The following is a 127,275-nucleotide window of genomic DNA, read 5'->3' as shown; positions in this document are numbered from 1 at the left end:
GCAGCTTTTCTGCTTGTAATTATCTGACTGTATGAGTAATCCTGCCATTAGGAACAGACTGTCACTGCAGCAAGAGGCTGTTTGATCCACCGCACAGAGACACTTGTACATTTTAGAACTTTTCTACCGAAACACAGGACCCCATTGACGTAGTATAGCAGCAACATTGCTGGGGGAGGTAGTCCTCTTGCATTTAAGAGTCAGGGACAGAACGGAAATGTCCAGCTATTTGGAGCTGCAGCAATTGGCATATGTTATTGAAAACCACAAAAGGTAAATGACATCATGGGCATCTTTAGAACTCTGATTTGTTTTCCTTCCCGCTTTTCAGGGAACACTGCCCAAGAAATTGTATTGAAAACAATTCACTAAAAGAAACTACCAGCGGGACAATATTGCAACAACCTATTCTATTGCAATTCTATTGCAACAACCACTGGCCAGGTACCCTAGGAATGAGATATTCTAGTCCTCTCTTCTAATCCCTTAGGACACCTACATTAAAAGCATTGCTTTTAAAGCACATTGTATTGCAGGGTCTGCTTATCAACAGGTCTCATTCTAAATGCCTAAATTTGTACATCAGTGCTGTAAACATACACAGATTTAAAGAAGGCAGCTGACAAAACTATACTTTTTATTTGTTCTACTATCTGTACCACTTCCTTGAGCAGAACAAACTGAACTGAGTTCACCATTGACTAAGTGTGCAACTATCCTATTAAATGGGCAGACCCATCCATTCTATTTTTTCTTTTGCTTATGACTGGAGGTTGTATTTTACTTCCACTGGGTTATCAGTCAGTTTCTCGAGATGATTCTCCTGCGTTGTCACTTTTTGCAATACATTTGTCTTGTCATGATCCGGAAGCAACTGCTAAAGTTAAAGACAAAAATATTTTTGTCATGACTAAAATAGAGCAAAACGGAAACTATAAACAAAAATACTTCCGCCTCATTGCTATTAGCTTGATTTAAAAAAAAATATTCTTGCTCTATGTGCAATGAAGCACAACTATTTTGTGTGTTTGTAACAGCCCATAGGACAAATACAATACAGGCCAAATCCATCTTTGATTTAACTCCACAGAAGCCAGTGAAGTCACACCACAGATTAATTTTGCTCTGTATGTCATGAATGATCATTGCAGAGTTCTTCAGACTGTATGAGTGGATAAATCAGCAGGATTACAAATAAGCAGCTCTTGCTATTCAAGCAGCTGAGACCTTTGGTGGTTAAAGCGGTGCTTTGCAGTACCTGGTCATTAAATGGGATTTTCTTTGGAGAAAATGAGTCCCCTACTGGGATACCATTATTCTGAATTCCCATTGCTCAATGTGTATTAGAAGAAAATACATTAATCCATTCTGGTTACAAGAGTTTGCAAGACTTGGTAATAAGATCTAAGTGCATTTCCAGATGGTCTATATTCAAGAGATTTCTCAGGACAAGAGCTCAGTACAGAGGGAGCTTCTCTTTTCACACAAATTCACTAGGCCTGTCTCCAAAACACATAGAATCCAGCCACGTAAAATGCTGTTGAGCAGCGTAAGATCACCGAGGACACAAAGTTTGACATGATGGACTTTAGTTCATATTTCCATTGGCAACCAGACGTGTACTTTCCCTTGTCAGCTAAGATTTCTCCGGACCAGTTGGAAGAATGGCCTTTCCTTTTGCCTACTGGGTCAGGCAAAAGAGAGGACATCTGAAAGGAAGTGGTTTTCATTTTCATTCACATATGAAAAGCAGTTTTTCATGGAAATCCAGAAAGGTTCTGATATTTCAAGCACTTGAAACCTCTTTCCTTAGGCCACACACAACCTGAGCTACAGTACATGCAGCTGCTGAGCTCTTTCACTTGTTTTAACTCCTTATAGGCCCCATCATTGCTGTAGTACTTTAATTTAAACTGGGCTTCCTGAAAGTCATAGAGGTGGTTCTTTACTGGATAAGCATGGAAGAAACTAGGGAGGATCTAGTCAAGCCATTCTCTGTGCTGCTCCCCAGATATAATAAAGGAAGCTAATTTCCATCTATAGCAGAGGCCTAAACAAACCATATGTTCTTCTGGGATTTGAAACTTTTATTTTTAATTTATCCATAAGAAATTACCTAATCGGCATAGCTCACTTTTCTTTGATCTTTCACCACTAACCTGTACATCTAATTGGGAACAAGAGATTACAAAAATATTTTCCTTAATTAAGGGGAAAGAATTTCTTTGTGGCCATTAGACATCTAAAAATAAATCCTGTGAAATGAAAGGTGGTTATGATTATACAGTTTTTTCATTGTAAAAAGGTAACTGATTGTGTTAGCAATACTGGGCCATGTACTCTTAATGATTCTGGACATAAAGTCTGTGAACTCTCATATCCACCAAACTATACATTCCATCACATCGCTGATGAGACACTTAAAGAAAATGTGGGTAACATTATAATAGCAATAGTGTTGCTATTTCAGACTGCTGTTGTCTTTCTAATACTAAGGGAGGAGGAATGGGAAGGACAGAACACTATTCTTTGAGAAAAGATTCCAAGGGCAGCTATATAGCTCCTAGAACGGAGACGCCTCTGACTCATAGGCATGATCGTGATCCCAGAGGAGTCAGTTATCCCAGTTTCTAGCATTTACTAGCCTTAAGTTGAGCCAGGTACTGGTGCTGGTCCATTCACACTGCCTACTGAAAAACCTACACTGGGGCCTTCAGTTAGTGTGGGGATTTTATCAATGCAGTTGAAATAGCAGCCAGGCTCAAGGGGGGAGGGTCTCCCAAGTCCAGGAACCCTAGTGGTTTGAGGAACAAAATGAGACAGTTTTCTCATGTCAGTGTTACTCCATACATTCCAGATAGTTAAATGAGATGCTAATAAACTTTTCCCTATTATCATCTTTTTCTTCTGCCAGGAACTATTGTTCACAATGGAAGGCTATGTTGGGAGTTTATCCAACAAGTTGTTTAATTTTTTTACAAATTAATCTTAAAATGAAGGGGTGACATTCTGATATTTGGAGCCCCTTCACAGTTTGGTTGGGAGGCTGTTTCCGGCACGTCTCAGGTGGCTGAGGGCATGAGTTGTGTGCATCCAATGGTGGAAGGCACCAGTCGCTGATTAAGCTACATGCAGAAGCAGTTTATTGCTCTTCTTTATGCCACTTCCCTATTCCGGGTCAGTGACTTCTATAGCCTTCTCCCAAAACTCATGACTGTATGCCTGGCTGTCATGTCAATTGGTCTATTGCGTCTTGTTAAAAATAAATCAATTTGGGACTTGTGTCCTCCACCGGCCTAAATTATGAGGTGGCTTTCTCTGTTCCAAAAGTGTGTTTGCAGTCACCATGGCCAGTGTCTCCCTCAGAGTTTCTGGTTACAATGCCCTCCATGAACGGTTTCATATCCAGCTTTTGCTGTTCCAATGTGTACATTTAGATGTGCTCTGATAATTATCTTCTCATGGTGCGGTATGTTTTCAATAAGGCACAACAACTCATTGAAAAACTCCTCTCTTCCTGTTGATCCTCTCCTAACTGTGGTGCACCTCCACTTACTACATGGGTAACTACCTCTTCCCAATACGATTTAACACTCATCAGTCGCTCTGACCTTCTGGTATCCTCTATCACCTGCCTCAGCGTGATTTTATCCAGAATAACTCAAACATGATTGCCAAAAGCTGAACTCCTTTGAGCAGTAGATTTTATAACCCTCCACCAGCATCTTAGCTTTACCACCCTTCCATTTAGTCTCTTGGATACATGCCACATTTACTCTTCTCCTCTTTCGGTATGTCTACACTGCGATTAAAAAACTACAGCTGGCTTGTGCAAGCTTACTCAGGCTCAAACTAAGGGACTGTTTAACTGCAGTGTAGACGTACCCGTTAAAAGCACACACAACTCCAGACAATTCCCGTCACCATTCCTATGTTCCAATATGCACATCTCAGCTTACTCACTTCTTTGACTTTAGCAGCCCTTGCCCAGTTATAAGTCAGGTGAAGCTGTTGTTCCCTGCAAGCAACGTGTGCCCTAGCCCTCAGACATGGACATCAGTTCACATGAACATATCTATTGGGTGAGTTTTACAGGGCAGCTGTCCAAGCTTGGTTTGAAACCTGAATTTCCCTTTTCCTAGGTGAGCTGCCTACCAAGGCTACGGGACCTGTGTGACATTTTACAGAGCCAGCCATACCACCAACTACCCCACCACACCCTGTTGAGAGATGCCCCCAGTTGGTCCGTGATTGCTTATTGGACATTCGCAGCTGTCTTGCAGCTGCAGATTGTTCCCCTCGCCGCCATCCAGGGATGTATTTTATGGGAGTTAGACACCCCGTCACAAAGCAGAAGCAGCGCATTGCTCTATGTTCAAATCTATTTCACCAGTGGTACTTTCACCCCGTGACCTCAGAATGCTGTGCTGAGCAAAATGGGAGCTGCTTGCTTTAAAGAGATCATCTGTTTGTTCTTGAAACAATTAGAGAGGGCAGACATGTTCCTGAAATAGTTACAGAACACAAATCAGCTATGTTAGAAACAAGTTCCAGATGGGGCTTGAGAGGGTTTGGTTTTGGTAACAACAAATTAAAATGGATTCCATGTCTTAAAATTCCTCTGGTATCTAATGAACAGGAAACATGAATTACAAGTAATAATTTACTACAAACAAAAGAGATGAACTCTGAGACATGCCCATTTATCTTTGTTCAAGTGCCTCCGTAGGGTTTGCATGTTTACCTCATGAGGAGAACTAATGGCTTTCTTCCTCCATCTTTGTGTTTTCAAACTCTTTGCTATTTTGGATCCAACAGAAACTGAAAGAGGATGGTGCTGAGCTCCTACTGAAGGGGCTGGCTTACCTGTAACCTTGGAGAGAGACACAGAGGTTCCTGGAAAGCATAGAACAGAGAGAAAACATGAGAAATGATTGCAACAGATCAAGGACTACAGGCAGGTTAAACAGGAGAGAGGAGCTTGATATTCCCCCATCCTCAGCAAAGCTGCTGCCCATTCAGGAGCTATTTTATTTAGAAATGCAGGGCCAAATTTATCCCAGGTGTAACTTTAGTGGACTTGCACTAGGGATTATTTGGGCTCTTCGGCTACGGGAACATTTTCCTCTGGCTTAATTTACTGACTGCAAAGCTTTGGAGTGAAGCTGATAATAGCTGCTAGGGTTGCAATGTGGTTTTAGTAACACTGTACCACTGACAAGGCTGTCTCCTATGCAGTTTTGTTTATTTCATGCACAAATGTGTCAAGTGAAGGCTATAGATGGAAATGTTTTGCCATTACCTGTCCGTCAGCTCCAAGAGACCTACTAAACATGCCTCTTTCAAGGTCCATTTAATAATGGATTTGACCTGGATCTAGCAGTCAGGCTGGTTTTATAGAAATGTAGATCATAACCTCAGCAGACAGCAATTCCCAGAGGTCCTGGAATTGGATACTGCAGAGTAAGATAGCGTCAGCAGTTGCACAAACCTCCCCTCAAAGGGTGGGGGGAGTCAAGGACTGACAGGGGAATTAATATAAGTTATTGCCGAGGGGGTCAGCATTAACTTTATGCCTGGAGTCAGTGTGGGGTTGATAGGACAATGCCACAGAGAGATGAAATCAGTAAAGAAGTCCCAGAACAATGTCCCTGTTTGTGTGAACCCTCGACCTACAGTATTTTCTATTTTAACTTTGAATAAATAAGGGTTATTTTTAATCCTCTCTAGTTTTAACTTTATAAAAAAGAGCCACAGCTGAACCATTCAAAAGTGAGTATAACTCTCCGTTATGCAATTGTATTAAAGTGCAGTAGAGGAAAGATATAATTCCTGAATCCTATAAAATGTTGACATGAAGATAAAAAGATTAAAACTGTCTCTGGCTATACTACCCCGAATGCACCCAGCCTTGTCTGAACTCAACAGCGAAGCAAGGTCAGATGGGATTGGTGTTTGGATAGGAAACTGCCTAAGAGTTCTACATCCTCTAACATTTTTTTGCTTCGTCCAACACTAGGCGGCAATCTTCTCAATGCATTTACTCCTTCCCTCTCCCCTGCTTCTCTTAAAACAAAAGCAAGAAAGCTTCCAAAAAGAGTGGACAAGCAGAGATTTATCCCCCTTTTGTCTGCATAAATAGGAAAAACAATGAGATCCTGAAAGTTAAAACTGACCTAACAGACATTCCTTCTCCACAAGGATGGAGTTTTTTATACTGAGCGTTGAATAGGTATTTATTTATTTTTAGGCTTTCCCTCTATACAGTTAACAAGACTTGGTGCTTTTAACTCTGATATTGAGGCTGTTCATTCTAACAGATAATCTCAACCTTCCCCTCAAGCTTTGATGGGGTTAAGGCAGGGGGCTGAGAGTTGGGCCTCCTGCATTTTGTTTGCAGCTCTGCCCTCCCTAGGGTGAGGTTTGGCAGGACACTTGCTTTCTCTGTGCCTTAGTTTCCCATCTGTAAAGTGAAGATAATAGTAACGTGCCTGACAGAGGAGGCCAAATTTACCCACCTGTCTGTCTGGTTCCTAGGACATGTATCTAAGCACCATGTGGAATACTCTGTGACCCTTGGATGAAAGAGGCTATTGAAGTGCAAAGTGAAAACTTAGCATCTGATCGTCCCCTCCAGTGGTAAGACCCATGGGAGAGGCACAAGGCGAAAGAAAACCCCACAAGGATTGCTATGCCAATTTTCTCCCACTTTATTCTGATGGTGATAGGAAGGGTTTGTACTCCCACCCCATATGGGCCCCGGCTCTGCCCCCAAACTCCAGGATCAATACAGATCTGCAAGAGCTTTGGGGCCTCTCCACTGGCTCTGAGCCTATGCAAGCTTCTCCTGGCTTCTGCAAACACCCTCTTCAAAGGGAGGCTCCTTGGTGCAGGAGTTACTGCTCAGCAAAATAGAAATAACCTGCATTGACTCTAGGTGTTTGTGCTATAGAGAACCGACAACGTGGCTATGCCCCAGCCTGACCACTCATTTATTTCTCCATCTCTAGTTCCAGTCCTGAACCTAGAGAAAAACCACCTGCTGAGATATGGGGAAGGCAGAGAGATGGCCACAGTGGCCGCTGAAACCATCCTCTCCCTAGGGGGGAGGGTCCACGCTCAGCCCTTGGAAGCACAATGTTTGGACAGCAGTAGGAGACCGACCAGAATAAACAGTTGGGGATCAAATAAATTGAATTAATCCCTAGCGGGCAAAGGGGATGACTTGCAGTTCCCTGGTTCCAGAGTTTCCAGGGGCGATCATGGTCCTAGGTGCAGCATAGGTTAGCTCTAAGGGCTGCCCTAAGTTGTGTCTAGTTGTCATGGCCTCTATGGGTCACGTGGCAACCAAGGAATATCTGGGGTTCAGGGCCACCCCAAAAGGCCTCCCACATGGGGGGAGGGGTTGCAAAACCAGCTCCACATCTGCTGGAGAGAGCCCTTCTCTGTGGGTATTGCCAGGGGGTTACCTTATGGCTGTTTTATACCCTTCCTGTACCATGATAACCTGTGCAAAGTGGCCTCAGAGTAATAAAGAACTCAGTCCGTTTTCCTGTTTTCTATGGGGAAGCCCTCTTGGGTCCTCTCCATGCCCACTGGACCTAAAGGTGGCTGCCAGGAGTTCACCAACAGTGTACCATGCTACAATAGCAAGGCAGAGGGCCTAATCCTGTTCTACTGAAGTCAGGGAGTGTTTGGTCAGTGACTTTAGCAGGAGCAAGGTCAGGCATGAGGAGCTCCAGGAGCTGAGTGTGAAGCCCTTTCAAGGCTCCCAGCTCCCAGCCAGGTCTTTCAATGTGTTTGGCTTTTCCTACCTGCGAGAACACTCACGTCCCTCCAAACTCCCACCAAGATGGTTGTGTCAACACAACAAAGTTTATGAACCCAGGTTGAATTCAGAGTCCAACTTCCCCCACTCCATTCCTGGGATTCACTCTCTCAACTCCAGAGTTAATACATCTCTGAGATGACAGGCCACAGACAGTTTCCTCAGCACTTCAGAACCAGAGGCCTTCTATAACCAGACTGTTTCAGTTTCACATATGTCTTATTTTTGATCCCTTCCCTAATGTATTTCTTTAACCTTCTAATTCCCCTCATTTTCCAGCTGGGTTTTGTTCTTTACCAAACAGCTGTCCAGGGTGGGGGAGGTGAAAAGAAATGACTTCATTTCCTATTAATGAAGATGTAAAAGAAATCTCAGGGCTCATTAAGAATCTGATGACAGCTTTACCTTCTTATGCAGAAACTTAACACCAGACTAGTTCCCCTGTATCTAAAGCCAGGATGGCTGCAATTTTATTTCTGACCCTTGATCCACACTGGAGAATTCTGGAAAGCATGATCATGCTGCAGAATAAATGGATGTCAAGAGTTTTACTTAGACCTTTATCAGATCTTCATTTCAAAGGGCATTTCATCATATATTTGATACAGTTAGGCAAAGACCTGAGTCTCTCTGCCACCTCCTCTAGAACTGACTACTAATCTCTGTTACCATCACCTAGGTGATACCCAAGGACATTGCTGAAGCATGACTCTGAAATGCACTGGGTGAGTGTAGGGTTGCTGGAATGTTTCTGATTGTTGTTATTCCAGTGAACTTTTCCCCATTCACACTGATCACTTATTTCCCTCTGAGTCTGGTGTAATGCTTTCCCTCTGTTACACAGGGAAACTGGTCTTTCTCTCTTTAGGCCTTGTCTACACTAGAAAGTTTTGTCGACAGTTGTTTTTTCGGTGATAAAGTGCTACAATTACAGCGCTTGTGCCCGTCCACACAGCACTCGTTTTGTCGCAAAAATGCGTCCACATTTGGTGCTATAGTATCGACAGTGAGAGCAGTGAATTGTGGACAGCTTTCCCACCGTGCAGCTTGGCAGCTTCTGCCACTAAGAACTCTGGGATGGGGGAGAGGAGCACAGAGCAGCATGGGTACTGGCTCAATATCCCACGGTGCACTGCCTTTCCATGCCATCATTCATTGCGTTGCTGGCAGCAACTCACGCCATTTTTTTCAATGGCTCCCCGCCGTTTACTGTGTGCCTGCCATCTCTATCTGAAAAGATGGATCCCGCACTACTCTCCACTGTTGCTTTCAACATTCTGAATACATCACGGCTGGTCATGCAGTACATCATGAGCTCTGAATCAGAACAGGAATCTGAAGAGCCTAACTCGCTGAGTGACATGCAGACAAACAGTGCCACATTACTGTTGTCATTCATGGAGCATCTGCACACAGTGAACCGCTGCTTCTGGGCGCATGGGACAAGAATTGAGAGGTGGGACTGCATCGTTATGCAGGTCTGGGATGATGAGCAGTGGCTACAGAACTTTCCAATGCGCAAAGCCACCTTCATGGAACTCTGCGGAGCTGGCCCCTGCCCTGCGGCGTAAGGACACCGGAACGAGAGCTGCCCTCTCAGAGGAGAAGTTTGTGGCAATTGCTGTGTGAAAGCTGACAACTCCAGACTGCTACCGGTCAGTCGCTAATCAGTTTGGAGTCAGCAAGTCCACCATTGGAGCTGTGTTATCACAAGTGTGCAGGGCCATTAATCGCATTCTGCTATGAAGGACTGTGACTCTGGGCAATGTGTGTGAAATAGTAAATGGATTTGCAGCAATGGGATTCCCTAACTGTGGTGGGGCAATAGATGGCACAAATATTCTAATTTTGGCACCAGACCATCTTGTGATGAAGTACATAAATAGGAAGGGGTACTTCTCTATGGTACTCCAGGCGTTTGTGGATCACCGTGGGTGTTTCACTGACATCAATATGGGTTGGTCAGGAAAGGGGCATGATGCTCATATCTTCAGGAACACTGGCCTGTACCGGAAGCTACAAGCAGGGACTTTTTTTCCAGATGAAAAGATTTCAGTAGGGGATGTTGAGATACCCATAGTAATCCTGGGAGACCCAGCCTACCCACTAATGCCATGGTTCATGAAACCTTACACAGGCAACCTGGATAGCAGCAAGGAACGCTTCAATAACAGGCTAAGCAGGTGCCAAATGACTGTTGAATGTGCGTTTGGCAGGTTAAAGGCATGCTGGTGATGCCTTTATGGCAGGCTGGACTTAAATGAGGACAGTAGTCCTGTGGTTATAGCTGCCTGCTGTGTGCTCCATAATTTATGTGAAGATAAGGGCAAGAAGTTTGCCCCTGGGTGGATTGCAGAGGCTGATCATCTTGCATCTGAATATGAGCAGTCAGATGCCAGGGGTATTAGAGGGGCACAACGGGGGGCCATACGCATAAGGGAGGCATTGAGGGCCCATTTTGACAATGAGAAACCATCAGGTGCTTTTTGAAACTGCGCTGTGATATTCTATGACAGCTATACAGCTGTACACGTGTGTCAGTGGTAGGTGCACATATCATGTTCAATACATAAATAAAGAGTGCTTCTTGTTTTGAGAGCTTACTTTTATCATTAAACACAAAACAGCACACAACACAAACAAATCCTAGAGTGGAGAAAGTAGTAGGGGGCAGTGGCAGCTATGACAGCTGCGTGTAAGTCCAGCTGTCGTTCTCATAGCTGTCTGAAGGGGTGGAATGAAGGGGGTAGCAAGATGGTCTGTGACTTTGGTAGGAATGTGTAGGGGGAGTGTGGGGGAGTGAAGGGAAAGAAGTTCTGTTGTGACTGAAGGGGGAGGGGGCTGAGCTTGCATGAACTGTCTGCAATGACACTTATCTTCAGAAGCTCTGTCTGCTCCTCCATGGCCTTGATCAGCTATAAGTAGAAGGAAAGAACAAGAATCACAGGTCACCAGGGAAAGCTGAATGAAAAGCTCCTCCTACAAGATGCGTGTTATGTTGTGTGTGTGTGTGTGTGTAAAAGAGTGAAAAAATAAAAGGTATATGGGGTGAATGGAAAACAGATTGGATTTGTCACTGTGAGGTGACAGAAACAGGCTAGACAGTGTGGCACAGTGCATAGCTGAGAGCGTACCTTCTGATACTCCCCCTAATGCGTTACCAAGAGCAAAATCATTGTATATCATCCAGATGTGGAAGGATTTTTTTTGCCAATTTTATGTAAGGCCAAACACTGATCAGTTTGGTTGCACTGATCACAAATCTACTGAAGTTCACTATTATAACCTTCCTTTTTGTGGTATGACATTCATGAAAGTGCACCACATCCTAAGACCGGCCGTGCCATTCTCACGTTGCAGAAATGACCTCAGAAGACCCACTAGTTCTTGCACTCCAGCTCCCTCAGGGCCTTTCAGGTTTGATTAATGATGGCATATTTGCTCCCTCAGGGCCTTTCAGGTTTTGTGCAGTGTCTACCTGTAACTGAGTATCCTATTCAAGAAATTTTGAAAGTGCTTTTCATCTCCTCCATAAATCACCTAATTGCTGTGTGTATCTCTGTCTCTCTGCTGTATGATGCCTCTGGGTAGTTTTCAGAGGCCACTGAGGGGGCAAAGGCGCTTGTGTCATTTCTGACCCCTCTGCTAATCTAATAAAAATGTTAAGCAGAAAAGGTATATAGTCCTTTTTATTAAAGCCAGCCTCATTGGTGCTACACTACTGCCGTTACATTTGTAGAGGTAGATAGGGAGTTGCTAGATAAGTTTACTCAGCTCTTCAGATTTAGGACTAGACAATCAATGCATCATGGCTATTTAGGTGCAGAAGTTTACTCTCCAGCTCTCATTCAAAGAATCTAAAGAGGGTGTAAATCTATGTAACAGCATCACACAACCAGGCTGCTGCCTGGGAAGCTGCAGGGGAAAGCTGTAATTCTCAGTAAACAAATAACATCTTCAGAGAACGTTCCAGTCCGAGAAGTCTAGAAGACTGAAATCCATAACTAGGAAAAATTAATAAAATGCAGCTGGAATTAGTTGATTCATATACATTAACCTGGTTAGGCTGCTGGAGAGCTTTCATCACGAATTCTGACTGTGCACAATTCTTAGATATTCTATTGTATTTGTTACCCGCTCCCCAAAGCAGGCTGGAGAGAGGATTACAGGGAGTATCACAGGGCACGCTCTCAGCTACCAACCCAGCCTGCTTTGTTTTATCCAACCATTATTTTTTACCTTTCACAATGTTTTTGGAGCAGGAACTGTAACTTCTTATGTTTGAACAGTGCCTAGCACAATAGGGCTCGACCTGTCATTGCCTTTATGCTCTACCACAATATATTAGTTACTAGTATGCCTTTTAGGGTGGTTACCTTGGCAGAGACAGAAGGGTGTAGAAATATAGCAGCTGGGATTTGAAAACAGACAAATGCCAACACAAAGACCATTTGAGAGCTCAGTAAGTGGACTCTAGAGTCTAGAGCATCATCCTAGACTTAGGTGAAAAGTAGGAATTGCATCTTACTTAATTTTCAGGGCCCAATGTGCTTTGAGTTTCTGTTACACGGGTCTGCAAGCTGTTCTGACCTACATGTTGTTTGATGTGCCATTTTTAACCTATCTTTACATTCTTTGCCATAGGAATTGGAAGTGAAATTCTCCCCAGTGCAGGTGGCCAGAACAAAACCTAGGCACAAAAGAGGACTTAAGTAGACAGGCTTGGCTCTTTGTAGATGGGGAATCAGAAGTTGTGCTTTGGCTTGCTTGATTTGTTCTTTCCACTAAGACCCAGATTTAACAGAGGGGGTCCTGGTTTTGAACCCTACTATGATGATTACGGCATGTAGCCTCCTGCCTCAGGGACCCACCCGACCCATCCCCTTCTCTGCTGTACCCTTGCTAGTGGCTTTCCCCTGCCCTGCGGGTTTTGTTCCCTGCCTGGTGAGCACACGGGTACCTTGTGGACACTCCCGGGACACCAGGGTGTGAGAGGCAGGATTGGGCCGTTCCCGGCCTGGCTGTTAGGACGGGTCTGTTTACACGCGGGCAGGGGCTGTGGGAAAGCAGGCCCACCCACTCCGATTCCCAGCAAGTCAGCCCCGCTTTTATCAGCCTGGTCCGCTCCTGCCCACCCGTGTCAACCACAGGCCGGGCCAACAAATCCGGTCTGACTCCGGCTCCGCGGCGGGGTGACGGCTCCGAGTTACTGTGGAACCCCACCGTCCACTGCCCCTGCGGGTCACGGGGGGATCGGGACCGTCCCGCCCCGCAGCAGTTACTAGCGGCCGGGGCGGGCGGCTCGTGGAGGGAGGGAGGGAGGGACGGAGGGCGGGCCTGGGGCTGCCGGGCCGGGGAGCGACCGTCCCGCGAAGGGCTTCGTCACCCGTCGCCACGGGGCCGGACCGGGCCCTGACCAGCGGCGCCCCACTGCAGCGGGCTGTAAGAGGGGTCAGGGCGCGGGGCCGGACCGGACCGGACCGGGCCGGGCCGGGCCGGGCCTGACTGACTGATTGAGTCCCCGCTCCGGTAACGGCACCGCCCTGCCCTGGTGGTTCCCCCTCCGCGGCAAGCGTGGTCTCCTCCGATTGGTCTAGGTGGTCTTACGCTAGCAGCCCTCTCGTGCGCTGATTGGCCACCTGTTACAGACACGTGGCCCTCTCTTCTCCCGCCACAACAACAACAACAACGTTCACCCTTCCCGAAGGGTGGGCGGACTCGCGCGCTCCCATTGGTGCCGGGTCTCCTCACTCTTTGCTTTGTCCCGCCCCCACACCGCTGCGCTTCCCAGTGATTCGGCTCGTCGCCGCCGTCCTCGCTCTTCCCCCTAAAATCAGGGGCAGTCTCTTCCGGGTTGGGAAGGCGGGAAACAGGCGGTGATTGGCTGGTTCGTGCTGTCTGTCACCCCCCACCGGCGCTGTGATTGGCGAAAGGAGGACTTGGGGGTGGTGCTGAGCCTGCCTATGTCGCTACGGCCGTATCGATGTGTTAAAGGGGCCGTAGCGCCGCTTGCTGCTGCCGCCGCCCCGGACCCGGACACGCGCAGCCCAGCCCCGGCTGCCCTGGGTGGCGCCATGGCCTACCAGGGCTTCACGCAGGAGTACATGGGGATCCCGGCCGTGACGCGGGCGTACACCACCGCCTGCGTCCTCACCACCGCGGCCGTGGTAAGGGTCGGCGGGGCCCCTGTCCCCGGGGGGTGGCAGCGGGGTCGGCCCCTGGCTCGAAGCCGGAGCGGGTCTTTCCGCTCGGCCGCCTCTGCGCAGCTCGGTGCGGCCCTGACTGGCGGCCCCCCCACGCTGCATAAAGCCACTGGCGTCACCGGCTCGTCTGCACCCCGCGGGTGGCGGGGCCGGACGCTTCTCCCCCTGGCACGTGACTGCTGCAGTGTGGAAACGGGGTCGGACACGTTTCAAGCCCAGACCGCTCTGCCGCCCACGCACGCAGCCCTAGGCTCTGACACGGGCTTGCGGGTGCCCCGGGCCTAGAGCCGGGTGCGCGGTGTGTGTGGGGGTGTCCAAGCGGGCAATAGGCGATGCATGTTCGGGTCGTGCGCGGCGCTGTGATGATGAGGCACCGAGCAGCATTTGAACTCAGGTCACTGGCCCATGCCCGGCTCCAGGAGCCCCGCGGCCTGCTCTCTGCAAAGAGCCGGGGGACCTTGCAGCGGGCCTGATGCCTTGGAGTCTTGTTCCCAGTGAACGGGCGGGTTTCTCTGCCATCATCACCTGGTGCTGTGGGAAGGATTGGGTCTGGTGTGTGACATTGACCGGCTCCTGGGCGTGTTTCCTGTGCATTGTGCTCCTCCTCCGAGCGAGGGAGGTAGACTGTGCCCTGGCCATATACCTGCTGGAGGTGCGGTTCGTGGGTTTGTCTGCTCCTGATTTCCTTTCTGTGGCAGGGAGATTTCAAGAAATTAAAGGGGAGCAACACAATTTTTTTTCTTTTCTCTAGAGCTTATGCCCTTGTTTGAGGCTGGATTCTGGTAACGGGCATTGGTGGGTTTGCATTCTGGCTCTCACCATCTGCATAATTTGTCCTAATTTTCTCCAGAGTCTACACTCTCTTTCTTTCCTACTGTCAGCTGACCGTGAAATCAATTTGTGACCCTCAGACAGGGTGCAATATTTGTAATGCTGTCTGAGGCCAGGCTCTGCTACGAGACGCTTCAGTGCTGTGTGCAGCTTGCCATGTCTTCCCTGAACCATCCTTAAATGATCACTTCTGCCCTTGCTGGGTGGGGGTTGGAGTTGGCAGTATTTTCAGAGGTTGGATTTAATGTCCTCCATGGGATGGCAGGTAGGATATGTTGGATGGCTAATGTTTTTGCCCTGTCACGGACACACACTGTCCACCCAAAACCAGAAAACCAAATTCTTCCTTAAGTGATGTCTGCTTGACTAAGGAACATCAGAGGAGGATAATCCAGGGCTCAGAAAGCAATAGGTTCGCAGCATGCACAGTAAAAGACCAGAAGAGAATGACGGTTCCATTTATGCAGCAAGCATCTCATTCCCCACTGAAAACACTTCATACATTTCCACTCCCTCGTCATCGTGACAGGGTTCTTTCAGTGGCTAGCAAATTCTGCCTTTGTCTCCAAATTGCTTGCACTGTGATCCTTCTGTTGAAACACATTCTGACCATTTCACTGCATTTGTCTGCTGATCCTTTCCCTTGTTCCTCTGATGCTTTGTGTCTGTCCTGGCCCCCTTCCTTTTCCCCTCAGACTCCCTGCCTCCAACCTTGCCTGATACATGCCCGCTTCCTTCCCTTCTACTACCTCCCAACAATAAAAATTACCTTGGTTCATCAACCATTGAACTATAACAACAAACTGAGTCTCTGTGTGACCTAATTGCTGTGTCCTTTATTCTCCCCATCCCTCTGCCTCACTTGATGCTCTTACTCATGGCGTGTGTAAAATTAAGTGGCAAGTTTCTTGGTGCAAAGTCTGGCATGCTCTGGGTGCTGTATAAACAACACTACCTGCAGCATGGCCTGCTTCTCATGTCTCGCTCCAGGGTTAAACGGTCACTTTCTTGGTTTCTTGCAGCAATTAGAATTCATCACCCCTTTCCAGCTGTATTTCAACCCAGATCTGATTTTCAGAAAGTTCCAGGTGAGATTCTTTTCTTATAAGGGGTTAATTTTCTGCTGAGTCCCTCACTCTCTTTGGAGCCTGATAATTCAGAGAGTCCATGAGCTGGAGGTGGAGCCAGCAGGCCAGTCCAGATGCCATATTTCCTTGTTACAAGGAGCCATGGAGGGGCATCTTTATTCCACAGACTCTCTTGTGCTCTGTCTGGTGGTGAAAGTGGCCACTAGGCCTTGCTGTGGGACTCTTTCCCATTACCAGAAGCTGTGGAGGCCTGGCTACAGACAGTAATGTTTTTCCCACTGTCTGCCCACGCCACAGTGGGTTCTTTAGGCCCCTTTCTTGTTTTACTCAGATCCTACTACGAGTCTCAAGACCACTTTGTCACTCCAGTCCCCTTCCAAGAAGAAGGCTGGGTGAGATTTATAACCATCTAGTCTCGAGGGGCTGGATGGGGGAAGCTCTCCTTTAGTAAGGAGTCATGACTTGGGTGGTGGAATCATAAGCTGTCTCTTCCCTTTGGGAACGTGTGGAGATATCCCTCGCCAAGGAGGAAAGACCATCTGGTCCTGACAGGGTAGATGGAATCCACAGGAGGTAGGTAATACAAGCATCTGGTTTCATGGGGGTGATAACCTAACAGGGTAAATGGCTGTATGGAGGCAAGTAGGTGTGGTGTGCCCGCCAAGCTGGGGAAGGGCTATGGCTGTCCATCTCGTTCTTTTCCCCTGTGTCTTCTCTTGCAGATTTGGCGGCTGATCACCAACTTCCTCTTTTTTGGGCCCTTGGGATTCAGTTTCTTTTTCAACATGATATTTTTGTATCCTTTGGTCTCAGCAGCACTTTCTGCTCCCTTTTCATTTTAAACAGGACTCTCCACTTGCCCACCTTCCCGATCTGGTTGGCTTGTCTCATCATCAGTACGGGGCTGCAGAGTTCCCCTTCCTCAGGTCTCTGCCAATCTGAACTGAAAAGTCAGTTCCCAGACAGGGTCACTCTAGAGCCTTCTGGTGTCTTGGGGTAGAGATGGGCGAGCTCACTGCTGAAGAGATCCAGCTAGCCTGTCACTCTGCCATCCAAAGTACCCGTCCGGCTGGGCAGGCCCCCTCGAGGAATGCCCAGCGTGGTGTCGGTGAGACAGGCAGTGCTGGCGGCTGCCATAGAGCTACACTGGTTCCTTTAACTCTGCTCTCCATTGCCAGCTGCAGTGGGTTTCTGCAGCCCCGCTGGACAGAGCAGAGCAGGTGACTCACTCTTTCCCTGAGGTCTGATAATGTGAGACAGAAGATGAATCCCACTGGCTCTGGGGCTTGAGCAGCTGGCTGGCAGCTTCCTCTAACGCAACTACCTGTGGGAGGCTTGTCAGAAAAACCCCTGTGGCTCAGCCAGTGATGCAGGGCACCCAGCTGTTAGTTTCCTATACTGCAAACCCTCGTTTCCTGCTCTCAGGTACAGATATTGCCGAATGCTAGAGGAAGGCTCCTTTCGGGGAAGGACTGCAGACTTTGTCTTCATGTTTCTCTTCGGGGGATTTCTCATGACAGTATCCTTTGTTTGTTTGAGCTGGTCAAGGTGCTCTGGACTGCTATCCTGGGTGTGATGCTAGTCCACTGACTCCTTGTACCAGGGACCTTCTATATGCCTCTCTGTGTACTGGCTTTACCATAAACTAGACAGCAGAATGCGAGGCATGTTTCCTAAGGCACACGAATCCTGGAGCCACCTGGCTGACAGATGTAGTCTCTGGTCCGGGGATGGCTCTTCTCATACAGCAGCCTCTGTCCGTGCAGGCTCTCAGTAGTGGGCTGGCAACTCCACGGGCTAATTTCTTTTGTTGTACACTTCTGTTCATACTCACCAGGCCTTGAAAGAACTCAGCTAGATTTATGATCCAGCTACAAAAAGTTAACTTGTTTCTCTTCCACTGACCACAGGAGCTCTGATGTATGTGGGGGGTCACTTATAATGTATTGGGCAGGTGGGTGGGGTGTTGTGTAATCATGGGTGCAGGAAGCTCTATGATCTGTAGGCTTAGCCAGAAACAGAGCCATATAGTTCTTACACTGATCCATACTGTCATCTCAAGTGGGTGGTTACCGCACAGTAACAGCTCCCACTGGAGTGTGGGTAATTTAGAGAAAACGACAGCAATTGAAACATTTAGCACCAAACTCCCAGAGTGCGTGGGAATGCAAGAGGAGGTGCACACACGTAGCTGAAGGCAGAGCTTGGCCCTGACTCTTTAGCAGATTGTGTACCATACGGCTCTGCACCGTGGGGTTCTAGCTCCTGGGTGAGACCAGGGCTACCTCCTGATTTTTTTTGTACCTATTTAAGCCTTGGAACCATTTTAAAGTAAGAGAAACGGGTTTTGAAAGGACAAAAAAACCCCTCTGCAGATAAACCCTTACTGGAGTTCCCTGCTGCCGTGTGTTGCAGTGTGCGCTCGGAGAACGGTGTGTTGCTGCTCATTTCCAGGTGGCCACGTATTTATCACAAGATGCACTCTCTTTCCCTAAAGCTGTGTGCATTTTCACAGGTAAATGCTGAGCACTCCTACATCCTGGTGTACTGTCTGTAAGTGCTGAGCTAGTCGAATGCCAGCGCATCTGTGGTGTCCACACTCAACCCGCCAAGACTGAGTCAGAGCCCCTGAACACAGCAGGGGGAATGATTGGGAAGCGCAGCGTCTCACCTCTGCAGACATGCAGCTAGGCATTAGAGGCATTGGCATGTTAGAAACTACCCACCCACCTGCTTTCCCCAGGAAAGGACTCTCCTTGAGAAGAGATCATGGTTTGTCTAATCCCCCATTGCTACTGTGGCAGGAGGACTGGGCCCAAGGAGGGGGTGGGTACGGGGGCTGTCCCCATACACAGGAGAGGGATGAACTTACGCAGGGTCTAGCTGGTGACTTGCCCACTCATTTTGCTGTCCTCGCTGTCTGCATCCAGACAGGCCCTGCTCTTAGCTTCATACAAGGGCAGGGTCCCAAGGGAGCTCTCGTGTCCCATCTCACCTGGCACAGTTTTTTGGCTCTATTAATACCCCTGGAAGCCTCTCTAACATCAAGTGATAAAGCCTCAATTACTGCACCAGGAAGAGAAATGAACCTGCCAGCCTATGGAACACTTTCCCCTCTGTTCCTTAAAGAAAAACTACGACCAGTGGAGGAGCATTGGCCTCTGCTGCAGGGAAGGCCAGGGTGCTGGAAAGTGCAAGGGAGCGCGCTCCCCACTGCTTGCCATGTGCCCATAGCAGGCAGCTCCCAGAGTAGCTCCGGTGTAAATGACATTGGTGGAGTAGGACGCATGTTTTGCTGCCCTGGGAAGGTGAGGAGGCAGGACTGGGCCGAGGGGTTGGTGTGCCCCAGACTGAGCGGAAGGGATGGGGAGTCATGGGGGAATACATGGAAATCCTAGGCAGCTGCCCCAGTATCTAATTAATCTGTCAGAACTTCAGGCATTTGTCAGGGGTTATGAGATTGTCCCGTTTGTTTCCGGTCCTGCTGCTTTAGTATGTAGCATTCGTAGAATATGCTCTTCTCCTTGACTCCATAGCTCTCAGCTCTTCGGCCTCTTTGCCAGCCTCTTCTTCCTGGGCCAGGCGTTCACCATCATGCTGGTGTATGTGTGGAGCCGCAGGAACCCTTACATCCGCATGAACTTCTTTGGGCTTCTTAACTTCCAGGCTCCCTTCCTGCCCTGGGTTCTGATGGGCTTTTCTCTGCTGCTGGGCAATTCCATCATCATTGATTTGTTGGGTAAGAGGATGCTGGGTGCCCTTTTTGGAAGGGTGGCTTCTGTCTGTGTACAGCGCTCACAGCTGGGCCCCCCGTGGTTTACATCACGTGGAAGCCCTAGCACGTGGCCTGGGCTCACACATGCCCTTTCTCAAAGGAGGACAGCTGGCCTAGTCTATGATTAATTGCCACAGACACAAGCTCAGTCTCTCTGTTGAACTAAGCACACTTTGAAGAGCACCTGTGTATTGTGCCCGTGCGGACCAACAGCTCGCTGGAGTTGTGGTGCCATCTGAATCCACAGTAGAGCTGCCCCAGCTGGCTCTTCAGTAATGCGGATGGGGAGAAAATGAGCTCCAGGCTGCCACTCATGCCCCATTCCTTCTGCCCTCCCAGCTTTTTGCCACAGCAGCTCCCTGGTTCTTTGTTGTATTGTCCATACCCCAGGAGTTCTGGGGCCCGGCTTTACTTTGGAGCATAAAGCTTGAGAACATTCTGAGGCCAGGCCCTTGCTAAAGGCGCCCCCACACAATGAGCGGTGACTCACGCAGGGCTCTCCCCTGGGCTATGCACAGGCAATGCAGTTGTCTCCTGGGACAGCTACTTACATGTTGCTTTTCCCCTGTCTCAGCAGTTCAGTGAGCTCTTTGCTCAACGCCCCCCCCAGGAAGAGGGTAATACTTGTGCCTTCATCTTTACAGGAATTGCAGTGGGTCACATTTATTACTTCCTTGAAGATGTTTTTCCCAACCAGCCTGGAGGGAAGAAGCTGCTGCTAACTCCAGGCTTCCTGTGAGTAAAACGCTAGTTTTCTTTCCCAGGCCCAATGCATCACCATTCCCAAGGGTTTTCTTCACACCACAATAGCTCATCTACCGCAGGGCGGGGAAACCCCCTCAGTAGGCCACGCAACCAGCTAAGAAGCAGGCCAGGTGTACAGTGCAACCGCTGCCAGCTGTCCACATTCAGCACTCGAGTGGGGGAAGCACCGGGAGGGTGGCTCTGGCACTGATAACCTACGTACTGTGCACCTGTAACCTGTGGCTCAAGACGTTGGGGAGGGTAGGATGGCCCCACATTTGCTGTTTCCCCGACTCAGCTGAGAACTAGGCACTAGGGAAGCCCCTCCCTGCTGCACCAGCCCCTGGCTGTTCCTGAGCGTGGGGTTGGCTCCTAGGAGGGATGGGGTGGCTTTCTTCCCTCGCAGGCCTAACTCTTACTATTCACTTCTCTTGTGGGTGGGCCGGTTCCCTGCCAGGAAGCTGGTATTTGACACTCCTGAAGAGGATCCCAACTACAACCCCCTTCCTGAGGAGCAGCCAGAGAACCAGCCGCAGCAGCAGCCACCTCCACAGTAGTGGGGACTCTCTGCCCACATGACCAAACTCTCCTCCTCCTGCCTGCTGGACTGATACTGGGCCCTGGGCAGAGGGGAAGCTTTGCCATGGACAGATGCTGTCTGAAGAACAGCTCCAGTCACTGTTTTAATCTGTGTTCACATCTCCCGCTTCCCTGGGGCTAACCTCTTTTCCTTTTGTACTAAGTTGTTCTCTGGAGTGTCATATTTACAAACTGGACCGAATACCTTCCCGTGTTTGTACAGAAGTGGTGTAGGGAGGGGGTGGAGGCTAGCCGCTGGCCAGAGCTGTAGCGATCACACAGCTGCCTGAGCCTCAGCAGCATTCCTCCTAGTCCAGTTCTGTTACAGCCTTGCTGTGTGACAAGTCACCTAGCTCCTGGGTACACACACTCGTTCCCTCCTGCCAAGGGGACACTGGGAGGCTCCAGGTGCTGCTTTATGCCATCAACGTACTTGATGCTCTAAGTATTCTTCAGCTGTAGCACTGTGTGAGCAGTGCAGGGCTGGAGCAGCACAGAAGGAAGGGTTCATTCCCTCCATTCTTCTTCCCCCTCCTTTTTTGTTTTTGTTCCCACAGCTTCCTTCCATTAAAGTTTATATTTTTCAATGAAGTAGTTGCGCCTGGCTGGGAAAGAGGCCTCTATGGCTATTACACAGAACACTGCCTGACTTAGACCCTGAGACTCAGCAAGGGCTTCGGTCCTAGCTGAAAGTTAAGTTCAAATTCAGCTCAAAGGGCAGACAGAATAGCGCCTTGTTCAATGCAGGGAGAGCCCCACCAGGGCGACAGCGGGGAGTTTGAGTGCTGCCTGGAGAGGAAATAAGTAATGCAGGTGCCAGACATGCTGAGGGAGACTCACTATGTTTAAAGACAGTAGCAAGACCCTCTTACTGTAACTGGCACAGGACAGGCCTAGCAGCTGCTCACAGCTGAAAGTTTGCCGGTCTCTTCTAATCACTGTAGCGTGGTGTGTGTGTGTTAAATCACTACATGTGATAATGACAAGGTTTGCCCCTGCCCATCCCAGCAACAAGTTTTAGTCTATATCTACAACCACAAAGATGCAGTGCTTTAAAAGGCAACTGCATTAAACCCATGCAAATACTTGTGAATTACACCTGAAAGCTAAACAGCTTTAACCTACTAAAGATCTGCACCAAGTCGAAGCAGCTTAAGTAAGTTGAACCAGTTAGCTAGGTTGTATTGTGTGTGTGTAAACCTGACCTACGTGTTTCTTTCAGAACAAGAAGTTGGTATTATGCAGCTACCTTCATGGAGCTGGCATGTACCATAGTACTTTGCTTCCACTGTCTCTTGCTTACAGGCTTGCAAACAGTAATGAATAACTGGCATCCAGTTAGCAGCAGCAAAACAGTACAGGAGCTTTAAGGCAAATAAAGCTCAGCCCACAGCCCCTCTAATTGCCTGCTGGGAAGATTCGCCAGTGGAAACAGCCAGCATCTGTTAAAGCTAACTCTACCAAGCCAAGCCACTCCCTGCTTTTCCCACTGCAGCATGATTGAGAAAATCATGCAGATAGGTGTGTTGCTTAATTGACCACTGCCAGGTGCTCAGCTACTGTGACAAGCACGATGTAAAAACCTGGACAGCAGAGAAGGATCTTGCTATGCACCATAGGCTAAAGCCAAAATGATCAAAGTTGGTATGTGTTCCCTCTTGAAAGAGTTAATTCTCCTGCTGTATGAGCTTTTATCACTGTAGTCTGAGGTGCCAACTGGGGCCAGGTTCTCTCTAAACAGAGACTGATTCTGCCCTGATTCGCTTAAGAAACAAATTCAGCAGAAATAAGACCCAGCCAAACCTTAGCTCATGCCACAAACTAGGATGATAGCATTAAACCTGCATTGACCTATTTCTTTTAAAAAGGCAAGTACGAGATCACTTCTGTGGCCATTCTCCAGCAAACAGCCTATGGTGGAAGCTCTGTTCCAAACGCTGGGGTATAAGTGACCACACAAACTCCATGAATTCAGAGAGTGAGATCAGCTTAACACAGACGTTTTCCTCAAGACTGCTGCACGGGATGTGTAAGTCAAGTGCTGTTAACCGAGGAACAGCTGAAGCCGCCTTCCCACAAAACAGGCATAGTCTTAGTACCCACAAAATGAAAAATCCATTGTAATCAAGCTCCAATTCCAGGGAGGGTATGGGGGTGGAGGTACTAGGAGATTTACTGGGAGTCATTTAAATTCTAAGCTTAACTGTGTAAGAATGCAGCTTTTGGCTGTGGGGAATTTCTCCTATGTTGGAATAAGCTTTTGACAAAAGGTAAGAGGCAAAGAATAGCACTTTGCTAGCACAGTTGGGCAGTGCAGGGGCTGACTGCAGTGATAAAGCAACTCAGTTTGCAAGTTCATGGCCTCTGAAGACCCACTGAATTGTTATTCTTCCCCTCCCCCCAGAATCAGAACCTTGTTAGCTTTCAAACAGCTAGGAACTGGCTGTGCCATGGTGCAAGACTAGGCAGGATAATAGTCGTGCTAACAGTAGATTTCTGACCACGCTAGAAGTGTGGGTGGACTAGGACAGAATAGGGTTTACAGCCTCTTTTAGCACCAGGGCCAGGACAAGCATGTCAGATTGTCAGTGTAATCTGCCCAGTTTTCAACTTTTTCTCTTGGGTTTCCTAGAGGAGGAGGAACGCGAGCTCTAGCAAACTAGGCAACAAACCATTAGCTTGAATTTCATTCTAATTTAAAAAAAAAAAAAAAAAAAAAAAGACATTTTTGTAGCTTATTTAAAAACAGCCAAATTAAACTCCCCCTGGGAGAGGGCAGGTCTTTGCATTCTTACCAGCTTTATGGAATCCTGGCACCAAAGTGTTAATGGCATGTGCGAATACAGCTCTTTATTTGCTGTGAGAGATTAGTTAATTCATTAACTGCCTGGGATGGACTGACTGCTCTGTAACCAACACATGATCACGCACAGTGACTAGAGGGGCAGCTTTTTACAGAAGGAAAGATGCAATTTCAGCAACTAAAAAGGTCAGACAACTGAAATACAGAGTCTAATCTTACGGCCAGTTCTAGGAGATTTGGTGTATCCTCCACAACTTTTGTTTCCAACTCTTTAGTCTATGAAACTAACACACTCTGACAGTAGGCAGAGGTGAACTTCAAAGCCTAACTGAAGCCATGGACTGTAACGTGCTCACCAAGCAAATCAGCCAAGCTCCACTCGCTGAAACATAATTCTAGACAGACAGGGCTGGTTTTGATTGCACTGAGTGCACTAAACAAACATAGCCCCTTCCTGATCCAGACAACGTTAACATTCTTTCGGTGTAGTCTGCAAGATCTACACTATTCCCACTCCACCAAATCACACAGCCAAGAACTGGGCAGGATTCCCGTTACAGTCTATTCGATCTATTCCAACTGAGCAGCGAGGGGACAGGACTCCCCACCAGGTGTGAACATCCAGCTCTGGCTGACCTGGGAAGAAAGAGCAGGGCTGAAAACAGCCCATGCCGTTCCAACTACTCACTCGTCACGCTACAAAGCAGTGGGAGCTGCACTCCCACCCATTTCAATTGCAGAATTCAAACTACGTATTGTGCATTCCTTTTATTTAAAAAGTTGTCCTAACAGTGCACCCTGCACCTATTTAAAAAAAAAAAAATCTTTACACAGTCCACACACAGGTACATGAGGGCTCTTGACAGCTGCCACAGGTCTCAGAGATAACAACCTTCTCGGCACATGGCATGAAGGTGGGGGCGGGGCCGGAAGTCAGCAGTACTCTAAACTGCTTGGCAAGCGGAATGTGTCTCCTCATTCTGGGCCAAAAAGATGTAAGAGAAACCCCTGCCAATCCTAGTTCCTTCTAGGAGAGAGGAGTGGGGATAGAGTCCGTAGGATGAATACCACTGTCATGTCAGGAAGAGTTACCAGGCTGGAGCTGTGTTGGCCAAACGTCTCATGCGCCTGTAGGGAGGGGGGAGAAAAAGGCACAGTAAGTGATGGGGAAATTATGCTTTAGAAGAACTGCCTGGAATTGCACAAACGCATTCCTCACACACACTAAAGGGCAAGTTACTGTACAGTCTTAGGGGCTGCTAGACAAAATTACTTGCTAGTTAACACCCTAGACTGGTTACACAAATTACTTCTTGAACCACTTTCTCACCAACAGTTCCCGATTGGTGTATGGCATTTCTTCCATTGCTGAGAAACCTGATTACTTGTTTCCCTGCATTTTTAGTCTGAATTGTGTTTCAGCCTCCTCCAGCCTCTGACCGTTCAGCTTTACTGCAAGAGTTTACAGCTACTGAGAATCAGAATGTCACATCTTATCAAATCCAGTATTAAATAAATGGGAGATGGCTTATCAGATACCAATGGCAGGGTCCCCACATAGTTATGAGTGACCCATGAGTGTTGCTTGAACCCCTAGAATCTCTCAACATTTTATGTCCTTCAGTATCTTGGGGAGGTAACCCGGCAGATTTCACTTCACATCCAAGCAGGTTTGAACAGCCTAAGTCGGGGTGTCAAACTCACATGCTATGGCGGGCCACACTGGAATTAAATGTACTTCAAGTGGGCCATACCCTCGTCCTACCCTTCGGCGGCAGCCAGCAGGGGCCTCACCAAAAAGGTTGGTGGGCCATATCTGACCCATGGGCTGCATGTTGGACACCCCTGGCCTAAGCTGCCTCTGCAGTACTGCTTTGTAGGTCTCTCACTACAGGGGCAAAAGCTGCTCTTGTAATTACAAGTGTTTCTATCTGTGCCAGCAAATAGGCAGAAATGCAGTTAATCAGGCTGGGTTTGGAACATCCTCACCCCTACTTCAAATAGCACGTCTCCATACATAAAAGGGAAGCTTTATGTCAGGATGCTAGTCAGTATCACAGCATGTGGCATTCCGTTTTAATACTCTCCTACAGACCTCAGATATCAGGAGAGCAAGCTTTAAGCAGGAGATGGTTAAAATGTTAAGACACTTGCAGAGTGACGTGATAACAGTTTAATATCCTGAAGCAAAGAAGAGATAAATTCTCTTTCTGGTGTATTGATCTGAAATCCTGCCAATTGGCTCTCAGCAGAGAAAAATAAAACATCAAAGCTTTTAAAATACTATCCTAGAAAGGGGCCAGAATGAAAACAGTATGAACGAGCAGCACCTTGTGTTTCTGTCTTGGTCTCTGATCTTCTTCTCCATCTCCGCATCTGTTAGGGTTTCAAGCAGCGGGCACCACTGGTCAGCGTCACCTGTGTTGCGAATGGCGATCTCTACGGTTGGCAGAGGGTTCTCACTAAAGCCCCAGATCAAGGCAAAAAAAAAAAAAAAAAATTCAACAAAATCTGAATTGCATCACTCAAGACATACAGACCTTCCACTCCCCTTGGTCACTGCCCCAGAGCTCCAAGAGGCATGAAGGTAGGGGAGGGTTACTTGATGATTCTCAGCCCTGTCTGGGCACTCGTTCTTACATCTGCTTGGTACAGTCTGGTTCCTGAAAGTGCCCAGTAGACAGACAAGCTACAGTTCTTGAAGCCTGGAATTTCCACTACACTAACTACTTCAAAGCCATCATCTCCTTCCTGTAAGCAGCAGTGAAAGGGAATTCTTCAAAGCAAGTCCTCCTTATTTTAGGAAGTTTTGGCTGTCAGAAGGTATATGACCAATATTAATCATTAGATGAGGACTGCAGTTTAAAGAGCCATTGAGGTTGTGAATAACCCATCACAGTCACAATAGATTTTTCCCCCTCTAAAGGCTCGCAATGTAACTGGCTAATGGACAAACAACATTCAGGCTGAGTGAACACAGACGAAGGAAAAGATCATATCAGTTTATGAATGCTGAAAGCTGTCACATCCAAGGGGACACTCATGAACTGGGAGAGTATCCCGCCCGCTCAGGAATGTGGGCTTCCTGGGGTTTCTGCCAGCATCTCTGTCTGTGCAAACTACAAGTGGCAATTCTGAGTTGCTTAGTGCAGCAATATGATTGCTCTTCCTTCACAGTCTTTGGCCACTCCTTAGGTTCATTAAGACCTGGTGACAACATTAGATTTCCCATCTTCCATTGACAAGCAACACATTATTGCAGTTGAACCTAGAGTCCCATGTCATGGATTGAGTCCCATTGCACTAGGTTTAAATATATACAATAAGTGACAGTCCCTGACCCAAAGAGAATAGGCTGCTAAGGCAAGTTAAAACCTGGTCTGCTGCAAGCATCTACACCATCACATGCTCACAAGGGGTCTTCACTTCACTATTCTCTTTAAGAATGAACTGGTACAGCCCCTTGTGGTTATGTGAGTGGCTTCCTAAATATTGAGGAACTGGAAATCCAGCATAAATACAGGCAAGTCTCAAATGTAAATATTTGTTTCAAATTTTGAAAGTCTGTGTGTAGGGCTATTGCAAGGCATATAACCTTGTCTGACCTCTCCCACAGGGACATCACCTGGGAGGATGCCTCACTTGAGTCTACTTCTGGTAGGTCTGATGCCCATTTTAGCCACTCACAAAGAATGTACCTCAACCTTGCCTGTGAACTTTGCGGTGCATTCCAGAGCCAACTGCTAGATCTTTGCTGTGGATTCAACTAGATGTTTAAACTTTTATTTCTCTTATATGCTTAGCCCTTTTGGGCCAGTTAGATGAAGTTTCCTGAAATACATTTGTGCTACCAAGTGAGAGGAGAATTTGAGGACCAGGTTCTGCCTCACACCTGCACAAGTTAACAAACTTCAGTGGGGTAGCAGCACTGGACCGAAGGGCAGGATTTCAGCACAATCTTAAACTGGATCTCGCATTTCCATGGACTAGCAGGAGTCAGAGAGAGGAAGGGAAGTTGCACTCTTGTGACAGCTTCTTAAAGGCACAATGTTGCTGCCAGGCTGGAGGGATGCCAGAGGGGATAATCCCACTGTAGGAGGCCAGTGTAACGCACCATCAGATGCATAATTTTTAGTGTAGTAAGGGGAAGTAACAAAACAAAGTTTTGACCTTTCCTATGCCCTAGTCGAAACCCTGGTTACAGGCTGAGCTAACTTTCACATGTGACAGGATCCGTACAGCCAACTGGGCAGTGTGACATTTCCTCCTGGAGAGTTTGGTGTCTGGTATCAGATGGAAGCTCTTTGGGCCAGGGAGCTTGTCTGTAAGGAGCAGTGCAGACAGTCACGATATATATCATAAATCATGGGGACAGGAGAACTTGATGAGTCCCTTTTCAGCTTCCTCTTATCTCTCCACTTGCCTGAAAGTCCAACGAATAAAACAGTTCTGTCCAGCGGCTCTCAGCCCTGTACTGCTAGATCATGCTTCTTGGCTCTGTGCTTGTTTTGCACTAACAGTGCTGACCAGCAAAAGCAGAATCCCACAGAATTTCATGGTTTCAGCTCTCCTCAGATGATTAAGATCTGCATGACTCCTCAGACTCCCTCTGTCCCTAGAGATATTAAGGCTGTTCTTTTGATACTGCTACAGCAGACCCTTCTCCTACATCACTGGAATGTCTCTCTTTAACAACAACCACTAGTGTGGTTTGGGAATTCAGGAACTAACCAACCACAGAACCCAAATATCATTAATCACAAGAAGGTTTCAAAGCTACTCCTCTGCTGGAGGAGAAGCAGAAGGAAGAGGACATTTGCAGTAAGAGAAACAAAACAAGGTTTTAATTAGTGGTTTTTTAAACAAGAGAGGATGTCTAAGTATTTGATGGTTACTTTGTTCTGCTGGGGCTCCTTTCCCCATCCCTCTCCTAGTAGCAGCCAGCACTTTGATTTCATTGTTTGCAATAAGGTTCCATTATCTTTTAAAGGATGTTTGAAGTCTACCTATTGCATTCACCCTTTATGTGCAAACTCTCTTTACTAATCAGGCCAGGCAGAAGTCCTGGGTAAACTGGCTTTAACAAGCCAGAATGTGAAGTCATCTGTTGAGACCATAGGTTGGCATTACATCAGTGCACCCGTAGCAAACTGAGCACTGTTTGGGAGAACTGCATCTGCCATAAACTAAAGTGACTAAAAGGGAGGTACGTTTTCACATCAAGCAAGCAAGCTCCTGAGGGAAAAGTAACTATCTACCTGCAAATGGCCTCCATCCTCACCAGGTCATCTCTGATAAGTGGGGACATGGAGATATGGTCTAAAAAACCTTCTGGTACCTAGCTGGGTTCAGAGGCTCCTCTAAAGCACTAAGGGACAAAAACTGGGAACAGTGACCATCCAGGAGTGCTAATCCCCACTGGATATGGAATAATGCACCGTCACTGGGTAGGGCAGAAAGCCATTTAAATGTACACATAAGGAATGGAGAAATAGCATCTATCCTAATACAAAAGAGGACTTCGGTCTAGCACAGTGAGGAGAGGGCTCTCCTCTTTATTTCAAAGACTGTCACAAGGAAAAGCCATGGGGGAGATACAGAGAAGGAAGCTTCAACTCTCAGCTATGCTCTCCAACACACATTGCTAAAACCACTGTCAGCAAAGGGTCCCCCCAGTGCTTTCAAAGAGTTTAATCCCTAGCGTGGCCAGGATAAAACTATTCCCAGCACCACTGCACAGAGCCTGAGACTTACTTCCACCCAATCTCAGGGACTGCATCTACAGTTAGGAACACATGTAATTCTGTGTTGGTGGAGGCTGTAGTGTAAACATGCCTTGGTCATTTTTCCCATTATGTCATACAACTCTACTGAGAGGGGTTTAGAAGACAGTGGGAAAGACACTAGATTACAGCTATTCCTAGTGTGGACAACAATGTGAACAAGACCAAAATCACTTTTGGTAGTGGTGCCAAAAATGGTTTGGTCCCCACCCACATCAGGAGATACCAATCAGCTTTCACTGACAAAGGAAGGAAGAAGTCACACCCTGAGATGCTAACAGAGAGGGGATGCCAGCAGCAGAACACAGGACAAGCACATAAGCTCTAACAATTAGACTGTACTCTTGCTTAAATCCATGGCTACAAACTCGTGACCTCTCCAGTGAGGCTGTTTTCCACAATTATGCAGAGAGGATTACGGTATATGTTTACCTTTGGTTTACACAGAGTCACTTTCCACTCTCATAAACATGGCTTTGGTGATAATTTTGGAATTAAACTGTTTCTGGGAAAACCACTGGGGTATATTCTAGAAGGCAAATGAACTGAGAAGTGCCAAGAGGCAGACGAGTAAAAAGCAGCTGACCTAAGCACTCAGGTGCTCCATTTCCCAAGGAGGCTGCCAAGATGCTGGTTGTGGACAGATGAAAATATACAAAGACCATGAAGAACAGCAGAAGCAAAGGACAGGAGGTTACAGTGACACAGACGTATGTTCCAGTGCTTTGGTGCCAAGAGTGCTGACTGGCTGGGGCTCTTCTAAAATAATAAAAGCTGACTGATAATTCCTTGGTTACTACAGCAACTTACTAAAATACAATGTGAACTATAATATTCCTAGACACTATCAGGATTGCCTCGTACACAATAAACATGTCAGTCTTGAAATCTAAGTGCCAGCACTGAATTCTCTTTATTTAGAATCAGAAGTGTAGGACTAGAAGGGACCTCAAGAGGTCTTCTAGTCCAGTCCTCTGCACTCAAGGCACAACTAAGTATTTTTGTCTAACCTGCTCTTAATCTCCAATGATGAGATTCCACAACCTCCCTAGGCAATTTATTCCAGTGCTTAACAACCTTGACTGTTAGGAAATGTTTCCTAATGTCCAACCTAAACCGCCCTTGCTGCAATTGAAGCCCATTGCTTCATGTGCTATCCTCAAATTGTTCTCCTTAACCTCTTTCTCCCTCCTCCTTGTAACAACCTTTTATCTACTTGAAAATCGTTACGTTCCCTTGTCTTCTCTTCTCCAGATTAAACAAACCCAGTTTCTCTCAAAGCTTCCCTCATAGGTCATGATTTTTGACCTTTAATCATTTTTGTTGCTCTTTTCTGGACTTTCTCCAAATCTTTCCTAAAATGTGGAGCCCGAACTGGATGCAATACTCCAGTTGAGACCTAATCAACACGGAGTAGAGCGGAAGAATTACTTCTCGTGTCTTGCTTACAATACTCCTGCTAATACATCCCAGAGTGATGTTTGCTTTTTTGCAACACTGTTAACTTATATTTATTTGGCTTGTGATCTATTATGGTCCCCGGATCACTTTGTGCAGTACTCCCCTTCCTAGGCAGTCACTTCCCATTGTATGTGTGCGCAATTGAGTGTTCCTAAGTGGAGTACTTTGCATTTGTCCTTACTGAATGTCATCCTATTTACTTCAGATTGTTTATCCAGTTTGTCCAGATCATTTTGAATTTTAATCCTATCCTCGAAAGCACTTGCAACCCCTCCCAGCTTGGTATTGTCTGCAAACCTTGAGTGTATTCTCTATGCCATTATCTAAATCATGGTTGAAGATATGGAACAGAACCAGACCCAGAATTGATCCCTGCAAGATCCCACTTGATAGGTCCTTCCAACTTAACTCTCTAGGAGTGGTTTTTCAACTAGTTACGCACCCACCTTATAGTAGCTCCATGTAGGTTTTGCTCCATTAAGCAGAGTAATTCTATGGACTAGCCTCCTACTCCCAGGAGATCACAGAGCCCCTATCAGAACCTTGAGGATCTACGTCCTGTTCTCTGCTTCTACACTCCCTCAGCCCCCTGGAATCAACATCTAGGCATTGCCCGTCCCTCCAATAAAGGGCTGGATAGGTTCTCTTCCAACTACTGGGATGTACCATTGTGACTGCCTGAAATGGCCACAGAGAACTACTAAAAGCCAAAGCAAGAAACTTCCCTTCCCCCAGCCACTGCTGGCCCAGCAAATAATCTCTGATTCTTCACAAAGTATCACAATGCATGGAGGTTAGTCTGCCAAGCCATCCCAGAGACTATCAGTAATACATTATGGATAAAACCATCCATGTACTAATTCACCACAGCCCACTACATAATATAACTGGAACCTATTATAGTCAGGATTCAGAACATGTCTTAGTGATAAGTAAATCCTGTCCGTGCTGCCTCCCAGCTATAAAAAGCAGATCTGGAATCATACCAGCTTTAATTCTGGCCAATTCAGAGCACTGTAGTTGCTGTTTTAATCAACATTAAGCTCTGAAGATGTCTAAGACACCATGGTTCATGAGTCAGCGTGGTTAGAACCCTGTGTGGATACAAAATTTGTATCTGCGATCTGCAAACATGGTCTGTGGATATCAGCAGATTACAGGGCTCTAAGCGTGAGAGGGAACACAGATAGCTTGGAGGCCAATAGAAAAAGGTATCAGTATTTATGTTAAGAAAAGAGAGCATTATTAAATGGTAGGTTTTTTCTGTATGAAAAAGACGAAACAATAGCTGTTACCATTAGCTATAACAAAAGGCTGGAATGTAGCAAGAGCTGTTATTTCAGCATCACAAAATAGCATCGCCTGGGATGTTTACATACTGTACGTAACACATCCAGCGCAGAGTGACGGCTTCAAAACACAAAGGGCACTTAGGGAACGAAGTAGCCATTTCTGAAGCCTATTTTAATTTTTGAAGAGTGAAGCAGATTCCTCAGGTCAGCCAACAAGAGCCTCAGAGTCTGAATGAGACACATGCCTGAGGTGCAGCATCCACAGCCAGGCTTCCCTAGAGTTTGGGGCATTTGCCCTGGTTCCATTCCCAGCCCCAATAAAGCTCCCCAGAGTCAGTGAGTGTGCACATTATATCCAAGTGGGGATACGTGCTGTTTCCCTATGGCAGGCACCAATTTTGAAACTGGCTTACATCAGTGAGGACTGCATTGAAATAGCACCTCTCCCAAACAGACTCCGCCTCCCAGCCACCCTGTTCAACGCAGCAGCCATTTTAAGCCCGGGAACCACACAAGAAAACGGGAAAGAGGAAAGAGTCTCTATGGGATTCCCAATAGGTGACCATTAAGGAGCTGCCAACATCACACAGGAAGTGGTCTCTACAGCATACTGGCTTTTGTGAATTCTTTTGGGTTACTAAGACACTTACATGAAAGGAATCTCTTTATAGTTCAGGAGTTCATCTGCTCCTTCCTCATCTGATAAGCCTCTCTACAGCAACTAACTAATGTCAAAGCGAGGAGGGTTTCACATGGCAAACAGAAGGATCACATGAGCTCAAGAAGCCAATGCCTGTTTCCATACAAGCAGCCTTAGGAAGCATAGAGTAGGAATCAGAGTGTGATACACAAGCAGGATTGTCTCCCACAAGCTACTGAGCAGATTGATTGATAGATGCAGAAAAGGAAGGGATCAAAGCTTCCCCCTAAACCTTTCTAGAACGATTCGGTAGAGGCCACGTGCCCCAATAAGGTAAGACTACGGAGTTCTGTACCTGAAGGCATAAGTCTTCTGATGCCAGCTCAGCTGTCCCCGAATGCTGTAAGCGATGGTGGTGACAAATTCCCCACCCAGCCCAAGCTCTGAACACAGCTTCAGTGCAAACTTCTCCGGGGAGTTCTCCTTCTCCGACATGTCCCATTCAAACTGGTCTACCAGGGAAATGTTCCCCACGTGGATATTTAGCTGGACACAATGCCATAAAAACAAGTCAGATTTGTTTGCATTTCAAATGCTCTTATGCATACCAAGCTCTTGCATTACTGCGTCATGATCATGTTTATTTAATGCAGGAGGTAAAGTTCAGGGGCAAAGTAGATAAATGGGCTGAACCAGTTCCATGCATTTCCAGCACTACTGTATATGGGTTTTTACTGCCATTAATGCTAGGAAAGTCAAATGATTTGTGAGGAGTTCCAGCTCTCCATCCCGTATAAAGTGGATAGCTGCAGATCTGCAGGGCTCTAGATATAAAATTTGGATCTGCATCAATCTGCAATGATTTGCAGGGCTCTACTCATGTTACATCATCATCTCAATTCCTGGCACAGGACAGCAGTCTGCCACCAGGGCCTCAACACAAAGGACAGAGATGTGATCTAGACACAGGCTGGGAGCCAGCAACTCCTAGCTTGAGGAGCCCACAGACTTTTCCTTCCCCAAACAAAGTAATTTAACTCTGGCCATGCCTTCCTCCCTTATTACCTTAATAATAACTCGTTGATCCGACTGGTCCTCTAGGATACTGTCAGTTGGGTAGGACTCAATCTGTTGTCGAATTGCAGACGCAATGGCAGGGACAAAGGTCAGAGGATTCAAATCCAGGTCATCACAGAGAATCTCTGAGAACATTTCTGGGGTCATTAGCTTTTCTGATGGAGATGAAGAAAGGACAACCAATTTCATTAGAACAAGCCAATATTCCCAGTTAATTCAGTCACGGCAGTCAGCGATTAGTATCTTTCTCTCACTCATCAATTACAAGGCATTAGGTCTCTGCTGTAAGCTAACATACAGAGGGAAATCTCAAGTCTAACCTCTTTCTAGTGAGAGTTAAAGGATGTTCAGACTCTGGTTTGCAAGGGCATAAACAATCTACAAACTTTGACTTCTAGTAAATGTTGTGCATTCCTTATGTTCCTATGGAAACAGTGCAGCTGCAATCTAATATAATACAAAGGTGAATGAAATTATGGAGACACAGGTTTTCTGTGCTTCTGTATTTGTATCTCATCTGAATACTATAGGAGATCAGAGACACTGGGCTGTGGCATCACTGAATCAGGTCAGGAGAACAGGCCAGTTCCAAAAGATGGTCTCAGATCACACACACATGCCTAGTGATCACATCAACCAGAAGGAAAGACACACGGGACAGGATGACACATGGCAATTAAATGAAATCCCAGTGAAATGGGAGGCCTTGACGGCTTTGCTCATGTGTGGCAGGGGCACTCTGTCTCTCAAAAAATAAAAAATTCTATTGTATGAATGCAGCTGGATCCCTCCAAGGTGCTTAGACAAGACTTAGCTGCCTACATACCATTCATGTTCCATGTAAAAGCATCTCTGAGTTTCTGCCCATCAATTTCCATGTCCAGTCGGATTGGAACCAGAACCTCTGGCTGGGATGCGTTCTCATGGATCACTGCTGGGTCATGGTCATCAAAGCTGAAAGCAAACCGTGACAACACACAGCATTAGGCACTGGTAGAAGGCACACTGGCATTGATGAGCCGAGAGACAAGATTTACCAGGAGTATCTTCCTCTGACAATCACAGCCTTTGGGCGAACTCTGCAACATGAGCTTACAACTCCAGGGCAACAATGGGAGTTTCATTTTCACCTTTAACATGTCCAATAAAATAACATGCTAGAGCAGCAGGTGACTGACTCACCAGAGCGGGAAGGTTCTCTTCTTATCCCTGCCCATGCGGTTTCTGTTGATGGTTGTGGAGCATGGCACAGCATCGAGGTGATGAGAGCTGTTGGGTAGGGTTGGCACCCACTGGTTATTCCTTTTGGCCTTCTGCTCTCTGAAGGAAGAGACTTCACGTTAAACTTGATGTTCAAGCATTGAACATTTCCATTCTCATTATTTATGGTGTGGTCATATACACAGCCCTAAGCCTGATTACGGGCTCCTGCTATGTTAACCTGAAAGCTAAATGGTGCGTTTATTCCAGTCATAAGTCTGATTGATTGATTGGTGCAGAACATCCCCACCTGAACTGGGAGAGTGCTGGACTGCCTTCTGGAGAATAACTTAAATCATTTGGTAATACTTGCACTTCTATTGCCCTCACCTCAGAGGAGCTCACAGCACTTCACTTAACATATACCACTGTTCCAATTCATTGACCAGCTTTTCCTGTTTCATCTCACTTCATTTGTTTTATCTATCCCCACCAGTCCTTTTAGGGCCAAACAATGAATCCATTGCCAGGACTATTTGCCCAAGTAATATTACTCTGCCCTTCTATAATGCCTCTTATCCATGGGTCTCAAAATGTTTTACAAACTTTAAATTATATCCTTACACAACCCCTCTATGGCAAGGCAATTTGCAAAAAGGGAAATAAGGCAAAGTGATTTGCCCAAGGTCAGGCAGAGCCAGGAATAGAACCCAGAATCCCAACTCTTAGTGCAACAAGCACTAACCACTGGGAAGCACTCCTTCCCATAACTCAGAGTCTATCATTGCCTATATCCTATTTCCTCCCCAGCAGAGAAATTCTACAGCCATATGCACCGTTTTAAAATATCAGATTAACATTTGGATTTTGTTCATTTAAGGGAACCCTGGAGTGTGTGTAATTGTCTCGACCTTCCAGCCAGATGGTGCAGAACTTGGGTGTATTTTTCCCCAAAGCAATGTTAGAATCTGGTCTGAAACAATCCGAAGGTAAGCAACGTCACCAATTTCAAGGTATGCGTATGTGAGAAATCAAGTCCTTCCATACCAAAGATCTTCATTTAATGAAACAGTGATTAACATTAGCAATGTTGGGGAACACAAAGAGAGCACTAGATACCTCGCTAAGTAATAGTTTGAGAGGGTAGAACAGATCTTCCAAGTGCTTCCACTCTGATCATAGCCCTCAGCAGTGTTTATTACCTGAGGTAGGTGGGAGGCTCTGTGCTGATAGACACTGCCTTGTATTTCTCATCATTTCCATCCAAGATCTCTTCCACTTCAGAGGCTTTCAAGAGCGTCACACTAGTGGCTAGTGTCGTATAACCATGATCTGTGACCAGAAAGCATGTAAGTGGTTAGCGTTTGAAATATTGTCAAGGATAGCACTAATTAATGATTCTTCCTACATGCTGGGGTTAGGCAATGTTAACTTCTACTGAGAGCCTCTAAAAAACTGCAGTATAAATATACCCTGAGCCATAGCAGCATAGCATTAAGGCACCCAAAGTTACAGGGCAGCTGGTGACAGAATCCCTTGCTGGTCTAGGTAATCCCCACAATGCCACAAATAGGTCTTATTAAAATATACCATGGGGAAGACATTTAATATCTCTACAACCCACATGATACTGGGAAATGGAGAAATAAGAACCAAAGTGAAAGGAAGGCTGGTTAGTGATGGTGCAGCACGGCAGCATTTACAAACAACTGCTCGTGCTATATCTATTGGGTCATGATCTGCTAGCACATCCTGGACATAAGAACATGTGATGTGGATCGAAGACTCTGCTACAAAGACAGCAGGGACTAGTTATGTTGCAGGGCAGGGACTGTGGTAGTTTTTCCTCACACATCCCTATCAGTGTACCCCAGTTACAGCCTACTATAACTCTGCTACGCAGTTCTGGGCCTCTCACAAGCAGACCATCATGAACTGGGCTGTGGCTCCCTAATGTGGACAAGAGTGCACAGAAAACACACTGAGGCTTTTACCAAACACCTAGGAACCCAGTGCTTCTGGAACAAAAGTCTATGATCCATTATTTACAGCACCAGGCAGCTCTTTTGGAAGGACAAAAGGAAGAGTTCCACATTATTTTAGTAAAGAAGAAACCTTAGTGTTTTATGAAAATGAACAGAAATCTCCAGGTCCTCATTAAAATAAGCATCAGAGCTCACTGAAGGTGCATTCTATGAAAAAAAGATTACTTCTGGCCTGGAATTCCTACTAGACATCCTACTAACCTGCTTTTCTGGGATCCAGCACCATTACCCACTAACAACATAGAGACCTTTCTAGAGGCAAAGCCGTTACTCAGAACGAAAAGGGCTGAGCACACAGAAAAACAACAGCATTCAACTTTCTTTTCCGATGCCACATAGTCTGCAAGTGACATCTCAGCCTTAAGCTCTGATGTGCAATTCGAGCTCTCTGAAGCAATACCATTGAGTACACACTGCAGCATAAGAGGAATATCCCAGAAACTAACAAACCCTGGATGCATAAAGGTCTGGAATGGTGTGTCAGAAAGTGGTGACCAAGGTTAAACACAGAACTGAATGGCTGAACAGACTTATCAAAAACTTCAATGAAGGCCTGATTCCATTGGGGCATACAGGAGAATTAATGTCCATAGAACACTAAGAACAAAAATTGGGAGAGGGGCAGGGATAGTCTGTAGTGAATTGTGGAGAACTATCTGTATGTTGAGAGAGCCCACAAAATCCCATGAAAAGGGAGAGAAGAGTCCATGGACTAGAATGAGTCGATGGAATCACAGGAAAAAGCTTGCCTCTTAAAAGTGGCAAGAGCCAAAGAGAGTAAGCATGGGGGAAAAAGCATTATCCCATTCTTTACATACGAGTCTAATGACCCAGCAGAGAAGAGAATTAAACAACTGAATATACATATTTGATAGCAGCAGGGGCCACCGCAGGGATTCTTTCTCCAGCAAAAGGTAAGAATAATATAAAGATGAAGTCTTACATCTTCTGGGACTGTGAGTCCGCTGAGACTCTGTGGAAAAAATAAAAAAGCAACAAGTCAGCAAAAAACTCAGAGGAGAAAGAGACATAAATCTGTAACATGTCAGGTTTGTTGTGCTCCAGTCCTGTAGCTTGCAAGGTTATCTTTTAAAAGGAAATTATTCCATTATTACTTGCTTCTCTTGCCAAGGAGACTTTTATTAAGATAATAAGATTCTTACTCTCTGCTGCTTCTATTGATAAGACTATTGAACAATACCAGTTGTGGAATATGTTTCTTTCCACCCCTCTCCCTCCCTTGTCCTAAGAGACAACCCAGGCCACACAAAGTACCATGTTTACAAGCAAAAACACATTGCAACACTCCTGCCCCGTTTTTTATATATGCTAGAAGCCTTTTATGACAAATGAAATTGTATGGGATTAATTTAGCAACAGATTTATGCATTTCAATTCAACACATTTAACTGATTCAATGAAAGTCACAGCTTATCGGTATTTTTAAGAATGTACTTAATCATTTCATTTTTTAAAACTATCCTTTCAGACTTAAAAGATTAGGAATATTTACCAATTTTCTTACCATGTGAAGACGCAACTATTTTCTTCCTCTCTTCCACTGTGGCTAGTCGCCTCCAGAGTGAGGGATACCTTTTGTATAGCGAGCCACGAAACATACGTAGGTAGTTTCCCACCTACAAGAAAAAAAGGAGAAGGTTTGTTCTGAGGGATGCAGCTCAAATGGAAGGTACTTCTAGCAGGAATCGGAGGCATACTGATTTCTTTATGTTGGTGAAGTGGGGCATCCAACCACAGTTCAGCAACAAAACACTTTCTTAGTTAACACCAGGACTTTTGTAGCAATATAGGATACAAAACCTACATCGACCAGCATTTCTTTTAGCAATCTGGTGAGAAAGAACCCCACTGTAACAATTCTCAATTTAATAAGACAATCAATAGTTTTCATAGTTTCTTAATCTAATCTTTCCTAATACTACTACTCCTCCATCTGGAATTACCCAGGTCTCCCACTGTAGGTATGTATTACATCTGGTTTGATATTATTCCTCCCCTTAACATTTTTTATATTGAACCTTTGTGGTTTCCAGCATTTTTCTTTGTGCAGAACCTAGTAATCCAAGACCTGGTTTGTATTGTGTGTTTTAAATCCTCTGTTGAACATACAATTCATGACTCAGTTGCCAACAATCCCTTTTAAAAATTCAGTAAACATCTGTAAAGCAGCTTCATTCTTTCCAGCATAACATCCACACCTGTGTTATTTTATCTAAGTACTGAAGGTTACAGCAAGCTTTAGTGAACAATGAGGCTATTTCTAGACTATGAAACTAACATTTAAGGGCAATAACATACCAGCTGTCTGCAGACTGTCATACAAGGGGGGAGGGGGATTCTTCTATATTAGCTAAGCCCCAGTTTGGTTCTAATTATAGCTTCAGGTTCTCTTATAATACTGTTATTTTTTGATGTTTATCAGTAAACAAGTTTAGAAATTAGCTGAGAGAATAATGCTGTATTTTCCTTCTACACCATTGGGATTGCTAGCTTGCTGGTTAGCAAACTGCAAAGTAACAGCTCTGCCTTTTCAATTTACAACCTTTCAAGTTCTTTCAGAAGTACCATTGTTTGGAGCCCTGTCACTGTTAAAAATATATATATCTGGAGATCTAAGTTACCCAAGACTCCTCTCGCCCATCAAATGGGGCTGAAATACATTTTTCTGTTTTAAAAGTGTAACCAGATCGGGCATTGTGGAGCCAACCAAAGGTTCTTGCCTCATGAGCCAATTCATGGAGGTAGTGCAGTCGCTCGGTGACTGACAGAATCACCGCTTCGGCAAGTAGTTACTCCGATGTGCTAAAACCCAAAGGGAGCCAGAGAGAACTGTAGGAGCATTGACTGGATTTTCCTTATTGGCCACAAAAGCCTAGATCTAAAATTATCATTTTGATTAACTTAGTCATGTTGCAGTTTTTTGACATTCAGGATCTCTTAAAAATAAACGTTCAGGTATCCACAATGTATCATGCCATTAAGAAGCGGGACGATGCTCAGGCAGGTGGGACTTGGAGAACACAGAAGTTCCTGGTTTTGTTCATCGTAGGGCCCAAAATGACAAACACTTAAACATGCTTAACTTTCTGTACATTGCAATCGATGGCGTGAATGTCACTGAGGCAGACAGTGCTGCCCAGGGCTGCTCTCCTTCCCCCCAGATCACACCAAGTGAGGGTCTCCTCGCGCTAAACGTCACCTGCCAGAGCTTCAGCACCAGCACAGCCCGGACCCTGAAGCACGTCCAGAGCTGGTGGGTGCTGAAACGCCCCGTTACAACGCAGCACGAACAGGCCTGCCGTGCAGCGGGGCAACAAGCCGGGCTAAGAGGCTGGTGGGGGAACCCAGAGGTACCTCAGCCTGCCGCCCAGGCCCAGCTCCAAGGGGGCCGTGCAGCAGCACGGTGGGAGAGCGAGCTACGGGCGCATGGCGCTGCCGCTCCGCCGGGGAGAGCCTGTCCCGGCGAGAGCCCCCCGCCCCCGCCCCCGCCCCCCGCCCGCCAGGACGGAGCCTCCCGCTCCTCACCTCCCCCCGTCTGCAGCCAACCTCTACCCGACCCTCCCCCCCCCACGTTACCCCTCCCCCGCCCCAGCCTGGCCCGCTCAGGCCGAACCACGGCTCCCCCAGCAGAGCGGGGCCCGGCCGGGCCATTGTCTCGCAGCCTCCTGCCGGGCGGGCCGGGCCGGGCCGGTACCTCGGAGCCGATCATGTAGAACTCCCCGTCCTCCTCCAGCTGGAACTTGACGGGCTTCTGCCCGAAGGTTTTGCTCAGCGCCATCATCATCATCGCGGCGGCGGCGGGGGCGGCGCTGGGCAGGAGGCGCCGGGCGCTGAGGGGAAGCAGCGAGCAAAGCAGGAGCGGGGCTGCGGCCTACTCCGCCGGATCAACGCGCATGCGCAAAAACCAGCGCTCGGCCTCCCCGCAATGGGCGCGGCCTTAAAGGAGCCCCGCCCCCAATGACCCTCCCGACCCCGCCCCGCCCTCATGGGGGCGCCGCCGCCGCCGCGCGCCCGGCTGTGAGAGACACCCCGGAGCCGGGTCACACTCTGCCGCTGGCTCAGGGCTCGCCGAGAAGGGGCCAAGCAAGCGGCAGGCGGGCACCAGGGGCGGGGCGGGGCGGGGCCAGTGCGGGCACCGGCCGGGGGGCTCTGGCTGTGGAGACAGGGGCGCTCTGTGGCCATCCGCTCCAGCCCCGCTTCTCGCCTCACCACGGGGCAATTATACAGCAAACGCCTCCTCCAGGCAGCCTGGCGGAACCGCCGTGGGAGCGGCTCCTAGCCGCGGCCCTGGCTCGTGTCAGGCCGCCCCGCCTGGGCGCCCCGTCTCAGCAGAGAGAAGGGGAGTGGGGGAGGCCGAGCCTTCGTGCACCAGGCCGCGCTCCAGGAAGAGCGGAGCCAGCCCTGGCTGGTGTTGGCTGTAAGGCCGGGTCTGTGCTAGGCTGCTGGGTGGGTGGCTACACCTGGGAATCCGGGCATCTAGGCGGTGAGTGTCCCTAGCCAGCCGCCTAGGCTGGGACAGGCCCAGCTTCCTGCAACCACCAGCCGAAGAGACGGACTTCGCTGTAGCATTTGCATAGCTGGGTTGGCCAGTCCCCGTCTTCCCAGCTCCTTGTGCAGCAATACATCCCTGACCTCATGCTACTGCCTGCGCGTCCTCCAGCTACACTGCTCCCTTCTGAGGCAGCCTGGGGTGGGATGGGATAGGATACCTGCTCGGACTTGCACAGGTACCACCAGATAAGCTACACAGTAGGTGCAGATATGCAAACATGGCTACATTGTGAAGAAAGCTGTTACCGGTCTTTAACTGTTCCTTCCATTGAATGTGATCCTGTAGCTTCTTTTCCTCGTCATCTTTTCTGTAGGGATTCCAGGCTTGACACTCTTCTCCCTCTATATCCTTTCTCTGGGCAATCTCATTTATTCCCAGTTTTAGCTACCGTCTTTACATAGATAGCTCAGTTCTACCTCTCTACTGCTGAGCTATGGCTCAGGCCCTCTCTCCAACATGGATGCCTTACTCTCTTAACTGACTGCTGTATCTTTCTTCACAAAACCTGTCTGCTTTCACTCTTCTCAGTATTGATGCCAGCACCATCTTCCCAGTCACACAAGTCTGTAGCCTCTAGGAATCTTCATGTACTCTCTCCCCCCCCCCCCCCCCCCCCCCCCACCCCACACACACCCAAGCTATGTCCACATTTTGCAGCTTCCTGTATCTAGAAAGCCAAAAACTCTCATTCAGCTCTTCAGTGTTTCTCATCTTCCTTCCTGTAGCCTCTTCTTTAAGTCTTCCTGACACCCACATAATTTTCTCCAGTTCATTCAAACCACAGCTGTCTAGATTATTTTTTCTTGCCTGTCACTCTGACCCTATTACTTCCCTCTGAATTCCAACTCACTTTATATTACCACACCAAGTTCGAGTCCTATTCTCTTTCAAGAGCCTTCACAACTCTGCCCCCCTCTCTACTTGTCCACTTTTATCTCAGCATCCACCTCTTCATCTGTAACAATATCCACTTTACCCACCTGTTTATCAGCTTCTCACACAAATACCTCCCCACCTTCTTTTAAGCCCCACACAGGGCACTAAAGCTGTAAGGCACTAACTCTTCTCAAGACCCACTTCTACAATCAGTGACCATTAGGATGAAGGATAGATAAGGTTAGCTAGGTATACTATTGATATTTTAAAATATTTATATTGCAGTTGTACATGAATATTGTATTTCAATGCTTCCCCCACCCCTTTCTTGCATCACTTGTCTTCTTAAACTGTGAACTCAACGCAGGAGTCATACCTTTCTGCTAGTTTGCAAGACATGAGCAATGCACCTTCCTTTATAGCTATTTGGTCCTCACCCACTTTTCTAATTGCTGGGATGTTGCTCTCTTATAAGAACTTTTTTTCCCAGCATGCCTTTATGCAGCTGGCCCTTTAAATATTGCAGAGTCAAGCAGCTGTGGTCCTAAAGTAGCCATTTTGTACCTATTGTTTTCTTTATTTCTTGATGGAAAATGCTCTTAACTCTCCCTGTAGTTTTCCTTTTCTTATTCTTGAGAAGGGAATGTTCTTATAACCCCAGTTTTGATGTAGGCCTCTAAGTGCTATTGTAATATAAAAGTTCAATAGTGATAGTATGATCCAAACTCACCTAGACTTGTTGCAACTGAGCCTGGTTAGTAGGTCACAACCCGATTACAAAAACACACTTGTACTTGCAGCCGAGAGAGTGCTCAAGATAAGAGTCTGTAGGTGGGATCTGTTTTAAAGTTGTGGTTGAAAACTATGTTAAAAAAATTCAGACCAGACAGAGCATAGAAAAGAGACCACATTTATTGATACAGCACAGTATATATACACACACAAACAGACAGTATATATAAAAAGTTTTATACACATTGTACAAACATTTACATATTTGCTTTGAAGAATGGTTGTAAAAACAAACACTGAGAAGTCAAAAACCTAGACCTGAAATATGAATGAGGTAAAACTTTTAATGCTTAGAGAAAACATGCAGGCCTAAGGCTGATAAAGGCCACTGACCTCTATCTCGTATTTGCTGTGGGTAGGCTTAAATCCCACCTTGTCTCTGCTAAGTAGATCTGAAGGAAAGCTGAATAAAAGAAAGAATAACTGAGTAGGTTTCTACCCTCTCTTGACCTCCCTTTCTCGGGCAATCAGAAAAGACTATCGTGGGTTTATTTTGCTAACCAGGATTGCTACAATACATAAAGTTTTGCTATGCAGCAAAAACCATGAGATCTGGAAGCAGATACATTTTTGCTCAATTGGAAATATGGGGAAGAGATGAAGAAGAATGGTATGCGTGAAAGATGACGAGGTAGATGGGGTGAGAAATAGATAAAGAAAATGCACAACGCACTTTTGCATATTGATAGAGAATGAAGTGAACAAGGCACATACATTTGCTTTGAATCTGGATAGACTCAACAACCTGAAATTTTGATAAAGTTACAGACACCCTGCCAGTATTGTGGTGAGCTAGTGTCCTAGTGAGATCCCAGAGTTAGTAACAATACACGGAGATAAAGGGCAGTGTCCAGCACTGAAATCTAGCACCTTTAAAAAAAAAAGCAGGCTATTTTTACAACTCAATATAAAATTCTAATGAATATTGGTGACAATACAATACAAAAACAGAAGTATCAATAGACCTGGAACAAGATGCTGAACTTCAGGGATCCAAACTCACCTTTATTACATGGTGAAGCAGCCCCAGGAACCTAGGCACATGTCTTGAATCAGAATTTTGTAACTGTTAAAACTCCCCTTTCAATGCTAGGAGAGTGGCCATCAGTGGAATCTATTCTCAACAATGCTGATATCAGGAACAGAAAATGTGACTCTGCTATGGGAAGTGTTAACATAGAAAATGGATCCCAGTGGTATTCCCTAAGTGGATGGGGCCAAGATAACAAGGGAAGCATGACCCATTCCAGGCTGGCCTCTGGGATGAAAGTGCTGGACGTGTTAGAGTAGCCACTCAACAGTAATCAGCTGCAGCCATCCTATTTCCAACACCAAGCTGTGATTGGGGCCCCCTGGAATCTGAAAATGGGCAACCTCAAGCCATGGGTCTCCTCAAGCCATTTGTGTAACCCATTGTATCAGCTGACGGGCATAGCAGGCAGCCAGGAATGGTTGTGGGATTTCTCTGTCTGATAGCATGACATCTTTCGAAGTAACAGGTGGAGGAGACATGGGGAGATGGGAGGGGAATTTGGAGGATGCCAGCACCCTTCTATTCATCTGAAGAAATTGGAGGAGGGAGCACAGCTGAAGAAGTCATGGCTGATCTGGCGTGGGTAACCCTCGAGCACTTTCACCTGCACGGGGTCGAACTTCCAGTAAAGCCGACCTCTCAAGAAATAGGCAAAACCTGTGGAGAAGAGAGGAGGCACAGAGTCAAGTGTCAAAGGAGACAGAGCAGGGCTGTTCATTTTCTAGCATTATTACTCCTTGGGTTTATGTACTATAGTGGACTTCCTGCTCAATCTGCCAGTGGGTAAAGGGATGGCAAAGACCCACAATGAAGGATTATTCACTAAATAGCAAAGAAGGATGAGGAGGAAGCTGGGGATGCTGCATGGTTCCCTTTCCCTCCACCCAGCTTAAGGACTCAGCCGTGCTCTTTCACACTGTTTTGCTTTATGAGGACAGCAAACAAGATGGGGGGGGTTTAGTGTGCAGTACTGTTATATAGGGCCCTGGTTGTGGAAAGGTCAATGAGAGTTGAGGGTTCAGGAGAAGGCCCTTTATCAGCACAGCAAGGACTTCATGGAATAGGTGTAGGATGTTGCGGAAAAGAGTCTATTATTACAAACTAAAATTTCTTTGGGATTTATGTCAAAGATTTTCATAGATTCCAAGGCCAAAAGGGACCCCTGTGATCATCTAGTCTGACTTCCAGTATAACACAGGCCACAGAACTTACAGACTCTAAGGTTGGAAGGATATGATCATCTAGTCTGACTTCCTGCACAATGCAGGCCACAGAACCTCACCCACCCACTCCTGTAATAAACCTCTAACCTATGACTTCCCCAAATTCCTATAGGATGATATCTTTTAGAAAAACATCTGATTTTGATTTAAAAATTGTCAGTGATGGAGAATCCACCACAAACCTTAGTAAATTGTTCTAACGATTAATTATTCCCACCATTAAAAATGTATGCCTTATTTCCAGCCTGAATTTGTCAAGCTTCAACTTTCAGCCATTGAATCGTGTTATACCTCTCTCTGCTAGACTGAAGAGCCTATTATTAAATATTTGTTCCCCATGTAGGTACTTATAGATTAATCAAGTCTCACACCCGTAACCTTCTCTTTGTTAAGATAAATCGATTGAGCTGCTTGAGCCTATCACTGTAAGGCATGTTTTCTAATCCTCTAATCATTCTTGTGGCTCTTCTCTGAATCCTCAACACCCTTCTTGAGCTGTAGGCAGCAGAAGTGGACACAGTATTCCAGCAGCAGTCATACCAGTGCCAAATACAGAGGTAAAATAACCTCTCTACTGCTCGACATTCCCCTGTTTATGCATCTAAGGATTGCATTAACTCTTTTGGCCACAGCATCCCACTGGGAGCTCATGTTAGATAATTAGCTGAACATGACCCCCTAAATCTTTTTCAAAGTCGTTGCTTTCCTGGATAGAGTCCCCCGTCTTGTAAAAATATGGCCTACATTCATGCACAACACTGCTAAAGGAATCCCTTGGAAGTGGAGGCTATTAGGGGTTGATATATCTGTTGTCAAGTGTTCTCTATCTATCATGGGATGATGAGGCTGTGCAGCGTCACAGTGCCAATTTCAGCAAGGAGCTGTGTCTGGGGGAACATAGAATGTCTGCTATATTCCAAACACCATTCTAAGCAGTGAAATGTTGTCTGTAGTTGTGTCACCTGTGTATCTTTTTCTTTCTTGAGGGTGTAATAATAGGGGCAGATTTCCTTGTGCCTTCCTTCTCCTATTACTAGAGGTTTGTGGAGGGAGGGTCTCCATTCACCCCCCACCCATAAAGTGTCTGCAATGTCCTACATACGTTTCCTTTTAGGGGACTTTTGTACTATTGTGGTTTTAGTTGTTTAATTACATGATCTTCTACAGAATTATAAATGCCTATTACACACCCATAGGAAACTTAACTGCATGATCTCTATACAAATTGTTATATAAATGTATTATTCTATTTTTTCTTATGTGAATATTTGCAAAAGCTCTCACTATTAACAGTTCAGATTAAGGTAAATGTCCAAATCCTGCTGATTCCCTTCATACCTGAGATGCAAGAATAGCCAAGAAAGCCCGCATAAGAACAAACCTCTATTCCAAACTGCACTCACCAAACTCATCCTGGAAAGCAGCATCAATCTCCTGAGGGATGCCACGCCAGTCAGCCATCCTGCGGGGATAGATGGTCTCCACCTGGCGGGTGCTAGGGTTGAAGCGCCAGTAACTGCCTCCTTTGAAGAAGTAAATCTTGTTCTTCTCTGTCCCCCACATCAAGGCTGCCTGGACAGCAGAAGCAGACAGGCCCAGCTCCAAGATAGAAGCAGGGCCAGAAACACGTCTCTCGCCATCATATATCCAGTACTGAGAGCCTGATGATGGGGCAAAAGAAGAATAGACAAGGGTAGGCGTGACCAAAAGCTGTTTACTGTCTAATGACTGTATGGTGACCTGTGTACAATGAGTTGGGATCTCAGCCCAGTTCCCAATGGACTGGTGTCCAAGACAGAAAAACCACCACTATCACTGGCACTCTTGCTGACTGCCGTTGCGAGGCCATGCATCAAATGGACAGGGGAGGATGAACTGTTATCTGACCTCTAAGCAAGGCTGACGCCAGGGAGAAAGCCTGCATTGCTACTGCCTTTGCTGGATCTGTTCCTGGAATGAATAAATGGCTTCATTCTCTCGGGAGGTCAGGCAGTCTATCTAGCTTGTAACACGGTACCCGTCACTGTGGTGTGGGAGTACCTCCAGTAATGGTGAAGTGCACATATACAGCAGAGCGCGGGCGTGGGTTATTTTTTAACCTAGTTATTGTGGGTAGGCTGATGAAAAGAATGGGCTTTGAATTTTGCTCTGACTGTTTTGAGGGAGGCGCAAACCCTTTTACCAGCATTACATCTATGAGTCGGTTTGGTTTTAATCTAAAAGACGACAATATAGGGAGCAGGGTGGAAATCCATGAAGCAACATCGCCAAGCTTAATCCCCATCTCATCCACACCGGGCGGATGTTTTATTCTCCCTGCCCACAGCCTGAGGCTGCCATGTGGGGAAAGAGAAGAAAAATGGGCCTTTGATGTGGAGGAGAGAATGAAGAGTGGTAGTATGGTCCTTGTGTACTGTGAGTCTGTGCATAACAAGGTGTGAGTGACATGCTCTTGAAGTCTAAGAGAACTAAATATCCAACTGCATGTGCAAAAATGTGTGTGCAATTATGCACCTATGTTGTGCAGACCAGTTACTGTTATGGCAAACATACAAATGACAGACATGTAACTGGTCATTTGCATGATCCATTACCATCACTGAATGTCCAAGTGTAGTAATTGCACATGCAAACTACTTCACAGTGCATACACATTATTTGAAAATGTAGGTCTAAACCAGACATTTGAAAATGTAGGCCTAAACCGCTGTAAGGACTGAAATTAAACATCTATTTCTAGGGGGACCACATATAACCAATGCTTCATGCTCCCTCTGCAGTGAGCTGTCCACATGGTGACATCAGAGACGCTGGTGCATAATCAAGCAAACAAATCAGCCATGGTAGTGTCAGACTTGCTAATTGGAAAAGGACCAAATCAGTGGGAAAAATCATGTTATTTTATGCTTATTGCAGTATTATAAAGTATGGAAAATGGAAATTAAATTAAAAATGATGATGAGTCCTTGAGAGGGTTCTTTTAATTTGTTTATTTAACTGCTGGATGTGGCTGGGAATCCTTCAGCAGAAAGTATTGCTTACTTTTAAAAACCTCTCTACCTATTTCCCCATCATTCGTTGAAAAGCTACAGCTCCCTGGCAATGCTTTAGTTGGGGAAATACACAACAACGTACCCAGTTCTGGGTAGATCTACTTTTAAGATATTGAGATTCTCCAGAAAATGGTGTTAGGGCTGCAGTGGAGAAAAGGAGAACCAACTGTACGCTGTTCTGTGCACAGTCCACCTTCTACTCTGGGTGTGTTCAGTGCCTAACACAACTGGGCCCTGTTGTTGGCTGGCTCTTAGGTACTACCATAATAAACATGATCAATAATGCATTTGTAAGTGTGCACGTGTGTTTAAATGGATGATCTACGTAAACTAGAAAGAAAGAGCCAAAATAAAATAAAGACCAAAACAATATTTAGAGTTTAGATTAAAATTGAAATATTCATAATTATTCCCAAGCATTTAATGCTTTTTTTAAAGCAACACTCCACAGCACTGCTCTAGTTAAAAGCTGCCAATTTTAGCATTGTTAAACCCTTGTATGCAGATCAGGCTGTCGGTTGATTCTGGATGCTGAGCCATTTGATATGTTCTGTGATATACTCAGTAATAATGCAAAGATATCACACACTCAAACTGGGCAATCCTATCAGTTTCTGAATTTTCTCTACATAATTTAGACTTGGAAAAAGAGTTAAAGAAAATGGGGAGTGCTTTTCCAGGTTAAACAAGATAAACTATTATTCTTGGGTTCCAGAGATCCTCAGGAGCAAATCTGGTGACTATTCGGTTTTTAAAATCACTGCACTTACTAGAGAATGTATATCTGGTTCCGAGCAGTGGCAGCAGGAATGCAAGGTCTTGTTTAATCTTTGGGCTCTGGTCTGGCTCTTGCAATCAGAGCCCCCACTGTAACAGGGAAGAGGGCATGCAGATATTCTGCCATGGCTGCAGTACTTCCAGGGACACATGCTGGAGTGAGAACTTTGAAAGTACACCATGCGCTCCCTTCTTGGGCCAACTTTCCTCTGATGTCTGGTGCAGAAGGGAGGCGGGAGGGCCATGGCCTTAGTACCTGTACAGTTTGTAAGACTGTTGTGTGCTTGGAAGCACAACGACCATGACTGCGGCTTGCCCCTCACACAGTTTGTTGGGGGGATGCTCCTTGTAACCCCTCTCCTTTTCCCACACAGGCGCACACAGGCTCACTGCAATCTAGTCCTCTGTGTGTACATTCCTAAAACCTCTGTGCTTGTTTTACAAATTGCACTGCACATTTTTAAGTCCTTGCATTGAAGGTAGTATTGTCCCATGATGCCCAGAGGGTGTAGCCAGGCGTCACTGCACCTGGCTGAAATCCAGACTGCTGGGATGATTATGGAAGTCACTGCAGGTTTGAGCCATCTTTGCCCCTGCTCAGAACTTACACCAAAACACTCCTTGGCCAGACCAGAGAATTGGGGCCAGTGGCTATAAAAAGTGAAACTGACCAAGCTAGGGCTTTTATTTGATCTATTCCTGATTTATACCTGATCTAGACAGGTGTAAATCAGGAATAGCTCCATGGAAGTCAGTGGAGTTACACCAGTGTAAAACCAGTGTGGGTGACAAGTCATAATCAATCCTCTGATTTCAGCGTCCAAGCTGAATGAAATGCAGAAATAAACAAACATCCATAAATAGTGGAAAATCGATTAGAACTCTAGCACTCTTTCTGTTAAATACACGATATTTGTGAAATTCTTTTGTTTCTAAGTAACCAAGGTGAGAATATTTACCAGCGTGGCCACGCCACTTTAAGAAGAGCTCACCTGTTCGTCTTCACCAATTTTCATACCAAAATGATAGCGATAAGTGTTGCCTTCACTCCTCATCTGTGAGCGAGGCACATTTTCAGAGCTGCTAGGCAGAGACTTGGAAGCAAATAATTGCTCCTGTTCCAGAGGAGGAAAGTTTGATATTTGGCTTTGTCTAAAATGAAACGGAGCCCCCTCTCCCTCCCAACATTGGTTAAAATATTTAAACCAAAGAGAGGAAAATAAACAAAGGGATCGTGGTTCTTTGGCGGGTGGTTCTTGATGCTGCCAAGAACATTTTCATGCCCTGGAACCTATTGGGTTTGGTGTTTCCCCCCACTACAGGGATTCATCCTTTCTAGCTCTCCGATCCCATCTCTGTTCTCACTTACCTTGGAAAAACCAGATATTTCCTAGGGAGTCCTCAAAGGCCGCGTCGACAGAGCTTGGAATTCCCTGCCAATGGCGAGAGGCCAGGGCCGGGTAGCCGGCCTGCAGCTTCCCATTCCTGAGCCGCCACACGTAGTGCGACTTGAAAAAGAACAGCTCCCCGCGGATGGTGGAAACAGCGTCAAAATCCGTGTCACAGGCATCAGGCTGCACAGACTGAGAATACCGTATGCCAGTCAGGTACTGAGCTCAGAGGAGCACCCCGCCCCAGTGCCAAGTTCAAGGGGTCATCTGGCCCGCTGCCTCGCCTGAGGAGGCTGCAGATACCCTACAGTCTTCAGTGACTCCTTCCCAAATAATATTTAAATCCTCCCCGCACTTCACTGATTAATCCAAGTGCTTGAATCAAGAAGCTTGGTAGTGATGAGGAGTTTTAAACAGCGGGAGTCCGAGTCATCCTTGGTGTGACTCACTGCACTGCTTGTGGGAGGTTTGCCTGGGTGAACTGGGCTCTGTGTCTATCCATACTAACTGGCTTAGTAAAGTGACAGGAAACCTGCCCTGGCCACAGCCTGGCATTGCATGGGCAGGTGCTCTGCAAGCTCTGCTCGTGTGTCTCATTCTGTTTGGTGACAGCAGCCTCTGTGGACACTGATCTTCTTTGTAAAGCGCTTTGAGATCTACCAGTGGAAAGTGCTATTTCAGAGCTGGGGTTGTTATTACTCCAGGCCCCGGGCCCCTACACAGCCTCCCAACACACTCCTGCCTCGATCTGCGCTGCCTCTGCAAGGAAAATCTTTGACTCCTCTTCACCAGGAACTGCCAATCTCGCTAACTCGTGCCAAGCTGGGGTGGAAGAGGGTTCAACTGTAATCATTAAACCCTTTTCACTTGTCATCTAGCCTAGGACTGGGGTAGCCAGCTCCCAGGGCAGTCAGATTCCCAGGGGGTCCCCTGTTCTCCTGCTCTCTGCTGTGGTTTCCCCAGCCCCTCAGCAGGGGGTGAGACTAAAGTTGCGGGTGCCTTAGTACCAGTGGTAATAGGGGCTTTGAGACAACCATGGCTCTTCACTCACCCCCACATTGGTGATCTCATTTGTTTCGATGTCTGGCTGGTTTGGCTCTGCCTTCTGAGTCGGGGCCGGCGTCAGCTCGGGCTCTGGTTTCCCATAGAGGTACTGGATGCCTTGTTTGTCATCCTCACTCAGGCTCAGCGGGTAGCGGAAGATGTAGAAGGGAGACATCAGCGACTTGGAGACAGTGGTGTGCTGTAGGCCCAGGACGTGGCCAAACTCATGAGCAGCCACTTGCAGCAGGTCAGTCCCTACAAATGGGAAAGGGCGCAGGTATTTTTAAGCGTGGTGGAAGACACCCGTAACGCCTCATTCGCCACGGCGAGACTACAAAAAGCTCAGTGCAGGCGGGGGATCTGCTTTTCAGGGAGGTTCCTGCTTCTTACCCAGAATTCCAGTTGGGTTGACAATAGTCCAAAGGGGTCTGTCAACTGGCCTCATGTCACTGAGTGAGTGAGTGTCTCGGGGGGTTGAATTCAGGACCCTCCTGGCTTCCAGCTCTTTGCTGTAGCACTAGAGCTTATGGCCTCTTCAAATGAGGCCTTCCCAGCAGCCATACAGAGTGATGGGAGTGGGCTTGGTTTTTCCAGTCAGAGTTTAATTTGGAGCTGTGTAAGTTGAGTCACTGTGTGTGTCTCCACCTCTTCCCGTGTGTTAGCCTGCACATGTCAGCACGTTACAATTCTGCCTCCAGCGGGTTCTGCACATGTCACCAGCATGGGGCCAAGATCTTTTGGAGAGAAGATTCTGCCTTTGACACATCTGTGGGAATTTGGCCCACAGGAAGCAGACACCTCAGGTGGTGTCCAGTTAGATCAGCATTGCAAAGGGGCATCATCTTTTCTTGATTAGCAACTAACATGGCGAGGTCGCAGCCAGATACCATCCAGTGGAAGGTCTGGTGTGAAGCAGAACTATGCCACCAGGCCCCACAGCAATTGTAAAGGATTGTTGCCACACAGACAGCAGGGGGAGATCACATATTGCTTGTTGGTGGATTGTAGCGGGAGCATGACAGGAAAAATAAATAAAACCATCTCTTATCCAGCCCTTCTCCCACCCAGACTCTAATAGATTTAAGGGAGGACATGCTTAGGCATAAACTACTTGAAAGCATCTTTAAAGGAAACATAAAGGGGTTCCGGTATATAGAAACAGACCATATTTGGGAAATCTCAATTAGCTCCCAGCTGATCAGTTTCAGGTTCTAAAATTCTAGAAGAAAAGAAGACCTTAAAAGAGCAACAAAGACTGTGAGGAAGAATCCTAATGTCTCCTGATGAGCCCAAATCAATTAATTCTTCCCTGGTTTCAGTCAGAAAACCTCCAGGTTGCAGCCCAATTGGAAAGAAGAGAGAGTCAGCTAACTGAGCTGTGTGTAAGTGCATGGGCTACTACCCCCAAGGGAAAAGGCCAGCTCCCAGGGCACATGGGCATGCTGCAGAATATTCCAGTGCGATGTGGTAGGAACACCTGGGAAAGTTTGGTAAAGGGGACAAGTGAACTTGCTTTATCTGCACTTTAGCAGCATGCTGAAATGTGTAAAGTTTGCTCAGCAGTGATGCAACTGAAGCGATCACATCTAGGTCAGTTGAGAATCTGGGATTTCTACATCAGTGATTTATTACAAACTTTCGAACAATGCTGTTTAGACTGGCAGACTCCTCGCTCTCTGCTTTCCAGCACTGGCAGATCCACTGTGCTGCGCTCCAACTTTATGGGGAGCTGAGCAACAGCACATCTGAAAAATCTTTGAATAGGAAGAGCCATAACAGAGTGGCAGTGTGGAGCCAGGAACTTCTGAGGCCTAATCCTGGTTCTGACAATGATATGCTGTGCGGTTGTTGGGCAAGTCATTTAAACCTCTCTGGACTTTGGTTTCTTTGTTTGTAAAATGGGGATAATGCTATTTTCCTACTTCAGAGAAGACTTGTGAGGGTTAATTAATGTTTGCAAAGCTCTTTGAGGATATTCAATTGTAAATACATGCTAAGTGTGGTTATCACCAGTTATTACTGAAGCCACATATGAAAGTGAGTGAGAATGAGTTGAATGATGATGGAAATTGGTGTGGTCTGTTTCAGTAGGTTTTCAAGCTCCCCTCCAATACAGGAACAATTAAGAGGAATATATTAGGAAAATTTTCAAATGGCTTATCTAACTTCTGAGAAAGTGGTAAAAATTCATTGCAGATGTTCCCAGATTCTCCCATTGCAAAACTGTTGGGAAGTACCTCAGATATTGGAAAAATTACTGGTGGTGTTTATTTATTACCCAGGGTTGGAGCATACTTGATGCTGTACAGACAAAAATACAATCCCTGGCTGCAGGGAGTTTACAAACTGTCAGTAAAGACAATGGTGAAACTGCCATGGGCTTCGTGGGTGCAGGACTGGGCCCTAAACACTGACCTGGACAAGACAAGAGGAGGTGTTAGCTTAGCTTAGCTTTTTTCCCCCTTTCTTCTCCCTGAAGATCATGTTGGGGTGGAGGAGGGCAATAGACATGAGTTACTGTCTGTGCATCTTGAAGAACCAAGGCCTTGGAGGCAGTGATGCTGCTCGATCCCAAGATACCATATGTATCTTGTGAGATGTTGTGGCGTAAACCCCTGAACAACACATATATAATGATACCGACCTGGGTCTATTATTAAGAAAATAGTTTTTACTTGATCTGGAAATCAAATCACTCCCCCACCCCCATATCGACAGTGAGATGTTATGTGGGAGCAGAGTATTCCCAAGCCAAAGTGAGACTGGGCGCCTGTGTGGGTTCCCTTTAGAGACTTTCAAAAAGAAAGGTTTGGAAACAGCTGGGGGACTATGGGGACTGGGACCTGCCTTTTATACAGGACTTTGGCAGAGAAACACTCCACCCCAGTGTCTGGGGCTTAGTTTCCCTTCATCAATCCCTTGTTTTATTTTCTAATTGTGGCTCTTTAGGTGACCTGGTGTTAGAACCCAACTTAACTGTCACTGGAGAGAGATAAGGACACGGACCACGTGAAAAGTGTCCCCACCCTGATGTACAGACAAGCCTGTTCAGCCCTCTTCTCTATGAATTCAAAGTTTTTTTTAAATGTATCAATAGCCATCCCACACCCTCCAGGCCTCCATCTGAATTGACAACACACCTAAGTTGTTCCCAATGGTCCAGGTCTCATCGTAGTCAAAATGGACATCTCCCTCCCGGTGGGTCTTGGGGAAGAATGCATGCGCCAGGATGCCTCCAGGCCCATCAAAGGGCAGGTTATCTCCATGCCAGTACCTGGAGGGCAAGCACATCGCAGTTCAGTTAAACCGCACTTGGCAGCCAGGGGAGCCTTGAGAACAGCACTTCATGTTCCCTACCACGAGCCTATTTGTATCATTTGTATCCCCTCATGTCCCTGCAAACTTCATTCTAAGTAGGGAGGCCAAACCCTCCATGCGAGTCTAGCGTCTTCACCAGTGCCACCGACGCTGTTAGTTTGTCATTGATGTTTCTTCCTCCCCTGTACAGCTTTCATCAAGCCCATACAATTCAGGTGAAGGTTGATCAAGCTACTAGAATTAAGGCAGCACAACTGAATTGAGGAGAACACATGGAGACTTTCTGGGCCAAATCCTCAAGTTCTCACTCGGGCCAAACTCCTGTTGACTGAGGAAGCCCTGGAGAGATGTGAATTGTGCAGAGAAGTGCAGACAAAGGCACTGTATGCTGCCTACATCCTCACTTGGATGGGCTCCACAATCCCTTTTATTAGCTTTGTGCAAACATTCATCGGAGGGAAGTTCTGCTGCTGTAAATATTTTGCAGAAAGTGAAGTCCAGGCTTGGAGTCAAGATTCATTTAACTAAGAAGCTAAATTTGTTTTGGGGCAAAAGGTCAGGTCATTCAACCCGGAAAGAGACTGACGAGCTGCAAGCAGTCAAAACATACACGTTGTCAATGATCCCAGGCTGACAAGTGGTAGCATATGTTAATCGGGGAACAATTTTCAATAATAAACAAATTAGTAAAATAAATGATTGATTATTATTTGTAGCATGGTGACACCGAAAGACCCTAGTTAGGGATCAGGGCCCCAGTGCGCTAGGTGCTGTACATGCACAGAACAAAACAATAGCCCTTGCCCAAGCAGTCTACTCCCTAAATAAAAAACCATGAAGTTTGGAAACTGAAATGGGACTTAACTTCAGTCAATAAATAATGTGCTGACAATAGATTGTCAGCTCTAGAGAGGACTTTGGGATCTGCCCTTTTCCCACTAAGGCCAATGGGGGAAGAGGGGTATTTCCTTCGGGATTAAAACATCTTCCCCTTCCATGCTTACCTTGTGAAATCAATAACTATGTCAGCTCGGCCCTCGTGCACTTCAGTGAAGGTTAATGGTGTCACATCACTCCAGACTTTCAAAGCTTCCGCAATGGTCCGTCTCACTTTAGTGTTTACAAGTTGCCATGGGAATCTTATAATTCTAAAAAGCAGCAGACACCGTATTTAGAGATAGGAGATCACTGCTCGTCATAAGGACACAACAATAGACATACTGGGTCAGCCCAATGGTTGCTCTAGCCCAGTATCCTGTCTTCCAACAGTGGCCTGAGGGAGTGAACAGACCAAGGCAATTTACCAAGTGATCCATCCCCTGTCATCCAGCCCCAGCTTCTGGCACTCTGAGGTAAGGGCCAGCCAGCACATGGGGTTGTATTCCTGCCCATCTATTATCTATTCCTTGTCTAATGGTTCCTAACATTGTTAGCTCTTTTGACAGCTGCTGCACATCGAGTGGATGTTTTCACAGAACTGTCATCCCAACATCATGCAGTCATCAATGTCAGAATGGCACTGGTGGTGTGATCAGTGTCATTACAGGCAGCAGCAGCAGCAGGAAGTGTCATGGACATTGTAAAAAGGGACACTACCATCTGGTGTTAACATCAGAACACCTTAGCCAACATAATTACACAGCAAGCCCCCCCCCCAGAGCAATGAATACTGATCTCACCTGTAAATCACTGTCAGTGTTAACATCCTCTGCAATGCATTAGTTGTCACCACAACCACCATTAGAATGGTCATTAATGCAAATGCCACCCTGTTCCTCATCATTACAATCCACACTAATTTCATCTAATGAGTCTTTTCTGTATCGAATTTCTGTCATCATTACACAGGCTACAAATCACAATTTCATTAGATCACAGGGAATGTCTCCACCATAAATCTCACCATCAGCTTTTCATTATTCAAACGATCTGCCATGCAACACTGGTTCACCCGGGGCCATGTAAACACGGTAACAGACACGGGCTTTGCCACAATGAGAGGACACTCTAGAATCAGACACAGTCTGAATGGCTCAGGTCCTAGCACACAAGATACCACGCTGCATCCGAGGTGGTGCAAGGAATCCTGCAAGGGGATTTTGGAATGGCTTTGCAGCTGTCATATATTTTAGGAGGGCTTTAGAGGAGGAGAGGAAAGCTGTTTGGTGCACGTGCTGGAGCAAAATGCTGCAACACTAAGGGGTATAATCCCTTCAGAGTCTACCCCCACCCGAACCTCTGTATTTGGATGATGTAACTTGATTCTCTCTAATCTCTGCCGCAAGGACATTTTATTCCCATGAGGTTGTTGCTTGTTGATGTCAGCAGGTCCCCTCCACTCCCACCAAATATTATCACTAAGGGATTGATTTTGCGACCCTTTATCACAGTAAGTAGCACTTTTATGAGCAGCCCTATTAAAGCCAATGGGGGGCTCAAGTGCTCACGACTCGCTGCTCTTCAGTACAAGTAAGGGGGGGCTCACGGAATCAGACACTAACTCAGCATCCCCGCTGTAACAGTGACGTGATTGTCATTCTCACGGCGAGAACGGTTTAGGGAGGAGTTACACTAAACCTCCAGGTCATGTGTCCATCAGAGACTTTGTTACAAGTCAGGGAACATTTGCCAATGATGCACGGCACAACCTTTGACTCCTCAAAGCCTAGGAAGGGTTCCCAGCTGACCCATCCGACTAACATTCAGTCTGACTGGGCATCCACACAACCACAACTGCCACCACTATTGCAACAGATTCATCACCGCCAAAAATCACTGCTAGAGTCCCCACCGTCGCCGTAGTTATCAACACCACTGGTACCATACCTTGAAAATCGCTTGCAGCAGCACAATTGCTGCCAGCACCATTGATTGCTACAGCCCTGCGGGAACCGCCCCTGCAAGCAGGACTCTCCTCTAATCACCTAGAAGTCACCCGACTCCCCATTAACTCGCACGCACTGCAACTGCGAGACCCCGACGACAGTGCGACGACGCTGTGGTTAGAATAGCTACAAGTCTAGCGGTCATGCAGCACCACCACCCTCTCCATGGAGGCTGCCCTGGGCTTCATGATGAATTTAAACACACTCGCTGTCTGAGTCTGGTCTGTGGCAAGAACTGCAGGCCTGGCTGAGAACCATCAGTGAATGAGATGTCCTCCCTCTAAAACCAGCATAACGGGATGAGAGAGAACAAACTGCTCCTGTACTGAACAGAACTGGCAGGACAGTATCTTTGGGTCTGACGTGGGTAGCTTTGCTGTTAAGGACATTCTGCTTCTCCTTTCCCTGCTAACATACCCCCTAATTTATGCCAGCCCCACCTGTCCTTCCACAGGGGTGGATCCCTTCTGAACTACAGTGGCCCTACTGGCACAGGGAGCTAGTTTACATCTCCATGCACCACCTGGGGTGAACGAAGCTCACAACCAGATGTGCTCAGCTGGGTAAGGAGGAACACAAGAATTGTCAAACTGGATCTAGACCAGGGGTCCATCCAGTCCAGCATACCGTCTCCAACAATAACCAGCACCAGATGCTTTAGGGGAATGTGCAAGGAACCCCACAGTAGGCAGTTATGGGATAACCTGCCCCCAGGGAAAACGTCCTCCTAAAGCCTACTAATTAAAGGTTGCTTTATTTTTCAATATATACTATTAGAATTCTAGCTGCTTCTGTTGCCCATGGAAACATTTAATCTTTTTTCAAATCCTGCTAAGTTGTCAACAACATCATGTGGCAATGAGTTCCACAGTCTGATTGTGCACTGACTGGAAGTTTGGAATTTATCACCTTTCAGTTTCATCTGCTGTCCCCTGGTTCTTGCAGTATGGAGAGAACTAGATGGGAGCAGATGGAAGAGACATTTCTGGAAAAGCTGCCTGCTCCTGGGACGCAGACAAAGAGAGAACTTGGGTGTATGTGTAGACTCTTCATGTGGTTAGATACCAGTCTAAATAGATTCTAGATAGAACCTGGGATAGGGAGCCTTTGCTAGCACAGCTCTGAGTCTGCGCATGTCCCCTGCACTGTGTCTTTATGTATACAGGGGAGTTCTCAAAGCTATGGAAAAAGCTGTCCACTCCTAGCATCTGGCTGGTGCTGAAGGGAAAAACCGTTTCACTAATTGGGGTGCCTGAGCCCCTCCTATCCCGCACCCCTGTAACTCTGCACTTGGAGAGTGGCTGTGAAGGCTGTCACGTTTGCAGCAGTGCGTGTGTGGTGGTGTGTGAGAGAGTGTGGGGCTAAGTGGTGTGTGAGGAATACACCCTGGTCCCCGCAGCACTCTACACCCTCGTCCCTGGGACTAGTGCACCCTGGCTCTTGAACAAGCTCTGAGCTTGTACAGGCCTATAACGGGGCAGGCTCCGGCACACGAAAACACCGAAAGGAAAGGCTCTTTTAGGAAGCAGAAGCTGACCAGGACTCACTCCCTGCTTGCGACTCTGGCTCCAGGCCTGCCTTACTTGTAGGTGAGGTCCGTCTTCTCCCAGCGTCCTCCCGACAGCACGAACCGCTTCTGCCGGTTCCGCCTATTCTGGCCCTCTGGTAGATCTGGCACGCCGCAGCGGGGTGGGTTCCAGCTTGCTGCCAGCCCCTCTGTGCCCCTGGAGAAGCCCTTGATTGGGACTCCAGTCCCCCTGGTATTAACCGGGGAGGAAATCCAGGGGCTCTGCTCCTTCCAGGCGTGGTGTTTCTGAGCCCCATCCTAGGCAAAAGACAAACAGGGCTGTGACTTCCGCAGCTGGCAGGAGAAAGCAGGGGATCGAGCGACACAAACCCGTCCTCTTGCCCATGCCCCAGAAACCCTGCAGCAATGCCTTCCAGCTGATTCCAGGCCATTGCACCGGCCCCTCCCTAACACGCTCGCTCTTTTGCAGGTGAAGAGTCCCATTACTTCTCCCTCCACGCTGTGCAGCAAACCCAGCCCAGCCTTGGTGCTTTCCCTCCACTGGGCCCTGCTGCTTTCCAGGATGGGGTGCACCAGCTGCAATGCCAGGTAAGCCACAGCAGCCCCTGGGCTACTAGTGCTTATGGTCTGTGTTCCCTTGGCAGCTGGTCAGCAGGAAATGCTTGGGACAAGCTGTGAGCAGGAACCAGACCCTCAGGAAAAGAAGGGAATTGCTAGGCAGTAAATTCCCCCATTCGCGTCCTTTTCCCAGTGGGCTGCTCATTTGTCATTAACCCCACGCACACAGTGCTCAGGAAATGGTTTAATTATGCACCCCACTCGCCCTTGCACTGGGGACACAAGCATCTCGAGTCAGGATGCTGTGCTGGGGGGTGCGGAAATTTGCCAGTGGAAAGCAGGAGGCTGGGCAGCAGGACCCATGAATTCAGAGGGCAAGCAGGGGCCCACACTGGCCTCTCCCATCCCCTTGTTCCCCCTTCATCATTTTCCATTGTTCCTAGCATGTGGCTCTATCTGCAGAACATGACTCCTGGCGCCTCTGCTCAGTGCATGATGAGATTAGCTGTGTGAGCCGTCATCCTGGCAACTTTAATGAAGTGCCCCTATCTGTGTCCTATGGCAAGAGTTCTCATCCCCCTGGGGTCCACCCTGCACATCCCATAATGCTAAATGGGAGAAGCAGGGGGTCCCAACTAGATGGAAGGGGCACGCCAGGAGCATGGTGGGTCCTGGCAAGGAAAAGGCCATGAACCATTCCTGTGTGGTCCATAAATGTGTAGTGATGATGATGATACTTACCATTTTATGTGGAGCTTTCCATCAGCAGCGTTTTACAGCTTTTACCACTAATTAACCCAGCCATCTCCCCAGAGAACTAAATCAGTACTACAGTGAGGAGAGATTAAAAAGACTAGGACTTTTCAGCTGGAAAAAGAGACAATTGAGAGGGAATCTGATCGAGATCTACAAAATCATGACTGGTGTGGAGAAAGTGAATAAGGGAGTGTTATTTACCCCTTCACATAATGCAAGAACCCAGGGTCACCTAATGAAATGAATAGGCAGCAGGTTTAAAACAAACAAAAGGAAATATTTCTGCACACAACGCACGGTCAGCCTGTGTAACTCAAGGCCAGGGGATGTTGTGAAGGCTAAAACGATAACAGGGTTCAAAAAAGAATCAGATAAGTTCCTGGAGGATAGGTCTAGCTATGACTATTAGCCAACATGGTCAGGCATGCAACTGCACACTCTAGGTCCCTAGCCTCTGACTGCCAGAAGCTGGGAGTGGATGATAGGAGATGGATCACTCGATTCCCTCGGAAACACCTGGCATTGGCCACTGTCGGCAGACAGGACACTGGGCTAGATGGACCATTGGTCTGAGCCAGTGTGGCCGTTCTTATGTTCAAGTCTCCATTTTACAGGAGGTTTTACAGCTGGGGTGCAGAGAGGTTAACACCAGCATTTTTAGACGTGGGTACCTAAAGGTAAGCACCCAGATCCATAGTGAAGCCACTGGGAGCTGTCTGACGTTCAGCCCCTTTGGAAAAATCAGGTGCCCAAATGTGGATTCAATTACCTAATTCTAGGCATCCACATTTGAAAATGTTGGTCTAAGTGAGGTGGCAGCAGGAGTCAGTGTAGAAGGTGGGGATTCCTGCCTCCCAGCCCTATGCTCAGGCTATTACACTGCCCTTCTCTTACAGTTCCTGCACGGTCTGCTTTGTTCCTGGCAGCCCTAGGCAATGGCTAATATGTTATAGTGAACATAGCTCCAGTAGATAGTGGCTAGAACACTGGACTAGGGCCTGGGTTCTGCTACCAGCCTGATAGGTAACCTTGGGCTTAGTTCCTTCATCTTCCTGTACTTCGGTATCCTCATCTGTAAAATGGAGAGGATAACACCTCCTTTCTTTGGGATCTACGGATGAAAAGCGCTACATAAGAGCTACCGATTTTATTATTATTACCCTGTAACATAGCTGACATATTATAATGTCAGAATAAACTGGCATTTAGATGTTCAGGTACCATGGTGATGAGCATGGTATAAATAATTAGATCAGCAGAACAGGGTAGTGTTTGTTTGCTGAGTTTATCATCAACGTCCTGAGGGATGTTTGCCTGCTCCTACAGCCAAAGAAATGTCTACCAGAAGGATGTTAGAAAGAAGGAAAACCATAATCCCTCCCAAATGGGTCACCCCCGGAGGAGAATGGGTTCTGAGGGCCCCATGACCTGGGACAATTTTGTCTAATTGCTTGATACAAAGACCACAGCAAACTCCTTCACTGCTGCTAACCTGGAGTCTCCTCTGCAGCGGTAATTACCAGATAAGGGGAATACTTCTAACCTGACGTGAGGGACGAGACAGACAGACAGGACAAGATGCTGAAGTGAGGGACGCTCCCTTTATCCTGAAGAAATCAGGGTCATTGGCACCTCCAGGCTCTGCCCTGCCCTGCCCATTTGTTTTCTTTAGTTCTATTGCTGCCTGTGACTGTTTGATGGACCTCGCTCTGCCGACAGACTCGCGCAGCCCCGTTTCTCAGGTGCCAGCAGACAGGCCAGCCTCTCTGCATCACCCAGTCAGGGGACCTTAAGGTCAGCTTGGCGCGGCTGGTTTCCTATGGATGGAACGGCAGTTTAATCCCCCAAATTGCCATCTCTCGGTTCCAGCACAATAGTTCCATTCATGTGGGTGGTAATGAAGTGTGAAGCCCTTGGCATTAATTCCGCTATCATGGCTAACATCTATATCACAGCACTGGGCCCTCCGGACGGGCTGCCGGGACTGACACAGGAACTTGGCAGGTCACACACAGGCACATGGTAGTCTCGCCCTCTTATTTCTAGCATTGCTCCACTGTCCCATCCTGCCCCTTCCCAGCCAGCCAGACGCTCGTCTGGCTCAGTAGCTATCACCTCCTGCTGTCCTTGTTTGAGAAGCCAGATCCAGTCCTCATCATGAGCTAATCAATCTGACATCCCAAGGCGCTTTGCGCGCCCTAGCAATCGCCCATCCGCCCTCTCCGGGAGGAGACATGGCAGCTGCTGGACAAGGCCCAGGCCATGAAGAACAACTAGCGCTTTTAGACGGAGGATGGGGGGATGCCGGTACATCCTGTCCTGCGTGGAGCTGTCCCCTTGGCACTTCTCTACCAGCCGTTCACCAGAGCAGAGCCGGACAAGAAGAGGGACCCAGACTTTTCTACTGCAAGGCTGGGAACAAGCCCAGCCTTCAACGTATCACTGCGCTGCTCAGCTAGAGGCATGCTGAGGACTCAGCGGCACTTTTAACGAGAGCAGTCGATCAGCCTGGTGTCCTGGCCGGCATCCCACACTCGGGAAACCTGTCTGTAGATCAGCGGGGCTGCTCTGTTTACCTGCACCTGAGACAGCTCCAGGGCAATCCCAGACTGACGGGGCTCTCTCCTTGTCAGGCACTGTGCAGACAAGGGTGCTCACCGCCGGGGCAGGCCCTGCGCCGCCTGGTAGAGGTGGAGGGGGCTGCATTCCGCAGGCCCAGGAGGGGCCCAGGACTGGTGCAAAGGGGGAGTCAGTGGATGCGGCACAACAGAGATGAGCCCTGTGGTGGGTGGGGAGTGGGCTCTGGCCTCAGGTCCCTCGTGACTTCAGGCCAGTTGGCAGCGTTGTGCATGTGCAGTCCTGGGTGGGTTAGATTCAAGAGAACCCGCAACGGAGTTTTATCCAATTGGGCTTGTGTACAGAGAAGGCCTGGGAGGAAATTTTCCCTCCTGCTTGTTTTTTACCTTAGAAGTATCAGGACCCTCCCCCCTGGTCTGCCCAGGCATTGCTGGTGGGTCTCTCAGTGTTAGCTCCTCTGGTGCAAGTGCTGGTGGAGGCTGGGCAAAGGATCATCCTGCCCTGAGCCGTGTGGTGATAGAAACATTTGTGCCCTGTCTACACTATGGGCCAGATGCACTTTGGTGCTGGCCCAGGGACAGAGGGGAGGGGGTTGTGCCTCGCCTATTTCAGGGCTAGTTCGGCTAACTTGTGCCCCTGTTGCAATGGGCCACTGCAGCTACACAGAGCCACTGAATCTCTGGGCCCGCCCCCAGCCATGCCCCTGCTCTGCCCCCGTCCCAGCATGTCTCCTGTGCATCTCTGCCACGCCTCAGAGCGCCCTTCACCGCTGAGGGAGGGATGCCAGGAGAGCAGCACGGAGTTGACAGGGTTGACTCTGCACATGGTATGTGGGCCCCTTGTGTTGGGCAGGTTGATACCCAATGCACCGGCACAGAGGGTGCAAACAGACTTCAGGGCAACAGCCAATCTGTCCCTAACCCTCCCATCACTAGTGCCACCGCTGGAGCTGCCTGAGCGCTAGCACAATCCTAGGAAATTCCCTGGAAACCGCTGATGTAGACACACCCAGACAGGCAAAGCTTCCGAGGGGCTGGCTGACAGACTGACACCACTTGCCAAGGAGACTTTTCTAGCCAGAGATTTAAACCTACTTGGCTGGACACATCTCCATGGGCCTAGTCACTCGGTTTCCTGAGACACATCCCTGTCCTTGAGCCTCCACAGTGGGGAGAAGTGGCTCAGACAACATGCCTTGCTTGTTGATGTTGGATTCCATCCCTTACTGCACTGCAATCACGTGCCATGCAGCGTGGGGCTCCGGGCTTGCTTTGCGCAGGGGAGCTGGGGCAGGGAGGAAGTCCTGGCTGTTGATATTGAGTTGCCATGTCTGTAAAGCCTGATCACTCCTCCTGACCTGCAGTGCCATTAGGAGTGAGCACTGTGGCTGGAATGCTGCTGCTAAAGCCTCCCTTGGCAGGTTTGCTTTCGCTAAGAAAAGCATTAACTACTTAGCAGTGTCAGTGGCTTCCCTCCCCCTCCCCGATCTACAGGGGAGATAAAATTCCAATGGGCCAAAAGGAAAGAGAAGCCATCACAGCTGAAGAGCAAAAAGCTGCTCCTGGAACCTGAGAAGGTGGGGCCTGGGGCCATGGAAATTAGCACAGGCTGGTGAAGGGAGTTCCTTGCATCCCAAGCAATCCCTGATAGCAAGTATCACGTTTCCGCCGGGGGGCTGCTCGCAGAGGGACCTGACTCATGGTCCCACTGACTTCCCACGGGGTAGGTTGCTTCTCACTGTAGGGTGGTCTTAGGAGTCTGTCCTGCTCAGGACATGGAGGGAGGATTTACACAGCTAATTCTCATGGGCCTTTATAGGATTTTCCAAGCCATCACATGGAGCACAGACAATAGCCCGCTCGGAAGGGGCTATTCATTATCTGGGGTTTACAAACTGGTGTCTCCCAGCCAAAGAAAAGAGGCAAAGGAGTCACAGTATGGAGGTTGGGTGACTGTTCAACTATATCTCCACTGGCAAAAGCCCTGGGGACACTGGCAGGGTCACCTCTGAAAAACGAACAGATTCCCACCAGGCAGCTGACTGTGAAACTCCAGCCTGGAATGAGAGAGGGCGAGGTCTGATCCCAGGGAGCGCAGACACCGCCGCAAGGAACGGATTGCCTGCTCCCTTTTCCCAGGCTTTGCAGGCCCCGCATGGCCACATGCACACTGGCACTTCTCAGAACTTGGCAGACCTCACTTCAGGCTGCTGAGGCCACAGAGAGCAGCCAGGCTCCCCAGGCAGTGTCCCGTCCACATTGGGGAGATAAGATGGACCTTTAACTTCTCCAGTCAGGGGCAGGGCCATTGTCCCGGAGCTGGCTCCCAGGTCCATGGAGCTCACGGCATTCTGCACAGAAAGCCAAAGGCCCTGTCTGGGAGGAGGCTGCAAACAGGGCAGCCCAGCCACAGAGACCCAGGCGCAGCAGGAAAGCAGGACATTTTCTGTCAGCAGAAAACTTGACAACAATGAGGCTGCTGGTGTGCAGAGTCCACTGTCCGTCCTGCTGACCAACACCCTCTCATGGTTTCCTTGTGCTCCCCCGCCGGCCTGTCTGTCTCCACCAGGTGTCTCTGGTCTTCTGCTTAGACTGTGAGCTCACTGGGCAGGTCCATTGTTTTGTTCTGGGTTCATACAGCGCCTAGCACAATGGAGTCCTGGGCCATAACAGAGGCTCCCAGGTGCCAGCACAATACAGATAATAAACATACTAGCAGCCTTGTTCCCAGCCAGCTGGGAGGAACTAACTATGCTGCAATCCTGGCTTAGATCAGTTTAATATTGGATACACCCCTAGTGCTGGGCTCTATCCTGCTCTGCAGGGGAACAGACTCGGTTGGTTTCTCCCTCTCCTCTCCATTACATCTGGGATCCTACATTCTAGGTGAAAAAGTGACTCACCCTCCTCTAAGGAACCTGAGAGCTCTCCTGGCCTTTGCGACATGGATTCGCTTCCTGACATTGGGGAGCATGCCCAGTGTCTTGTCCCAGACAATCACAGAAATGTAGGACTGGAAGGGACCTCAATAGGTCATCTTGTCCAGTCCCCTGCACTGAGGCAGGACTAAGTATTATCTAGACAGTGGTTCTCAACCCATGGCCTGTGGGCCACTTACAGCCCAATCAGCACACAGTTGTGGCCCACATGACATCCTCAGGACCATACAGGTAGAATATATATTGTGTGGATGCAGCCCACGTAACACAGAGCTGCATATGTGGCCAACAGTGCTAAATAAGTTGAGAACCACTGATCTAGACCATCCCTGATAGGTGTCCATCTAACCTATTCTTTAAAACTTCCAATGATGGAGATCCCTCAACCTCCTCAGGTAATTTGTTCCACCAGTGCTTAGCTGCCCTGAGAGTTTTTCCTTAATGTCTAACCTAATTCTCCCTTGCTGCAATCTAAGCCCATTACTTCTTATCTTGTCCTCGGTGGTTAAGAAGAACAATGCATCACCCTCTTCTTGATACCAACCTTTTATGTACTTAAAAGACTATTATGCCCCCTTCAGTCTTTTCTTCTCCAGACCAAACACAGTTTTCAACCTTTCTTCACAGGTCATGTTTTCTAGACCATTAATCATTTTGTTGTTCTCCTCTGGACTTGCTCCACTTTTTCCTCATCTTCCCCAAAGTGTGGTGTCCAGAAGTGAGCACAATATTCCAGCTGAGGCCTTCTCGGCGCTGAGTACAATAGAAGAATCACTTCTTGTGTCTTGCTTACAACACTTCTGCTAATACATCTCAGAATGATGTTCGCTTTTTTTCCAACAGTATTACATTGTTGACTCTTATTTAGTTTGTGATCCACTATAGTCCCAGATCCTTTTCTCCAGTACTCCTTCTTAGGCAGTGTTGTTGTGGTATATTAGAGAGACAAAGCGGGTGAGGTGATATCTTTTATTGAACTGACTTCTGTTGGTAAAAGAGAGAAGCTTTCGAGCTACACATATCTCCACTGCTACAATGATCAACACCCCCTGTAACACACTTGTCAAGATCCATGGGTCCTACACATGCCTATCACACCATGTGGTGGTGTACCTCATCCAGGGCACTAAATGTCCCAATAGCAATTTTGTGGGTGAAACCAGACAATCACTACACTCTCAACTGAACTCCCACAGGAAAAAGATAAGACAAAAACACCCCATCAACTGTGTGTGAACACTTCTCACAAAGTGATCACTCTGTATCTGACCTCTCAGTCCTCATCCTCAAAGGGAACCTGCCCCACACTTCCAGAAGATGAACCTGGGAGCTTGAATTCATAACTTTGCTAGACACTAAAGATCATGGACCAAACAAAGACACTGGATTTATGGCTTATTGCAGGGGTGGCCAAACTTACTGTCCCCCCAAGACCTTCCTTCCTGCTGGGCAGAATCCTCTAGCCCCACCACCCTGCTGCAGAGCAGAAACTCCGAGCTCTCCACCCCATTCTGGTAGGTGGAGAATGGGGAAGGGGGCATAGGGGATACCCCAAGCCACACTAACTGTAAAAGAGCCGCATGCGGCTGGCTGCCCCTGGCTTATTACAACAATCTGTATCCTATTAGCAACCCTCCAATCCCATCTGCTTCCCCTCCCTCTTTTCCTCCCTATGACTAGAGGGATGTTAATAGGCTGCTTCACCTTGAATGGTCCCTTGAAAGATGTGTTAACTACTTATGCTAAGCAATCTGTTCCATCTTGTATTTAGTGGTGACACTTGGAATACGTTTCCCAGACCTGAAGAAGAGCTCATTCGGTATAAGCTCGAATACTTGTCTCTCTCACCAAAAAAAAGTTGGTCCAATGAAAGATATTACCTCACCCACCTTCTCTCTCCTTCCTAGACAGGCATTTCCCATATTGCAGTTAATTATTCCTTCCTAAGTGTAGTACTTTGCATTTGTCCTTGTTGAATGTCATCCTATTTATTTCAGACCATTTCTCCAATTGTCAAAATTTTGAATTTGAATCCTGTCCTCCAAAGGGCTTGCAACCGCCCCCAGCTTGATATCGTCTGCAAACTTTATAGGTGTACTCTCTCTTCCATTAACCAAATCATTTAGGAAGATATAGAATCAGACCCAGGACAGATCTCTGCAGGGTTCCACTCGATATGCCTTTCTGTGCACCCATCTTATAGTAGATTCTAAGCTATACTTCTTTAGTTTGTTTATGAGATGGTCACGTGAGATAGTATCAAAAGCCTTACTAAAGTTGAAATAGATCACATCTGCGGCTTCCACTGTATCTTGGTACCCTCTCAAAGATGAATTTTAGGCTGGTTTAACATGGTTTGTTCTTGACAAATCCCTGCTGACTGTTACTTATCACATCATTTTCTTCAAGGTAGTTACAAATAGATTGTTTAAGTATTTGCTCCATTATCTGTCTGAGGACCTACATTAAGCTGATTGGTCTATATTTCCCTGGGTTGTCCATATTCCCCTTTTCATCGCTAGGTACTGTGACTGTATTTGCCCTTTTCCAGTCCCTTCGTGTCATGCTGCTCGTAAGTACCTATGTGGAGCACCGAGAGCTCAGTGCTCAGGGATGAGCAGTTCAAAGCAGCTCCCTCGATCATTTCACTCCTCTTCTGACAGGCTTCATGGCACAGATGCTGCTCAGCTGCCAGTGGCCACAAGAGCATTGCAGTTCACTGATCCCTTCCCAAAGGCCCAGACCACCTGTTCTCCTAAAATGGAGAGGCACTTTGGAACTTGGGAATCAGAACCATAGCCGCTCTCCGAGAGCTTCCTGTGACATTGCCCTGGAAACCATTAAAGCGCCCCAGGCCTTTCCTGCCACTCCTTTCGCTGTCGGAGCAGAGGCATTCTCGTTCCCATCCCGCCCATTTCTCTTGTTCCAAGAGGTCTGTGCTGTCACAGTGTTTGCGGCTGCCTTGACCGATCATACGGATACTCTGACCACTCGCGGGGTGAACCTTCACCGGCAGAGACATCATCCTATCAAACAAACAGTCTGCACCCCAGGGCCCTGTACTTCTGATCACTCCCTCCTCCCTCTCTCAGCTCCACCTGCAGGGGAAGGGAAAGATCCCCTTCTCTTTACATCACTCGCCAGTAAAGCTATTTCCAATGCCGTTGGGTAAGAAGTTGCTGCCATCTGTGCCCAGGTTCTTGTCTCTGTGGTTCTCCAGGACAGGAGCCTCCTCCTCATTCTTTGGGGTGGGGGGAGGTCTGCACCCCTTGCTCCCAGAGAGGTGTGGCAGCACCGGCCTTGATTCAAAAGAAGAATGCTCTTATTTGGTAGCATAGATCACCTTTCCCCTGTGTACATCAAGCCTCTCCTTTAACCCAGAGCAGGTTTGGATGCCAAAGTGCTGCTAGCGTTGCGGTTTAGCAGTAAAGTTCTGCTTCCTCAGAGAGAGAGAGACAGTTCCACACTGAATCAGGACATCTCAGACACTAGGCGATGGACCAGAATCCACGCTCTGAGGTGCTAATGCTACTAGGGGATTAGTCATTTCATGGCTGGAAGGGACCATTATGGCGTGATGTAGTCCAGCCCCTGCTAGTTTTCTGTGCATGGCACTCTGCTATCTCTGCGGCCAGATGTTCAGAGCTGATGTAAAGAGCTGTACAAAGGAAGCAAGCACAAGATGTTTTATTGATCTTACAAAACACGGAATTATGCATATTCCCAAGTGCCATCTTCAGGCACTGAATCTATTAACTATTTGCACATACACAGACAGAGTGCTCCCGTCACAGGACCAGTCCGTGCTCTCTGGTATGCTGGGCTGAATTCTGAGCAGCATGACGAGAAAGCCATCAGGAATTTGAAGTCAGGTGGGCTAAAGCAGAAGATGTGGGAACTGAGCTCCTTGTACACACAGACCAAGGCTCCTCTCCTGCCATTCTTTTCCTTTGGAATCATCAAGTGCAATCTCCCTGGGACCAGACTCTGTTTCCGGTTTATTTGGTGGTGGTTGTTGTTGGCAACAAAGAAAGAAAATGTTTATTTTTCCTAAGCAAGAAGGAACATGAAACACTGAGAACTGCAAATGTTTATGCCCAAAGAGCCAGTGCGAGGGCCCGAGCTGATGCAAAGAGGGGGGGTGAATTAATAAACACTTTGGGGTTATTTTCATTAGCAGCCGTTTTTTGTTACATGATAGTTTAAGGCTGTGGTCCGTCAATGGCACTTTTCCTGAGCAGGCAATGCAGCGAAAGCCTCATGACTACCAGAGGCACAAGGTACAAGGAGATAAACCCCAGGAGGTCTGGCTAGCCAAAGATCTCAAGATCCCCAAGTCTGATTAAACAGGAATCCCCTTGAAACTAAGGAATCCTCTCTGGGATTTAGCACAGTCCAGTCACAGCAGGGTTATTTTGTGTGTGTGTTGTCAGGTCAAAGCTAAAATGTGCCTCAGCTGTCAGCACATGCCAGTGACTGGGACCCACTGACCTATGGGGCCACATGTGCAGGGACCCTCCCACTTATGAGAGGCATGTGTCAGCCTGAGCCAAGGACTGACACCCCCCAACCTATGGGGGTAAAACACCAGTTGGGCCAAGGACCAGCACCCCTGATCTATGGGGAGGATATGCCTGCCCAGGCCAGGGACCAGGATCCCCCTACTTACAGGGCAGAACCCACTTGGGGCAAGGACTTCTGACCTTTGAGCATGTGCAGACTCCCTGGTCCACATGTGGAGATCCTCAGGCTACTGAGAGGATGGAATGAAGCGAGCTGCAACTGTGAGGGCTCAAGATTTCTATAAATCTACAGTGATTGCAGAATGTCTTCCTGAAAGACACACGCCTCTATTTCACCCTTGCATGGCCTTTTCAGCATGGACACACCATGGAGCACAGCAGGTATGTCATACCGCTGAGCTGATTAACAATCGGACGTCTGCACACACACCCACAAAGGTGGTGCGTCAGAGTGCAGGCTGGAAACGCAAGTAATAAACAAGCCCTGGGACCTCTGCACACAGCAACAGCCTGAGAACTCCACAGGCTCTATCCAAGTCTGATTATTCTCTCATTTATTCTCGACAGAGCAAAGCCCTTTGATGGGTTCTCCAGGGAATCCACCATTTGTCCTCCCTAGACACCACCTGTCCCATCTGTTCCTCAGTAGCCTAAGCAGCTAGGGGTGTCTGCAGCACTTGAATGCCTTTGGCCTCAGTCTTCTCTCTAAATGTGAGCCAAACTCAAACTGAAGCTTTTCTGAAGTTTGGAAATGCGCAGGTGACTCTTTCATTTCCATGTGCCTTCTGCTTCCTGGTTTAAGCCACACCCACAGCCCAAATACCCAGAAGTCACGAGCCCAACCATTCTCACTGCGCAGGCTAGAGTGGGATAGAACCTGAACCTCAAGAGAGAGCTTGTTCTTGTGACGTTTCCAGTCTAGTTCAGAGCATAGGCCAATGAGGCTAGAATAAGCCCATCAGATTTGAATACCGTTCTTTGTTGCTCATCAGCCCCACAGCTCTGAGCGTTCGGGGAGTCCTCCCTTCCTGCCAGCATTGTCAAAGGAAACCAGCCACTCTCCTTACGCCACTTCAATTACAGGGAGATGAGGGCAGAGGATGGTAAGGGATTTCTTTTGACCCCAGCTGACAACATGGTCATGCCCAGAAGCATGAGGCTTGATGGCCTTTGCTGTAATTTTTATCCTTCCCGGTATAACAGCAGATGTGATTCGGAGCATGGGGCACAGCACCTGGAAACACTCATTTGCTTGTACTCCTTCTTTCTCTTCTGACACCCCCAGGCCCTCCCCTCCTGTCCACTCTGCTAGAGCCTAGGTGCTAACACAAAGCCTTCAAGAACTAGAGTTTGCTAGGGGGGGGTGTGTGTGTGTGTGTGTGTGTGTGTGTGTGTGTGTGTGTGTGAGGGAGAAGGTGGACACTACCAAAGCCTACACCAACAGGAGAGTAAATGTTTACATGTGCTCTTGATTCCTTGCTGAAGGGGAGGATAAACATGTCTAAATTATCCTGAACACTCATTTCAATATTTAAAGAGTGAAAACAAACAGCATATTTCAACCTCTTTGTATAAACTTTGTCTGTGTGGGGAGGAAGGAGCCTGCCTGGGCCAAGCTATTCCTCCTAACGTCACCCCCTCTGCTCCTGGCCCAGAGAGCTGCATGCCATGCATCTGTAAGAAAGCACAGTACATTCCAGGTAGGATTGCTGGATCTGGAGAGGAGAGAGTTCCAGGAAATGACATATGACTGGATTACACCAGTCAACTAGGCATGAGGCCACCAAGTTTCCCCATGGCTAGTTTCTCAGTGAAATGCATTGACGTTAATTCTCAGAGGGGGCCTGAGCCAGGCCATCTCCAGGTGCTCCATTTGGTCTGGGTGTGCCCTGCCCTGAGAATTAGTGATCTTAGTTCTGGGGGTTTCACAAGAGCCGCTGCAGATAGTTTGGCTTTTGCTCTATTTCTCAGTTTCCTCGGGTGCTAACATAACAGCTGAACTCTCTTGACCAGAGCTCTGAGAGCTCCAGGATCTCTTAGTTTCTGCCACTCAGTTTTACCTTGTAACAAGCCTTAGCCCTTGAGCACCCTAACGCTAAGCGTTGGTGTATCAACAGCTATCAAACCTCATGCTTCAGGACTGAAGCTGACCTGCTGAGGTCAGGAAGAAATCTAGCACCCCCTCGCTCCATATTACAGTATGTTTAACATTGTCTGGGTGCAATGAAGGGATTTTTCCCCCCCCATCTAGAGAGGTTCTCAGGTCAATGTTAACTATGCCAACTCATCAGGCCTCCGACCAAGAGGCTCAGGTTCACCACCAATCAGCTGACAGCTCCACTAACAACTCCACTGACCTCTACTAAATACCTGAGAACTCCAGTAAGAGTGCTGTTCACTGACCCCCCAGCTGCCTGCAGCATCTCCTGCCTGCTCAGTTTCCCTGCTCCCTTCCCATCCAGCCACAGCGAGCAAAAGGGCCAAGAAAAGAACAGTCACGATGAGCAGAGGCATGGACAGATTTCCATGTGGGGCAAGGCTACAAATATTAGGACTATTTCGTTTCAGAGGAAATGAATCTGAGTTGACATGGCAGAGGTATATAATAAAGAATGGACTAGAGAAGGTCAATCCATAAATCCCAGGCAACCTTGCTTTAATACAAGAATAAGCAGGCATCCAATTAAATTTAAATGGACACCAACTTGAAAAATCAGAGTTCTCTGAAATTCTGGACCGACTGGTTACAAGTAACACCTAGGATGACTGAAAGATGTTAGTGGGGGAAAGAAGTGTCTATTATTTTAGCTTTTTAATTTGGTATATTTGAGAGCACCTCCTGTACAATTAGTTTAACTGTTTGCATTGCATCGGTAGTTTCTCACTTGCTGGAAAGATCCTTATAGACATTAGCAGATCAGAAAATCCCTTGTGGAAAGGGCACACTATTGGCTACTGTGAGGGCGCTCCATCAGAATTTTTTTTTTTTTTTAAATATCAGATGATTAAAAAAACCAAATTGCCTGTGTCCCTTTAGAAACTGATGAAAAGAAATTCATTTTTGCATGATACACCATTAACGCAACCAGTGGAACTCTCTGCCATAAGAAGCTCTTGAACCAAATGCTTATTAGGAGGCTGAAAAGGTGTAGAGTCAGACATCGGTTAGGAATAATATGGATATCATCCAGTCACTCTTGCTATAGCAGGGTAGTTAGCAGTCATGATTCAGAATCATATAAACTAACAGCTGACTGCCTAGGGCTATGGAGAAGCTTTCCTCATGGCCAGGGGACTGCACTCACTCCCTTAGGGGAATGGTATACCATCCTCTGAAGCATCTGGTACGGGACACTGAACAAGATGGACCATTGGTCTGATTTGGTATGGGGTTTCTGTTTTACCAACACAATGCCCCAGCTCTCTTTTCCTCCCTTCTCCTTACAGCGCTGGCTAGTTTGTATGAGCCTCAGCAATCTTTGCACTCTGGTCCCTTGACAGCAGCGAGTGAGGGTCCTGGGTATAAAGGAGTGTGTGCGGGTGGGGACACTAGTCTCAGCTGGGCAGAGTTATATGGGGACCTTAATTTACACAGGACACTATAGGCTGGCATTGCCTTCCTACAAAGCATCCAGCATGTGCCTGCCCCTGTTGGCCACAGGACCCAGATAAGATGCACTGTTGGTCCATTCAAGAATGGTGATTCCTGGAGTTTCTTTATGTAGCGACAGCATGGGGTGGCTTAAGACCTCTCCCCCTGTCCCCCTTCCTCCCATGCCAGTTCGTGTCTCTGCAGGAAGAAGGGGGGGCTCCAGATTTGTGAATTACTCACTGGTTTATTGGCAGAGCTACAGATCAACCAGTTGCTAAATGTAGGGGTGGAGGGAGTGAAGCTGTAACATAGCTGGGGATGTGCAAAGAAATCCCTCTCCATTCAGCATGTGCTCTGCCTTACTTTCCATGGAAGCACAGCTGGGATGAGTTCAATGACATTTTGTTTTGAATAATAAAAGCGTTTCGTAGGCCAAGAACGTTTAAGCCAAGCTCCAGCCCACAGCAGATTTAACAGCCAAGTTATAAACTTCTCAGATGACAGAGCTTGATAATAAAACCATCCACAGAACCTGCACTAATCCCCAGCGGTGCTACCGGGCATTGCTCTCTCGTCAGTTTGTGCAGCAGAAAAGCACATGCAGATAATAACCCGATTACACCAGCGCAGACAGCACTCTCCAGTCCCCCAAACGTCTCTCCCACCCCGGCGTCAGCACCTCCGATAGCTACTAGTCCCATCCCAGGTGCTAGAAGTTGGCAGGCATGTCCGGGAGGGAGAGTCCTGCTGCTTCCCCCCTGCCTGCACGTTTTATTCATCTATTTAGTCTTGAATCCCCTCAGCATTTCTCGCTTTCATCTGGAACTGCCATCGCAGCGTGAGGGATGCATTAGTAGCAGGCGATGAATGCCGCTGTCCCTTTAAAGAGAAGAGGGGAAGGATCCCTCTTCATTTTGTAAACAGTAATTACAGTAATCTCCCCCCCCAAGAGTGCACATTTTAAAAATACACCCTGGCATGCAGAAAGCCAGCCCGCAGATTGTACTGCCCTGCAACAAAGCAGAAGGCAGCTGACACTAGAGAAACCGGCCAGCTCGACAACAAAGATGCATCTGCTGCTGGGGGACAACTGGTGCTTCACTGGGAGAGGGGGGGCAGAAGAGGGGGGAGGGGAGAGAGAGAGAGAGAGAGAGGCGGGTTTGTTTCCCAAGCAGAAAAAAAAACCCCAACACAAAGTTTCCAAGTTCTTGTTTGGAGCCGGGGCAGGGAGGGGTTTGCTAAGGAAATGCCCCCATGGGCAGCAACTGCCGATTCCTACCGAGAAGTGCCTGCACACAAGGCAGTGCTGTACGGGTTTATAAAGAACATGGACATCTGCCGGGGGGACAGAGGGACACCGGGAGCAAAGCAAACACAAGCGGCCCGGGGGGGACGGTGACATGCTCCCAGTTACGGTCTGACTCCAGCTCCAGGAGGGCGCGGGATCCCCCCCGAGCCGGCAGGCGTGTAAACAAGCCGAGGGGTTAAACTAAGCAGCAGCTCCAGTCACTTGGGGAAGCAACGCGCCTTTGTACAGCGGCGTGTGATCGCGCTGCAAACCGGCCCACGGTCCGCCCCAGCGGGAGCCCTGGCCATCTGTCCGCCCGTCCGCTCCGCTCCGCTCCATCCACCCATCCACCCCCGCAGGCGAGAGGGGGGAGAAGGGCGGCGTGCGCGGTGCAGGAAGGCGAGAGATGTGAGTGCGACCCAGGCGCAGGGGCAGGGGTCGGGAAGACCAGCCTGCAAGCGGGGCTGGCCCGGGAGAGAGGCTCCCCGCCCCCCCGGACTGCACTCACCAGGCTCTTGTGTCGGCGGGACCCCCGCGAGGCGGGCAGCGCCGGGCACCGCAGCAGCCAGGGCAGGAGGAAGGCGGCGAGCAGGGCGGCGGCAGAGCGCGGCGCCCGAGCCATGCCGGACCCGCTCCCCGCCGGCACGAGCGCAGGCTGCGGCAGACGGGAGGCGCGCGCGCGGGGCTGGAGGGAGCCGGGCGCTGCCGGGCGCAGACATAGGGCAGGGGGGGTCCCGCCGCCCCTTTTATAGGCGCTCGCGCTCCTGCCTTTTGTTCTCCCTCTTCGAATTACAGGGTTCGGGGCTGAAGTGACACCGCTCCGCGCCGTCACGTGGGGTGGCGGGGGGCGGAATCCCGGGAGCCCGGCTGGAGTCAGGCCCACTGCTGCATTAACCCCTTCGGCGCAGGGGGCAGCCCCTCCCCCCGCCACAGCTTTACACCGGGGGGGGGGGGGGCAGCAATGAGCAATGACCGAATTAAAATTCGCCCCGTCTCCGAAGATCCCGATGGGGACCGGGGAAGGCCCAGAAGAGGGGGTGGAAGAGCTGCTGCCCTGTGAGGAGGGCTTGACACAGCCTGGAAAAGAGACAGCTGGGGGGGGGGGGGGGTCTGAGCGCCGGCTGTGAGACCAGGGCGGGGGGAGAGAGCAAAGAAGGCAGCGTGATTTGCTGCTCCAACGCAAGAACCAGGAGCCACCCAAGACAGGACATGAATAGGCAGCGGCTTTAGCCTGAACAAAAGGAAGCATTTCTCTGCACAAGGCACAGCCGGCCTGTGGAACTCCTTGCCACAGGATGGTGTGAAGGCCAAGACTATATCGGGGTTCAAAAAAGAGCTAGATAAGTGCATGGAGGATAGGGTCTTCAGTGGCTATTAGCCAGGATGGGCAGGGATGCGAACCCATGCTCTGAAGCATCCCTAGCCTCTGTCTGCCAGAAGCTGGGACTGGGCGATGGAGGGGTCATTTGCTGGTTACCTGTTCTGTTCTGATCTGGCATTGGTCCCTGTCAGAAGACAGGATACTGGCCTACATGGACCATTGGTCTGATCTGGCATGACCACTCTTATGTTCTTAATGTGTCACCGGGCTGCAGAAATGACACAGCCAGCTTGATGTTTTGGTTTGTAAAGAAGAGCAAGAAGGAACTCAGACTTGCCAGGGCAAAAGCTGACTGGGGGGAAGTTATTCTCCAGACACTCCTGTCACCGATGGTGCTATGGGGCCTATTTAACATGGGGAGAATCAGGGGTTGAAAAGGGTCCATTGCTGCTAGTTGAGGTGCCCCATGGAGCCTCCATAGCTCTGCAGTAGCTGCATGGACATTGTGTATATGGGGGGAATCCTGGCCAAGCTGAAGTCAATGGAAGTTTCACCCTGTGGCCCAGGATTTCACCCACCCTATTTAAATATCATAGGGCCCCAATCCTGCAGTGTAAATGTGGGCCTACCCCTTTGTCTGCACAGAATGCCACACAAGTCGACAGTCCTCTGGGCAGGCACAGGGGTCTGCCCAGGCTTTGTGACTTGCAGGATCGGGGCCATAAATGTCAGAGGTGTCAGTTCCTGATTTGGTGACCCACGCCTTCCTTGGTGTGCCGGCCAGCCCCTACAATACATTCACTAATGTTTCATTTTGAACAGGGCTCCTGCCACTTCCCTTGGGACACTTGTCCCTAGGCTGGTAGATCTCATTCTTGTTACAGTCCCATTGTACTAGACATGGTACAAACAACATAAAGGCAGCGTCTGCCCCAGAGAGCTCAGAGACAGCCTATCACCACTTAGCCCTGATGACATCCTCTTTTGCCATCTCTGGCAATCCCTCTGCCTCCAGGACCCTCTATATATGTGTGATCTGTTACGTCTTGCTTTAGGCCAGTGGGGCTCTGCGTGGGCATCATGGGCTGTACATGTGGAATGGCTTGTAGGATCGAGGCCCGAGTCATGGCTTAGCCAAACTGTACATATTTAACCTCTTACATTTTCCCTCATCACTGTGATCACTGCTGTTGTTTTTCTCTAAACTCCCTCCCTAAACTTGCTTATCGCCTTTTTGATAATTTGTCCAGAACTAAATGCACTATTCCACGTGCAGTCGCACCAGAGTTGTATAGAAAAACTATCCTTCCCTTGTCCCCATCATGCAGTGTCTGCATATGGTACTCTGGATTGCACAGGCCCTTTTAGCTGCCATGTCACACTGTAAATTCGTACCTAATGGTCCCGTCTTACCCTTGGTCTTCCTCCCCTGCTTCCAGGTTTCTGCCTCCTCCTGCGCATCTGATGTGGATAACTTTTCCCATAGGTATTAGCTTGCATGTTACCAAGGTGAATCTCCGTCTTTGTTATTTTCTGTCCATATCTGTAAGCCTCTCTTGGTCCCTTTGTCTAATTTCTCTCTCTTCTCATTACCCTTCGCAGCTCCTCCCAATGTGTATTCATCTGCAAAGTTCATTAGCATGCTGTTTATTCCCTCTTCTAGATCATCGATGAAGATGTTAAGTAGAACCAGACCCATGTCTGATATCCTACCTGCCACCTCCCGTGGTTGGAGTGTTATATCTGCATGCATTCTCGAATGCTGCTTTTGATGTGCCTTGAGGGAGTAGGCTGGGCAAACTGCGTAAACTTGACAAATTAGTACTACAAATGGAATTAGCTGTTGTTTACAGTTCTTTTGCCAGTTTTCAGTCCACATCATGGTGGCACGGTAATAGACAATTAGAATTAATTTGGAGAGTAGGGTTTTGTGAGACAGTCTATCAAATACTTTACTAATGTTTTTACTTTTCATCCACCCATTTTGTGGTGCTATAAAAATCAATCAAGATTTTCTCAGAGCAGGGTTAGATATGGGGGTAAAAACAGCTCAGTCCTGTCTATGCTACAGCTTCCACTATCCATGTCCACATTTTGCCAGTATAGTTGCAGACTCAGAGTATATAGACTATAAGGAATGATCTAGCCTCCAAGTGTGAGACAGGATGGATTGGATGACCTTAGCGAGGTTTTCCATCTCCAGTGTCTATGATAGTGAGCCAAACAGGATAAGCCTATTGGGCCCTTGATTCAGCATGTGCCTAACTTTAAATATATGAATTGTCATGGTGAGTTTAATTGAAGTCACTGGGACAATTCATCTGCTTAAAGTCAGACATGTGCTTTAGTATCCTGCAGGATCAGAGCCTAGGCGGGTGATTCTGAAAAGAACAGCAGTGAAATTGTTAATGTCTCCTGACATGGCTCGAACACGTTCCATTCAGTAGTGTAGATGAGATCTTACCCATGTCTCCAAGTCAAATATGTGAAGTGTGTTGGGATTAATGATGATACACATCTAAATGTAATCTATTACTTGTTAATTGCTGTTATTTGTTATCAGCCGTTCCCTCATTTCTTCTTCATCTACATGCAAAATATTCCAATTTTACATTTAAAGAATTGTTTTACCTCCCTATGTTCCCCCTCCCAGAGTAGCGCAGCAGTCAGGAGCTTGAAGGGGAATGAAGTTCCTTCCAACATAGTGTTTCTCAAAAGCACATTTCACCCTCTTAGCTGGGACCAGTGAAGAATTGGCCTGGTTTATTGTTTTGGGAATGCCATGTTTTTTTAAGAGGGACGCTAAACCGAGGGCGTATTAGCTGGGAAAGAGGCTCCTTTTTCCAATGACTGTCACTTAAGAATTGTCCACACACAGAAGCTGCACCAGTTTAATTAAAGGTACGATGTTAAAGTGTTTTTATTAAACCAATGCAGCTCTGTGAGTGCACACTTATGGCAGTTTGAAGCTGGTTTAGCTTGCAGTGAAGGCACAAGTGCAAGCTAAACCCATGTGAACCAAGTTTATACTTGTGTATTTGGCCCCCCTCCCAAAGCTGCACTGGTTTAACAGAATCACTTTAACATCACACAGTTAGTTAAACTAATGCACTTGTACATGGGAAGCGACGTTATAGGGCCTGTCCTAGGTCCCATTAAAGTGAACAGCAGAACTTCCAGTAGTAAATTAAAGAGCAAGTTAATGACAATGGCAAAATGTGGCCCAGACTCTCTTCTTGTCCCTCATTGCCCCCAAAGGTGAATAAACAGTTTATCAGACAATACCGAGTAAACACCAAAGGGTGTGGCCGAGGCTGCGCATACACAACATGTCCCAGACTCTTACTGTGAGAGCACATTTTCTAATGCTATTTCCAGTTCTTACTGGTTCCGCCAGGGCTGGGGTTTCCACACAGTTCCTGGCTAAAATCACAAAGGGTGTAAGGTGGGCAAGGTTCTAAACAAACAGTTTAAGAATCAGCTGAGGTGTGTTTTGCACCTCACAAGGGGTTTGCCCTGGTCCTTGTTTCATGCAGACTACTCCAGCCATCCAGATCAGATGGGCAGAGATGGGGAATTTAGCATGAGGAATTGTAACAGCGATCAAATGCAGAATCAGCAGGCAGCAGCATGCTCCAGGCATCTGTCTTCCTGCCTCATATGTCCTGCTGCATTCTGGCAGTGGATTGGGGTGTTTGGGCGGGGGTGATTTCCCGCAATGATCCTCCTATTTGCATTTCCTCTCTAATGAAGCAGATGCTTGTTCTTAGAAGCAAGAGCAAGATTTTAACACATGAAGTCTTTTCATATCACATGCTGTGTGTGTGAATGAAAGTTCTGCTGTCAGCTGTGCACACACTACCATTCATTTACCTGTGCCCACGCATAATAAATTCACCATTTGAGAGTGGTTAAGGTAGGGAAAGGAAACATTTCCAAGTCCATCTTGGAGACTGCAAACTCTGGATTGAATCAGGTGGGAGACAGATCCAGTCAGGGCATTGCAGTATTGTTTCTGGGAGAAGTCCTGGTCTTCATCGACATCCCCTACGCGGACTGTGAGTTTGATTACAAATTGCTTCAAGAAATGTATGCAAGTAATAAAACTTTGATCTCTGCCTGGTGTGTGGGGAGAGAGTAAAGCTTCCTGGCATGCAATATTATGTTATTGATTTATGCTTCTGTGATGTATTGTTCACATTTCGCTTGATGTGAACCATATTTAGAATGTAAATACTGCATACATTTAACAGATGTAAAGAGAAATTAGAAATAGAATAAGGCCAATACTGATATGGTGCATTTTATGCACAGACCCTTAAGTCCTTTACCAGCGGAGACAAACATTTGACGCACAAGGAAGCTGAGGCAGAGAAGTGAAATAACTGGCTGAAGACCACATGGCATGGGACCAGCAGAGTCAGGAATCAGTCCAGGTCTCCTGTTTAGAGCAACCCGAGGAGTTAAGTGCAAGAGAGGCCAAAAAGAAGGAAAGAATCACTTTTCATGGGGGTCAGAATTTAAGGAGCAGAATTAAGGCATCTCCTTCTATCCTGGCTCTGTTAGGAATCCATGAGGATAGAATTCCTGTGATTTCCTCTAGGGAAGCTCCTCTTCTCTTGGCTGTATTATGTTTGAGGTTTGTAGGCAGAAAAGCAGCCAAACCTCAGATGGTCTTACCTGGAGATCCACACAGTTTGTTTACAATGCGAAAAAGTCCTCCTGACTCTCTCCAAGTCTCTTTCCTTTTTTGTCTTTTTCCTTGCAGTGACTAGTGAATCTGTCATCTAGCCATCCACTCTGCCATCCCCATCCTGCCCGGAAGAAGCTCGATAAGCTACTGGCAGACCCTCACCTGTGTGGGTTATGTAGGGAATAAACCCCCTGCAATTGTGTGGACCAGTAGCAGGCAGGTGCTCCCCTTTAAAGAGAGAAACACTTTGTTGTGTGTTGGAAAATTACATTACTTGTGTTGCGTGTGAGTCTGAGTGATGCATGCTCAGATTCCCATAAAAACGCTTGTACAAAACTAAATAGTACTGTGTATTGCAAGATTGTTTCTAACGAAAATAAGGATTCCCAGTACAGTATGCAGAGCGAGTTCCTTTTTTACCAGCAAGAAGATGCTTCTTTGTATTAACTAAAAGTCTCATCACAGCGGCCTCGGTACTACGACACTACTTTGGTAGGGGCCATAAGGATGTGGTAGGTGGATAGGTCTCTGAAGGATGTTGATCCCTCCACCACTGGGAGAGATAGGCGGGCTTCAGCTAATCATCATGGCGATGCACACACAATCACTTACCCATCATTCATATGTTTAGCCTGACGAATTTAATCAGGCTGCTGGCAGATTAGCTCAATGGTTTGCACTGTACCCATCTGAATACCAAAGGTCTGGCATCCCATCCCTCTGCAGAGGGACTGGCCTGGAATCTCTGGGAGACTTGCCAGTTGTCAAATGGGCAGAGCCTGACCTCCCAAGCAAGTGGGTCTAGAATGTGTGGCTGCCACGGCTCTCTGTAGAAAGATCACTGGAGTCCTTGCAGCCCTCCCTGATCCACAGTCATGGATGCCAGCAATACTGCAACTGCCGCACCTGGGCCCTCTTGCTTTTCTACTCTCTTTACATGTTCATGTCCTAACAAGTTATAGAGTTGCCAGTGTTTTCCAATTCTTCCAACCAATGTTAGCTCTCTCCCGCCAATTTTGAAAGGAGGCAGGGCTATTTGGGAGCTCAGATTCGACAGTGATGGGACACTTGTAAGCACCTAGTTAGACAGATAAGATTTATCCCCCACATACCCACCACCACCACTCCCAACTCCAGCAGACAAGCTGGCTAATGGAGCTCAACCATGTGCATGTTAGTCAGGGTTTGGAGAGCATATGCCCACTGTAGATTCCCTGTTGGCTGCTCGCCTGGCTCTGCCAGAAGCCCAGAGTGCAAAGGAGCTGTGAATCATAGCATCAGCTCCCTCCGGTTGTTTTGTTTAACTTTTTCACCAATACAACATAAGGAATCTTTCAACCTGGGCGTTGTGAGAAGGTGTCCGGGGCTTGCAATCAACTTCCTCTTCCCCTATTGCCAAATGGGAGAGGGGCCCTGGCTATAGCCCAGATAGATGGGAGAAGTGTCCCGCTATGGGAAAGGTAACGGGAGTCGGGTCCTGGTTTGGAAAAGGCTGAGAATCATTGAGAATCATTTACCAAAGAGCCTCAGCTAACAGGGGAAGTGTGTTCAGCTGAGGACAATATTGTCACGCTGTGCCTCTTGTCGTCAGTACTGTCATGTATTGTATCATGCCTTGTGCATGTATCGTGTTTGTGAGCTCCTTTGGGCAGGGGCCCGGTCTGTTATTTCCCTGTAAAGCGCACTGTGCACACCGATGGGGAATATGCACTGACAGAGGGAGGCTTCTGGAAGTGAGCCTGGCTTAGCTGCCCCAAACAGAGATGTGCTGAAGGCAGCCCTGTTCCAACACTCCCAGCAAAGACGATGGTAAAGAAGGTGGAAGTGGGAGGAAGATGATAATGGACCTGAGTCTCCATCATACCGTGTAAGTGAGGAATAATGCCACTGACTGCAGTAGGGCTACTTCAATATAAACCTAGTGGAGGAGCAGACTCAGGCCCATTAAGCTTCAGTTAGAAGGGTACACAGGTGAGAAAAAGGATGGTGAGAGGGAAATGGAAGAGGGGGAAGGTGATGGATAGTTAATTACATCTTCTTGAGTCAGAAATTCTCTCTATTTCTTGCCACCCTTCCTGGTGTGACTGTCACAGCTCTGCTCTTTGCCACTCAATGGTAGGATTTGGTTTTAGGTTCCACTGCAAAATCTGCACTGAGCTGTCTGCCCCAGGGGGAATCTTATCTCCAAGGTCTGAGCAAGGTCCAGCAGCCAAATGCCTCTGGACAGGGAAAACCCTCTCTGCTTCTCTGCTTTCCCCTATTTCCTGTTCTCTTCTCTCCTCAGGCAAGAGCCTCATGAATTGATCACCCTGGGATCATTGCTCAGTCAGCCTGTCTCTGCTCCCATCCTCTCATTTCCACTGAGTCCTTCCGCCCTGGAAGTGACAGGCCCAGGGGCTACTTTCCACCTGACATGATGGAAATCAACATTTCTCCTTTCAGAAACAAAAAAAGCAGGGCTGAGATGTTGCAAGCAGGGCCGGTGGACCACAAGCCAAGGGGATCAAACCTATCTAGGGCTGCCCTTGCAAACAGCAGGGCTCCAGGATGCCACGTTGGTGAACAGATGATGAATTGCCTGCCTCTCCCTTGGTTTCCCCTGCCAAGTGTGTGCATGAGACTGGGTTAGGAGATGCTGCTGGTTGGACCATCGTCCCCCAGACCTCAGCTTGTTTTGGTTACCTGTATGTATGGCCATTACTTGGGCATCAGAGTTGGAAGGGCAGCTTCCTCCCACAAAGCCAGTCCCTCTTCATTTCTGTCCCCTTGAGCGTAATGCCAAGCCAGCCCATTTTCCTGGGTGTTTAGTGAGTGGGAGGCTTGGTTCAGGGCTCCTGATTCCATCCAGCCTGCTGGCACGTTGATGGCAATAACGAGATCTCTGCCCGCTTACAGTGAGACAAGAAGGGAATGGGTTTTCACTGCCATTGTTTCCTTCCAGCGATAGGAGTTTGTTCATGGAGATCCCTGTCAAATCCTGTCCCACCAATGACCCTGCAGGAAGCTCTTTCCTCTTGTTTCGCCGCAGCAGCCGGAGCAGCAAAGCCAGCCCTGACGGCCGGTCCGAGGAGAGGGGTAATTGTGTCCTGTGCTTGTGAAGGAGGGCATGGCACCAGCAGCTCTGTGCTGGGAGGGGTGTGGTTAGAACCCAGTGATGTTTTGGGGCTGAGGCTGGAGGAGCTGGGAGCACCTTCCTGGAGCCCTGTGTTCCCATGGGACCCACACCACAACGAGGAGTCAGTTCTATCAGGCTGTCCCAGGGAGTAACCGGGTGCAGGCACATGCCTGGCTGAGGTGCAAGTAGGAGCTCTCTGCTCTTTAAGCCCTTATGTCGTGCATGTACTAGCATGATCGTCCTGCCCTGTGCCTTCCCTGGCCGCTGGCCTGGCCATGTCCTGCCCGCTCCCACCACCTGCACACAGCCATACAAGGAGTGTTGACAGGGCAGGGGCTCCACCCAGCACTGCCCCATGTGGCGCCTTTGCATGCAGCCTCAATGCATATGCGCAGCAGCACCGCACTGGCTACACTGCCAAGGTCCCTCCCGTGCCTCAGAGCAGGGGGCTGGGTTTGCAACTAGCTCCCAATGGCCGAGTGTTCAGTGTGTGGCTCTCCATAGGCTGAATGCAGGTTACAGGCTCAGAAAGGTGAGCCAGGGTGGTGCCAGCTCATCAAATCGCAGCGTGCACACAAACATCAACAAACCCCGACAGGCCGGGGAAGGCAAACACACTCATCTGCACATCTTTTGGCCTGAGATGGAGTTTTCTCTGCCGGCGCTTTCCTGGCCGTGGCCCAGCACACACCACAATTCACCTCCGGAGCCAGACGCTGGGGAGCCAGTTCTCATTTCTGGTGAAATGTTTCAGCCCCAGCTTGTGCCGAGAGAGAATTTTGTGGGGAGCCAGTCGCCAAGGCCCCGTCTACGCTCTAGCCCCACTTTACACGAGTGTCCGACTCCTTACCCAGTGTGGAGTGGGTGTTAATGGGGCAGGGTGAGAAATGCTGCTCCCCGGAGGGTGAGGGGTCACCCCTTATTTCCCTCCCTGAAAGCTGTGGCCGGATGGACACTTTTCGGGCCCTGTGGTATCCACACCGTGGTGGAACCCCCGCTAGCAGCACAAGTCCATGGTCACCGCTGACTCGCTGTCAAACTGCACTTTAGACAGGGCCTGAATAATTGCTCTGCGAGAGGGCAGCCGGAGCAGGGAGAGGCGGGGAGCCTGTGCTATTGCTGGCTGCAGTCCCTCGACTCCAACCTGCAGCGCGCGCTGCCGATAAGGAGGTTGCTAGCGCCGTCTTGCAGCACCTCCTCCAACCTGCCAGTTTCCCATCCACAAAGGAAACCTGTGTTGGTGAGAGGTCCCCTCCCTCCCCTGGAAGGGCAGAGCGCAGAATGGAATGTCGGCTGGGATATTATCCCTTCTAGCTTTAGGGAGACTGGCTGTGTTAATCAAATGCAGCCTGGGGTGGGATGAGAGAGAGAGGTAGGCAGGCTCTGCGCGGCCAGGCTTTACATTCTAGTCACGGCTCTGCTGGAAATAGCTTGCCCCCTCCTCCCCCCCCCCCCGTGTCCCATGAGCTGAGCTGGGGGGGCTCTGGCTTTCCTCCCTGTACCTTTTAAATCTCTCCCAGTGCTTCCTGCCTTCATCGCCCTCCCCTCCACAGACTCCTCTGAATTCGTCTATTTGAAGCTGGTACAGTCGTCCCCCCCCCCTCCAACCATGTGCTGGGGGGCTGCTGCTTGAACCCCTTCCCCTCTTCATTGCAGCTCCTCCTGGCTCCCCACCGGGCACGGTTTTGCCTTTGATCAGTGGAAGGTGCAAGAGGCCTCAAGACACACAGGCCAGCTTCCAAATCCGAGGTCATTAGTAGCAACCGCAGAGGGCACTGGCCAAGTGCCAGGCGTCCTTCGGAGCATGCCCTGAGTCCCATTAGCGCCAGAGGGGTGGCTGGGTTCTCCCAGGGAAGCCGCTGCATTGATTGATGCCAGGTGAGCAGAATCAGGCAAGGCTCATTTCAATCAGGGGTTGTGCTCTGGGTTAAGAAAGCCACATGAAAGCAGCAGCTCATGAGCCAGAGGGTCAGGCAGATACAGCAGGGGAGGGAGATTAGGGAATAGGCAGCAACAGGGGAGATAATGGGGGTGAGAGAGAGAGAAACTCAGGGAGTGAGTGGGAAGAAGTTAGTTGTATTATTAATTTGCAATATGGTACCGTCTAGGAGAACCAGTCACAGAGCAGGACCCCATTGTGTTGATTGCTGTACAAACACTCTCTTAGCTCTTGTCCTGTGCTCTGGGTGCCCACCACAAAAATTAGTGTATCCAAAAGTCATACAGTGCCATGTATTAGACAGCTCATCCCCTTCCTCAAAGCCTGTGATGAAGAGATGGGTTTTGCAGCATGCCCTGTAGGCGTAACAGATCCAGGCTGTAAGGTCACCAAAAATGTAACCTTACTGCTCAGCCACCAACCTGTCTACCCCCGCTCCAGTAAATGAATCCTAGGATGCAGGCACTTTATGGCGACCTGTCCGGTATGTGTGCCATAGATCTGAGCCACGAGGGAAATAGGGCAGGACATAGAGAGATGATGGAGGGAGGGACGTGACTTCTTTCTTAGCATTTGGATGAGGAAGAAGCTTTTAAGGCTTAGGCTAAAAAACCAGTTAAAAAGTGATGCTTAAAAGGATGTGAAATGCCTTCATGAATCTGTTTAGAGCAGAGCTCGGGTGAGTTCAGTATAAAATGGGACAACAGCCCTTTCCCAGTTGGTGTAGCTGTAAGACTGAGGGCTCATTGTCCCGGACTCCCTGCCACCCGGGCAAATCCACACCACAAAAGGGGAAATGCAACAAATAATTGTTTCCACAAAGTCCAAATCCAGCGGCCCTCGCTCAATTTCTGGTCAGTCCTAACTCAGGCAAAACCCCCATTGACTTTAATCCCCATTAACTACAGTTGACAGTAAAAAATTCTGTCACCTTTGCTCATGCTGAGTAGATCAAGTTCACAGACACCAGCCCTGGATGATCATCCACAATAACACATTATTCACAACAAAACCCTGCCAATGTCTCTCTCCTCCTTGCAGACTGATAGCAAATCAATAGGTTTCAGATATGAGCTTTATGGCCCAGAACCTCAGCTGGTGTCAATCAACATAGGTCCCTAGACAATAACTGTAGATCTGGACTCTTAATATTATTGTTATTACAGTATAATACTCTAGCATTACCTCACTGCACGTGCTATACGCACACTGCTGTGGCCATTTAAACACCCCAGGATTCCTTATGGTATTTCACCAAGTGGATTGACTTTTATTTGTATTTTACACTAATTCTGCTGTTTGTGGACAGCCAGAGATGGGCCAAATCCGGAAGCCTTTATCCAAAATTCTCTCCCAACAAAACTTTGGTGGTGGGGGTGAAATGGAGGCACAACTCTGAACTGGGCCATTGTCTTCATCTTATGACATGCTGATGGCACTAGAGATGGTGAGGGGATCTGGGAAGTTCCCCATCACGTTGCGAGGGACAGACTCTTCCTACAGGACTGGATGTTCATGATTACATAGTTTAATTATAAGAAGCTTCTCCAGGTCTGCAGAATCACCAGCCCCGGAGCCATCCACAATGTTTATGCATGTAGGCAATTGAACAATAACCCAGAAGCAGAAAAGCACAAGCTTTGACAAGTCCCAAATGAGGAACTGGTCCTGCCCCTCATTCTGGCATCTTGTTCTACAATGGGTTTCCATGGATACTGCAGACTCTGCATAAGGACATGGAGAAACCCCTACAGGAACATAGTTACTCCCCTGTATCACCCCTGGGCCTTGCTGTGAAACAGTCCTTTTTTGGGGGGTGGGCAGTCTTCAGAAGACAGAGAGCAGAGCAATATGTTCAGCCATACCAGCTCTGTATATGCCGCACGTCTGTCTGCTCTAAGAATCCATTCCAGTGTTCAGTCAAGAAACAAATATCACATTTATTATTTTAGGTCAATCAGCAGAGGAGAGGAACCTTCAGAACTGAAACTGGGCCAACACGAATGGGTTAAAAGTTCTTCCATTTGCTTTATGAAGTTTATTGAAAACTACATTGTTCATCTGCTGAAACTTCACAGCTGTTGAGTTTGCCCTCGGGGCAAACCACATCCAAGAAATGGCATGTAAAACTTGGGAGTTTCAGAACTTGAAAGCTGAAATTCTACTCTCCATTTGCTGTCTTCCTACCCACTGCACTCATTTCTTCTCAGTCATGTCTACCTGTCTGTCCCCTTGCCCTTTTGACTTTCCTTTTTCCTCTCTTGGGCTTTCTCTCGTTATTTCTCATTTTTCTTCTTCTATTGCCTGTCTGTTTGTGGTAAAATAAACCCTTACATCGGAAGTGACTGAGGTGTGATTGAGGTAATAGGAAATTCATTGTCTGAGGAAGTAAATTCAAAAGTTCATATTGTTATTTTTATTAGTATATTATTTCTATCATCACCGTGGCTAGGAGTCTCTGTCATGGGCCAGGAAGCCATTGTGGTAGGTGTGTACAAACACAGAACAAAAGGACAGTCCATGTTATGTCTCTGTTCTTGATATATTACCATGTGTCACCATGCTATTATCGTGTCATTACCATCCAATGCTAAGTCATGCTTTATGCAACCTGAGATGGGCAAATACTGCAAAAAATGTCATTTGCTCCAAGAAATCCCATGAATTCATTTTGGTTCACCCCATAGATTTTCTCCCTGCAAATGAGTGAATTTTTGTTTGCAAAAATGTTTATAGAATAAAGGAAGTATTGTGATTATACATGCAAATAGGTATTTGCATATGTATTGCTGCCCAAAGTATTTGCACCAGATTTGAAATTTCTTCATGTGTTTGGGAGTCATCCAATCAGAGAGTAGAATTAAAACCATGTGACTTCAGTGATCAAATATCTGACACCAATAGTGGATTATGAATAGTGCACGTACCAAGCAGTTGTGGAGAATAATAAAGTAAGAATAAAAATAGTACATGAGCAACCCATTGGCTGAAATATATTCAGTTAAAAAGCAGTCATGAAATCATTTTGAGTAACTAGCACACTTGTAAACACCAAAGATTTTTGGATGATAATTCGCAAACAAAAAAGGGGCTAAATTCATCAGACAAATAGTTCACCCCAAATAGTTTGTCCCCCTCTACAAGCAATCATATCACGTGATGTGCCAACAAACCACATATAGCCAAACATTTGAAGATGGGCAAAAGTGCATATACACCCATTGTGCTGCCCAGATCTGCCCATGCATGTGGTAATTAGGTGATTCCATGTGCAAATGTGTAAGGACACAGACAGTAAAATTCAAAAAGCATCTGCAAATGGTGCGTCAAAGGGCAGTGCTCTGTGAAATCATGCAATGCCCCGTGCCATTCTGCAATTACCACATGCAGCCATATGGATTAGGGTTATGTGGAGCCATGAGTATCACCATTCCCATATGGAAACATACCATCCACACAGAGTAGCCTGACATTAACTAACTAAGGAAGGACCCCTTCTTCCTTGCCATCAGGTCTGAGGAAAGGGGCCATGCTGCCAGAATACATGAGAGGAAAGATACCCATGAAAGAAGTGCTACTCACACTGTATGACTGTGGGAAATATACCCTGGAAGCCCTAACGTGTGCTAAATTCCTGTATCTCTCTGTGCATGTGCGCTAAGGGAGAGGGCTGTAACATAGCTTACAAGAACATTTATGCAGCGGTTAATTACCACACCAGCACTAACTTAGCACTCTAATTCCTGCCAGTCACTGAAGCCAGCCAAAAGAGGAGTTTTCATAAGGTACTGAATGTATGAACACAGCCCTGAAGCCATCACATAGCTGAGTTTTTTTTTTTTTTTTTAGGCTGGGCAACCTCCTAATTCTTGTCTACTTTTTAAATAATTTTTGCTGCACTGGCTGGAGGGAGCCAAATTCAGGCACTAAAGCTGGAAGGAGCAATAAATGCTGCTTCTGCAATCTAAGACAGGCACAAAACTCCCATTTGGGTTCAAGAAAATACACTGTGTTGGTACGGGCTGGGCCAGATGATAAAGCAGACTGTCTCCACCTCTAATATCACAGAATCTTTGATTCATTCCCTCCCAGGGGCACACGGTACCAGGATTCCATAATAGCTTCCAAGTAGGCACTGAAATCCAGCTGAGTTCTTCAGTCGTTCCAGATTCCGACACAGGAGAGGTAGGATAGTACAGTAGTCGGGCACTAGCTTGGGACCTGGGAGGCCAAGGTTCAATTTCCAGCTCCCCCATGTGTGATTGATTCTCTTTGTGCCTCACTTCCCTGTATGTGAAATGGGTATAATAGGGTCCCCTACCTCAGAGGGGTGTTGTGAGGATAAACATGTCAAAAGATTGGGAAGCGCTCAGATACAACGGCAATGGGGCCCATAAAAGTATAGAGATAGAAATCCAGTTCAGATTCTTCTTCTCTCAGGAGCTGTACCCAGAACCCAAGGCAGCTAGGCACAGAAAGCCAGTTCAGGTACTTAGTCTTTCAAGGGTTGTGCTCATAAATCAGATGTCTAATGTCTACCATGACTTTGCCAGCCCACTGTGCAGCACTGAGATGCCTGATCTCGTTCTGCCCCGGCTTGCGCTGACTTTCAGAAATAGTCAGTTTGGGGTAAACACTTAACAAAGAAAATAAAAATTCTGAACTGTACATAGTAAGAGCTATTCAATGTCTCTCTCTCTGCCCTGAATGGAATCTGTGAGCGCTTTATGAATGCAGGCTTGCTACATGTACCTGTGGAGCAACTATTGGTCATCGATGGTTCATGACAAGAAACTAATAAACCCATCAGTGGTCATTGGGTCTCACCAGCACCAATCTCCATCATCTTCTAGGTTCTGGGAAGTCGTGAGAAGTCCCTGGATCTCTGAGCAACACCAGCAAGGAAAGATGTTCACTACTGAATATGGTCTGAGAGAGAAATAACTCACAGAGGTAGGCTAAGGGCTAGTCTACACGTAAAACTTACAGTGGCACAGCTGTATCGGTACCACCTAAATGAGTGACGGTAGCTACGTCAGCTCTCCTGTCAACATAGCGCTGTCCACTCAAGCGCTTATGCCAGCTAAACTTATGTCTCTCAGGGGGTGTTTTACATTAAACTTCTTTTAAAGTGGCTGTAGTGCCCTGGAGACCAAAGTCCTGGCTCTCTCCATAGAATAGCATAGCAACACAGGCAGCAGCACTGCAATCTGTCCTCATCTTGCCGTGCCAATGTGTCTCAACCCTGACCAGGAAGAGCGTTCATTCTTCCCAATCCCTATCTCAGAGGGCTGTGGGGAAGATAAATACATTACAGATTGTGAGATGTTCATTTACGACAGTGACCGGGATCGTATGAGTACCACAGATAGATAGCCAGGCCCCATGACACATTCAGTTCTTGGCCTCTCTGCCAGTTGTCATCTACTTGTGATGTGGACGACTCTCCAACAGGAAGCGAAGCCACCAACCAGTTTTACCACACCCATACAATGGTAATGATTTCTGGTTATAACTGACCTGGTGGGGTCTGAGCCTGTGACCAACAGGAGCAAGGTTCCTAGTTCCATTTGCCACCCCCTGAGTCACCCAGTCTTACTGGCAGGTGAGGCTCCTTCATTCTGCAGTGAATTTTAGTTCTCGGAAGAGATGGCTGGCAATGGCTATAGCCAGGCATAGTGCAGACAAACAGTGTCCAAGCTTCCCCTGCACAGCTCTATCCAGGCCTCTCATTTCTGACTTGCTGCCCTCCCCCATCCTCTACTGCTCTGGCCCTGACCTTCTGAAGGGAGACTGCTGCTAGTCATGCCACACTGTGGGATGGTTTTGTGATGTGGCCCAGCTAAACCCAGTAAGGCACATTTGGACAGATATGTCCAGAGATGAAAGCCGCTTGCCTCATATCACTTAATCCCTGAGATACTGTATGTTTGGAGTATTGAAAAAAACCACTATCCAAGCACTTTAAGATAATGTTTTGCCCTCTCCGGGGTTTTTGTTGTCTCTTTCTGGCAGCGCTGTGCTGTAGCAACTGAAGTGCAAATTCAAAACAGATATCCGAGTGTGAGCTCTGCATTCACTTGCCTTCCCTGCCCCTCGCCGGTTGCCTCATAAGAAGGTAAAAGCCATCAGAAGAAAGGCTTTCCCTGGCAGCACGTGAAGCGGCAGTTGGCTATTGTCGGCTCTGACTGCGTTCCTGCAGATAACAGCATGCACAGCATCTGGGTTGTAATCTAAGAAAATCAGACTCTGTGGGACACTGCACAGCACGCCCCGGAAAGTCTGAGTAACAAACCCCTCAGCAACTGAAGAACACACATACCGAGCCCCTTCCACCTCAGTGCCCGCGGGGAGAACAGCCCAGCCAATTCTGCATCGGAGGATTGTTCTGTGGCCTTCCTCAGCTGAGTTTGTGACTCTGTCCAGTTCCCAGTGCACATGCTATCAGAACCAACTGGCACCTTCTTTGGCAGCATCAGCATCTAGGCTAAGGGTTGGATGGGCTACCCTATCACCACTCCGGGTGGGCGGTAGGAAAGCTTTCATGGCCACTCCTGGATTGTGACACATTAGTTACCACTTAATTCACCTTTGAGAAACAAAAACAAAACCCTCACCCAGAAGGTGAACACTCTACAGGCCAGGTGATTTGAAGCAACCAGCTGCAACCTGCGGTCCAGAGTATTCTGGGAGCACAGCCTTGGCCTGGTCATTCCTGGACATTGCTGCCCAGGGATGACAAGCATAAGCCTGCACGTTGATTGGGGGCACTGGGGTTGCAACCATGAAGCAGCTTCTGGGCATTTACCAGTCCCTATAGCTACTCTTGACATGGTAGACATGGACATCTGAGTCCAGTTTAGGACATGCTCCCTCAGCTGGAAGTTTCCACAAAAGCCCTCAGTGCTTCACAACTCCCTCACTCCCCTAGGAATTTGCTATTCCCTTTAACCTGCTGCTGCTTCAGCCACCTCTCTGCAGCCTGCAGTAGCTACTGGGCAAGAAACAACAAAGGCCCATTGCAAATATCCTCTCTTAATGGCGCATATGATGATGGAAAAGGATGGCAATTGCCAGACAATAACAGGGAAAGGGGCATGAAGCTCCCCTTGTTAGGTTCCAGCGGATGTGGTTTCTCCCACCTCTCTCTCTCATGGTTTGGGGCTCTTATTCCTGAACAAAGACAGCTGGTCTGAGCTGGGGCTGTTTGCACATGCTGTCATGAACCTGCAGCTGTGCTCACAATACCTCCATTTTCCTGCCTTGGTGATCAAGTGCTCTGGAATTCTGCGGTGAAGATGGTTAGGTTTCCTACCGTGCTTTGGTTTTTGGCACCTTTTCTCCATTTCTCTCCCCTGCCATAAAGAAAAGGGTTCATCTGGCAATGGAAAAAATCCCTGGTTCCGGGGCATGGACTTTCTATTTGATTTTTCAGAGAGTCTAGGGGGAGTGTTGGCTGGGATCTTGGGTGAGAAGGGGAACGCTAGTATATGTGGGGCACTGGTCAGTAGTTGGTGGCCTCCTTGGTGTGTTCAGCAGCTCCCCAAAGAGATCAGATTCTGGGGCTGGAGGCTGCATCTCCTAGACACCAGTAGTGAGGCGAGGTCAGGTGGGAACGCTGTCTTTTCCCTACAAAAGGGAAGTGACAAGTTACATACCTCTTGTTTCCAGAAACAATAACTCTATTTCTCTCAGAAAAATATGAGGCTGAGCTGCAAACTGCTGGAGAGGCCAATACAGGGTGTAAGGGGGGATATAAATAATCAAGGGGTCAGTAAAACTGTCTAATCTATCTGTACAGGTACTTATGCAGTCCCCATTAGCACAGCATCTGAGCTGAAATGTCTGGGTTTGCATTTAGTTCTGAAAGTGGCAGTCATCAAGCTAAGTGCTAAAATCATGAGCTGGGCCCAAAGAACCATGAGAGTGGATTAAAAATCATGGGATTTTTTTAAAAAAGTAACTTTTGGGTTCCTTTTATTTGTCAAGTATTCAGATAACATAGTCTTTAGGAATCATGTTTTCAAGCTTTTCTCTGCAACCATAAGGGCTAAGCACTTTTTTTTTTAAATGAAAACTGAGATTCTCTTAATCCCATGAGCCCAGGGCCTGGGGATTCACAAAAACACCGCATACCGGGAGAGGGGGCACGAGTGAGAAGTCTATAGGTCACGCTGAGTCACAAAGACTAAGGCCAGCACCTGAAATTCTTTTTCCGGCACTCATGAGTCTCCCCTATTGGTGGGAAGTTATAGCTGATAGTTGTGAAGGGAGAGGCAGCTAGGGCCAGTCCCTTGGAAACTTTAGACTATGAGGGCACAGAGGCTGAATAAAGAGAGTAAGTAAATAATAATAAAGAGAGTAAAGCACCCCACAAGGCTTTTGAGAGTACCGTTAGAGCCGCTTACAGAAAAATGAAGAGACAACACCTCTGTTTGATACTATATCCCACTGTGTTACTACTGATTTGGGGACAAATTAACTTTAGGTACTTAAACGGCCTCCATTACTGCAGTATCTGTGCCCCTCTCAGTCTCTGATATAGCTGTGAGGCAGGGCAGTGCTATTATTCCCATTTTACAAACAAGGAACTGAGGCACAGAGAACCTTCCACAGGATCAAACACAAAGTCTGGGGCAGAAGAGGGAACCGAAGCAGGTATCCCAAGTCTCAGGCCAGCACCCTACCTCTCAACTTAAACCTACCCTATCAATATACTACTTCTTCAACTGTCGTGAACCTTGTTTTGAGTAAAAGGCCCATTGAATGTGCATTGGTGACAAATGCCTTAGAAATACTTGATAGACAGAGCTTTGCTTGTGAAAATATCAAAATGCGGCTTTGAGCCACAAAATCCTGATTTCCCGAGAGCTGTAAAATGTTTTGTAAGTGATTATGTAAAGGGAGCACCTTCAGAGAGGTGTGTCTTCCTTTCATAAGCGTGCCTGCCACTCTGAACTTTATGGTAGTGCTGCTAAAAGAAATCAGATGGCACCCTCTGGTGGGCAGCTGTCTAGTTACTGAACCATATAGACATGCAGGTTGTTTCTCTCATGACAAAAGGATAGTGATAGCCATTTAAACGGATGGGTGAATTCTGGTGAGATAATTATACCCATTACTAGCAAGCAGGTACAGGAGACTCTACAAAAATATGTCAACTTACCATTATGATAATGCCGTGTTAACCTGGGAAAACTAATTGGCATTGCAGCAATTTACATCTTTTGGAACAACAACAGGAATGCTAGGGGTATGCTAGAGATGTACTGGAGATCAGTGGTGTGCCGAGACAAACTAGCCCCGAACAACGTAGTCTGGCCAAGAGAGGAGCAAGCTGATTATCCTGGAAGCAGATGACACCTCCTTCCCCGATAGCACAACACTCCCTCCCACAACACAGGGGCACCAGTTCAGTTCTTAGTAATCAAGAGTGCCTCAGGCAGAATCGCTATCACAAAGCATCCCTTGGAGGTGCCCTGTATAAGAAGCCACTAGAACCCACTCTGCTTAATTGCCGGATGTGATGGACTCAGCCCAAGCAGCACAGCCGCAGGCCATGCAGAGATATATGCTAAGGCATGCTCTGTGTTACTCATCTACATCTCTCTTCATGCACACACCATGGTTATGGGTGCTTTAGAAGTGCAGGGAGAGGGAGGAGGATTCAGCTAGGAACAGATCAGTGGTTTTCAGACTTTTCCATTCATAGCATCACAGAAGATGAGGGTTGGAAGGGATCTCGGGAAGCCATCTAGTCCAACCTCCTGCTCAAAGCAGGACCAATCCCTGCTGAATCATCCCAGCTAGGGCTTTGTCAAGCCGGGCCTTAAAAACCTCTAAGGACGGAGATTCCACCACCTCCCTAGGGCTTCATGAACCTCCTAGTGAAAAAGTTTCCCCATAAATCCTAATTCCCACTCATGACGGCAAGTGACCACAAACACAATTCTGCAGGATCCCCTCCCTGCCCAATTATGGACAGCACCAGGGAGGCGGGCCAGGATGATGCTATGGCACAGGCCGAGCTGGCAGGAACGACTGACTCTTTCCAGTGGCACTGGAGCCCTAGGCCAAGGCGCCTTCATGGGACATTATTCTGCGCTGACCCCAAGCCCGTCCCTGCCTGGCTCCCACCAGCACTCTCTGGAAAGCAGGCGGCGGCAGGGCAGGTGAAGGTCAAACGCCTGTGACCCGGACAGCTTCGGCGCTGCTGGGACTGGAGCCAGAGCCACGTGGAGGGAGGGCGCCTGCGCAGAGAGCAAAGTGATGGCGAGCCTAGTGAGGGCAGCGGCTTCAACTGCTGTCACTGAGCAGGCGCAGGTCACGGCGCGCATGCTCACTAGTCGCCAAGCGGCGGAGTCAGTGGCCACGTGGGTTCTCTCGCTTAGCTCGGCCCTTTAAACCGGCTGCGCCGGCCGCGCTCAAGGAGACTCACGGTCACTCGCGGGACGGAGGCGGCTCCAGGATGCCCAGGGGGAGCAGGAGCGTGGCGGCCCGGCCGGCTGCAGCTAGGTGCGGGGCCGGGGGCGGTGTGTGGGGTGACCCCGTGCAGGGACTTGGGGAGACGCTCGCCTGCTCGGGGGTTCCTGGCCCTGCTTCGGAGCGAGCTGTCAAGCAGCGCGCTGCCGCCCGGCCCTGCCCCACGTGTGAGCCCTGCCCCTGCTGCCCCCCGGCTCGGGCTGGATCCTCACATGCCTTGTGCGTAACGCCCCTCTCGGGGGTGGCTGGCAGGGTGGGCGCGGTGAGATCTGTCACTAGCCCGGCTGCCGCTCTGCTGGCGAGAGAGACAAGCGCTCGGCTACCCCGCGCTCCTCCTTGGGCCTGGGAAAGGTCCCCTGAGCCTCGCCGCTCAGCCAGGGCCGGCCAGCTGGTTAGTAGAAGTAAGGGGCACATGCTCTAAGGGGCCATTCGTGGGGAGTCTCTCCAGAATACTAATCCCTGCCCCTGGCCCATTGTTTCCAGCCTGGGCTGTCCCTTGCCCTAGCGATCACTCCAAGAAGGGCTTCCCCTGGAGCGATTCCTCAGCCCTCTGTTCCCAGGAGTGGCTGTGAGGGTCACCTTTGGTCTGGCTCCTCTGTTTGCACGCTTCTCCCTACAACTGCACTAGCTATAAATGCTGTACTTCCTCCTGTGGCTGGAAGGACAAACCTCCCCTCTGGGATCCTGACCCTGCTCTGGAGCTAGTTACTAACCAGTTGTGAAAGTACAATGCCAGCTCTTTCCCTGGCTGAGCGGGATGGGGCGTCTCAAGGTGACTTTAACCCTGGTGTTGTCATTGTGACATGTGACTGGAAGTGGGTGTATGTTTAGGAGGTAGAGTGAATTCCTGAGCTTATGCACACAGCTGTGTGGGAGGAAGTAAATAAGATGTTTCTGGGGTGGCAGTGCCAGATTTGTAACCACAAAGCTATTGAGCTGACTTCTGTGAAAACTGAGCAGCTGCATGGGACCCTTTTTCTTTCACTTGCTGCTAAATTGGATGCAAATTGGGCTCAGAAAAGTACCACACAGTGTGTTCTCTCTCACTCACCCTTGGAATATACCTAGGTGGGACCAAAGGCAGGCCAGTTGCTAGGGTATGCGATTCCTACGGTAGCTATGTCTAGTGTAAGTGCCCGTCTTTACAAATTTCACTAAGTTTCTTCTTCCTCCTCCCTCTGTTCGTTTCCCTTGTATTCAACAGTGCAGCGCCATCTCATGCTCATCCACCAGCTCATCCTCCACCTTCAGCTGTTGCAGCCCCAGCTCAGCCCCAGCAGCCCGGCCTGATGGCCCAGATGGCTACCACTGCAGCAGGGGTTGCTGTTGGATCAGCTGTAGGCCATGTGGTTGGCAGTGCTCTTACTGGGGCATTCAGTGGAGGTAGCAACTCTGAGCCAGCGAAACCAGCCAGTGTTATCCAGGTAATGCAGCTCCATGATTTCACTAAGAAATTATTCTTCAGAGGTTCGTGGAGTCCAGGAAAGCAGGACTGATTGTCTGATGTCCTAGAGAGCCTCCATACACTCCAAGATAACAAAAACACTTAACCCTGCTATTACTGGGGCCCTCTGAGAACTGAGGGGGTGTGCGCGCGCGTGTGTGCGTGTGGCATGTTTGGTTAGGCTAAACCTGTGACGTTAGTGGGGACAAGAGAACAGAACGTGACACTAGTCTGTAGAGCAAACAGCTAGTGCATATTATCTCTCTGGACTTGAAACATCGATTTACTGAACTCTGCTAGTCAGTTTGGCTTTAAACTTAATGAGATGCCTTTATTACACAGTAAAACTATCATTTTTATCTATTAAAAATTTGTGGGTGTAGGTACTTTGAAATTTGCTAAACTTAATTTCTGAAAGCCTGCCTTGGCTTTAGAAGTTAGATTAAAATAAACCAGTTGACATTAACCTGCCTTTGTCTCTAGCAGTTGGAGAAGCTGACATTTGCCCTGACTGGGGCACAAAACATGGCCCCCGCCCCTTTTTCATGTTTAATAAGAAACCTGCTCCCCTTGTTACCTGAACTGTTGTGCCAGACGCATTCCCTGGTCTCCAGTCCTGCACTGGTGAGATTAACCTTCTAGCCAGTTAGGGCAGAGTACACTGTCCTTGGGCCTTACTGCTTAAAAAGGAGGGGCAATTACATGACTTTTCAGGGCCTCCATTTGCTTGAGCTGGCCTGGAGTCTGAACCTGGGGCTGGGAGGTAGGAACTCTCTAGTTTTAATCCTGCCCCTGATAATGGTTACTCTTTGGCACTGCAGTTGCTGAATTGCTCTGCCTGCATTTCTTTGTGTAAAATGAGGCTAATCCTGGCCAGTTTTACTGGGCTGTTGAAGATTAATGATGTCCATAAAGAGCTTTTGGAGATGCAGAGCAGCAGGTCTTATTTATTCACGTTTGCCCTGACTGGCAGCTAAATGGAAAAATCTAGACAGGATAGATTATTGTATTATCTCCTTCTGTCCCAGAGTTTGTCTCCCTAAACTGGAATGTTTTCTGCTTTTTGGGGTGTCTGTAGGAACCCAGACAGCCTGCGTACCAGCAGTCGCAGTATGGACCTTGCCACTATGAGATGAAGCAGTTCCTGGAATGTGCTACCAATCAGAGTGATTTGACCTTGTGTGAAGGTTTCAGCGAGGCACTGAAGCAGTGCAAATATAACAATGGTCAGTGTTTTGCTTAGTTTCACTGCAGGGTGCAGAGATGGGCACTAGCAAGTCTGGGACTGACAACCTAATGTTTGAAAGAGTAGCATGGCTTACAGCCTGGAAGGGCTCTGAGCTTTCAAAAGCAGCTTGTTAATAGTTCCTTCTAAAAAAAACAAGCACCCTAAGCGTGGAAGAGGTTGCTGTCCTTCTCTTTGAAGTGACTCCAAAGTCTCACCTCTGCTATTTCAGTAGTATATCCCTTTCCATAAAGGTGTTCAGGAATCGTGGAAAGGGGAAGAGGAATACCTTTGGTCCATGTCTCAGCAGAACGGTACAAATAGTGGGCTTGGAGATCCCTTTTTAGGGATAGATGTTCTACTGCCCTGCTCCTTTGGAGAGCCTTCTCCTTTCCCAGAGCACAGCCAGACCAGTTCCCACGCCCATTTGCCAGGGTTCCCTTCTGCTGGAGCAACATACTAAATAAATGAAGTGAAACATTCAGACCAAACTGCTTTGTGTGATTGGTCAAACTCGTACCCATATGTGAACATTCTGGCTAATCATGGGGAGTTTACCTCACTCGGACATTTGATGTGAGGGTCCCTTCTGCCTAATGTTGAGCTTGAGCTTCTCCAACCTCTCCCATTGCAGGTGTTGCCTCCCTTTTGTGAAGAAATTCAGCGCTACAGGGAAATGAGCCTGGAGCACAGACAAGAACTGAAGGGAGTGGAAGGAAGGGCTAGTGACCAAAGTAACCAGTTGAAGTGAACAGTAGTCTGACCAGATCAAAGAACCACTTAGAGCTAACGTGATTCTAGAATTGGCAGGAAAGACAATGGTTGGAATTTGATGGGGCTTCTAGAATCCAGATTTCGTTGGATTTGCTACAGAGAAATATGTAATAAAAGGAGACTATTTATTTTAACCTATGAATAATGTGTATGTTTGGTTTCTTCTTCTAGATGCTAAGTCTAAAATTAAACTGCCAAGCAATCTTACCCAAAACCTCATCTCTGCTTGATAGGGTGGTGGGATGTCATTCTAATCACTGAATGTTTTTTCTTCCTCTCCTCCCAAAACAAGTGGAGCAGAATAATTAAAATCCAGGTGACTGGATGATTTAGCAAAACCAAACAAGGCCAGGCCTGGATTTCTCTCACTGGACATGTATACTACTTCTGCTGAGATATTTTTCTTTATTCAGAAGGCCAGAGCAGAGATAATCTCTAAGAACATTACCCTGCAAGTGCTTCGTTGACTAGGATTCTTGTAAATCTCAATATCCTCTCAGCTCACAGACATGAGGAGGACATAGAGGCATGGAAAGAAAACATGACCTGGTCAATAGCATGACTATAAGAACACAGCTGACTGATCTTATTTTGGGTCTTAGTGGGTTATGCAATATGCTGAAGGTCATTAGCCTCAGGTTAAGTTCACTGCGTCTCATACAGCTTTAACATTACACCAAGAGCTGCAAGGCCTAATCTAACAAAATCAGGTATCGCTAGTCCGTTACTGAAATGCATTAGACACTCCACACAGATTTAGCTTTGCAAAAACCCAGCATCTTTAGTTTTATGGGCTTTGGAGCAACTTGGGTTACCTTGGCCCTGTTAAAAGTCAGCAGGCTTTAGCTGGAAGGAATGTAGCTACAGTGTGACCAACAAAAGAATGCTGTGCATGCTAATCTTGAGATTTTCTTTGCAGATGAATAAAATCCATTAAAACTCGTGCTTATTTTAGTTGTCATTGCTCTCTAGCTGCTGCTGAATGCTGCATAGTATTGTCTGAATCATATTCTGTGTATGGAGTTGTAAGGAGGACAATACCTGGTAACAGTCTTTGCTGGTGCAGTTCTGTTACTTTTCGCAGTTTGGCAGAACTGGAAAGTTGCATTTTTCCTCTAAAAATAAAATGAAGGTGATACTCCAGTCTGGCTGTGTGCGCCTTTCCCTGACCAAAACATAATGACCTTAACGTTGTGTGGCTTGCAGTCAGATTGCCATCTGCTGTGCCCTGGGAGAGACTGTCAAGGGAAAAACTAGGTGTAAAGGATGGTCTAAAGCAGGGGTTCTCAAACTGGGGATTGGGATCCTGAGTTTATTATAGGGGGGATGTGAGCTGTCAGACCCTGCACATGCCGTGGGTGTGATTATCAGCCAGAACCCTTCAGAGGTGGGTGGCCGGAGAGCAGTGGCTGCTGGCTGGATGAACTGAAGGCAGCGCTGCCCCTAGCAGCAGTGCAGAAGTAAAGATGGCATGGCATGGTGGGTCATTGCTTTTTTGGGGGGGGGGGGTCGTCACAGCCTGGTCTAAAGTCTTGTGGCTTTGTGAATAAAGTGTGAGATTCTGATCTCAGGTACACCAATGTAAATCTGGAATAACTAATGGAGGCAGAGCTACTCCAAATATACACTAGTGAAAATGAGATCAGAATTGGATGAATGTTCACACACGGGCTAAAGCATCTGTGAAAAAAACCAGTTCCCTGCTGAACAAAACTGTATTTCCACCATCATTTAAGCAGCTGTTTTTATTCTTCTATATGTATCTAGCATTTTATGAAATACAGTCTAATCTGGTTCATAGAAAATATTCCCCCAGGAACCACTTTCCCTAATCAAATTAGTCCGACTGACACTGACTGATTGCATTGGTACAATGAGAACCTGTTTCTGATTGGTGCAGAAAGACGTTCGTGCTCTTCTTTCAGAAAGGCCACTACCAGAGCAGTTACTGTGAAAGAGGCACTGGGGTATTCCTGGCAGCTGGCTTGCAATGATTCCATATTCGACTTGCTCAGTTTCCAAGATTCTGTCTTTCTCTTTGGTGGCCAGCCCTACAAACTCAACCTGCGATTGAAAGTCAAGCTGAGTTTTCTCTGGATTGCACATGATCAGTCCTAAAGATCCTCCCCCTGGAATGTAAATAATGCTTTTTGCTGAAGCAGACAGGATACAGTCCAGTTTGTTCTCTCAGAGCTAGTGTGCTTGTGTGGTGGTAACAGGAATAAAAGCAATACACATTTATCTCTCATGAATGTTTATAGATCTTTTTTTTTTTTTTTTTTTTTTTAATAGTACAAATGGCAGTTGCCCTTGGCCTGAGGAGGGGAGAGGAGTTTACATTACAAGAGAAATGGCTTGTAGCAAGTAGGCTTGAGAACATTTAACAGATCAAAAGGTTCCCCTATTTCTAGTAGGGGTTGTTAGAAGGTGTCACCATTGTACGATGCACATCATTCTGAACAAAATGCTCCTTGTGTTTGGTTGTGACTATGCAAGTGGTACCTGCTACCGGTGTGTCTGAGTCACTAGCACGAAAAGTAAATTTAAGTAAAAGTAAAGTAAAAAAGTACTTAATCTGTTAGCCCTGACAGAGGTTAAACTCTGTTTCGGACGATGCCGTAAGCCTAGATCGCCTTCCATTTAAAAAGGCTCCAAGGTGTTTCTGATCATGACTCGCTCTGGCTGTGATGAGGATGTAGTGTGCTGCTTATAAAGCAGTGACCTCTTGCATCCAGTCCTATGGTTTGACTCCACCCAACTGTGTCACTTTGACCTCTTTAACCCTGCATAGGGTCTTTGGAAGATGCTTCCAAACAGATGGAGGCCTTGTTCCCGCAGGGGGTGATACCCTCTCTAGGTGGGTCTGCTGGAGAGAGCCGAGCCTTTCTTACTCTGCTGTGTGCTTCTGAATTTGGCCGGGGAGCCCAGGAACGGCTCCTTAAGTGGGCGAAACTTTCTCTGCATGGAACTTCTCCTCGTGTTGTCCTTCAGCTGAGGGTGTGCTGATAGCTTCTGCAGCCGCTCTGGGAAGCAAACCCAGAAATCAGCTGTTTAGTTTCTTGCTAGGCTCCTCTCTTCTAAACCAGGGATTCTGCCCGCTAACTCAGATTCCTTCCTTGTTTATGTGGCAATAGAAAAAGTAGTGGAGCCTAATGGCCTGAGCCCAGGATTAGGAGACAAGAACTCCTGTGCTTTCTAATCCCTGCTCTGATCATCCATCCCTCTTTGTCCTGAGGTAAAACACTTCATCCTTCTGCCTCTGTTTTCCCATGTATGAAATGGGATTGTAACTTACCCACCTACCACCCAGGGATGTAGTGAGGATTAGTAAGATAATGTTTGTAAAACACGTTAAAGATGGAAAGCTGCATGTGTAGTAAGGATGGGAAATATTGCTGGGTTTCAGCTTAAATGTACACATTTTGGCTTTTTTTGTGAGTTCTGTTCCTTTTTTCACCCCTGTTCTTGGGATCTTTCATTCCTTTAGCCAGAACAATAACAATTTTTGGCCATGTCCGTTCTGGAAAAAGTCACAAAACAAACTTAAGGCCTTCTTCAAAAGGGGCTGTAAGATGCAGGGGCTACTGATGGTGCACGGGGCAATGATTTGACTGAATGAATGTATGATGTTCTATACCTGTGGCACTGGTCTCCTATGTAGAAGAGTTCCAGAGGGGTAGCCGTGTTAGTCTGTACACAGCAAAAACAACGAGAGTTCTATAGCACTTTAAAGACTAACAAATTAAATTAAACTGAAATTAAATTTGTTAGTCTTTAAAGTGCTACAGAACTCTCCTTGTCTTTGGTCTCCTATGGTGAATTGATGCACTGGGAGCCCACCTTTTACCTGCCAGCTCAGGGCGGTGCTTTCCCAGGTTCTCCAGTAGGGATTCGTAGTGGATTGATTCTGAGCCTTCTCCTCCTGTCGACAGAATTAGCAGAACCATGCTAGTTCATTTCATATCCTGGAAAAAATTACTGGGCCATAAGACCTGCTTTAGCTTGTGTAGTTCTGCTAAGTCACTTCAAGAAAAAGTAATTGCTTCACAATAGCAGGATACTGGGTATCGTGACTTTGTCATGATACAATTGCCACATGGTTTCTATCTGTCCAACTGCCTACATCCATACATTGCATTTGTAATATTTCCTTTGGAAATTTGGAATATTTCCTTTGTTTGCTTGTACCTTTCTGTCCCTTGGGTACTTCTCATTCATTTCTACACAGGGGGATGGATTTCTGTGGTTTAACATATCCCACTAACTTTGCTCAGGTACCTGTGTGTAGCACAAACAAAGCCCCATAGAAGGAAGGAGTGGGGATCCCTTCCTACAAGCAGTACATTGCCCTGGACGGAGCATGGCAGTATTCTCATCTTGCAGAGGGGTTTGGCAAGTAACTTACGAATGACTCTGATGAGGATGTAGTGCTGCCTCTCCTGTAGGTATTTACTAGCCAGCTCAGATGCAGGATCTTCCACTTCGTTCAGGTTCATCAGGGTCCCTGATTCATCTAGAAGATCAATGCAATCTAGAGAGAGAGACTGGATTAAGAAGTGCCTATGTCCTTGCATGCAAGCAGCACATGCCTGCAGGCCTAGAATTCGTACAGAGTTAGGACTGGTTTATCTACACAGGGTCACTCAGGAAAGTGAGTTCAACTAAAGCGAACTAAGGACACTTTAATTCTGAATGAAAATGTCCACACGAGCATCTATTGCGGTTTAACTAATCCAGTTTAAATTCACAGTTGTAGTTCATTTGGATTAGTTTTCCTGAGTGTCCCTGGGTCTGAGCCTTCAGCTGCATCTGCACTGTCCAGGACAGATGTGGAGCTACTCCCATTTGGCACAGCCAGTGAGAGAGACCACCCTGACAAGTGACCTAGTTAGAGAGACATGAAACACACTGGCTGCCTCTGGTACGCAGTGGTTAAGACCCCATGTTTTGTAATGTCAGTATTTGTAGGTAATTAAAATACTCAGCAAATCATTGTGTCTAGTTTGTCTATTGGTTAGTAAAGGACTTTGGGATCCCTTGGGACTTTGTAATTGTATTATCCAGTGTATTATCCTTGGAGTGTTTCACTGGCCACAAGATGTGTGGGACTCTGAGGGAGGGACCCTTTATGAGACAGGACAGAGAGAAATACTTCATCTGCTCCATCCCTCTCCCTTTTGCAGTTCAGGATGACCTCCTTAAATCCAGTTTGACCCATTTTTTACTTTTCCACCAGCTCCCTCATCTCTGATACTCTAAGCAGTCCCCCAGCAGGTGGCCTTCACTCCCGTTAGGAGGGGGATGGAGACACAGTACCTTCTGGCCTGCACTGGCATTTCTTCTTCAGGTGCGCGGTGAGGCTCAGGACCTGGCAGCGCAAGTTCACAATCTCTTGGCAGTTGGCTGTGAAGCAGGCAAAGGGAATTAGCACAGGAGGAGACAGATTTTCCCCTAGTTTAGGGGCTGCACAACCCAATGAACTGCAGCAGGTGGTTCAAGTGCAATAAAGAGACAGCCACAGCCGCCGTCTGCTGGTGATGTCAGCGAATGCGGCAAACAGGAAAAGGAGGGTCAGTGGTACTGCACAAGGGGATGTGTCAGAGCCAGACCGGGAGCTGCAGAAATGTGTTTCTCCTTCCTGGGTCTTAAGAACCAGAAAGGAAACCAGAGCAGGAGGCATCCAGAGGATGCTGGTAGTTTAGGAATCTGCCTCACTGCTCCATAAAATGCCTGTGGGTTTGTTTTTGTTTTTTAAACTTGGTCTTGTGAAATAGGGAAATTAGGTGTGCATGGGCCCCTTGCTTTGCCCTCTGCAAACCTGCGGATGTCACACATGACATGAGTTTGGCAGTCTCAGCTTAGTCATTTGTGGACATTTGCCTGAAAAACATGCTAATTCAGCACGACTGGAGAGGCCTGGGACATGAACAGCAGGGGGTGGTGCAGGCCAGCGCTGAGCTGCAGGAACAGATTGGGGCAGGGCTCCTGAGGCAGGAGAGGCGGGGGAGCTGCAGGTTTAGGACTGCAGTGCTTTGAAGAGATGTTTGAAGGCTCAGAACTTGAGTAGCAGAGTTTGTAGGTCACAACCAGGGATGTACCATTGGTTTCCGGCGCCTGGGGGCCAATACTTGCATTCACGTCCCCCTGTTGGCAGTAGTGGCAGTGGCAGCAGCGTCTCACGGGAGGGTGGTGATCTGCGGTCTCTTTTCCTGCTCCACCCAACTCCCCCCCGCTGATGGGAAGAGGAGTGACAGGGGCAGATGCCCCTAGGCCATCCAGTGGTGGGGGGTGTGTGGCGTGATGTGCTCTGCCCCAGAGCCCCACCATTAGGTTGGCCGTGTGGGCAGCCTGGCCCCTGTGTGGCCAGGGTCCCTGCAGCTCCCTACGTTGCACCCAGCATGGAGGCGGGGGGGCCGGGACGACACTTGCTGCTGGCAGGCCTGAGCTGGGGTCAGCGCGGCCACCGGGGATGTTGAAGTCCGGTGGCCCCTGGCTGCCTGCGACAGCAGAGAGCGGCTCCTCTGAGGGCCCGGCTGGCACCCCCAGCCCCCAGGCCAGTGCCCAGGGGCATGGCCACCCCCCGTTGGTATGCCGTTGGTCACAACTGAGGGCCATTAGCTGCGTTTGGTAAGGTCTGCACCGTGCCTGCTCACGCTACTGCTGGTCCTGGCCTGAGCTCTTCATCCTTCACTGTAAGAGCGCTCACAAGAACAAGTCACTCTACAAAACAAATCAACAAACCATCCATTTTTCAGGGGAGCCACTTCTGTAGTTCAAGCCCTTCAGTCAGTGGGTTATATTCACTCTGCTGCAGGTGCCCGAGCTGGGGGCCCTGGGTCACAGAAAGGCCACTTGGAGGGAGTGGGTTGGGAGTCGGTCTGCAGTGGTACAAGATGCCTCGCCAGGGCCCAAAGCTGGCCGGTGTAGCCCGGCATTCAGGTGAGGCTGGGCGGGAAGGAACATGGCTAAGGTGCTCAGGGTACGAATGAGACTAAAAGCTACTGCCACTGGTGTGATCAGAGATGGCTCTGCAGACACACGGGAGCAGAGCTGCCATTTCTACACAGTCACGTTGCTGAGGATGCAGGAGCCGCCCTTTAGAGAGGCACAGACCCCTCAGAGGAGCAGGGGCAGCTGAAAACCACGAGAACTCGGTTTTCATCTGGTATCTTCTGTCAAATGACGTCATTGTGCTGTACGGCCCTGAAACCACGTAACAATAAAAATCTGCAGTGACCATCCTCCCTTAGAAGGACAAAGTAAAGTCACCTTTCATGGCGGGTGAGGGGGGCACGACTGCAGTGCACGACTGCAGCGCACCCCCAGTGACAGCCCCTTCTCTAGTCTGAGGCCTTTGCAGATAATGCTCAGCTCTGATTTACTTTTTTTGTCCCTCAGTCTCAAAGCTCTTTGCAAAGGAGGTGGAATATCACCTGTTTTATAGCTGGGGAAACTGAGGCACTAAGTGCTCACACAGAGAGTCAGTGGTCCCCTGACTCCCTGCACTATTCCCTAGCCACTAGACAACACTGTCTCCCCAAGTACACGTAAGGCAAACGGATAGGACCTCTGAATGGCGGTGAGAAGAGGAACATAAAGTGTGCTGAGAGATTTCATGGTAAGAGAAACCAGCTGATCCCGAGAAGCTGGGGCTGGAGGGCAAAGTCCTAGCTTCCCCCACTTACCTCCATATCTCACGGTAATGAACATGGTGCTCCCACTCTGCTGGGCCCAAACCTCCTCGGCGGCCCTCTTTCTGGGGACTGCTGTCCCTCTTCCCCAAGCCAGAGCACTTTGCTGACGAGTGGCTGGAATACTCCGACTGCCTTGTGTTTTGGGACAGACTTGCAGGCAGCCTTGGTGACAAAAGCCTGTTATTAAGACTGGCATAATTAGCCACCGAATGCCTGCGGGAGGGGTGAGCATTTCCCTTGTTAACGCTCTTATTGGTTTCAACAACCAGATTTCCCAGCAACCGGGAGGTAACTCCCGCAGATTCCAAAGCTTCTCAGGGAGGCTCTGGCAGGGGGTTGGGGGCAGGGGCTGTGCTGAAAGAAACAGGCAGAGGCATCTGGGAGGGCTGCCCAGCCAGTCAGGGCACGTATTGTTGTAGACCATCTTGAGTCCATGGTCTCGTCATCACCAAATAACAATCCTGAGCCTCTGCTTTGGATTCAGAGGATTCTTTGCCCATCTCGTTTGTAACCAGACTTTGTCAGGGCCTTGGCAAGCCCGGTGCTGTGCGATGTGCTCCCCGCATGTCGTCCAGCTCGCCCCTGCTGAGATAAACCAATAAGCAATGAAAGCCATCAGCACTGCAAGGCCAGGCCAACCGTGCCAGGTGCATCTGCGGTCTCTGCCTGCTGGATCAGCACATCACCGGCACAGTCCTGGCTCCACAGTCTCGATTGCTGGTGCTGATAACCGGCAGAGGAATAGCGAAGGAGCGGAACGGCTGGGCTGGCAGTGAGGCAATGTGGTCCAAGAGACAGAACACTGAATGGGGACACAGCAGATGTGGGAGCTTATCCAGCACAGTGCCTCTTCTGAGCCGTTTACAAACAGCAGCGAATGATTGTTGCTTTTTGACCACCTGCGAGCTCCATGGGCAAAGCTTCGTTTATCCCCATTTTACAGACGAGGGAGTGAGACTCAGAGACTACACACGTCAGTGAGTCAGTGGGGGAGCTGGGATTGGCAAAGAGGTGTTTGGGAATGCCAGTCTGAATGGTAATCTGGTTCAGGCTGACTCCCCTTCAGGCCCTTCCTAATTCTATCAATTCATTTATTTATAGAGGCAGTCGCTTCCTCTCCACATGCTTTTATTTCTGAAATGCCTGTGGCCAGCAAGGGGCTGAATGTCTCGTCCTGGCTTTGGGACTGTTTCCGTGGTAACAAAAAACACTGGAAGAAATCTGAACTGGGATATAACCCTAAATGCAACACTTTCTGCTGCAAACTGTCCCCATGGTGATGGTTGCCAGGCAAAGAGTGAGGTATTTATATTTTGGTCCCTTGGGGCCTTTTTAGACAATGCCTTAGAGGCATCATCTCCTCACAGCTCTGCTGTGTGTTCTGGGTTATAGGCCTGAGTTTATAGCTGACAAGATTGCCTTATGTGGACTATGTGTGTGGGGGGTGGGTGTGTTGGGGTGTCTTTGGAAATAGGATACAAACTTTCATGTTATGGCTGAACTCTCCCATCCTTCTCTTGAGCATTACTGATGGGAAGAGGGGGGCAGAGTTGATGAGGTATCTAGTCTGCCCAGAATCCTCTCTGGGGACTTATAGGCCTCGCTGTGGTGGGGAGCATGTTTGCAACACAGGGGCAGTGTGGGTTAAACCCAGGTCTCTGCAGATACCAAAGAGCTACATAACTCATGATATTATCCAGAAACAAAGGATGTTGTTGGTTTATGGTTATGGTTGCTAAGTGCAATTTAAGCAAAGAGGCGTCATTGAAGTCACCCGCAGAATAAATCCCAACCTCAAAGGAAATCACACGCTAAGAGGACCTCTACAACCCCTGGCATCAGCCTCAACATTAACCCTCCTTCTCTCCTCCCCCGTAACACAGATCTACTCCCACTGACTAGCTAGCTGTCAAATCACCTTTGGGTGAATATTTTAGAGCTGACCCCGTTTTCACTGATCTCAATGGTTTTCTTCCAGATGCAAAGATGTAAATACCACTGAGCTGTCACTTGAGGGGAGTATTTGTTTGCAGTGAAACACATGGCTCGCAGGCATAGTACCTTGTGCTGTGATCCTGTCAGCCCTCAGAAGTGAAGCAGGGTTGGCCCTGCTAAGTCCTTGGCTTGGACACCCCCAAGGCAAACTCAAGGGGCTTCAAGGAAGGGGGTACTGGTGATTCAGAAGGTGACATGGGTCCCAGGAAGTCAGCACTGAACCCATGGTCCCAGCGTGGCGTCAGCAAACACTGACCCGGGGCAGGTGCATAGTTCAGATGAGATGTCAAATCGAGGCCCTGAACACCTGTGTATTAAAGAGTCTAGGGCGCTTTTTGTAAGACCAGGGCTGCTTGTGCCAGCATCATGCTCGAATTCCAGTCATTTGTTTCCTTGCACGGCTGTCACCTCTCTGGCCTGTCCCCTGCCCTGGGGATACCAGCCCCTCTCACTAGCAGAGCTGGGGAGGCGACCTCAGCAGCCTTTTCTACGTTCACGGACAGCTGCTGATGTCTCACCTCAGCTGGCTGAACTGCTACTAGGTAACTGGCCACGGACCCTGCAGCAGCACTGCCTGCCGTCCATCTGGCCACCTTCCTTATTGCCCACCCATTGCCCGGCTAGCCGGCCCGTCACATGTACTGGGCCGCTTGAATTGTCTGCCTGCTGGCTAGTTATTGAACGGATTCGTTAACTGATTTCACTGCCATTGTGATTTGTCTCTCTTAGTAGCTAATACTTTAGCTAACATTGATTCACCTCCTCTTCTGTGAGTTCCCTGCATTGACTGCCTCAGCTCTATTCCCTCCTCAGCCTTCGCCCCCTTCTGCTCATTCAGGAATGGCTGCTCTGTCTCCATTAAATGCACTGCCCTTCATGACCCCCTCATCTCCCATCCAATCCTGCACTCTCAGTCAGTGCGGCCTGGTCCACTGATTGACACTGTCCCCACATCTGCACTTGCCTATAGTCAGGGCTGGCTTTAGGCTGGATTTTAGGGGCAGGCGACCCAGGCTCAGGGAGTTGGTTTTGTTTTTAGCAACAAAAGGGAAAAGAGAATTAAAGTAAAATGTTTCAGGTATTTCCAATGTGGATTCATTTTTCACTAACCGCCTAGAATGTTCTGGACCTTAGTAGAATCTTGTGGAACCTTCCAGACTTTCTGAGAACTACATTTCCTTGAACCTCCAAGAATTCATGCAAATGCTGCATCAAAGTCATGAAATGGGCTGCAAATGCAATAAAATATAAGGTATTCAAAAGTTTAACAAATGGGGGGGAGGGCGTGCCAAAGACGCTCCTTGCCTGGGGTGCCATTTGTTCTATGGCCTACAGTGGCCTCCCATTCACCATCCCCCTGCCCTGAGGTGATCAAGAGAAAGTAAATGAGCCATATTGCACCGCTGCTGCTAGTTTCAGCTCCTCTCCCCCATCCCGCTTTCTTCCCCTCTTTTCACTCCGTCAGACTCCCCTCCTCTGCCCTCTGCATCGCTCTCATTTATGGTGGAGGTTCCGCAGAATGTTAGAGTTACAAGGTGGGTGAGGTGATATCTTTTATTGGACCAACTTCTGTGGGTGAAGGAGACAAGCTTCCGAGCTACACAGAGCTCTCCAACCTTGTCTCTCTCACACCTGACACAATTACGCCACCACCACACACTTCATAATGTAGTAACAGAAGATTTTCCCATTCAAAAGAGGGGATTTCAGCTTGAAGTTTGATAAGAACATTGCCTGCTACGTAGGATAAGGGACCCCAGCCCTCTAGCTCCAGAGCATAACTCCAACACTCACTGCCTAGGGTTAGGAAGGCCTGAGGGACTGGCCGTGTTTGTGAGTGTGAACGGATCCAGGGTTGGAAGCCCAGGAGGTGGTGAGGGTGAGGCTGATGGGCCAGACGGGCCAGTGTAAAGTTTGACATTATGGACAGTGGTGATGAGGGATTGTGAGGTGAGGAAAAGCCAGCAGTCAAAGTGTGAGGGGGAAGGAAACTCTCCAGTGGAAAATGTCATTGTTAATATGGGATCCACTGTCCTGTCAGGAAATTCTGAGTTCTCCTCCTCCAGGAGATGCATTACAATGAAATTTCCATCCAGGTCATTTCAGTTTGGTAATTAATTTCTCTGATCATCTTCTTTCCATTATCCGCTGGCTCTCCTCTCCCCTGTTGTTGTTTCTTGAAAAGGTCAGTGTGCTGGGGTTGCCTTGATGTGGGACAGGTCTCCTCTGAAGCATGTGCTTTGGGCTGTCTTCACTGTGAGGCCGTGGGAGCAGGGCAGGGTTATTATTAGGGTTACTTATCACGCTGTTTCCTCGTATGCACCCTGCAGACTACGTCCCTGGGTGAAGTGAGAGATTTTCTCTTTCCTACTCAGACACACGCCCAGGTTGCAGCCTCCACTGTCAATTAATGGTGTCAGCAAACTCTACGAGCAACGTGAGACTTTGGAGGTGTAGAGAGAGATAAGAGGAAAGAGCGAGCACATGGGATAAACATGGCTTTTCCCATTTCTGTGTTGGTGCTTTCCTTCTTGCTGGAAGCGTTCCTCTCCCTAGGTAAGCAGAGTCACATCACTAAGGTATTCTCCTGCTTTGGGCATTTAGGAAGTTTGTTCAATGGAAGAGCCTGATGGAAACCTGCAGTACTGGTGCTGGGGTGGCTGATACTGGAAAATGGAAAGATGAAATATGAACCATGAAAGATGAGCCTGAACCCCAAACCCAAATGAGAACTGCCTTGAACTTGGAGAGGCTCAGAATCCAAACATGGATCTGACCCATCCCTCTATTGGGCTAAAACAAACCCCCAGATCCAAACATCTCTGGATTTCTGAAGGGCTTGAAAACTGGGTTTGAATTGAATTTTGTGTCACGGGTCTAGCTCTGTGAATTAGGGCTGTGTTTTCTTGCTGACCATCTTCATACGTTGTTTGAATTACATTATTTCTGGTGCATGAAAGGAGAATAATTCTTTTTGGATTTTGTTTTTTATGGCACTTGACATACAAACTGATGAATCCAGATTAGCAATAAGGCTTTCACCAAAAGAGCATCTGCTTTGATATAGCATGGAAAAAAGGAGTGAGTAAAAATGTCAATGTGGTGAATAGCAGGTGTAGTTTTCTTCTGCACTGTGTTCAAATAAAAATATATGTATATCAATGTCTATGTAATTATACTTTAGTATTCAAATATAACTCATGATTGCAGTATAAATTGCAGTATTAACGTGGAAAGTAAGTGGGACCCAGTTGCTTTGAAATAGAAATAAAGATCTCTTTTCCTATATACAAAGAAACAATTTAATTGTATTTAATTAGATTGTTTCCAGTCATGTTTTCCTTTGGGCTCTCTAGAATTATGAGATAAAATAATTAGTTTTTGGCATTTATTACAAAAGTAAATTCAGTAATATTATTGATAAGAAAATATTATCTTAAGTAGCATTAAATGTTTGGGGGAACTGATTAAAAATTGGGGGCTTTATTGTGTATCAAACTAGATTTTATTGATATCCAAACATTTAAGAAAGAATGTGTGCAAAATTCTTGACAGTTGCCCTGAGATGATGAAAACCTAAGGCATTTATACTGCCTATCTTATAAAGTTAGGTTCAATCTAAAAAGATTACTTTATTGAACAACAGATGGCACATAGAGCATCAGAGGGAGGTGGTGTTCCCAATAGTACCCGACAGTACAATTAACTCAATGGATAGAAAAACACAAAACCCTATCACATCATATACAGTAACAGGAATGTAACAGTGATGCACCTCCAAGGACCCTACAGGGATTAAAATCAAGGTCAGCAATGAGGCATATTGTTGGACAATGTGGTGGAAGCTTGTAATACTGGAGGCTTGACTGTGCTGTGTCTGATCTTTGGCTAAACAGAGAAATTAATTCTCCAAGGTGGTCAATCTGGCACCTTTCACCAGTGCTAAATTCACACTCATAAAAACACTAACAGCAAATAAAATGGAAGTAGGTTGAATTAACTGAAGCCATTTGTTACAAAACAGCAGGATCCTGAGTTTATTGAGATGCCTAATTTTAACTACATTTTTCCCCTTTAGGTTCTGGGAAAAACCGTCTGACAATCTCAGTAGCTGAAGGAGAACCCATCTTCTTTGAGTGTTGCTTTAATGGTTCCCCCATTGCTGGCGATCCATTCTATGAGATAATCTGGAAGTATGAGATGACCCATAACAATCTGTCCAAGAGGATTCTGGCTTTTAGGATGACTCGTCCCAATATCTCTGACCCTGTTTCAATCACTGAAGGCCATTTTAGGGGTCAGATAGAATTTGAAAAGAACACCAGCACTCTCTTCATTCCTGAGGTGTGGGTAAATGACAGTGGCTTGTATTACTGCGAAGTAATCATAGTGCCAACCAATGCTAATTTAAGAACAAATGAGACTTATCTCATTGTCATGGGTAAGTGTCTCTCTTTTTCTCTCTCTCCTGTTTCTTTCTCTGTCTGGCACTTTGATGTATGTGCATGAAAAATCTTAGCTGACTTGCTGCCTATGAAATAAACAAAATTTATAATGCAATTGTGTTTATGACTTGTTTAAAAGCTTCTTCAATATATGACCATGGAATTATTTTTCAACTATTGCAATTTTTTTCTTAATATTTCCATTGCATCACTGTATTTGAACATTACATGGAACATTATCTTAGTTACCAGACCAATTTCACTATCTCTGGTGCTGTGAAATTGTACGTTGATTGTAATTGTCCTAAATAGGTCACACCATGCACAGACTATTTGGAACACCTGAGTTTAATGGGAGGGAACTAAGTCAAGTTTGTGACATTACATTGGTTTGATTAGACATAAATATGTATTTTATAGTGTGAGATGGCTCCAAAATAACCTCTGTAGTTGAGGCTTGGGGGAGAATAGTTTGCAGTTTGATTATGAAAAAAATCATATATGTAGATGGCTTCTTGTATATATAACTTGCAAATGAATCATCAAATTTTGACCAAAAAGGCAAATTTGCCAGATTTTATAGCAATGGTAGATTTTCTATTAGAAACCCTCCATCCCTAAGGCAAAAATTATAGTATGAATTCTAGTAATTATGCCTACTTTATTTCCTTCCTTGAATTTATGAGACAGAGTGATTATTTACCTCGTCTGCATCATTATACGGAACCTTAGTCTGTTTACAAAAACATCCTGCTAATTTAGCGGTGCTAAGTTTAAATATATTTATGAAACGTCATGATAAAAAAAATTGATTTTAAAAAAAGATTTCCTGATCTGTGTTATTTATAATAATATCTTAGACTATATTAATGAACAGTCATAAAAGAGCAATCAAATTAAAAAATAAAAATTTAGTTCACAATTATGGACTTTAAAGTTGCATTTATAAAAGAATAACTATATTAGTATAAAGCAAATGGTCTGCAGAGATCCATCAATTTTTCCATCTAATATTGGATTGTTGCATTTGTTGTTATAGCTGAATCAAGGTCTATTTTCTAAAATCTAGTTTGTTAGATCTATGAATTCAGAATGGGTATAGTCATCATTATCATCAAATATATTTAATGTATCCTATGTTTTAAATAAATTACAGTGCTTCTTCTGGTGTACATGGTCCTTTGTAAATTGTTTCAGAAATATTATCATTTTTTACATTCCAGAAGGAGCCATGAGTATTTTGAACAGAGTTTATTTACTCTTAATGTTTTCCCTGCTTTTCAGAGGGATTGTTGACCTGATCCAAAGACTCCAATTGATTTCAATGGGTCTTGGATCAGGCACTATTTGAATGAGGAGGATTTGGTCCTATCTGTTAATTCCCCCAGTTCTTAATAATTGGAATTAGTCTGAAAAACATAATTTCTGGTTTCTGCATTATAACATTATATTATTGACACTGAATATCGGTCTGTCTTTTTATTCACATATGATTCAGAGACCACGGGTATGCATTTTTCATCCAAAAATAAAACATAATCTCTTAAAAGTAAGTAATGATCTGCTGTTATTTTAATGCATTGAATTAATTAACTGTATTAACTGTATTAATTAACTGCAATGCAAAGATTCTTTTATAATTATTAAGGCACGTATGTATTCATAAATAAACACTGCTATAATGAGTTCGTATTTAGGGTCGGATTTTCAAAGGATCTGAAAAGAGTTAGGCACCTAAATACCAGTAAAACTCAACGACAGTTCTTAAATCTAATGCATGTTTTAATATTAATTTCCAAGTGACTATTGGCTACCAGAAAAAATAGATATTAGCAGTATCCCTACAACTTTGTGTGTGTTGTGGACAGTAGTAAGATGTTTACCTTATCTCTCTCTCTTTTTCCGTGTTCTTTAAACATATTTTTATATTAAACTAATTGTTTTGGGTCAATTTTCATAGTTTAATGCATCAGGAAGTGAATTGTTTGGAACAATTGGAAATTCAGAATTCAGATTCCTTGCACAAGAAAACTGCAAAGGATTTGCTGCCCAATTGTTTTTTACATGTTAGCAAAACCTTTGCTCTTTACCTTCTTTGAATATTTTAGAAAAGCAACAGTGCACTTTTAAAGTACAGAAACTAAGTTGTGTGTCTAAAGAAGTATGGAGAGTGATGGCTGTCACATTGTCTGGAGTGGCTCATGACAGCTCATAATCATGAGTGCCTACCTCAGGGCTGACTGCCAAAAGCAGGGCAGACACCTTCAATTGCTGGTATGTTCTATAATTAGATTTCACGAAACGAGTAATAAATGTGAATCCTGGATCACTGTGACAGCTTTACCATGGAGTCACAGACAGTCCTCTCGTCACTCTCCAGTCTATCTTGCCACCAAGGCAAGCTGGACTATGTGATAAATGGTCACTTACACCAGTAGGTGTGTTTGACTTACATATTTGAGGGAGCAGCTCCAATATATGGGGCTGTGTGTGGTGGGCGGGGGCAAATTCTTTGCCCATGTGAGGCTTGCAGTTTAGGGGGGCAACAGTCCTCTACACCTGAAAAAAACAATGCCCATGCTTACACCAAAAATCACATAATATTCAGGTAGCACCCAGTCCCAAGAAACCAGTCACTCTCTGTGACAGAATGTACCTTTATGTCCACATCCCACACATTACTGTAATAATCTTTGTACAAAGGTATGTCTTGTAAGGCATCATTTGAAAACTCATAATTTGATGGTCAATATTGTGTGGCAACACTGTATGTGAAGTTATAAGATGCCACCGTATGATGTTGTTAATGCAAATTCAAGGCCACAGCCCTGCCCAAACAGAAGCTGGCAAACAGGTCTGTCCTCAAGCCAAGGAATGTGTGCTGCTCCGCTTAATTTGCATTTAAGCAATAAACAGAATCATCATGCAGGAAGGGAGACAAGGGGTAAGCTGATGCCTCAGCCAGATGTAAACAAGGCTGATGGGCCATTACTGGCTAAGTGGTTATTCTTTGGCAGGAAAGGGGACAGGGGCAAAAAGAATCTATTCTACAGCTTAGCAAAGAAACAGCATGGAGTCCCCGTCCACAAAGACTGCCCGGTGCCTTTAGTCCCAGCTGGAAATGCTTCTCAAAGCTTTGGAGTATTCACACTGAGCCCAGGAGCTGCAGGCACTCAACACCTCTCAGGATCAAGCTCCGGCTTTGCAGCATGGCTGTGTATTAGCAGCATTGCTCATGGTGTGCGGCTGAAAAGAGAAACCCTTTGAAATGCAGCAATGGTGGGTTTTGCAAAGTCCAGTGACTGCGATAAAGAAAAAGAGTTGTGGATAAATCAACGGAAAATCTTAAAGCATCTACAAAACCACAGACACGCCACCTGTTAACACAGATACCGACCTACGTGTCCCTGTTGTTAATGTTGCATATCTGAGGTTGTTTACTGCTGGTGAGATGGCTTTTTGGTGGCTGATTGGTATTTATGATTACTGGTGATATGGAGCTATAGTGTTACAATTCCTTTAGGTAACAGTGAAGTAACGTGTGATACCAATTAACAAAGGTAGTCCTGAGACAATCCCGATTGCATTTACTGTATAACAATGCTGTGGACAAGGGATGAATTTATGAAGGTAGCAGGCTGAATTTATGATGAGGTAATTCTGATTCACAGCTGATTGTACTGTCAAATATATGAACTGGGAGTGAAATCACATTGTTTTGAGGTTAGGACTTGCTATATTCAGTCTTGGGACAGTGCCAAAAAAGGATAAGCATCCTTTTCAAGGTGTCTTGCCAAGGACAGTTTAAACAGTGGACGAAGTGGGTTTCTGCCCATGAAAGCTTATGCCCAAATAAATGTGTTAGTCTTTAAGGTGCCACAGAACTCTCGCTGTTTTGCTAAAAACAGACTAACACGGCCACCCCTCTGGAACTTGAAACAGTGGCTTTGTCTTTTCTCTCCTTTAACATGTATCAAGGACTTTGGGAAGGAGTTTTCTGCTTGTGTTTTACCTTAGAAATATCAGGACTGTTAAGTACGGTTTGGCCGGGCGGCTTGCTGCACTGCTGCATGTACACTGGCATTGACTCTGTAGTCTATTCAGGATCCGATACCAGAGTGTCTGCGTGTCTTTCTCATCCTTAATTGAAGGGGCAACATCACCCGAGGCTTTGCAAAAGAGCAAATGGAAGAGATTCAGTTTTTCTTTCCTTTTTTGACTTTTCACAGATACCCTTTGTTCTCCTTTATAGCCCCTGTGAATGTGCCGCTGGTCTCCAGACTGACTGCTGGGCTACTTGTTCTGTTCCTCCTTGTTTTGGGCTTGTATTTTACATGTAAGTAATTGCTGATAGAGAAGTGCAAACAGTTTCCTGTGCCCCCGCTTAGCCATCATCTTACACTTTTCAACCATGGTTTGTTTTAAGTGTTCTCAGGGCTGCTCTACACTACAGGGTTTTGTCGACCAAAGTCAGCTTTTGGCGACAAACCAGAGGTGGTGTACACACTACGGTGCTCCCCCCGCTGACAAAACTCCCCTGCTTTGGCGATAAAATAAAACCACCTCAACGAGAGGCGTAGAGCTTTCTGTGGCAAAGATAGAGTGACAAAGTGTCAGTGTAGATGCTGTGCTGTGCGCTGTAACTGGGCTCCAGGAGCTAGCCCACGGTGCCCACCCTGGCCGCTCTGTTCACTGGTTTGAACTTCCAGCGACACAGGTGTGCCCTGTTTCAAAGCCCCAGGAAGTTTTGGCATTGCTCAGTGTGGAGGGAGAGCTCACACAGCTACCATTGTCGGCTTGGACTCCTGATAGGGGAGGGGATGGATCATTCTCCTGGGTCTGTGGGGAGACCAGGCTGTGGGAGAACTCCGAGGGAATCAATCCTGCTCTCCTACAGCAGGCATGCAGGCAGCATGGGCTACTGCTGGGGGAGGCCGGAGGAGGAGGGGAGAGACTCTTGGTGTGAAAAGCAGCCATGTGCTTTTACCTAACAGCTGGGGAAGGTCAAATCTCCACATGCTTTATATCTCCAGAGCAAGGTCTCACCCATACGTTTCCACACTTAAGGCAGAATTTGCAGTGATGTTAACAGGAGTTACACGGGTGGATCAGAATCAGTATATGGCCCTTCAGCTGTTAGAGTCTGACCGAGAGCCCACTGAAGTCAGTGGAGAGATCCATCGATAGCTAATGTAAATGATGATAACAGTAATTTTTTGCACTTCTGCAGCATCTGAGGCTATTTAAGTGCTTTACAAGCCTCCCAGTATGCTGCGAGGTAGGTGGATATTTAACTGCAAGGGTTTTAGATCAGACCTTTTGGTGTAAAATAAATGAACAGAAGGAAAAAAAAAAAATGAAAGCACCCACAAAGCCACAGAACCCAGCCTATAAATAGAGACACTAAGGTAGAATTCAGTCTTTCCCCTCACATCTGCATTAGGTATTTCCAAGTCATTTCATAATATGCATGTATTCTTCTCTACTTTACATTAGTAAAGCACCGAATCCAGGCCAAGAAACCAGAAGTTTCCCTGGACATTTCTGATCCCACTTCCAGCACCCCTGCTCCTGCCCGGAGAGAGTCCTTTACACAGCCCGCTGGCAATGAAATAATCTATTCAAAACTGCAGGTGAGTGAGTACAGCACAAGTGCTGATCTCTGTATTGAAAGTGCTCATACTTCATTCCAGTCCCGGCTGTGTCGCTTTTCAGGAACACTTTGATCTTTACGCTGTGCAGATCCATTGATAATGAATGTAAATGATAATAACAGTAGCGTTTTGCACTTCTGTAACATCTGAGGCTGTTCAAGTGCTTTACAGACCTCACCGTATGCTGCGCAGCAGGTGGAGATTTCTATCCTATATTTACAGATGCCGTTACCTGAGGCATGAGCTAACTGGCCCTATGTCACAGAGTGAACTTCACCACAGTGCAGAGGACTTGTGCAAAGCCTCTCAACCTTGTAAACCCCACGTAGGGACAGAGCAGATCCACTGGCTGAGTGGCCGTGGAAGGGTGTCTGCCCAGGTCTATGCGCCATGAGCCAGATCTCTGAACTGGGTCTGCACAGGCCAGCCTGGAAGGCCACGTTTATGGAGGACAGGGGAAGGTGATGCAGATTCACGTGTACATGAATCCAGGGGCCCGAGATTCCCTGCAGCTGGCGTGGAGAGGCTGTGGCTGCGGCCCCACTATACTGTGGCTGATACATGGCACTACCTCATTCACTTAATCTCAGCCTCTTCTGCCCTTCAGCTGAGCTCCATTGCTAAGTGAGTTCACCATTACTGGTGCTGATCTGGTGTAACGGAGGGGTTCTGCTTGTTCTCAGGTGGTTTCCTTTCCAAGGGTGAGTGACTCCTGCGGGCCAGTGACAGAGAAGCCCAGCGCGGGGACCAGTGGCCCAGGGAAAGATGTTGTGTATGCCATGCTCCAGGCACATTGAATGTATTCCCCTCTGTCTTGTGTAAGTGGTTTGTGGTTTGGCTCTGGCATTTAATAAATGTATTGGTGAAAGCTGCCTGATTGTGTGAAGCTGATCTTTCGGTGGAGCGTGTGTAGGGGACATGAATACAGTATTCACCAGGCCTGTGATATTGCTATGAAATGGCCAGTTGACCTTTGCTGTTGAGGCCCATGCCCTGCAGTGAGAAGGGGCAGCGCTTCCCCACCTGTCCCTGATTGTATTGTACCAAACTCTGCCATCTTCCTCTCTGCTACTCACCTAGAGATGGTGCCGCGGCAGTTGTGTCTGCAGTGTCATGGCACTGACTGCTGCTGCTTTTCCCATGTCAAGACAAAGGAGATGGTCAGCACAGGCAGCGTTTCAAAGGAGCCCCTCGTGGCACAGCCAGAGGATCTCAGAGCTGTGCTCCCAGCCCGTGCGAGTTAGGCTGGAAGACACACAAAGATCATTCAGCCAATGGCCTCAGCAGACTTGCCTAATGCTGGAAGTGAAATCTACGACGAGCCCTGCTGACACAGCTGGTTACTCTGACGGTGCTCTGAGGGAGGTGAAGGGCTCCTTTGACTCAGCCTAGCGAGCCCTGGGCTATTCCCCCAGCACTAGGAAGGAGCAAACCACTCGGCCAGGGGGGTTGGTGAGGAGTCAGTTGTTCCATCCGCTAGCACTGCGTATTTCGGGGTGCCCTCCTCTCTGTGGGTGCACAGTGAGGGTGCCTAGGGCTCTCCCAAAGTGGAACAAGGGGTTACCTTTATTTCCAGTGCAATTTCAGCTAAGAACGGTCCCCTGTTCTGCAGCAATGAGAGGCTCCTGCGGCTGCTGGTTTCCAGGTCCGTGCCTGTGGCGCTGTGCCTCTTGAGACGATACGTGTGATACTGACATTGACACTACATGACAAAGACCCAAACCAGGGGCCACAAGCAAATCAATCTGCGGAGCAGGGAGTTGGGAACACTCTAGGGACAGATGCCTGTCAGATTGTCACAGTGCTGGATATGCTCGGCTTCCTGTTCCCGTATTTCTGATCTGAAATGTCTCGCTGCAGCTCGGGGAAAAGTCTCCCTTTCTCTCCACAGCTTGTCTACGGCCTTTAAGCTCAGTTCAACTAAATCTCCCAATAAAGCCAGTTGTTATTTTCCTAAATCATCCCAGATTCTCAGTAACTTCTACTCACCATGGGTCAGAAATAGTGCTGGTGTTTACTCATTTACTCTGTTCCTATCCCACACTCCACACACAGCTCCACAGGGCTCCCGGTTCTCTGACAGCTGTCTACCCATGTTCTGATCTCAGTTACACTATAAATGTGGAGTAATTCAACTGACTTTGGTTGACTTCGGAGGCGTTATTCATACTGCAACTGAGATCAGAGGCTGGCGCGGTGACAATCGATCTTTCTGCAGACACAGGGGGACAGTGCTGCATCAAGTGCTGCTTAGAGCTTTTCTTCCCAGCCACAGGGCCTTCCATTTTTAAACAAAAGTGAAATTCTGCAGCAGTGCATGTGACCACTCGAGAAGAGCGGGTGTGGAGTGGTCTGGAATCACACCTTTGCTTAGCACTACGATCCCTTGTGGTAGCCCCCCGATGCTACCACATCATCATGAGCAGTGACAGCATTGCTCCTGCCAAGCCGTGAACAGCTCACAGAGAAGGAAACCATGCAGAGCAGAGATAGCGAGCTTCTGCAGAGACCTCTTGCTCTGGTGGTGAGGCTCAGGAGCTGGTGCTGGGGGAGAGGTGCTGACACCTCCACCCCCTTTGTTTCCTCTGCAGCATGCAAGTGTGAAGCCCACACGCACAAAAAAAGAGAGCCAGGGTTTCTCACCCTGCCTCGCTACCTTTTCGGCTCTCAACCTGCACCAGAAAGCTTGATCCATCATGGCCCAGAGTGACTTACAAAAACCCAGCCAGAGGGGTCCCCAGGCCAGGAGGGAGATGGAGTTGATGTGAGGGTCTTTTTAAAATGTCTGCAATGTTTTTTTAGACCTCAGCTTCATGACCAGGCATTTGTGAGGTCAGTGATTCCAGCAATGAGCAGGCAGCTGACACCAGGTCTGTGCAGAGCGGACATTCACACCAGGTTTGCGTGGGAGTGTGGATCTCTCTCGCTCTGTCTTTCTCACACACACACACACAAATGTGGTGTTAGCTCACTGTTTATTCCCACACTAAAGCTTATGGCTGAGTCTGAAAACAGATTGTCACAGAAATGCAGGCGAGTCACAGTTTGCATTTTCCCAGGCGAGGCATGTGTAGCTCTCAGACACGTTCAGACTGTTTCAAGACAACCCTCTGCCCCAGCCATTACATCGTTCTACTTGGCATGGGCAGATCCAAAGCCCACTGTGCTCAAGGGGAGACTCTCCACTGACTTTAATGGACCTCGGATCAAGCCCATAGGGCTGTATATGTTGGTTTTCTCTATATACCTTGAGAGTCCACCATAGCGCATCACAGTAGGGTCAGGAGGCTGAGGCTGGTCCTGTTGTCCTGGTTGCATCAGGTCATCCCTCTTCCCTGTTCGCCGCCTTCCTGCTCCACGCTGGGTGTAATGGAGACCTCCCAATTAAGAGGAAACATTCAGACCCTCACTCAGAGCATGCTGAGGGGCTGCACACTCTCAGTAGGTCAGAAACTCCCAAGGTGGGGAGGGGAGGAGCAAGACTGGGCTGGGGGGTCAGGCAGTTGGTCTGGGTTGGAGGCTCCTGGCGGGTTTGATCCTTTGTGTGGTTCAGATGCTTAGACTGGGCCAGACTCCATCTGGGTCAAATGCCTTGTGTGGCTTGTGTGGCTCTGTGGGCTGCAGGCCGGCCCGAGGGGTTGGAGGATCCCTTCAGGTGGGATGTTCTGGGCCAGACTGTGCCCTGCTTCTGCAGGGGTGACTGGGGAGCATATGCATCCTCAGCAAAGGTCAGGCCAATATCCGTCCATTGCTCAGTGGAGCACAAAGACTGCCCCCAACCCCTGTCAGCACCAGGCTGCAGAGCTGGCAGGACACACTGGGGGGAGCAGGCTACGCCCTGCTAAGAGAGGGGGCAGATTGCACAGTCCCCCTGTGCACCAGGGAGTTCTGGAAGGAGGAGGCACAGTCCCTCCCAGAGCTCCCCGGCTGGGCGTGGTGCAGCCAGGACCAGGGGAAGGAGTGTGTTTGTGTGTGTGTCTGCCTGGCCTTAAATCTGCAAATCCCTGCCAGCCCCTACGCGTGAGAGAAGCCAGAAGGAGGCGGAATGTCACAGGGGCAGGATTGCTCATTTCCTGTTAGCCGGACAGCATTGCAAGTATCAACTGGACACCCTGGAGCAGGGCTTGCCCACAGCTCATGCTATAGCAGCCAGGCCCCGCTAGAGGGCAGTGCATTCCAACAGCTGATTTCATGCTGCCAGGTCCCTATTACTGCTGGGTGGCTGTTGCATTTAGAGATGGGAGATGATGATGATGATGATGAAGAAGAATTTCATTAGTGCCCAGCGGCACCATTCAGGACCAGGGCCCCGTTGTGCAAGGCACTGTACAAACACGTGCTGGGTATTTCAAATCTAATTAAAACCATTTAACCCGTTGGCACTGATTGAACAGGCCCCACTACATGAATTTTTCATCATTGCTGCTCTGATTAAGCAGCAGTCATTGTCGAGCCCAGCGAGTCATCGCAGTCACGCCACTATCTGGACTGATACATAATCGCCCATTATAGGGCAACATCTGGTCCTGGCCCCCCTTAAAGACAAGGCCCCAGACTAGAGGGACCGTCAGTCTGGCCTGGCCTGGCAGTGTCCATGTGCAGAGGCCAGGGATGGGTGCAGGGCGTGGACTGGTGGCCTGGAGACGGTGCTCTTCAGTCCCAGGTTATAGGACTAGTACTTTGTGCACATAGGATAGCATTCACTTACAGGCATAGAATGGAGCCAGCAAGTTATCGCTGATGTTCTTTTATAGATGTCTAACCCTTTTACTGAATCCGTCTGAACCCCTGGCCTTATTAACCCCTTGGGGCACTCTGAACGTACAATATAGTACAGTGCATCCAGCCCAGGTGTAGCAACACTGCTTGGGGCGTTGCATCCTCTTGGGCTGACTCATTGACGCCGGTCACTGCTGCTGGGCTTCCACGCCAGCTGCTCTCTTCAGCACTGTCTGTTTGCTTGTGCGGGTTTCAGGTCCCGTTCTGGTGCTGTGGTGAAAACCAATTCCCCACCTAAAATCTCCCAAAAGAGCAGCAGATTTGCATGGCCCTCTCCTGCTGTGGGGCTGCTTAAATGTCCCTGCAAATCCCATGTGGTCCATAGCAGAGCCGAGGACGCACAGGAGGACTTCACAGTGTTCTTTCAAATCTTTGACAGGGGACAGTCATGCTACCCCAGCTTCCTGTGGCACTGGGACTCGCCGTGTTTTCTTTAGCACATACGTTTGCAGTATATTTCTTTGAGTCTTGCTAAGTTAGTGATGCCAGGAGTTTCTATAACCTTGCAAAGGAAAGCCTTGAAAGCAAAGAAGGGAGATGTCTCAGCATCTCCCAGTGGGCAGAGCCAGCTCTGCCACCCATATGCATGGAGATTTAGTAAAGCAGTGTCACTGGGTCTGCACCAGGGCAGTGGATTGGAGAATGCATTGGTTAGATGACTATTGCAAATCGGTTGGCAGCATTGCTAGTCCACTAGCAGCCTCAATAACACTGTCTTTGCTTACTGCAGATGTACAGACCCAGCCTGTCCTGACTCAGGGGCCCTCCATATCTGTGGTCCCTGGGGAATCAGTCACTCTGAAATGTGTCATGAGCGGGCCCAGGTCAAGGATTATTGTGCAGACTGGTACCAGCAAAAATCTGGCAGTGCCCCCAGTTTCATTCTGGAGTACTGTGCAAAAAGGGGTTTAAAGAGAGGAGAGGGTTCCGGAGAGATTCTCAGGCTCCAGAGATCACAGCCTCGACGAAGGCTATTTAACCATTTCACGTGTGCAGTCTGAGGATGATGCTGATTATTCTGGTTTCATTTGGGACATTGCCTACAAACTGCACAGTGATATAATCACACGGAGAACCAGCGTGTGAACCCCTTGGTCACTTTGCAGCACATGTCATGAACAGCGCTCAGCCCCTCAACCATGACCAGCAGCTGCAGCTCTCCTCCTTTCATCTCTTCTCACTGTGCTGTACATTTTACTCTCTCGTTTCTTTCTCTGAATCACAGTTGCAGGCTTGGAAATTCTTCCATGCCCTTCCCCAATTGCACCCTCAGTCGGGTGTCTCGGCACTTCGGTCCCCAGAGCTGCCAATGACTCACTGATGTTCATTTGAATTCACGAGTGGAATTTGATTCAACCATATCAGCAAACGGAGCTGAGTCTCCGGGCTGGCTGGTGGCACCCTTGGAAAGGGCAAGCTGCACGCATGCCAAACTTCGTAAAGCAATTGGTGAAATAATAAAGGGGAGTGATGCATCTTGGGATGAATAAATGATATGGGCAAGAGAATGTGTGTGTTTGAGTGTGTGTGGGACAGGTGGAGGAACGGAGAGGGGCCGGGGGTGTACGTGGGAATCTCTGGCAGGGGTTGGGGCTACGAGTTTGCAGGTCATGAGCCAGTTGGTGTCAGGGTTGGGATTTG

At 47.7% G+C, this 127,275-nt stretch overlaps 6 protein-coding genes across 7 annotated transcripts; 3 read left to right on the top strand and 3 right to left on the bottom strand.

Moving 5' to 3' along the window:
• Positions 1–13,819: 13,819 nt before the first annotated feature.
• Positions 13,820–22,180, top strand: DERL3 (derlin 3). Its single transcript, XM_067549955.1, has 7 exons — positions 13,820–13,995; positions 15,885–15,950; positions 16,673–16,746; positions 17,376–17,469; positions 19,494–19,689; positions 20,370–20,460; positions 20,927–22,180. Exons 1-7 carry the CDS (start codon positions 13,903–13,905, stop codon positions 21,024–21,026), a joined length of 714 nt encoding a protein of 237 aa, XP_067406056.1. The 5' UTR covers positions 13,820–13,902; the 3' UTR covers positions 21,027–22,180.
• Positions 22,181–24,604: 2,424 nt separating this feature from the next.
• SMARCB1 (SWI/SNF related, matrix associated, actin dependent regulator of chromatin, subfamily b, member 1) lies at positions 24,605–43,244 on the bottom strand. Of its 2 annotated transcripts, none has more exons than XM_067549954.1 (10): positions 43,175–43,244; positions 38,875–38,986; positions 38,293–38,322; positions 36,507–36,636; positions 35,287–35,424; positions 34,931–35,058; positions 34,093–34,259; positions 33,383–33,573; positions 26,182–26,313; positions 24,605–24,979 (listed from the first exon to the last, which is right to left on the bottom strand). In XM_067549954.1, exons 2-10 carry the CDS (start codon positions 38,966–38,968, stop codon positions 24,940–24,942), a joined length of 1,050 nt encoding a protein of 349 aa, XP_067406055.1. In that variant the 5' UTR covers positions 38,969–38,986; positions 43,175–43,244; the 3' UTR covers positions 24,605–24,939. The 2 variants fall into 2 exon arrangements, with proteins under 2 accessions (XP_067406055.1, XP_067406054.1); XM_067549953.1 differs by lacking the exon at positions 43,175–43,244 and adding an exon at positions 41,065–41,263.
• A 448-nt stretch (positions 43,245–43,692) lies between these two features.
• MMP11 (matrix metallopeptidase 11) lies at positions 43,693–76,863 on the bottom strand. Its single transcript, XM_067550270.1, has 8 exons — positions 76,583–76,863; positions 59,898–60,139; positions 56,434–56,577; positions 55,252–55,385; positions 52,119–52,366; positions 51,046–51,259; positions 47,250–47,507; positions 43,693–45,280 (listed from the first exon to the last, which is right to left on the bottom strand). Exons 1-8 carry the CDS (start codon positions 76,694–76,696, stop codon positions 45,147–45,149), a joined length of 1,488 nt encoding a protein of 495 aa, XP_067406371.1. The 5' UTR covers positions 76,697–76,863; the 3' UTR covers positions 43,693–45,146.
• A 20,636-nt stretch (positions 76,864–97,499) lies between these two features.
• On the top strand, positions 97,500–101,212 carry CHCHD10 (coiled-coil-helix-coiled-coil-helix domain containing 10). Its single transcript, XM_067549952.1, has 4 exons — positions 97,500–97,657; positions 98,829–99,048; positions 100,147–100,294; positions 100,928–101,212. The coding sequence occupies exons 1-4, from the start codon at positions 97,611–97,613 to the stop codon at positions 100,945–100,947; spliced, it is 435 nt and encodes a 144-aa protein (XP_067406053.1). The 5' UTR covers positions 97,500–97,610; the 3' UTR covers positions 100,948–101,212.
• A 2,708-nt stretch (positions 101,213–103,920) lies between these two features.
• On the bottom strand, positions 103,921–108,777 carry CUNH22orf15 (chromosome unknown C22orf15 homolog). The gene is made up of 5 exons (XM_067549944.1): positions 108,753–108,777; positions 106,384–106,470; positions 105,473–105,598; positions 104,915–104,989; positions 103,921–104,090 (listed from the first exon to the last, which is right to left on the bottom strand). Exons 1-5 carry the CDS (start codon positions 108,775–108,777, stop codon positions 103,921–103,923), a joined length of 483 nt encoding a protein of 160 aa, XP_067406045.1.
• A 4,359-nt stretch (positions 108,778–113,136) lies between these two features.
• Positions 113,137–121,714, top strand: LOC137154542 (uncharacterized). Its single transcript, XM_067550269.1, has 5 exons — positions 113,137–113,312; positions 114,835–115,197; positions 119,454–119,537; positions 120,698–120,834; positions 121,539–121,714. The coding sequence occupies exons 1-5, from the start codon at positions 113,252–113,254 to the stop codon at positions 121,650–121,652; spliced, it is 759 nt and encodes a 252-aa protein (XP_067406370.1). The 5' UTR covers positions 113,137–113,251; the 3' UTR covers positions 121,653–121,714.
• The last annotated feature ends 5,561 nt before the right edge of the window (positions 121,715–127,275 follow it).

This window comes from Emydura macquarii, unplaced genomic scaffold, assembly GCF_026122565.2.
Source record: "Emydura macquarii macquarii isolate MOO-44397 ecotype Brisbane River unplaced genomic scaffold, CSIRO-AGI_Emac_v2 contig_1254, whole genome shotgun sequence".
Classification (NCBI taxonomy): domain Eukaryota; kingdom Metazoa; phylum Chordata; order Testudines; family Chelidae; genus Emydura; species Emydura macquarii.
The sequence above is the reverse complement of the archived record's forward strand: the minus strand, read 5'-3'. Positions and strand labels throughout refer to the sequence as shown.

Bases quoted from the DNA above. Each gene is read 5' to 3' on its own strand.
- DERL3 (XM_067549955.1), top strand. From the start codon at position 13,903: ATGGCCTACCAGGGCTTCACGCAGGAGTACATGGGGATCCCGGCCGTG. The intron at 19,690-20,369 runs GTAAGAGGATGC...TCATCTTTACAG, and splicing joins CATCATCATTGATTTGTTGG to GAATTGCAGTGGGTCACATT. The intron at 20,461-20,926 runs GTGAGTAAAACG...GTTCCCTGCCAG, and splicing joins CTGCTAACTCCAGGCTTCCT to GAAGCTGGTATTTGACACTC.
- CHCHD10 (XM_067549952.1), top strand. From the start codon at position 97,611: ATGCCCAGGGGGAGCAGGAGCGTGGCGGCCCGGCCGGCTGCAGCTAG. The intron at 97,658-98,828 runs GTGCGGGGCCGG...TGTATTCAACAG, and splicing joins GCCCGGCCGGCTGCAGCTAG to TGCAGCGCCATCTCATGCTC. The intron at 100,295-100,927 runs GTCAGTGTTTTG...CTCCCATTGCAG, and splicing joins GCAGTGCAAATATAACAATG to GTGTTGCCTCCCTTTTGTGA.
- LOC137154542 (XM_067550269.1), top strand. From the start codon at position 113,252: ATGGCTTTTCCCATTTCTGTGTTGGTGCTTTCCTTCTTGCTGGAAGCG. The intron at 115,198-119,453 runs GTAAGTGTCTCT...TCTCCTTTATAG, and splicing joins GACTTATCTCATTGTCATGG to CCCCTGTGAATGTGCCGCTG. The intron at 120,835-121,538 runs GTGAGTGAGTAC...GCTTGTTCTCAG, and splicing joins TAATCTATTCAAAACTGCAG to GTGGTTTCCTTTCCAAGGGT.
- SMARCB1 (XM_067549953.1), bottom strand. From the start codon at position 41,157: ATGATGATGATGGCGCTGAGCAAAACCTTCGGGCAGAAGCCCGTCAAG. The intron at 36,637-38,292 runs GTAAGACTTCAT...TTCTGGTCACAG, and splicing joins GACTCACAGTCCCAGAAGAT to ATCATGGTTATACGACACTA. The intron at 24,980-26,181 runs GTGCTGCTCGTT...CCCTCCCTACAG, and splicing joins GACCAAGACAGAAACACAAG to GCGCATGAGACGTTTGGCCA.
- MMP11 (XM_067550270.1), bottom strand. From the start codon at position 76,696: ATGGCTCGGGCGCCGCGCTCTGCCGCCGCCCTGCTCGCCGCCTTCCTC. The intron at 56,578-59,897 runs GTAAGGCAGGCC...GCTGCTTTTTAG, and splicing joins AAGACGGACCTCACCTACAA to AATTATAAGATTCCCATGGC. The intron at 47,508-51,045 runs GTAAGTGAGAAC...CCCCATCATCAG, and splicing joins AAATATCTGGTTTTTCCAAG to GCTCTCAGTACTGGATATAT.
- CUNH22orf15 (XM_067549944.1), bottom strand. From the start codon at position 108,777: ATGTTCATTACCGTGAGATATGGAG. The intron at 106,471-108,752 runs GTAAGTGGGGGA...CCTGCTTCACAG, and splicing joins CATTACCGTGAGATATGGAG to CCAACTGCCAAGAGATTGTG. The intron at 104,091-104,914 runs GTAAAAGGTGGG...TTTGCTTCCCAG, and splicing joins GCACCGCCCTGAGCTGGCAG to AGCGGCTGCAGAAGCTATCA.